The sequence below is a fragment of the Colius striatus genome, chromosome 11 (genome assembly GCF_028858725.1).
Source record: "Colius striatus isolate bColStr4 chromosome 11, bColStr4.1.hap1, whole genome shotgun sequence".
NCBI classification, from domain to species: domain Eukaryota; kingdom Metazoa; phylum Chordata; class Aves; order Coliiformes; family Coliidae; genus Colius; species Colius striatus.
The window spans coordinates 24,889,875-25,034,053 of NC_084769.1; the positions used below are offsets into that span (position 1 = coordinate 24,889,875).

At 41.3% G+C, this 144,179-nt stretch overlaps 2 protein-coding genes across 2 annotated transcripts; both read left to right on the forward strand.

The window, feature by feature from the left end:
• The first annotated feature begins 3,819 nt into the window (after positions 1–3,819).
• Positions 3,820–4,667, forward strand: LOC133626341 (homeobox protein Hox-D1-like). The gene is made up of 2 exons (XM_062004520.1): positions 3,820–4,240; positions 4,396–4,667. Exons 1-2 carry the CDS (start codon positions 3,820–3,822, stop codon positions 4,665–4,667), a joined length of 693 nt encoding a protein of 230 aa, XP_061860504.1.
• Positions 4,668–18,227: 13,560 nt separating this feature from the next.
• On the forward strand, positions 18,228–57,617 carry MTX2 (metaxin 2). Its single transcript, XM_062005169.1, is given in 11 exon segments — positions 18,228–18,314; positions 18,317–18,380; positions 36,080–36,127; positions 37,117–37,163; positions 49,312–49,384; positions 52,361–52,437; positions 53,166–53,258; positions 53,904–53,942; positions 54,346–54,471; positions 55,117–55,193; positions 57,115–57,617. Coding segments are annotated over 11 exon segments (906 nt in total). The 5' UTR covers positions 18,228–18,263; the 3' UTR covers positions 57,326–57,617.
• The last annotated feature ends 86,562 nt before the right edge of the window (positions 57,618–144,179 follow it).

Below are 144,179 nucleotides of genomic sequence, written 5' to 3' on the forward strand. Positions count from 1 at the left end.
CCAGAGACGCTCATAAGCACAAAGCTGAACAAAGCATGGTTTTTGTACTAGGAAGACTGGGGGTCTTCTAGGCAAAAATACACCTGGATGTACAATTTGAACACTTGGGTTAATTTTTTTTCCTTTATTTGCAGATGTACAGTTTTTCTTGTAGCATCAGAAGTTTTGTGAGAGGGTAAAAAACCCCATGCTGAGTGAGGTGTGTAGCCTCAATCTTTTCTCTAAGGAACCTGAGCCACCTTTTAGGAATTTTGGGAACAAGAAGGGCTAGGCAAAACAGAAATCCTGGCTGCAAACTCTTTGACACCTCTGTTTTGCACACAGCTTACCTTGATGCCTCTAGGTTGTCAATATACGTAATTTTTCCATCCTACCAAATTCACAGCCACAGGACAAGAAACAGGATATTACATGACACAGGGGCCTGTGTGGAATCACTTTCCTGGGGAAAACCTTACAGAAAGTGAGAGAGATTTTCCTCTTCTCTGTGTTCATGCGGAGGATCTTAGTAGTTAATCCCACATACTAGGAGAGCAGAGGTCCCTGTCACAGGCTTGGTGAAACTGTCCCAGGGGCAGACAGGAAAGAGGAGCTTGTAGCAGGGAAATATTGATGGCAGAGGGAAACACGCTTTCTTCAGGAAGAGCACACACTTCCCTGCCTGCCTGTAAGGGCTGTTCGTATGCTGGAGTTCAGACAGGCTCCCCCAGAGTGACAGGATGATTCTCCTTTGTCCTGGGGTCAGTACATCCCTAGTTTCATTCATACTTTAAAAAATAATCCCCCTAGAGTTGCTTCTCTTTCTTCTCTTATAGCTTTCCTCATGATTTGCCCGTGTTAACAGGGCTACTGCTTCAATCTCTAGTGTTTGCTCACCTCTCTTTGAGATGCTCACTGACAGCCTGGCTGTCTGCACACTGTGTAGGTACATCCTCACATACTGCTGAGAATCAGCTCTCCCTGGCTGCCAGTGTCCTGGCGGCAGAAGGGTCATGACAAGGTCATGCTTGAACTAGACCTTTTACATAATTTTCCTGAGGACTGGGAAGGGATCTGTGGAATCTCCTGTGTATTAGTTATTGTGACAAGCATAGAGAGTGGAGGCTTGCTCCAGAGAGGAAAGGAAATATACTCCAACCTTAAAACGGTCCCTGTGGTTCAGGGCTGCCATTGAATTCAACAACCACATATGCTCCTTGGGCAGCCTCCCCAGGGCACTGCTGGTAAGTGTCCGCACCCAATAGGACTTTTTGTCTGGACTTGTTCCTACATCATGTCTTAAGCTCATAGTGGCTGTCCAGGTCTCCAGCTCCCTTGGCTAGTGACGTCACTTTCAAGCCTGTACTCTATGTTCACCCACTTTTCTTCCTCCTTTGACTTCTTCTAAGGAGCCTTTCCCATTAGATCTCAGGCAAAAAAACACCTGCAGTTGCTCAACCTCATATCACTGGGTCTCAGCTATTTAAGTCTGAATACTCCTGAATTCAGGAGCATAGAAAATTGCATCCCCCCCCTCCCCGCCCAAAAATCAGGGCAGCAAAAACAGACGCTTTGCTTGTGTTTAGCTACTCATCTCTGCTTTCCTCATCCTTGAATAGTCCTGCAAAAACAAACAGGTAATGAACAAGAAACTTGATAACAGAATCCAGCTGGGCAAATGGAAAGATCGTATGCTGATGTAAACGTGAACAGCTCTTCTGGCATTTAAAACACAGCTTTAGGTGTAATTAAAACAGTTGCCTTCTGCAAACAGAAGACTCAAAGTAAAACAGCAGTCCTCTTCTGGAGCCAGTGCTGTTTGGTTCACTGTGGGTATGAGTTTTTACAGCAGAGGAGACTGAAGAACACAGATGCCCTCCTGCATGGACAGCCTTGCTCTGATAAACATGAAGTCTGGTGTTCCCAGGCTTTTGTTTTGCCAGAAGACATTTTCCAAGCTGCTCTGATAGCTATGAGTGTGCTGAGCAAATCTGTGTCATCCAGAATTTAACCTTTCCCTCAAAATGCAGGTTTCCTGACAAAGTGTAGTTGATTTAAACTGCTCTTCTAATTTATACTTGCATCCCCTGCAAATGGAACCCCATTATTAGTGCAGCAGAGCAGAACAGCCTAGAACAGTGAACAAATCCATCTCTGAAGAACACCTAACTTCGGGTTTCTGGGCTTACAGCAACTGCTTTGTCCCAAGCAAGTTACAGCAGTAATCTGTACGGCCAGCCTTTGCTTTGTTATAGTTGCTTTATACCTGATGGCCTAGATGAGCTGGGGGGAAAGCAGGGCTGATAGAAGGCCAGGTTGCTGGTCAGAGGCCAAATGCAGGGAAGTGTTCCCACATCCTTGTGGGCTTGTGTCTGTCTGTCCCAGGGATGTGTTGTTTCAGGGCCTCTGCAGGAAAGAAAACCAGGACTGCTCTGAACCATCAACTGGGTGTATTGGTGGGACAGCTGAGGCTGAGCTGCAGAGCACAAGTCTCCATGGGACAGAGCTGAGGCTGAGTCAGTGAAATAGTCCAGTTGTGTCTCCCCATGGTATCCCTGCCCTGCCACCAGTTCAGCCCTTTGAAATCCACAGAAGACACAGTGGAATTCTACCTTCTCTGGGGATCCTGGTTGTCCTTGGGTAGTTGGCACCATGTCCGGTCCTTGCAAAATTTGTGGCTTCTTCCTGACCACAGTGAGCAGCTCTTGCCAAGAGCTTGTAGAGCTCTTTGGGCTATTGAGTGGAGGGCAGTGAATGATGGATGAAGGCATTTCAATTTCATGCTTTTATTCGGAAATAAAACATTTTTTAATAAGATATCACTTTGTATTTCTCAGCTGAGTTCACATTCACTTCCTAAGACTTAGAAGGTTATACATCTAACTCGAAGCAGCATGATGTAGCCCTTCTTTGTGTTCCTTGTCTGTCCAGTCCCAAGTCCGAAGCCTAAGCATGCTCAGCCCAGTGCACCGTTTTGCTCTTCTGAACTGCGTTGACACATACTTTTCAGCTGATGAATTGGATGAAACCCATCGTTATCCAAATCGAGCATATATGTAGCTGGGACTGGATAGTCAAGGGTTGTTTAGAGCCATTTAGAGAAAGACAATCATTTTTGGAGCCTCGGCTTCACCTTATCCGTGTCAGTTCCTGTTCCCTGCCATTCTAGGGGATTGTGAAGCAAGAGAGTTGGCGGGTTTGGCTGGGCCGTGCAACTTGCTGCACGTTCTGCCAGCTGCAGATGCTCAGCAAACAATGTTGAATCGCCAAGGGAAAAATGAAAGCCCATTACCGGGGTGAGATGGGGATTCACTTTTGAGAGGCTGCAGAGCACTTATCTAATGGACCGTTAAGTGCCGCGAGGCGCACCAACACCCCCCCGCCCCCAGCTTCGGGTACGGCCAGCCTGGGGGTGCCTGCGCAGCTCGCCGCGCCCCCGACTGCTCGCCCGGGCTGCGTGGGCTCCCGTGGGAGCCTCCGGGGGCCTGACAGGCTGCGGGGTAAGGGGAGGAGGCACAATTTCCGGGTGACGGGAGCTCGTAAAGCGGGCCAGAGCCGGCTCACCCACTCTCCGAACTCCTGGCAAGCGGCTCCGAAGTGAGCGGAACCCCTGTTCCGGGACTGGTAGCGGGGCGGCTCGGTGGGGCAGTCCACTCGCGGTCCCACGCCGGCCCTGGGCAGCCAGGCGTGGGCATGGGAGCCGGTGGCGCCCGGGACCCCCGGTGCAGGCTCCCTCCGCCGGGCTCCCATTGGCCGCGGGGCGGTACGAGCCGCCCCGCTCCCGGCCCCGTATCAGGGCAATATTGCCCCGGCGGGGTGCGGGGGGGTGCCCCGCGGGCCATGGACCTGGGATACTTTTCTCTCGCCTTCCCGCAGGGGCTGTGCCGTGGGGCCCCGCAGTCCCCCTACCCCCGCCGGGAGTACGGCGCCTTCTCTGCGCTCGGCACCGCGGCCAGCGCCGCGCCTGCCCCGCCACCTGCCTGCGCGGGGGCCGCGGGCTACGGGGCCGCTTCCCCCACGCCTGCGGGCCCCGGCTACCGGCCGTCGTGCGGGGCCGGGCCGCTGGGCTTCTCCACGTCGATCTGCCCCGGGAGCGGCCTCCCGTCGCCGCAGCCCGGCCACCCCTGCCCCTGTCCCGGCGCGGGCGGCAGGGGGCTGCGGCGCCTCTCGCCCTGCCCCGGGGCCGCGCCCGGCTCCCCGGCCCCGGCGGCGCCCCGCACCTTCGAGTGGATGCGAGCGAAGCGGAGCCCGCCCGGGAGAAGTGAGTGGGGCGGCGGGGCGCGGGCGGGGACTGCTCCCATCTCGGCTCCTCACTGCCCCCCTCCTGCCCCGGCCCCTGCCCCGCTGTCTTCCCCTGCCCCTTTCCGTGCCTCTGCCCCTGTCCTCGCTGAAGCGCGATGTTTTTCGGCGTTGCAGGCGGCGCGGCGCCGTGCGGGGGGGAACCTCCCGCCTGTCCTGCGCGCACCAGCTTCAGCACACGGCAGCTCACGGAGCTGGAGAAGGAGTTTCACTTCAGCCGCTACCTGTCACGGTCCCGCCGCCTCGAGGTGGCCCGCTCGCTGTGCCTCCGCGACGCCCAGGTGAAAGTCTGGTTCCAGAACCGCCGCATGAAGCAGAAGAAGCGGGAGCGGGAGGCACTAGCCGCCCCCGCCGCCGCGCCCACGGGTGCCCCCGGCGGTCCCGCCTGAGGCCCCGCTGCTCCCACCGAGGGCTCTGCCGGGGGCGTCGAGGCTGGGCTGGAAGCTGCGACAGGCGGGGCAGTCGAGGTGTCGTCTCACACGGGGCCGTGGCGAAGCAGCTTGGCTGGTTTTCCTATTGGAATTCGTTTGCAGTTTTATTGATGAGGATTCGGGGAAAGGTACCAGCCCGAAACGCTTCTGCTGGGTTTGGAGCCGGGCCGAGGCAGCGGGCTGATGCAGCTGACGGCTAGTGAGGATTGCCGCTCTCTCCAGGGAGAGCAGAGAGCAGCTCCTCTCGGTCTGCGGGGCAGTGGGTGCACGGCAGGGGCTGCTCCAAGCTTCCGACCCCTTCTTCATTTTACATTTAGTGAGACACAGGCTCAGGCAGAATTCATGGCTCAGGGAGGGGGGAAGCCCTGACAAGGCAGAGCAGAGGAAAGCAGAAAACTTCCTTGTATGGGAAGGGACAAGGATGGTCACTGCTACCGTTATGAGTCTAAGATTCCTATTAGAAAAAAAGTGTCCTTGTCTTCTGCCCAATCCTTCACAAAATTACTGCAAAAAAAAATAGGCTGTTTATGCTTGTATTTGTTCCTCATTTGTAACTGTCCTTTTTCCTGAGGTGGCCAATTTAGTGCAAAATCTGCTTAGTAACTATAAGGGAAGGTTCTAAATGAAATAAAGTGTTAGAAGGAGCACCTCTTCCCATTCAAACTGTAGAGGTCCTGCAATTTTCCTTGCAGATGCTCTGGGCTGCTTGGGACTGGCCAGTAGCCACTCTGTTGGCTTCCAGCACCTCTCACCCGTGCCTGGGCAAGGACAAGATGGTATAAAGCCTCTTAAAGCATCTAGAACCAGACTCTCAGATGATCCAGCTCTCCCAGGCTCGATTCTATCTTACCATTAAAGAAATGCATCATGTTAAATCAGTTTGCAACACATCTTACCACATGCAAAACCTCAAGGGCTGTTAAAGTGCAGAAAGATGCTTGACCACAGACCTCAGCCAGTAAAACATCAAGAGAATTCCTGGGTCTTTCACTTGGGGTACTTGTTCAAAAAGAGTGACAACGACTGACAAATACTGATTACCCCATACAAGCGCAAAACAGTGATCCTCACTTCTCCTGTTTCCATCTTTCCGAAAAGTATAATTACAGTGTCAAAGTGGACAAAGGAGCCAAGTTTAGACTCTTCCTGCCTGTGACTGGGAAAGCATAACATCAATGTGGAGAGGAATGACATCTGGATTTGAGGTGATTGTTTTTTAATTTGTGAGACAAACTGATTTTGGACAACTCCTTCTTTGCTCTGGATTTCTCATGGGTGTTGAACTTTGGGGTGAAGAACAAATTGTAGCACCAGGGGAGATGGATTTCAGGGGACCTGTCTGGAAGCCAGCTATCAACACCAACAGTTGTTGGTCTTTGTTGGATGCTTGCTGGGCAAAAGAAACTGAAAGATGAAGATGGATGCCTCAAGGCAGAAAGTCCACAATGTGAGGGATACTTATTCTCTGTAATACTTTGGATTCCTCAGGGTGCCTCTCTGCTTACAGGCTTTCTTATGAAGACTTCTGCTGAGGGACTGGGAAGCCACCACGGATGGCAGCTCCAGCAGAGATTGATGGGAGCCCTGGGAAACAGTGTGCTCCCAAAAGTTGCGTAGGCATATTGGGCTGATACTGTGACAGCAGGGCCACAGCTAAGCGAGATGCCTTGTCCTTAAAGGGATGAGTGCCCCTGCAGTGAGCATCTGAGCGAGAGGACCTCTCGAGACAGAAGCGTTTGGTTACACTCATATCCCAACAGTACCTGGAGAACACAGTAGAGTCAGAGGCTCATGGTTGTGCATGCATACAGGGACATGTTTTGTTCTGTATCTAGTGTTAAGGTTCATGTCCCACTGTCTAATTCACTTTGTGGGTTATTGCTGAAAAATTTTCAGGGCTGAAGTGCTTGTGTGAAACTAGTTCAACAAAAATATGTGGTTTGCATTTCCTTATTAAAGTAACCACACCAAACAAGCATTTGTAGCGCAGGCTGATCATTCATTAAAAAATAGGAAATAATACTTCTGCCACCTGTTTCTTGAGAAGATGATACGTAAAGCAGAATAAGGCAAAATCTGGGAGAATTAATGAAAATTCAAGTAAATAAAATTTTTTCTTCCAGATGAATATTAAGGGCAAGTTGTCTGCTAACCAACCCTTTCCAGCTGTTTTTAAGGTGTGTTTTTACCAAGTCTCCAGTTAGTACTCCTTGTTTTTTTAAATGACAAGCATAGACTCGTAGCCAGAATACCTCATCTTTCTAAAAGCATATGGTTCACACGCAAACTTTAGCAAACAGCTGTGTTTTCAGTTGCCTCCAAATTTGTCACATGTCTATGGGGTTGCTGGTTTGCCAGCCTTTTATTTTCCTAATGATTTTGACATTTGTGCTAGGCACTTGAGGCCAGAGGAAGGTTTTCCTGCTGGCATGCTCCTGTGCTACCAACATGAAAAGGAAGATTCTCATCGATTTCAGTGGTGCTGGATCAGGCTGTTAGAGCGCACTGTCTTTTATAATGAATGTTTTCATGCAGTATATTTTCCTGAATAAATAAATACATGTGCTGGCCTTGTAGCAGTGCACAGTTCTGTATCCATCAAAATGACACAGACTGAATATATAGAGATTTACTTGCAAATTAAGATGAAACCTTACAACTCTTTTATGGCAGTCAATTTGCTGCTATGAACACAACAATATTCTGTCTTAAGAACTGGTACTTAGTATTACATATAATTTCTGCTCACATGACAGGGCCAGTTTTCTTCTTCACAAACAATTTTAGCTGTATGAGGATTAGATATTGCTCCTTTGCACTGTTCTGTCAGCAAGATACCCAGAGGAAGGAGCTAATGCAAGTCATGTGCCAATTCCTGAATAATTAATTAAAAATGCCTGTGATATACATGAGTGCACATATCAGGCAAATAAATGGTAGTTAAGGTCTAAGATTCACTCATTTAACATTAATCCCAAGAGCTATTCAATTTGATGCCTAGCAGTTGGAAACAACGTTTTAGGTTAGGCAGATAGAAGTAGAAGCATAAGCTGCAGTTCTCACTGTAGTTGGAACAAAATATTCCAGACTTGCTTTGGTAGATACTCACCACCATATATTTTATCACAAATTATGAAAATACTATTTTCTGGCCTTATTTTCCTCTAAACACCATTAGAATCCACAGAAAGACCATTCTGTTTCAGTCACATATTAATTTTTGCCTACTGACTATTGCTCAAGGGGCCACGGGCTACAAAGGGACATGCACAAAATTATTTTTTTAATGTTGTTCTCATTTTGCCTGAAACAGTACAAAAGTATCGATTTGGAAAGCTTCCAAGGAGAAAAAAGTTGTAAAATTATTGTTCCTAAGCCGTATATGTGAATGCAGAGATTTCATATCCTTTCGATATATGTGATAACAGAAAAAACACGCTTCTCTGAAAACCAAGCTTAGGCAAGAATCAAGGCTTGCTTTGGAACTGAAGGAGTGTGTTACTGCTTGCAAGTACAGCACCGGGAATGCTTTGCCAAGGGTCGACCGAATCGCTCAATTTCGTGTTGTAATCTGCATATACAGGTTTACGTTGAGCATGAAAGAACACAGCAGTAAGCCAGAAAACAAAAATAGGCAACTCAATCACCACATTTTAATCTCCTTTTAAAAGTGTGCCATTTCCTCTATTTATTGGTAAAACCTGGAATGGTGTCTCTTGCATGAAACGGTACAGATTATTAGTAGAGGAGAACAGACTGTTACCTCTTTTAAGAAAAACCTTTGCAGGCAAACTTACAAAATGAAAAGACCTCCTTGTAGTTCCAAGTGCTTGTCTTAATCAGCTAATAAATCGTACTTATGATTTGTCCTGCACTGCTCCGTTAGCCTAAATTCCAAGCAAATCCTGAGAACACTTGCAAATCCCCAACAATCAAGAAAGATGAGAAAGAAGTATGGAGAAAAATCCCAAACAAGATGTGTTTGTTATCCATCTATCATGAAGACATGGCTGAAGTTTCAGGGAAACATGTTCTTTTCCACTGGTAGTATATGGCTACATATACAGCTATGTGTATATGCGACTGACTCAATCTCAGACACCATTCTTTATGACTTTGCCTAATGTCAGTGAACCAGATGAGCCTTTGGCCAGGGAAAGGCACAGTATTGAAAGAAAGAAAGGTTGAATCAAATGACAAATCGTTCTGCTCCCTGTGGCAACAATGTTGTTCACCTCCTTCCCCAACCATACCTTTAGAATGCCCCCAAACAATTTTGGGTAATATACAGGAAAAGATCCTTCCCAGAGGCAGTGTCTTACTGTATTTTAGTTTTATCTACAAACCATTTGCTGTTTTTGAGCCAAGTGAAACCTTCAGCTGTGCAACATGTGAATCTTCTTTGGCTTAAATTTATGCCTGTGCAGAGTGCTAAAATCTCTGATAGATTTTACAAATAGATTTTACAAATAGTCCTGAGAACTATCTGTAAGCAGGACAAGGCTTCCTTTACACTGAAGAAAATTAGACCACTGGCCCACAAAAGAGCTTTTCAAAACCGGTATTTTTTCTTAAACAATTTTATTTTTCTCATGGTTTTGTTTTCTCAAAAGGCAACAGCCCTTGGTGGTTAGCAGATTGAAAGACAGCAGTTTCAGTAAACTAACAAATACATGAACAGGTACAACCAGTTCCTTCTCTACCATCCATCCTATTAGACTTCCCAAAACCTGGAAAATGGATTTTTTTACTACACTTCATCAGAAAGCATAGTATTACAAATACTAAACCACAAGAAATTTCAGTATGTTCTGGAAATCGAGGCTTTTTTTAACCAGGATGTCATTATCATGTCTTATGACCCTTATGTGGGTCATGAGAGCTGCTTCTGCTGGGCAAAAGGAACCATTCCTTCTGCCCATACAGCCTATGAAAAACATTTGTGTCCCAGTAATATGATTTTGGTAACAGTAGAGGAGGAGAATCTGAGAGCTGAGGCTTCCCAGCCATTACTTTTCATCTCTAAATTTACATTCCTAATGTCCCTTTTTATGTTCCTTTAACAAGTAAGCTAGATTAAACACAATATAGTTTGAAGTAGTATTTGAAAACAGATAAAAATAACACTAAATTTTTTAGTAACTAGTCAGATCAGATTTTGTACAGTTACTGCTCAGATGATGGAAAGTTTCTAATTCTGGCAATTTCTAGTATCAGACCCATATGTTAAGCATAGATGTCAGAATAGTTATTTTTACCCTCTCTCCCCCCATTATGGATTTATAAATGACACCTTTTATATGGAGTAACACTTTCTTCAACATCTGAGTGTATCAAATCCAATGATAATTACCAGAGAGTGTTAAAAGCCTATCAATAAAAAACGTTTATCTTTCCATTAGAAATTCATCTGAGCAGAAGAGGGGCAGGTACATGACACCAATGGGTTATCAGACCTGTTTTTTTCCTGATGGAGAAACTAGACACCAAAACATCGTGCATGCAAAAAGGTGATGTATTCCAATAGGGCCAAGCTTTTGTAAGTATTTGTAAAATTTTTTGATTATAACCAGTGCTGTGAACACTGTGACTTTCATTTCAATGTGACCAGGCAGACAGTTTAAAACAAAAAAGAAAAGAGGCAGGACTATTGAACACTCTTATTGTCACGTCTCCCTTCAGAAATGGACCACCTGGTGCTTCTGGTTGATTTTCAAATGTAGTACCAAATCAAATAGATTTGGTAATCTGATTTGGGACTTCACAGGTGTGAATTGTTACAGCAAGAGCCACATGAGAAAAGGACTATCATGGCTCTGAGGCTAATAATAAACGTGAAAGAAAAAGGGGAAAAAAAAGCATTGCATTTTGTCTGTGTGTTGTCAATGTCGTCTGTGGTGCTGTGTGTCTGTCACTTGTGATCTAAGGCCTGCGACAGAGTTCACCCACTCCAGAGGCAGACGGCTGTGCTTTCAAGAACTGGAAGAGCTTCCAGTGCTCTTCTGAAGATTTTTTCCCCCCTAAAGTTAAAATCCATGATATTTAATAAAAAAGCTATGGCATATCTGGGTGTCATCGGCAAGTCACATTCAGGCAGGGACATGCAGATCTGTGGTCACTGCCAGCCTGCAACTTGTTTCCTACAGCTCTGGTCAGCCACAGGCCTGAGCCTCCCCACTGGCCATGGGACCTACAAGCAATGCCACTGATTACTCATGTTTGCTGGGCTTGGCTGTCTCAGGGCTTGTTCTGCATTGGTCCTATCTGCATTCAACTATGCTGATAGTCCAGGCTGACTGGCCATCTGACTCATCAGTGTAAGTCTTCTGTACCAGAGTTGAGATATATTGGCAAGCCCAGGCATTCATTTTACTAAAGACATTTCATTCTGAACATCTAACTAAGAAGGCTCCAGATTCTAACAACATTACTCTTGTAACTTTTGCCAGCCTTCAGGGAGTTGAGAGGAGGTAATGGATTGTGGATGTCATGCTTACCAATGGCTGCTAGCTGGACTAGGCTGGAATTTTACACACTCATGGAAACTGAATCTGGCTCACGTGGCTCAAAATATTTCTCATCCAGGCATTCCTTTTCTGTGTCCCAGTGTTCAAAAAGCTTCAGAGTGCCTATTCATTGCAAAATGTTCTGAAGTTTTGCAGTGCACTACTTTTTATTTCTGTCTGTTTGGTCTCAAAAAAGACCAAAGGAGACACATGGTGCTTTCCTCACACCCTTCTACTGATGCCAGGAAAAGAGTCAATCTGATCTGCCATGTCTCCTCACAAATCTCAGGAGATACCCAGCCTCACCAACTCATACCCACTACTAAAAAGTCCATATGGTTTTAAACTATATGCATTCAAGTTATTTCAGTTAGCGTAATTTTTTTTCCTACCACAGCTGCACCCTGGGGAGAACCTATGTCAAGTATGAACTTCTATAGCTCTAAGGAAGACATAACAAAGCTTTTTCCTGTTCCTTTTATGGAACAAAAGAATGATTTTAGATGGAGTAGGTTCAACTTCTGAAGTTTCTGCTATGTCATAGCTAGTGAATCTATTCTCAGTGTCCCTTAAAATATGGCAGGGCACTCTTATATGGTCAGGCTACGTATATAAACTGAAAGTCTTGACAACAAACATAAAGAAAAGCTTCTTATTTGTGAGATGTGTGGAAAATGATTCAGAAAATAAGAAGTTAATTCCATGTAAGCTTTTTTAAAAAGGATTTCCTATCTGAAAGCAAAATGTTTATAACAGATCACTCAGATCTGCAACATTTATCCATAAAAACAGCAAAGTCAGTATAAACAAGGGATGATTGCTTCTCTGAGCAACAAGCAATCAGGTAGAACCAGTCATGACTCTTCTGCTCAACTGAGACAGACAGCACAAAAAGCCAGGAGTCAAGCCCCATCCTGGCTCAGCAGAGGCACCATTCACATGAGATCAGCAAAGGTCATGTCCCTGCTCCAGCTTGTTGGTTTCCTCCCTAGCAATGGTTTCCTCCACAAGGATATGGAGGTTGAATGGGGTGGTTTGGACACCATGAATTATCTACCAAACTTTCTTCTTAGGTGTTAACATCTTTTGTTGGGCTTTCATGTTGCAAGAGAGCCCTGCACATACACCTGATAAGTTGTGGGTTTTTTTTTTTTGTAGGTGGGTCTTGCTTTCTACTTTTAAGATCTTTTAAAGGGGTTTTGGTTTTATCCCAGTGTGGAACAGCAACACATTTTTAATCTCAAAAACCTTTTGGGATAAGGAAACCATTTCCTGCCCAGCTCTACAATTAATCACAGCACATCCCTCTTACAGTGTGCCACAGATAAATAATTCATTACAGCTGCCTCTTCCCTCTATGCAGGGTAGGCAGTTGTGATCATTTCTACAAGAAGGAGAAAGTTAATTCTTTCTATGGTGGCCTGCAGAGAAGGATTTAAATCCCCTCACAAGGAGCTTTGATGAATTAATAAACCTCCTCAGTATTTACCACACTTGTCCAGAAACTGAGTTCAACTGCAGCTCCTTAATTTTCCAGATAACATCTTTAGAGTTTGAGAAGACTTGCCTAACCAGTGCCTACAGTCAAACTGTGAACAATTATTCTTACTTTCATTAACAAGATGGATCAGGATTTTCTGCAGTATGAGGTATACAAACATCAGGAAGAACTTCTACAGCCATCATTACTGCAAGTCGGAGTCATGATTGCTGCTTCCAACCTCTACCGTTCTATGATTCTACGATTCTATGACATTTGTGCTGTTTTGACAGTGCAGCCCTGATCCAGGCTTTGAAAAAAGATTTGTTGGTGTCTGGCACATTAGCAATTAAAAAAAGATAGACAAGTATGGAAGCAGCCAGTTAAGGCAGCAGGTTGGATCCAAAGGAACTAAAGGTAGAGTCAGTTTGCCAAGGCGGGGGAAGAAGGCATTGTGGACCTATGTGATAGCAAAGGCAGGGAAACTAGGGCAAAGTCCTGTTGAAGCTGCCATCTGCCTTCTGGAAGCTCCTGCTTCCAGTCCTCTCTGATCAGATATTTTGTTTAAAAGCCAAATCCTCATCCCATATAGCACAGACTGTGAGAAACTTAATAGCTATTGCTCTAAATCCATCACTTGCATGGAGAAACACGCTCTGTGTGCAGCTGAAATACTGTTGGGGTCGTGGGGGCATTGATGGGCCTAAGAAGCCCCCTCTGGACCTCCTCCATCCCCTGCACGTTGGCCCAAGGGATCTGTTTAAAGCTCAGCCCACAGAAACTGTCTCTCTGTTTAGCCATGGCTCCTGCTTAGTGGGACCCTGACCATTCATGTCTCTGCTCCCATGGAGGTGCCTGATGCCCTGGGCTGAGAGCACTGGGATGGGCTGTGGCTGCAGAGGCTTTGCCCTGCCCTGACAACCTGTGGAGCTTCCCCCCTCCCCTAAAAGTTTAGGTAAAGCTCAAAAGATCAAGTCTGACTTGAAGATCTTAGTTAATTCAGAGCATGTGAAAAGCTTCCTCAGCAGCTGCTGCAAATGACAGGGATATGCAAGAGCCTTGGGGCTGGTAATGCCTTCAGTGATTAAAATAGTCAAGTTGGGATTTCTGCACAACTGCTTTGATGCCTGATCAGTGCAGCTGCAAAGATGACAGACGTGCTAAAATAGACTTGTCATCCCTGCCAAATAAAAGAAGGCATGAAAAGAGGTGAGAAAGAGGAGAAAATAATTTCTCTAATGGCTTTTATTCAGTTTGAGATCCCTTGTTTTCTATTCTTGTGCCTCTTAAAACTATGAAAACTCTTTCTGCCCTCATGAGGGTTGTTGGAAATGCATCATCTGGAATTGTCAATGAAGTATGCAGTATCTTCCATAAGTGCAAAGTGGTTAGTGTTAATACTCTGACTGTAGCATTTTTATACAAGCCTGTTCCTAGAAATCGTACCTTTTCTTGTTTATACTATTAGACTGAAATCTGCATCTACCTGATTACAGAAATAAGATAACACTGTCAGAAACATGCAATTAACTTTATCATAGTGTAAAAATCTATTGTAAGATACACTTGAACGGCCATAAACCCAACTCACTTTGTCATGGATGCTACCAAAAGATATACATGCCAGCTTCCCAAGGAAGTGCACAGGAGCTGCAGAGGTGAAAGTTTGGTCTCAATTTTGAGTTCAGGTTTTCATATAAAACTATTTCCTGGTAAACACAAGATTGTGCATGTAACTAAAAACTTGCAACTTGGCTCATACTTGGGCAATTTTGCTGCCATTCCTCACACTGAAGAACAGTGGATTGCATGGGATGGCTGATAGGCAAGCATTAAAGATCTACTGAATGTCCTGTGAGATCCATTTGGTCAGGCTAGTCCAGATACATCTGTTTCTGTTGCTCTGTGTATTTTGCCAGACTGTTTAGTGTACAGAGAACCTCTGGCACAAAGTCATGCTACAAACACCCTCCCGCTGCTGCCTGGCACTGGATATGTTGGCAGGGGAAGACTTACTCAAGTCTTCCTTCATTGCAAAGATTCCCAGCAGCCATAATAGCTTTTTAAAGACACTTGACAGGCAGCATAATGCAGAGCAGTCCCCAGGATGCCCTGAGTTACACCAGAGGGGCAGCCTGGCCATGGGCCAGGGGAGGAGCAGGCATTTCAGTGCCAGTTTGTTTGCTGTCTCTTGCTACCACTTGGCCTGTTCTCAAACACCAGCCGTACCACACAAGCAGTCTTCAGAGTTTCCCTCAGTGAAATTTCTGCATGGCACTCTTTCAGAGAACCATTCTGAACTGAATGTATGACTGTCAGTACTCCTTCTGTGTCTTGGAAAGCCCTGACTTGTTAGAGACCCGCTCTATGGAAATAGCAGCAGTTTGGGCAGGCGTCCCCACTTGTGTGCTGAGAAAGTGTTCTGATGAGATCTGAGATTAGCATATGGCCTCAGTTGCTTGTCTTGGGATGAAGAAAGGTCAAACCGCAACACAGAACAACTCTGCAGTCTCCTCTACTGCCTGAACAGTGCTCCAAAGAGAAGTGTTTGCTATCAGTGTTTGGCACACATTACCACTGTATCTACCTTAAATTGGACTTAGCCTACAATGTGCCTCATAAACTTGAGAACTGCACATAAGATCTAGCAGAACTCAAATTTGGAGAAACTTCTTTGAATATCTCTGATTTCTGGTGATTTGTTTGATCTTATGTCCTGTCATACACGTGGCCAACTAGACTGTAATTTGAATGGAGAGCAACAGTGGACATGTTAAAAAGCAAAAAGCTTAAAAAGAATGCAGGAGACCAAAAGCGTTTCATTGCCATCTCCCAGTTCCTTTTGTAAAAACATTCCTAACAGTTCTATCTGCAAAGGACTCAGACTGCAGCCATAGGTATGCCCTACTGGTAGGTATACAATTTATTAAACATTAACAGGGAACAACAGAACAATACAAATTAAACATACAAGCTACAAGCTCTCAAATAACATGAAGGGAACTAATAAGAACAGTCTCTTTTATTTTTTTTTCCTTTGGCAGAAGGTTAATCTTGTTCAAATTCTATTCTATTTAAAATGGAGTGTATGTACATATGACCTAGTCCTGTTTCCTCAGTGGACAGTTTAACCCCAGCAATTAATACCTTAGCTGGTAAAGGTAGCCCATGTGGAGAGATGGGCTATGAGAAAACTGTACTCCATCTTTCAGGCATGCCTGTGTAAGGTGAGAACCTTTTTAAAGGGTAATGGTTCTGCTAGATCTACTCCAGTTGATTTATGAAATACAAAGTCCAAGGGCAGCCTAATTCTGCCTTTTAGTTTCCCTTGAAACACTATCTGAAAATGCAGCCCTCTCTCTCAGCTGAAATTAGAAGGACTTGCACCTTGGGATCTCCTGTTATGCCTTTAAAATTGGTGAAAGCTGGGGAGCTTTCCATGCGGTGGAGCAAGAATTACCAGAGGAAGTTTGTTAATGGTGTGGCCAGCTGAAGAAATGATTTACACACAGGCCCTGCAGGAAGTCAGGCTCACAGGAGCAACAATTTTCCTCAAAAAGCTACGGGAGGAGAGTGGCAAATCAAATAAAGGTCAAGGTGGTGATGGAGTTGGTGTCACTGCCACTATCATAAGTGGAGATATCCCTGGAGGATTTCCTACAAGATACTCTGCTAACAAAGATATTCTGTGTGTAGACTATGTATACATACAAGACGTGGTGCACAAGTTGCTCTGATAAGGTTGAGCATGAACTATGCATGAGCCAGGCCAACTCCACATTAGCACCCAATTAAAGAGGGAGGTATCTCTGTAGAGATGTTTGACACAAAGAGCTCATCTCCAGAAATGGAGGAGGACAATGCACACCAAGTCAAGGATCAGAAATCAGGAAGTAATCCAGCAATTATCCACAAATACATCTCAACAGAAATCTATTGACAAATCCAAACAAATAGTCAAAACAGGAGGAAAACTCAGCGGAGCTCAACCCATGCCTGTGACATGTGGCAATGATGCTCAGGCTCCATTCTCTGGGACAGGAGATGGGGTGGAGATTTTTGTTTCTGCATTCCCAATCCTGAAAACACTGTTTTAAGCAGAATGTCTTTAACTTCGTTTTAATGGGATGAAGCACTCACATATGTTGGAGCTCCACATAGATGAATGGCAGAGGAACTGAAGATGGCTTGAGTCACTTCTCTTGGGAGACCCTAAAGCTGATTACAGCATTATCTCCTATACCGAATCAGACACCCAAACAAACAAAGCAACAAAACAAACCAACACAACTAACCTGTAAAAAACCCTGCTGGGATTCTTTCATATAGAAGTGATATAAAATAGTCTGAACTTGCATCTTTCAGCTAGTTTAGTTGTTGCCTCTACATGTCACACACAGCATGTTAAGCTGACTTTCCATCAACAGCAGAAAATCCCTGTGATTAGGAATTTTGTCTGAGACACTGTATTTTTTTTTTCCTGATGTTGCTCTACTGGTCTAGTTCAGCCTTGGCCCTGACTTCTCTCTGTAGGACCATGTAGCCTAAGCTGCACATGCATGATACGCCACCAAGAAAGAGCTACAAAACATCTGCAGTTATCCTTATGCATATACTTAGTTCATTTTTCTACTAAAGTAAATCTGAAGTGCCTGCAATGTTTCAGAAGCCAGTCACCTTTACAGTGCTGGATGGTTTGGCATCTCCTGCAAGTTTAGTAACACACATCACTACTCCCTGGTCACAGCCTTTACTGCTGCACGCTGAGTACATTTGTGCCCAAATCACCCCAAGATCGCATCACAACACACAGGTTTATGATAAATTATGGTAAACACGAGGAAATGCTGTGAGACCTGAGGCTGTTAAGTCTCGAGAAGACAGGGGGGACGTTATCAACACTTAAAGGGCAGGTGTCAATGGGGTGAGTCTTTTTTTCTGCAGTGCCCCGCGACAGGACAAGGCGTAACAGGCACAAGTTGGAACACAGGCAGTTCCCTTGAACATGAAAAGAAACTTTAAGACTGATAGAGCACTGGAACGGGCTACCTGGGGAGGTTGTGGAGTCTCCTCTGGAGATTTTCAAAACCAGCCTGGACGCGTTCCTGTGTGACCTGACCGAGGCAAACCTCCTTTAGCAGGGGGTTGGGCTGGATGATCTCTAGAGGTCCCCTCCGCCCCCTACCATTCTGTGATTCTGTGACTCTCATCTGTCAGGATATTGGCCAGTGTTTCTGCCTACCATTTGACAGACCGGAGTCCTGTTTTCACTACCCTTGTATCTCCAAGTTGAGAGGCTCATTAGCAGTGACAGTTGTCAGTAACATTGCCACGGGATGCCATCTCGAAGGGGCTTTTCCTCAGGCTGGGCTAACGGCAGAGCGGGCGAGTAGCGCCCAAGCACTGGTTTATGAATAAATGTCGTTCCTAGTGCCGCTCCTCTCCTCACCGAGCACTGCAAGAACGGACAGGCCGTTCCGGACGACCACAAGCAGCACTCCCGGTTTCCTGGCGCGGGTTACCGTGCGCGGGGCCCCGCCCGGGCGGCGGGGGCGGGGTGGGCCCCGGATGCAGTTGCTGCTCCGGCGGCGCGGCGGTCAGTTCCTGTGTGTGCCCTCGGCCTGACGCAGCCTGCCCGCCGGGACATGTCGCTGGTGGCGGAGGCCTTCGTGACTCAGCTGGCCGGTGAGGGGCGGGGGCGGGCGGGTGACTGCCCAGAAGGCCACGGGCGGAACGTTGCGGGACGGGCCGTGCCGGGCTTCGCTTCCTGTCGGCCGCTGCGCTCCGGGCGGCGGCCTGAGGGCGCCGGCGGAGCAGGGACCATCCCGCGGCAGTGCGGAGCCAAACTGCCGCCGCACCCTCCCCCCCCAACCTTCTTCTCTGGGTGACCCCTCAGGACAGGGCCGAGGCGCCCTGCGAGCGAGCCGGCCATGCATGCTTCGGGGCGGGATGGGGCGGCGGCGAAGATGAACGGCGGCCCGCGGGCCTGGGTGCTGCACACAGCGCAGCCGTGGGCGCGTTGCCCGTGGTGTCTCCCGCCTGGCGCTGTGGGGCTGGAGCAGGTCACTCCGCGCAACGCTCATGGAGGGGCCCAGCGCGGTCACCGAGACTGCTCCTGCGTGTACGGGGCCTCTGGAGCCCCAGCCGTGTTAGGGCGCCTCGTCGCTTTGCTTTGGTAACTTCTCTGTCTTTACAACTATTTCTTGCACTTTGAGTGGTCAGTAAAAAACCCACACCGTATTTAGAATTTCAGCAGTTGGCGTTGAGCCCTGCTCAGTGTGTTGCCACCTTCTCTCTGCTGACCGTGAATGCGTGCAGAGCTTCCCAGGTTGCTCCTGTGAAGCTGAGGAGTGTTAAGGGTTCCTTTGCCACTTTTTAGTGTGCTTGTGGTCTACTGCAGCTGGGCCATGTAAGGTTTGTATTAAAACAGAAATCTATATCACTGTGGAGTTATTTAGCAAAAAATTATATTAATGTGAAGGAAAAAAAAGCCTGTGAAAAATCATGTGCCTCACATAATTCCTAGCTAGCAAGTTTAAAATGCATTTAGTTTGTTGCACACTCAAAATAAATGTGTTGGTCAGTTTCTCTTGTTATTCTTTATTCCTAATTTATTGCTGCTACACAAGTTCACAAGCAAAAAATACTGCAAAGGAATACTATTTTAATTTCTACTGACCTGTTAAGGAGGAAGCCAGGAGCTGGATCTTCACTCTGCAGAGGCCCCAGCTTAAGAGCCTGAGGTGGATTATCTACCCTAAATGTTCAGTTTCCAGAGCAGGCTTGCCCTTGTCTAGTAGGTAAAATGAGGGTAGTGGGTCTTGAACCTGGGTGTGTAGAGGCACCCATAGACAGGCTTGGGTTGGTATTCGTTAATTCATAGATGTTAGCACAAGCTGTGGTTGTTTTAAGGGCCAAAGCCCTCTGGATGTGGGAAACAGTCAAAATCAGCATTGTGTTATACCATTTACTAGCCTTTATGATCTCTTGGGGATATTTTATTTACATTGTGAAGGACAAGGGTAATAATATATATGAGTAGATGTTGATTCTGCTGCATTCCTCAGCTCTGTGACCTTTATGAATATTCTAGAGTGACAGCTTGCTGGTACTTCTTTTTTTCTGGAATTACAAATGCAAACTCAAACGTATACTGTATGTAGGCATCTCATTGCTGTGTTATTGAAAGTGCTTTAGTGAAAGTGCTACTGAAAGCGTTTTTTTTTTTTTCGCCACAACAGTTTCCTAAACAAGCAAATTGTCATGGAATACAGCAATGAGAGATCCAAATTAAGTATATCATAAGAAACGTGTGTGTTCAAAAAACTGGAAACAAGAAGACAAAGCTCTGCAACAACCGTCTATGTCCTTCCTTGCCGAAGCATTCTTTTTCTGTTCTTGGAGAGGTTCTTGCCTTCTTTTCCAGGCAGTTGCATGCTGCTTGTACCAGTTTCAGACTTACATGTTAACCATTGTACTGTTAAGGTGGTGCTTTGAGGGCCTCAAAGCTGCTCAAAAACTTCTGGACCTTTCTATGATTTAAGAAGCTTAAAACAGTAGCATGGTCACAGGTTAAGCAATGCTCATTTAATTTTTTTTTAGGTAAAGTAATATGTAGACATCTAATAAAAATACTGTCAATACTCTGTTTTGCAAGGCAGAAAAAAGGGTTGGTACTTATTTTATAAATCTTGTACTTCTGCTGGATATCCAGCTAGTTACTATGACTCCAGATACAGTACAAATCCTTGTTGCAGACTTGTCCCCTGAATCATTCTTTAAAACAAAATTATGACATTACCTTTGCTTTCCCAAAAGCGAATTGGTGTCAAAAGCAGTTATCTGACTTGAAAATAAAAAATATCTTTGCCAGTGGGTCGTGGCCTTCCTAGCTCCTCTGTATTACATGCTAGTCCCAGAGTGAAATGAAATAATGGCAAAATCACTCAATTTGTTTGTATGGAAGATTTCTCTAGGGGGGTAAAAAGAAAAAGCTATCCAGGATCTTGGCCAGTACCCATCCCACTTTTAGATTTCCTGAGACAGTGCAAAGACACAGAGACTATTTCATTGTGATACTAGGAAGGTATAAATGTCCTGCAAATGTAGCAGTACTTGAGAGGAAGAAAAATGGTGTATCTGCAAGGGAAAAAACCCACCACTTAACAACAACACTTGTTTTAATAGCATTTTTATGCCCATATCTGCAGTTGTGAATACGGCCTGTTATGTATGGGTGGAAATGTAAAGACGGTTGAGATTTTTTTCCATGTCTGTAAAAAATGAAGTTTGGTTGTATTGTTACTGAGGGTCCTGTTCATCTGAGGGAACTAGGGCTTTTCAGCTTGGAGGAGACTGAGGGGTAACCTCATTAACGTTTACAAATATGTAAAGGGCAAGTATCAGGAGGATGGAGCCAGGCTGTTCTCAGTGATATCCAACAATAGGACTAGGGGCAATGCGTATAAGCTGGATCATGAGAGGTTCCAAAGAAAAAGAAGGAAGAATTTCTTCACTGTGAGTGTGACGGATCACTGGAACAGGCTGCCCAAGTGGGTTGTTGAGTCTCTTTCTCTGGGGATATTCAAAACCCACCTGAATGAGTTCCTGGGTGACTTACTCTAGGTAGCTTGCTCTGTCAGGGAGGTTGGACTCTCTTTGAGGTCCCTTCTAACTCTTAAGATTCTGTGATTTATGAAGATGATGACTTTGTCCTGGTGGCTGCAGTGAGCTACTGGTGCTCTGACATGGAACAGCTATGAAGTATGGGGTGTTTGCATGCAGGTATTTAAAGAAAATCACCCCAGAGAGGGGGTTTAGTAGAGAAGAGAGTTACAACTTTTACACAGTGACTTACGTATATTAGAAATGTCTTGTTTAAATAAAACCCATACTACCTACTTTCATCTTTCCCATACCTTATGTTTTTTGTTCTGATATGCATCTTTGCTGTCTTGGCACAAATTGAAACACCAAAAATGCCACCTGAACGTAATACAAACTTGTTTTTACTGTGAGGTTGCTCAGAACAGCTGTGGAGTCTCCATCCTTGGAGATGCTCAAGTACTGAACTGGAGATGGACCTGGGTGGCTGCAGCTGACCTTGGACCTCCAGAAATGCCTTCCAACCTCAGCCATTCTGTGACCGTCAGTTGGACAGCCTGCTTGCCCTGCTGCAGTAATTCAACACGCTCTCTGTGCAACATTCATTCATGCTGAGCATTAGAGCTGCTGTAGTGCATTAATGATCAAATACAAAATGGACTAAATAATGTTTTGGGTAAAACACTTGCTTTAGGGCCATTCAACTGTTTGCTTATTCAGAAATAAAAAGAGGCTGATGCTCTGTTGCAGGGAATAATTAGCAAGTATTTCCATAGCTTTGTGAATTGCAGGCATGTTATGTCATGTTTTAAATAATCTATTTCTGAACTGTAGAAAATTATTAATTGGATCATATGGTAGAGAATTTGTTTAGAGTTGCTCAGCATCAATCACATATTAATGGGATAGGAAATGAGTGTTTATACTGTAAGAAGAATTGGAGTGCCAGCTTTCAAATGGTCCAGAACATTAATCTTTCTAACTCTAGTAGTTTTGAGAAGCTGACTGCTCAAATAGATGCTCAAATCATCTATAAAAAATTGTTGAAAAGATGTTTAATTGATCACTAAATTGCTTGATATACTCTCCTTTTCTTCCTCCAAAACATTAGTTTTAGATCAGTCATCAAAAGAGAGAAAAGAATATTCTCGTTTGTCCTTTCATCTCTAGAAAACTAGTTCTGTTTATTACCATTACGTCGAAGAGTCTTAGGCTAGTTTTAGTACTAAGGGAAACGAATGCAGTTTGAGAAACAGATGCCCTCTGCCTTCAGATATTTTACATTCTTGGTGAGTCTACCTCCAGTGTCACATGCCAAAGTAAAAATAAATCTCTGATGTGCATGTTCTGTGTATTGAGACAAGCTGCAATTTAGCTGAGTACAAATACATAGGAAATGAAACCTGACCAGCTAAATTGTTCCTGCACATAAGGATGTAAAATTCAAACTGTCTGTTCATTTTGTGCATTGAAATGGGCGTAGGAAAATGCTAATGTTTCATGCACGTGTAAGGTGAAAAAACCTCACTTATTCTTGCTTAGTAAGAGGTTGTCTGTGGCACGGATTGTTTAAACCTGCTTCAGAGATGCTTGTGGTCAAATTTTGTATTATCAAATGGCCTCTTTTTGCCAGGCTGTATGATTTTATCTTACAGTGTTCTTTTACATATGTTTTTTTTTTTTTTTTCCCTGTAATCAAGCTAAGAGGAATCTCTTTAACTCTTGTTCAGTTTCCATGATCAAGTCTGCTAAACTGCTGTTGTCAATTTGTGCTCAGACACATATAATTACTTGATTTGAACCATTCCTTTGAGTCGATTGCCTAGCTAATTTTTTTTTTTTTTTTTTTGGTCAGGGAAAAATGACTTTCACAATTATAGTACAGGACATATTTCATTTTGAAATATTGTTATTTCTTGTTTTAAGGAGCAATATAATTACAGTTTATAATAGAGTATGCTTCTGTAGTTGTTTCTGGCTCTATTAAGACTGAGCAGTCTTTCTCTAATCAGCATTTTATTGTTACATGTTTTTTACTACAGTAATATCTTCTTTTCTCATGTCAGAAATGAGATTGCTTTGGAAGTAAGAATAACATTAGTAAATGAAAAGTAAAACATATTTTGATTTTGTCCAGTTTGATTTGCAAGTGAGCTCTCATCAGCTGTAGAATGATTTGAATATGAGTGCTGTTTAGGAGCCTAACTATTCAGCTCATGAGGTCATAGAGAAATGACATTGAAGAATCATAGAATCACAGAATGGTAGGGGTTGGAAGGGATCTTTAGAGATCATCTAGTCGAACCCCCCTGCAGAAGCAGGGTCACCTAGATCAGGTCGCATAGGAACATGTCGAGGCAGGTCTTGAAGACCTCCAAGGAAGGAGACTCCACAACCCCTCTGCGCAGCCTGTGCCAGGGCTCCGTCACTCTCACGGTGAAATAGTTTCTTCTTATGTTTAAGTGGAACTTTTTGTGTTCCAGCTTCATCCCATTCCACTTGTCCTGTTGCTAGCTACTATAGAAAAAAGGGATGTCCCAACCTCCTGACACCCACCCTTTAGATATTTAGAAATGTTAATAAGATCTCCCCTCAGTCTCCTCTTCTCCAGACTAAACAGCCCCAGTTCCCGCAGTCTTTCCTCATATGAAAGATGTTCTATACCCTTAATCATCTTGGTGGCCCTGCACTGGACTCTCTCCTGCACTTCCCTGTCCCTCTGGAGCTGAGGAGCCCAGAAGTGGACACAGTACTCCAGATGAGGCCTCTCCAAGGCAGAGTAGAGGGGGAGAAGAGCCTCCCTTGACCTGCTGGCCACACTCTTGATGCATCCCAGGATGCCATTGGCCTTCTTGGCCACAAGGGCACATTGCTGGCTCATATTTAGTTTATTATCAATCAGGACTTCCAGGTCTCTCTCTGCAGAGCTGCTCTTCAGCAGTTCGACCCCCAGCCTGTACTGGTGCATGGGGTTGTTCCTTCCCAGATGCAGGACCCTGCACTTGTCCTTGTTGAACCTCATGAGGTTCCTCTCTGCCCAACTCTCAAGCTGGTTGGGATCCCGCTGAATGGCAGCACAGCCTTCTGGGGAATCAGCCAGTCCTCCCAGTTTGGTGCCATCAGCCAACTTGCTGAGGGTACACTCTGTCCCATCATCCAGCTCGTTGATGAAGATGTTGAACAAGACTGGCCCCGGAATCGATCCCTGTGGAAGTCCACTGGCCACAGGCCTCCAACTCGACTCTGTGCCATTGATCAGCACCCTCTGGGCTCTGTCATTCAGCCAACTCTCAATCCACCTCACTGTCCACTCATCTGAGCCACACTGCTTGAGCTTTCTGATGAGGATGTTGTGGGAGACAGTGTCAAAAGCCTTGCTGAAGTCAAGGTAGATGACATCCGCTGCTCTCCCCTCATCTAGCCAGCTGGTTATGCACTCATAGAATGCTATCAGGTTGGTCAAACAGGATTTCCCCTTGGTGAAGCCATGTTGACTCCCCCTGATAACCACCTTATCCTTCACATGTTCAGTGATGACATTCAGGATGAGTTGTTCCATCACCTTTCCAGGGATGGAGGTGAGGCTGACCAGCCTGTAGTTTCCTGGGTTGTCCTTCCTGCCCTTTTTGAAAGCTGGTGTGACATTGGCCTTTCTCCAGTCCTCAGGCACCTCACCTGTCCTCCATGATTGTTCAAAAATGATGGAGAGAGGCTGAGCAATCACATCAGCCAGCTCCCTCAGCACTCTGGGATGCATCCCGTCAGGACCCATTGGCTTATGAGCCTTAAGCTTGCCCAACTAATCTTTAACCTCTTCCTCTTCTACCCAGGGCAAGCCCTCTGCTGTCCTGGCCATCCTGTTATCCTTGCCAGACTGGGCTTCCTGAGGGTCAGCCTTGGCTGTAAAGACTGAAGCAAAGAAGACATTCAGTACTTCGGCCTTCTCTGCATCCTCAGATACCAGGGCACCCTCAGCATTTAGCAGGGGGCCAACATTACCCCTCGCCATCCTTCTGCTGCTGATGTACTTGAAAAGTGGCTTATTGCTGTCCTTAACATCCCTGGCTAAATTTAATTCTAGAAGGGCTCTAGTCTTCCTAGTTGCACCCCTGCATGCCCTGGCAATGTTCCTATACTCTTCCCAAGCAGCCAGCCCCTGCTTCCACCTCTCATAGGTGGCTGCTTTCTTCCTGAGTTGTCCCAGCAGAACCTTGCTCATCCATGGAGGCCTCTTACCTCCTTTTCCTTCTTTCTTGTGCGTTTGAACACACTGATCCTGGGTTTGGAGGAAGCGGTGCTTGAAGATTGACCAGCTCTCATTGGCACTTCTGCCATCTAGAATCATATCCCATGAGATCTGTCCAAGTAGATCTTTGAAGAGGCCAAAGTCGACTCGCCTGAAATCCAGGGTCACGGTCCTGCTTTGTGTTCTGCCCCTTCCACGCAGGATCTTGAACTCTACCATCTCATGGTCACTGCAGCCGAGGTTGCCTCCAACCTTCACATCCCCAACCAAGCCCTCTCTATTCATCAGTACCAGGTCCAGCAGCACACCCTTCCTTGTTGGTTCCTCAATCACCTGTGATGGGAAGTTATCGTAAACAATCTGTAGGAACCTCCTGGACTGCGTGTGCTTGGCTGTGTGGCTATCCCAGCAAATATCAGGGTGGTTGAAGTCCCCCATGAGGACCAGGGACTGTGATTGTGAGGCAGCTCCCAGCTGTTTGTAGAAGGCCTCATCCACATCCTCCTCCTGATGAACCAGGAAAATCAGATTTTTCTTCTGTCACTCCTATTCTGTGGTCCTTGGATGCTTGGTTCTCTGACTGTTCTCAGATACTAACTTGATCTTCTCCTGTAGGCTTGGATCCTATGAGCTGCTTTCTTTTGGAAACAAGCGAATGAAAGAGCTTGATTGCTGTCTTACTTTGCTCTAGTTGAACAGGTGTCACATATTGCTGTGCTACTGAGCATTTTCACCTGTCTCTTTCGAAAGTGAGTGGGAAACTGCAAGTGCATGCAAGCCATGGGGAGGACAGAGAGAAAGCCCATATCAGGTTCTGACATTTTTTATTTCTGATGTCACATGAATGTTAATGTTTTAATACACATCAGAAGAAATTACGTGTAGTAGTAAACCTATGAAATACCTGAGGAGGACTGGAAATGGCAAAGGAAAGAAATTACAGTGGTGCTGCAAAGAATGTAGGAAAACTTTATACTAGTCTCATTTGGGTAGGAAAAAGCCCAACCAAAAAACTGGAATGTACATACTGAATTGGAAAGTAAAAATGCTGAGAGATGGGAATTTTTAACACTTCTACCTTCTAGCTGTTTAGTGCAATTGAAGAAAAGATATTGCTTGCATGCCAAGCAAGAACTTCCAAAGTCCAACTCCATGTATGTTTGGGGGGGTTTTGTTTGTTTTGCTTTTTTTTTTTTGCATTTGAATGCCATATTGGAGAAGCTCTGGATGCATTGTAGTACATTTGCTGAAAGTCTTGCAAAAGAAATGAGGAAGACTGTGAGGATATGATTAAGAGAACAGGATAAACATTTTCAGATTTTGAAGCAGAGAGTCTGCAGCTTTTCCCAGAGATGAGGAAGAGCCTCTGAGAGGTGATACTGCAAATACCGTTGTCTGCTTTGGGCTGAGTTAAACACTGTGAGCCCTAAAGCAGCATAGTGGCAATGCTTGGCTGGCCCACTACACCAGTGCTATTTGCATTTCTACGCTGCAGAGCTCTTCTACCTGGAGATCTCAGCTCTTGCCCCTTTGCAAGTCTCCGGCACAGAGAGTCTCTGTTGTTATCACTTTGTGTCTCCTGGTGCTGCCGTCCTTGGGACTGTGGGCAAGATAGAAAAGAGAGAATGAAAGAGGAGCCCTTAAAAAAGTCAGAAGGGCCAGGGCTGGGCGAGCAGGAGTTGTATATATGGGGAGCAGCTTTTGGAGCAGGTGTGGGATATTGAGGTCTTATCTGATGGGACAGATGTCTAGGATTTCTATTGTGGCACAGAGTAGGGGTGCAGTGGATGAGAAAATGGAATGTTCCTTGAGGCACTTTGCAGAAGTTGTATACAGACTATCTGCCAAACATCCTTGGAGGACAAGTTGCTCAGAGAAGAGGGAGTCTCAATCTAAGAAAGCTTTCAGAGGACTGATTTAAAGCATACTAATGTAGATACCACGTCTAAAAAATGCCCCAGTCCAGTATGGAACATCAGGCATTCATGAGTGTCATACCTCCACTGTCTTAGTCTTCACAGCTCCTGTGCTTCAAGTTTCACATCTTGAGTCAGGGCCAAAGAAATGCAAGGGACTTAAGTAGCACAAAGGGAAGGGATTGATTTAGAGGTCTATAAAAAGCCATAATTAAGAATTACAGAGCTTCTTCAAGATGCATCATTTATCAGGAATAAGAAAAATAGCTCCAGATTTTCATTACTTTACAAGTAAATCTTTTGAGGTCATTTAGCTGGCACACTGTGATTTTTTTTTTTTTCCTGAAGAAATGCAGATGTTGATTCAGGAACAATTTTTATTTCTGGATTTGATTTTGTTGTGATTTTTTTCGGCCTACTCTCCTGATGGGGGAGGTGTGTGTGATCCTGCCAGTACAGAGATGCTGAGCCATCTCTTTCCTGTGGACTCCCATAGCAATGAGTGTGCTGAGCTCCCTGGAGGGTTGAAACTTAGATGTGTACATCATGGAAAGTCAGCCCAAAGACAGTAGCAGAATTGGACTAATGCTTAAATGCATACAATTAATAGCTTGCTTGGGGGGTGAAGAAGCAGATGATGTCCTGTGAAGTGGCTGCTGCAGTCATGTCGCATGCTGATTCTCTTAGTGGTACAGCCACAGGAAACTCAAATTTGAGAATTGCTGTTGAGATTGAGTCTTTACGTTGACAGTCTGCTTGATCAATAATTACTGAACAGTCGTGATTTATCTGAATTGTAATATTTCTGTGAAGGAGGCCTGGGATGGATTTAAGCGAATGATGTAATTATTTAATGCATGATTTAATGCATAATGTTTAACTTTTGTGAAAGTCAGTTTTCATTTGGCAAGGCACTATGAAACACTTTTTGGTCCTTTGTCAGCAGACCAGAGTTGCTGATGCTTTCATTTTTTCTTGGCCCTTGTTAGTTTACAGGATCAGGCCAATTACATGAAATTGATCTGTACTCAGTATGGGTGAGTTGAACTGGTGGGTCTCAGGCTAATTCACAACTTTCTCGTACTTCCTTTATTGATCAACCTTAATGTATAAGATATATATTTTTAACTAGTTTGATTCCAAAGTGGCTGCAGCTTCACTGTATTATTCAAAATACACCCTTCCACTGATTTCCTGTAATAAGGATAAAGAAACACATCAATTCCCAGTGTTTTATTTTTAATCAATGTACTGCTACTTGCAAATGTGTCTGATGAAAAGAGACCGAAGTGATCATATGCTTCTTTTTGATCTATCCAAACACCAAGCAACTAGTAATCCTCTTTCCTTTTGGAGTCTGTAGGATTGCTTTTCATGTAGTTTTCTTTGGGTAACTAAGTGTAGAACATAGTAAGCATCAGGTCTCCCCAAGGCACCGGTCTTGGGAAACCAAAAGGGATCACTTTTTTCCTGCCGATTGTTTTGATGTTTGCTGTATAATGTTTAGCAACTTGTAAGTAATCGTGTTGGATGTGGATGTTACCCAGGTATGAGACTAAGTTTCTTCTTAGTGTTTATTCTTGTGAGAAAGCAGTTTTAAGGTATTTGATTATAATTTAATCAGATTTGTACCTAGGGAGAGGCTGAAGGAAACTATGTGGAAATAATATGTAAGTTAATCTCTCCAACTGTAATATTGAAATACAGTGATTCAAAGTAATGCCAACATTTCTTTGTTGTTTTTTGTAATAGAGGATATCTTGCCTTAGAGGATAGCTGCTTTAACAAGTCTTTAATGCCATATGAACCAAATCAGTAAATACAACTGTTTCAGCTTGCTTTCTTTTTATGCAAGTTTAGCATCAAAAGTGTTTAAGAGGAATGTAAAGAAAGGGAAACTGATCCATGCAAACATGGTGCCTTTAAATAAGGAGTAGTCTTTATTTATATACAATCTATAAACTTTCTAATATTTCAGGAAATTGCTCTGTCTGAGAAGATCAAATGTTCCCAGACCAGGTCCTAGCCTCACCTATCCAACAGCACACAATGAACTGCATGGAAGAGTTTGTTAGTGAACTGAGTACTTCATTTACAGAAGAAGAAAGAAGATATCAAAGGGTAAATTGCTGGTATACTGAGAATTCATTAAACTTCAGTTTATAGCAGATTTGGAAAATAAATTGTTTACTTATCACTGTATCGTTTCAGTACTTGAGAAATAATCAACAGGATAGTAACATTCAGTGTTAATTCTGTAGTCTTGATTCTTGTTCGGTGCAGGCTAGTTTTATAACAGAAAATTATTTCTATCTACATTGCCTTCCAAAAAAGTTTTTGGCCCGCTAGCATTCTACAGCATTGCTAAGAGCTGGGAGAAACCTAATTTCAAGTTGAGTGTTTTCCTATAAAAACTTCTAACCTTTTTGATAACTACATTTCCTATGCAGGAGGGAACATCTTGATGCCTGGATCCAGAGGTTTCTGGTGTTTGTCTGTGGCTAATACTCAAGAATGCTGCAGCTTGACAAGCGTGCTAAACGAGTGGCAGACTAGCAGGGCAAACCATGTGGCCTACCCTACTGCTTGAAAGTGACTGTTTATACTAGAAATGTGAAATTTGTATTTGAAACGGCAAAACTGTTGTTTAGCATATTCCACAGTTTAACATGCAAAGTATTTCATGCTGTCTCATTTTCACAGAGTCTTTTTTTTTTTTAAGTAACAGGGTTAAAGCGTAACTGTAAACCATTTATTTCATTACATCTCTTTCATCATTGTCAAGTTGCTTGAGGAAGGTGGATGAAAATATCTATATCTCCCATCCATCCAGGCAACACTGACACAGGATGAATATTTTCCCAGTAATTCAGAGTGTAGGAGTTGAAACTGGATTTTGTCTCATAAAGAAACTCTGAACAGCCTGGACAAGGAACTGGTAGGACTGAGACACTGTAGACCATCTTGGTAATGTGGTGCTTCCTCTTGCACAGACTAAGCTGTGGGAATGTGTGGTGGTTTAGCCAGGTGTCCACCAAGTCATAATATCACTCTCCCTCCTAAACTGGATGAGAGAGAGAAATATAATGACCGGTTTGTGAGTTGAGATAAGGACAGGGAGACCGCTTAGCAATTAGCGTCACAGGCAAAACAGGCTCAACTTGGGGAGAAATGGTTTGATTTATTAAAAGAACAATAAGAACAGGGAGATGAGAAATAAAACTGAATCTTAAAACACCTCCCCCCACCCCTTCTTCTTCCCAGACTCCCTTTCTTTCCCCACAAGCAGCGGCATAGGGAATGGGGGTTGTGGTCAGTTCATTACAGATGGACTCTGCCGCTGCTTCTTCTCAGGGAGAGGCCTCCTCACACTTCCCACTGCTACAGTGCGGGGTCCCTCCCCACAGGAGACAGTCCCTCACAAACTTCTCCAGCGTGGGTCTTTCCCATGGGTTACAGTTCTTTACCAAATGTTCTGGCATGGGGCCTCCCATGGGGGCAGTTCCTCACACACTGCCCCAGCGTGGATCATCCACCAGGAGAACAGTCCTTCAGGGACAGACTGCTCCAGCCTGAGTCCCTTACAGGATCACAAGTCCTGACAGCAAACCTGCTCTGGCATGGGCTCCTCTCTCTCTGCAGGGGCACAGCTGCTTCACCATGGTCCTCACCACAGGTCATAGGGTAGTCTTTCTTCCAGGGCCTAAGCACCCTGCTCCCCCTCCTTCTCCACTGACCTTGGTGTCTGTGGAGATGTTTTGGCATTCTCACTCCCTGCTGCTGCTGCAGTTTAGCAACTGTGCAACAACTTCTTCCCCTTCTCAAATATGTTATTCAGAGAGGCGTTACCTCAATCACTAATTGGTCAGGCCTGGGTCAGGTGCAGTGTCCATCTTAGAACTAACTGGTCCTAGCCCTGTCAGTGACAGGGGAAGCTTCTGACAGATATTTGGTTAAAGAAGCCACCCCTGTAGATTCCTCCACTACCAAAAAACTTGGTCCAGGCAAAACCACTACAGAGTGTTATTGCAGCCTCTCATTCTTTGAATTAAAATTCACCTCTGTGCAAGTATAGAGTGTCCTGTTTTGAGAGCATTAGTTGGAGCCAGGATGTGTGTAGGCCTCAGGTAAGCTGCTGCTCTCATGATGTTAGTGCTGTTAAGTATTTCTTCTTAAAGTATATGTGCATTCTTCTGTCTTACTTCCTCTGTCCCCAAAGTATTTGTGTGGATAAAGTCTGATTGTTGAGATGACAGTCTGAAACATCTGGAAACATTGAAATCAAAATGCTATTTGAATATCTGTCTGGCCTTACTGTTGCTCAAGTTAAACGTTTCACCACAAAATCTGAAAAATGCATCTAATAATAATACATTTTTAGTGGCAAAGAGTTTGAAGGGACTGTCGTGACTAGTTCTGTGTTTTGGAAGGGTTTTTTTATAAGAGTGGAAACAATGCGTTTTCTGAGTTATTCTCTGATGTGACGAGTGAGCAGTCTAGGAATCTGTTTTAATAAATAGTTACAAACCTGAGTAATTAAAACTCCACTGAGAACATGCAACATACCAGTTCACAGAATTTTCTTCTAAAAGTCTAATTTGATACCCAAGAACTCTGTTGACAGTTTGAAGTCTGCATTTTCTATGCAAAACAGTTAATAAGTAAAAAATTTTGACTAACAAACACATTGAGCCCAGTGAATTTTTCATGCATTTTTAATCAGCCTCAAAACCAAAGAAGATTTTACGTAGGTGATGTACTTGCCATTTGACTTGTCTGGTTGTGATGCTGCGTGTGCTGAATTCGCAGTTCCTGGGATAACAGTGCTTGTGCAGTGAAGCTTCCTGTGTCCATCTCCCTGTAATTTTCACTTCTCAGTAACTTTTGAACTTAAGCTTATTCAGACAAATTTCACAAGGAGATTAGGACAAATTTAAGAGGGAGGACTGATCCTACAGATGATTGTTTCCTGTAACTGCAATTAAAACAAATGATATGGTAGTGGAAAAGTAAGAAAAGACAACAGTATGAGCGTTGCCTGTCCTGTCCAAACAGCAGACAATCCACATGAAAGACTTAAGTATTTTAATTTGTTATCATGGGAAAAGCTGCGGTAGGGTGGGAAAACAACTTTTACTAAAGATTGCAAGCCTGGAAGACAGACCCATTGAAACCACACAATAGTAATTCCTCAGATTAAGGACGCAGAAGAGAGAACCAAGTAGTTCCTTATTCTTAAGATATGTAGAGAAGCTATTCCTGTAAGGCATACTTCCAGGCAGTTATTTCATCCTATGAGCAGCTAATGGTAAAAACATCTGTTGCGTAGGATCTAACACATAAATGTGATTCTGTGTTGAAAGGTTCTGAAACTGAATTGACATCAGATTTATTAATTTTCTCTTTATATACTTAGTGCCACAGTAGCCGTGGTTAACAGCGAAACTAGCATCTTCGGACCAGAAGATTATAGTTGCCGAAGGATAAACTGGATTTGACTTCATTAGTGCACAAATGATAAGTTTGCAAGGAGTTATTATAGCATTAATCAACTTGATGGATTGGAAATATGACAGAACTGAAGCAGCGTGTAATATTAGTGCCTATTATTCTACAAATTATGTCTTCACCTACATTCATAAGGCAAGAGTCATTGCCGTACAGTAAAGATGTTACACACCTTCTCCTCTCATGGAGGCATGTGACATCCTTTCAGCAATCCCTCCTCCTCTCTTCCCCTAGTGGGGTGCTGGGTCTCTCTTAGCTGCCTGTTTTCACCTTAAAGCTAGTTGAAGGTGGCTTGGGAGCTGATACTTGAATTCAGCTTACACCTTAGGAACCTGGACCTCTCAGTAGCAGTGTGTCTTTAAACTTCTTGCTATATCAGAAAAAAACTGTGTTGTGCTCTGAACATCTTGGAAGAAAGACCGAGTAGAAACTGGAAGATATGGGATAGATAGTGAGTAGGTATTTAATTCTTTCGTTTCCAGAGGGCTGCTCAGGCTTTGTCTGTGTACCTCCACAGTTGTTCAACACTGTTTGATGCATGCAGTTTGGAATGCATGCTGCAGAATATTTTTTCAAGGATATAGGTAGTAATAGGTGACTCTTAACATGAAGTTGATTGTTTTAAACCTCAGTACGTACAGTGATAGCAAAATCTGTTGTCTTTTTTTCTGGTCTATGTACATAGAACTGAAGGCCCCAGTTCAAGGCTCCTGAGCTTGTGCCTACCTCGTCCAAACACAGTCGGAATTATGGCCTTCCTCTGGAGACTGTCAGGTGCCAAGTGTAGGAGGTATTATTTTAGTAGAACTGCTGAAATGTGGAGTTTAAGGTGTACTAATAATGAAGCTTGAGATTTTCACATGGCTGTTTGCCCTAATTTCATTTACTTGTTAAAAGACATCTATTAGCACACAAATAAAGAGTGAGTGAGTGAGTGAATGCAAAGATTTTAAACTTGCCCTTGTCCTTTCCTCCTCTCAAGTTGTGTGTATGCTCCTGTGGGATAAAGACTTCATATAATGACTAATGAAATTAGAGTCAGCAGCTACGGTTCATGAAAATCTGTGTGTGAATGTGGAAGGAAATTTTAAGCTGAAAAATGCAAACAAATTACAAAAACTTGTGTTTTAGTTTATAGCATGGATAAGGCATGTCTTAGCAGCAGTGCACTTTTGGATTCTTTGTGCCAAGAAACTTTTATATATATATACACACACATACACACACACACACATGTGTGTGTTTGTGTGTGTGTATTTCCTTGGCTGCATATAGCTCTGTGCCAAGATAAGGCTAGAATTAGGGTTTGAATGTCTTGAAATATACCTAGCTTTTTTGTTGTAAAGTGAGAAATTCACTTGATTTTTGCAGGCCTGAAGTATTTCAGCCACATGCTTCTGTAAAAATAGGACACTTCAGTTTGTGCTGCAATCCAATGACTGAATATAAATCTGACATTTCAGTCTAAAGAGAGTCAGGGAAAGACATTTCCATAGAAATGGGCCCATGCAATTTGAAGTTCTCTGTACAGTTTTGGGCATGTAAAAAGGATGTCTTCTCTGGTTGGCTGGAGTATTTCTGAAATCAATATACTTTTGTGACTCAGAGTCTAGCACTGGTAAGTTTGCTAAAGTATAGTTATAACATTCTTAATTTCCTCATTCCATTTGCTCTTGCAAGACTTCAATGGACCTGAAGAAATGTATGTTAGAGAAATTATTTTAAACAGTTAAGGCTGTAGTACCGCAGACATTACCTTAGTCTCTTTTCATTTAAAGTAGTAAATGTACTTCCACCTCAAGAATTTTTACTGCAGGGCAAAACTTTAATGGAGGGGTGTAAAACCAGTAACTGCTACAATAAAACATAAAACATTTTTTCATGACACTTAAATATGATTAGTTACTTTCTCATGCCCATACTAGTATAGCTTTGATAGTCTCTGTGCCTTAATGTTAGAGGCAGTGACCTTTGCAAAACTATGTACAGTGTTGTAAGCTTTACAGTTCTGTGCGACTTCCATAAAAGTTAATACTTCATGGGTATCCAAAAAGAAGGATAGAAAATGGTGCATTTTTTTTTCCTTTAAGTTCTGAGGGGAAAGACACAAAGAATGACCTTCCTGAAGCCAGTGACATATTTCTGTTAGAACCACATGTAGTTATTTATAGACATTAGTATTTAAAAAACCACGATTTATATGATTAGAGCATTAATTTTCTTTACACATAGCTAGTTTGGGTAGAATGCAAGGTTTGAGATAGTATTTAAAACCAGATTTTTAATCAGATGCTGATAAGGAATGTAATGCAGACAAAACAATTGTCTTAATGCTGCCATTAACAGTAAATCATTACTGATAATTGCTTTTGCATTTGGTGTACTGATTCAGTGTGGTGGTTCTCAAGTGGAAGATGCGAGTGTCTTTTTTCCTTGCCTTTTTTTTTTTTTAAACTGTTCAACTGTTTTGAACAATTGATAATGCAGGTTTTTAAATGCATATTGACATTTCCATTTTAGGGTTGACCAGTACATAATTTAAAGCAATAGGTAGTTCCATTCATCCTGGTGGGTAGGTTTGTGACGTGCCCAAGCATCTGACTTTGTGAATATTACGTGGCACCAGTGAGGACACAGCTTTAAAAGGCAGAAAGCTTTTCCATTTCCCCAAAGCATTCTTCACACTCAGTTTGGAAGTTTATGCCTCTTTCTTCTGTGTCGTGTTCTGTTCTTTCTAGAATTGTTTGTTTAGTACCTTAATAAATAATTGCTTTTGAGAGTGGCCAGAATTGTGATGGGAATGTGCACAAGGATCTCTTTATGGTGGAGAAAAAACAGCTGCTTTTGCTGCTTGAGAATTACAAGGCCATTCTGTAAGGTAGCTTGAATTTTAGCTTGCAACGTTAAATTTTGGGACTTAGTTTTCTGTTCTGTGTTGTCTGCTCTCTGAGAGGAGAAGAGAGTGACAGTGGGACATTTTTAGGGCAGGTGTAATCTTGCATCAGCATCTTTGCAGTTTGAGTTCCTGCAGTAGGTAACGTTTCTTTTTAGTTAGCATCTGCAAACACATTGTTGTTTTGCTTCTTAATTAATTCCTCTTCTCTCCACAGCCGCAGAGCCTTGGCCTGAAAATGCTGCGTTGTATCAGCAACTGAAGGGTGGGTACACTGGTTTTTGCAATTAATAATGATTTTTAGAACACACATTAAATATGCACTACGATAATTAACTGCAAGGAAGTACAGAAACTGTTGAAAGAGTCCTTTGTGTTGTTTGTCTGGTCAGAGGTTTTAGCCACGCTTGCATCTGCCAATATAAACCAGCTATTCATGGCCTATAAGGTCCTTGGTTTATTATTGACTCATTATATTGGCTGCTGTAGGCAGTGTAAAATGATGTGGTTGCAGGCACAGTTGGCAGATTTACTGCACCAATAGCTGAGGCAGCAGATTTTTGAAGTCTTATGGTAAAGTGTGCTCTCAGTAAAAAGGAACTGTTAAAATGTATAGGCTAGGATGGTTCAGGCTCCCTTTAGCAGCTCTTCATATATCATCAGATCACATTATGGCCCCCATTTGGGGCTCAGCAGCCTGCTACAGTTGTCAGAAGACTGCAAAGTAATGAAGACTAATAGGTAGCAGCCCTAGTCTTCTAAGCATGGAATTTTTATTGCAGTGAACTTGTCATCTTTCTTTTGTGTGACAGACCTAGACACAGTGTGCAATATTAACTGCAAGCTGCTTTTATAGGTTTCTGAATGCTTTTACTTTTTAGCCAGAGGAGTTATGAAGATGTGGTTTTATTTAACTTTGATTAGAAGAGGAGTAATTGGCATGAAACTCAAGCATTTGGTTTTTAGTCATGAGCATTTTTTTGTTGTACATTGGTAATGTATGATAAATGGAATTGCATTTGCGGGAGAAATATTCCTGTTATTCTGTCCCCCCCCCCCCCCCCCCCTTAGTTTAGTATTCATATCACAGGTTTTTCTAGTCCAGTAGCGTAATAATTATATATATGCTTCTTGTTTTATGCATAGGAAATGCAATCCAGAATGTCTTACAGTTACAGGTCAGTAGCCAAATGGGCACTGTTTTTTTGGGTTTTTTTTTTTGTAATTGTGTGTTTTGTTTTTTTCTTTCAACAGAGGACCAAATTTTACTTTCTGATAATGCAGCTTCCCTTGCTGTTCAGGTAAAATGTCATCTTTTCTAAACTAAAGAGGTTGATTCTGTTTTATTTTTCTGAGTGATTATCTAGCTAAATGAATAATTTAAGAATTATTTCTGTCAAAATCAATGACCTGTTTCCTGCATCTGATTTGGTTTACATTGTCATTGAAGTCTTAGAGCCTGAAGGACAGAGTTCCATACAGAGTGCTAATGCTTGTACTCGTATTGGTCCATATTTGTACAGTATCTGTTAGTGTACTCATGCTGGGAACTGTGCATGGTTCCTGTCTTTTGTCACTTGGTGTGGTAATGTGTTGTAACATCTTGCATGATACGTGCTGGTTATTTAGTTCTTAAAGCTAATACTACCCCAAACTTGGGGTGTATTTGCTTCATCCTGTAAGCATCAAATCCTTCCATGTCTCTGATAGGTTTTCACAATGTCATTATATATACAGAATGGAGATCCAATGTGGTTTTTAGAAGCAGTCCATATAATTGACAAACTTGCATCTCTAATTGACCTCTGTGGCTGTGAAGTCTGCGGAAATTCCACTAACGTTTTCCCCATTAGCAGAGGGGACCTGGCTGTCAGAAGTGGTAGTGAGCAGGATGTCTGTAAGGTTCCAGTTCTTCACAGCAACTTTGTTGCTGCTTGATGTAGTAAAGAGTTGCACTCTTCCCCTGCTTCTTGCTTTTTGTGTGTGATCTAGCTCAGAGCAGCTTGAGCAAGCTCTCTGAGGTCTATCCAAAAGGGTCACATCCCATTTAGTTCAAGTGGGACACTTGGAGACTGTAACTGATATTACTGGTAAATGAGTTAGGGTTGTTTGATCATAGTTACTACTTCCAGGATCTCTTAATTTTTTTCCTACCAGTCTGGCCATCTGCAAAATGCCTCTTAAGATAAAATTCTGTCACATCAAGAAGATACCTTTATCCTTTGCTGGAAAGAGGAGTCATCTTTGATACACCAAATAAATGGGGCAGTGTTTATTTGTTTGAGCTGTGTGTTTTTTATACTGTCTCATAGTAACAATGAGACAATAAGTGGTTTTGTTGCTCAGTTGATCCTGGTGTTCCTTTTTACTCTAGCAACTGTATTTTTTGTGGTTCTCATGAATTTTCTTACCATCAAACATGAAATGTAGGTGTGGCTTATATTTAAAACATGAAAAAAAGGAATAAGAGCACAACTCTAAAATTTCCTTTTATAATGCATCATTTTGCTTTACTGTTTCTAGTCCATTGTTATCCTACACATGTCACTTAGATGATAAATTAACTATAATATATTAAAAATGCTTGTTTTTCTTCAATATTCTCCAGCTGGACAGCTGATAGTAGCCATGACTATGAATATGGCTCTGGTAGATATCTGATCTTAAACTTTATAGAACAATTTTGTATTGGAGAATCATATCTATTTTGAAGAATCTATGTAACATGGTTGTGACTGCGAAAGAATAGCTATCCGTGGTGTCTTTGATCCATTTTGAAATGATGTGAGGATCTGTAGTTAATGTATTGCTAGCTTAGTGATCAGAAAGCTTTAAATATGTCAGTGTGTTTTGCAATTTGAAAATTGCTGAATTCCTCTGTTTTAGAATTTACTCAATTCTGCCGAGAGCCTTTTTAATCTTTTTACTGGATATCTCTTGGCTGGTGTGTTTGCATTTTTCTGAGGAGGGGAAAGTGTGTTCTTATCCTGAGGAAGAAATGGGAATGGGGAATAGGAGGAGGAATAGGAGGTGGTATATAGGCATTTTTTTTTCATTCTAAAGACCTTCTTTTTCCCCCGATACTGATTTGGGGCACATGAATATCATCAGAGCAGATATGTAGCTTGTCCATGGCATGTTGAACTTTCACACATCAGAATTTTGAGTCTCTCTGATCAAAAGTGAATATGGAGCCACCATGAAATCTTTAAGGAACGTGATTCACAACAAGACTCTAAATGTGCTGCAACTGGTCTTGCAGATCTTTCTCAAAATCTCCTTGCAGCACCTCTTTCTAATGCTGCTATAGGGTAGCTCTCAGAGAACGTATATGCAGGTAGCTACACAGAAAATAAAGAATGAAGTCCAATGCCATAGCAGGAGTAGAAGTTGACTTTTAAAATTGATGAACCAGCAATACAGGTGGCATTTCATGTACTTCATGTCAAAGCAGATCAAGCAGACAGCAGAGCAGGTTACTCTCAGTGTAACAGACTATTACATTTAGTTTGCACTAGAACAGCGAGGACTACATAGGAAGTTGGTTGAGTCTTGCTGTTTTAATACTTATTTGGCTTACTGTTTCTCATTGTGCAATGAAATCTGGACTCCTGACTGTAGCTGCCTGTTAGATAAGAGAGGGGAGGACAGAGTCTTCTGGGAATTGCTAAGCAAGAGTGGTGGTGCTTTCAGTAGTTAAAAAACAATGAAACCAACAAAAAAACCCCCAAACCACTGACCTCTCTCATCTTGTGGAATGTCTCTGCTGATTCTCTTAGGATTTTTTTGTTATTGTTAGTTTTTCAATTTCTCTTTCACCCATTGTTGTTCTCAGACTAACTTAACAATTCCTTTGTCTTTTACTGGATTCAGGTTCCTTATATTTGCTGAAAATGCAACATAACTTCAAATGAGCTAATGCATTGTCTGGTACATCTTGGTGTTTGCACTGGTTGTTAACTTTAGGTAGTGTATTACACAGTCCTGTTGAATGCGAGGCCCGTTTGGTCTTAGACTGCAAAATCTTGATATTAAATAAGTTTGATTTTTCACTGGAAATGAACTAAAATCAAGGGAAAGTCTAATCAGTAATGATTATCCAGCTACATGAAAGAGAACATTGTACAGAGAATGAAGGCTCTGTTCTTCTTGTGAGATGTTCATCCCTCTTCCCATTAAAGTTAATGAAAATGCATACACCTCCTTGGTAATGTGACTCATGGTTAAAACGATTCTCTGCTTATTTATTGTACAGCTTCCATTAGACAGCATTCCTGCTTCTCTGTCTTATCATAGTGAAAAAAGCTGCCAAAACCCAGAAGCGAATACACAATTATATTTCAGTAACAAAACAACTCCACAGCTTCAAGGAGGGAAAAATGTTTTTTAAAATGGATTAAAACTGAATTACCGTAAGAGAGTGTATTTCAGTCTGAAGCAGAGAGACTGTCCAGGCCCTGTGTCCCTGTTAATGCAGGTAAAGCCTTTTCATTTAGTGCCTGGATGGAAGTAATGTGACTGAGTAGGAGGGAGGGGGTTAATACAGCTGCACTGTGCCAGGCCTCTGTTCCAACTTGTCAGGAGGAAGAATGTGGATGTTGATACCGCCTCTGTTACTACAGGTTCTTCTGAAATCTTTACGCAGTTAGAGTCTTGCTTAAAAGGCTATCTAAAATGTTCAGAACTGTGGAAATTCTCGTAGTTATCATGAGGTTATAGAGCCTGCAGCTCATTATGCTATGTATTAATTGCTTGTGCAATTGATGTCCTTGTAAATGGTCTTAATATATTCCACAAAAGTGCATTTAGAATTGTCTGTTCTTAGTCCTGAATGACAGAAGGATGTTTGGGCAATTTAAAATTGTGTTAAACAGACTAACTGCTTATTTACTTCAACAAGTAATCAAATAAAGGTACAAATCATGCATGATGAATTGCCCTTGACAGATTTGTGATTTTTGGTTTTTTTCGGGGAGGGGGGCGGGCTATGAATTGTAGTTTGTTTTTTCTCTACACAAAACATTAGCAGAAATTGGAACTTGTTGCTGAGGCTTGAACAAAGGTTTAGTACAGAAATGAAAATCCAACAATCTTTTCTGTAGAGAGAATAAAAACTGGAATTCCTCATAATGAGAAATTTAGTATCAACATAATCAATCTAGCAGCATTGCGTTGTAGCTGAAGACATGCTTAAATCGCAAGCCATACAGGTACTGTTTGTGAGCAAAACATCTTTCATATAGTTCTAAGATGAAATTACCTCTGAATGAATAGCATCTTCATTTATCTTCAAAACCTCTCTGCTACCAGTGAATCTTCTCTTTCCACATTCTACAACAAGAATTACATTATACTATTAGAGCAGCATTGTACTGCAGTGTAAAATAGATTGTTTTGGAGAACGAACGTGGCTTTGCTATAAATTACGTTCACAGGTACAAAGGAATTTGTTATTTTGTGTAAAATAGTCACAAATATAATTAAGCTCTTAATTTATGTTAAACTACAAATGTGGCCATTACCATAACTGGATTAGGAATTTAATCTGTCACTCAAAGAATGATACTGAACAGTTTTCATTTATAACCTTAGACACACTATTTCAGTTACAGGGTCTGCAGCTGTTTGATATAAAAACTGAATTATTCTGTAGATTTGTTCATGGTTTTTAATTTCAGATTGTGTTCCTGCAATGAAGTAGAGAATAACTCCTCAGTTGTCATCACATATTGTCCTTTGTATGGTCGTGAAATAACGTAAAAATGAAAACAGAAAACGCCTTTCACTCTTTCTTCACAACAGTGTTGTGTGAGCGCTTTTAGAAGTGCTGCTGAGTGACACTTGGAATGCCTTGTTCTTTATTAAAAACTAATCATGAATCTGTCTTCTTCAAATAAAAGCCTGGAGTGTGCCATCTGAAAATAGCGTTCCTCATGTGGGGACGTAAGTTGTAAACTATTTGAGTCTTGCCTCTGATCTCAGAAACTGCAATCTGGATATGATTTACATCAAGCTGTAACTCATTTTTAATGAGTATATGTGTTTACTCATTCTGAGAGGGGACTGGAGGGGAAGAGGAGGGTGTTGTGATGGAGTTCTGACTGGGTGGTTCACTGCCCAATGTGTGTTTTCAGCTGACGGTGTCTAAATATCCCTTCCTTATCCGGGAAGGGCAAAGAGGAAAGGAAAGCAAGAGTAAAAATGGCACCTAAACCAATGAACTGTAGGAATAAATACAAAACTCCTTCCTCTTATTCTTTCCCATTGTATTTCATGCACAGTCATTTCCCATCCTCGTCATCACAGGAGGACACAATGGTATCCTTTTTTTGCATTGTTTTGAGCGTGGCAGCAGCAGTGGAGATGAGAATGTCAGTTGTGGGAGAAGAGGAAGGGGAGGGTGGAGTGGATTGCCCTGGGGCTGGCTGTGGATTTGGGGCTTTTAAATGTGCTAAAGCAGCCCAAATATGATTATCCTTGATTATTTTTTTCAGATAATTGAAGTCCACTGTATTACCTACATTTTGAATTGGAAATTTGGCAGGCTATAAGAAAACAAAATAATCCTTAGGATGATTGTGTCCTTCAAGCAATGCTGCTGTAAATATACTCTGTAATTCTGGCAGGAGGTGTCACCTGGTGACTGAAGTGAGTGATAGGCATAAGGTAGTTGATTAATTTTGTAACAAGTGTCACCTCAAAGCTTCCTATCAGCCCTTTTCACATTGCTGCTGATAACTTTGTTCTCTTACGGCAGAGAGATGAACTGGTTTGTTCTGTACTGACTTTGTAAATGGGGCTCATGCTGCTCTAAGGGAAGAGAGGGCAGTGCAGGGCAATAGTCCTGTGTGGATCAGTGTGCAGAAGGGCAGAAAAGGCATGGAGAGGCTTCTCTGTGCTTTTCCTACAACTTGCTGTCCTCACTCCCACAGTCTTTCTTCCCTAGGCTATAACAGTAAATATTTGAGAGGTCAGGGAAAGACAGACACAATTCATCTAGTAGCATCCTTTTTCCTCCCTCTTCTCTTTTTCTTCTTATGGACTTTATACAGTTCACCACTTCCCTGACTACAGCAAGGTCTCCCATTAAAAACAAGGTGCACAGAAGCAGTAGGAACTTTGTAGTCTCCGTGCTTTGAGTCTGGAAGAGGAGAGGTAGCATTTCCAAAAATAGATTGTTTATGTTTCTCCCTCCCCAGGTGCCAGGAAGGGTAGGTGATGTTACAGGTAGAGAGACTGGAAGAGCGTGCGAGGGGAGTCTGTTAGCCTGCAGAGAAGAGAAACAGAGAGCATGCATAGGAGAGAAGCTGACACCCTAATAAGCCAAATCTTTTTTTTTTTTTTAATACCTTTATCCTTTTCTCACATTAACCACATCCAAAGAAAGGACACACTTTGTTCTAGAAGTAACTTAAAACTGTCTAAAGTTACTAAATGACAGTTTTCCAGGCAACTGCTTCAGTCATTGACCAATGCCAATACTGCACAAGAAATCAGGCCCCTGTCTTAAAAATTACAGAAATGCAAATAATCAGTGGACCATATGGATAGAGGAGACATGCCTACTGATGCCAGGGTAATAAACTCAGTTCTTACCTAGTTTTATGCTTCATTACCCTCACTATAAGAAGTGAGATAGAACTTTTCCCAAAGAAAGGCAGTGAAGCTGGTGAAGGGTCTGGAGCACAAGTCTTAGGAGGAACGGCTGAAAGAGCTGAGGTGGTTTAGTCTGGAGAGAAGGAGGCTGAGAGGAAGCCTTCTTGCTCTCTGCAGCGACCTGAGGTGGAGTTGTGGTGAGGTGGGTTTTGATCTCTTTGCCCAAGTAACAAGTGATAGAACAAGAGGAAATAGGCTTGACTTGCTGCAGGGGAGGTTTAGATTGGATATGAGGGGAAATTTTTTTTTCAAGAGGCTGCCCAGGGAAGCGGTGAAGTTGCCATCCTTGGAGGTATTTAAATGCTGTGTAGATGTGGTGCTTGGGGATGTGGGTTAGTGGTTGATGGTTGGACTTGATGATCTTAAAGCTCTTTTCCAACCTAACCAATCCCATGATTTTGTGCTTAAGTAGTATGAACCATGAAATTACTCATTCCTTTTAAAAGCCTGAGCATTTTGGTTTGTCTTCCAGTTGTAGTGAATTCTCAATATTTATGCTTGAATGACATTCCTTTATTTGTGTAAAGTCTATTGGGCTATCATCTCTTCATCTTCTGTAGCATGGGCAAGGGGAAATAAGAGTGCTAATTCCTCCCCTTTAGGAATTGATCCAGGTAGGTGGATAGGTGTTTGGATAGATATTAAGCATTATTTTGTCCTTTCCATCAGGAATTCAGTTCTCCTTTCCCCACTTAGAGTTTGTTTGGAAGAATTGTTTTCAAAGTATTATTAAACACTGTTAGACTGTGTACCAGTTTTACCACAGACATGAGAACTATTTTTTTTGCCCCCTATTCTGAAGAACTGCAACTGCTGTGATATTACTGTGTGAGATTCCTAGGTGCTGGAGGTGATCCAGGTTGTGGCATATGATGGTCACCCTGTTTGTTCTGTACTAGTATCCTTTTATTTTTCAGAGCACAAAAGAGCAGGAAAGGTAATGCTTGTTCTTTTCATTTCCAGGTATCTTGGCAAGGTGTGACAGGCTATGCTCAGTTAAGTGTCTTGTTTCTAGTTTTACTGTTACTGTCTTGCTTACATTTAAGGTGCATTTTCACAAGGACTTGATTAACTAGCTTATGTGTCACTTGGAATTTAGTTGGCTTCTTTCAGTCCCTTTTAAAGCTGATCAGTCAAATTTATCACGCTAACTATCTCTGATGTACTAGGATAAGCCTGGGCCCTTGATCTTTAAGATTGCTCAGCTTTTGATGCTGTGTCTTTGAAGGGGCGTTGATATCTTCATAAATCTCAGCAGAGCTGCACTGGGGTGGTTTCAGCCTTCAGTCTCACCCTTCACTCCAGAAGCACTCAGGGGAGCTGAGCTCATTCCCATTTGCTGATGATTTCTCTGACAAGAAAAGCGAGGGGTTACGTGGCTGCTCTGATTATATATGTAAGATACCCAGAGAGAAATCAGATGCTCTGAGCTGGAATAGTCAGTGTTTCATTGCATCTTTTATCAGGCTTGGAAGCCATGGTGGTCTGATGCCATCTGCACACCAAATGTACTGACTCTTGACATTCTACATGAGTGGTCAAAAAGGGAACAAATCCTTCCTTGATCACTGGGCTAAAGCGTTAAATGAGATAAAGGCTCACAAAATTGCTGCTTTGTTCTGTGTTCTTTCTCTAGGATTTCTTTCATCTGTGCCAATTGCAACTATTTTGCTAATAGTTCATGCCACTTACTGTCTAACATCAGTTCTTGTGTAAAGTACAACTCCTCTATTTCAATGCATTATAAAAAAAAAAACAGGTTTCTGGCAGTGCATGTTTATAAGAAGGCACCAGTCATGATCCTTGTCAATCTGTTTTTTTCTGAAAGAAGCCATAATTTCCATAAATATGAAGTGCGTTCACTGTACTTAAAAAGTCACACACACCTGTGTTGTTAATACTAAAAACTTCCAAAGCCTATCAGTTACATTGATGAAAGAATGTAAGTACTCTCATAGCAATGTGAATTGGAAGGCTTATCTCTTAGTCTGAGATCTCATACTTTGGGATAGTACTATCTCCTTTTGTCAGTGGACATGTATTTTTTAGTCAACTTGGAAGTTGTCCAGTGGACCATTTCTTTAGACTGAATCAAGAAATAGATACTGACCTGCTTCTCTAGGTAATGATTAGTTCGGCTATGTGGATCCAATAAAGATTAAACTTCTCTCGTACAGTGGAGCTTTTCTTCATTTTCCTGCAGAGCAATATTTAAGGAGCACTTAAAATTGAATGTCGTACTTGGGGTGCAAATTACAGCTCATCATATTGGTCTTTTAATTCCCCAGGCTTCCATATTTTAAAGATGTAATAGCAGTTTTACTTTTTTTTTTAATAGATACATATATATATAGGTTTATTGTATGGCAATAAACGATTTTGTCTTCAGCTCTTTCATTGTTCTCTTTATGCTTTGTTACTATTTCATCACTCACCTTAAAGCTGATCCTAAATACAGAGACTGAAGTGAAATAGGTGTTGGCACATGGATGCTGAAGGAGGTTGCTGTAACAGGTCTTGTGCAGCTTCAGTGGTCAGTGTTTGTGAGCCTCACAGGAGGACTGCTGAGGTGAATGCAGAACTGGATGGATTTGCCCAATCTTAGTCTTGAATCACTCTTCAGTTTTGCAAGCTCAGACCTTGTCTCCTATCTATGAAGTGTTCATCAGAACTAAGGTGACACTTCCAAGGAAGTTTTCTCAGGTTTTTGGTTTAGGGTCTTTAAAAGTTTTTTCTTAAATAACTTTTTTACCTCATTGAGGGTAGGCTGGCTTTTTATAAGCTTACTGGGATCTGTGCTTTATTAGGCAGAGTAGCAAACTTTTTTATTTAGTCAGTATTTTTTCCCACATTAGAGCTTAATTCTAGCTCAGCCTCTTTTCTCCTCATTTCTTTATGAACTACAAAAAAGGCAGATGGACCCGGCGTGTTTGCATTTCTGAGATGCCAAAATGGCAACATATTCTCAATCCCCTTTGCACGAGGCCGGAGACTAGGGTAGAATTTCCCTGCCAAATGTAGTAAAGGTCGATACTCCTCTGTTTGTGGATGTTTATTGAGAAGAGGGGGAAAGGTCAGATTCAGATTTTTGGTGGTAACTTGGCTGAACTCTGCACTGAAAAGATTTTATTTATAGTTCAGCTTCTATGCTGAAGACTGTTTTTCAGAGTAAAAAACTGTGTTTATGGTAGGTATTTTGTACTATGTAGGGGCCTCTGTATAATACAATATACAGTAGGCAATAATTTGCTGAAGAAATTTGTGTAAGCTAAGTGTTCTTTGTCAGCATGTCTCATTTCTGACATGCTGATAAGAAAAAGTAAATCCAGTTCTCCTTTTGCTCAAATGTGTCTCTGCACTTACAAGCTTTTCAGTTATTCATGTATTGCCCTAATTCCCGTGCAGTTAAAACTTTTTTCCTTCTGAACTTGCAGTGAGAATAGTACATGGCAGTTACAAAATTCATCTCTATCTTAATGCAGAATTACAGAGATCATTTAGTGCCTTTCTGCAAAAGAAATTCATTTGGTAAGCCTAGACCAAATGAAACTTCACATATTTTCGAGATGAAATTCAACAACTAAGGATGAAGTAGTATGGCAGAAGTTCACTCCTCCCACCCAAAGATTAGATTCTTGGGAGCTGCTGTTTGATGCTATCAGCTCCACTCCAGCACAGTACTGTTGAGGTGACATTGTTAGCTAGCAGTAGAGCTTTCAGAAAAACAAAGTCTGTATGCCACTTGAGGTAGAGTATATGTTTTTGGTGGGTTAGATCATGTCCAACAATGGCACAGGAGCATGTATTGAAATCAAAGTCTCAGCATTCTTGTCTGTTAACTGTTTACAAAGAAGTTGCTTACAAAGCCCCTGTTTGGGCAGAAGACATGATAATATAATAGTAGCTGGAACAGCCAGGACATTGCTAGGTCCTGTAGAGCCAGGAGGCAAAGGAAGAGATCTAGGACAAAGACAGAACAATGCCTTAAATTCCCATTTAAGAATTAGCCATTTGAGTGTTCTACTGCTTGTGTGGAGTTTGGGATGCTGAGATAGCAAGAGCCTCAGTTTTTGTTGGACTCTGATGGGCAGACTTACAAAGTGCGGTGGTTATCACATGTGTCCAGTGCCTTGTATTTTCTTTGGGTGATAGTTGCAACCTTAAGCAGTAACAGAGGTGCTAGCTGTGATGACGCACTCTAGAGACCATTTCATTGCTAAATAGTACAGGACCTGCAGTGTTTGGCTTATGTTGACCATGACTAGTACCCTCGCTTTATAATACTTGTCTTTCTATCTCTGTCTGCATGTGTATTTATAGTAATTGACTCTCAAGCAGTGCTATAAATTAGAGTTAGGCTGAGGATAGAAACGCGGGTTTCTGGTGGGCTTTGCAGAGCCTCCACAGTTCTGAGGCAGGCTCTGGTCAGCTTTAATCAATGTCTTGTGTAGCAGCTTATGACCGTAGTTCCACTTTAAACTGGGATCTGGATTTGAGTTGTGTCATCTTAATCTGCAAGCGGCAAATGTCATAATAGACTGTGCAGTTCCTGGATTTGGTTGGAGAGAGATAAAAGCTTTTGGCTTTTTTTTCCCTAGTTTGGGTTAGGGTTTGGGGGTAAAGGGCTTGAAGAGCACATGAGAAAGGAGAGGGACTGTTGAGTTATTTTTGTTTGCTCAATGGGTACTAGAGAAGCCACAAAGTTAGGAACAGGGCTGATGCCAGTGTTAGTTCCTGACTTATGGTCTCATTTAGTGCAGAAGAGAGCAATCTCAAGGGTAAGTTTCAGGTTGCTTTCATGTCTATGATTAGAGTCTTAGCATCTAAAGCTGTGAGAGTAGAGTTTACTACTAGATCATGCAATCTGAAAGGCTAGAAGGAGGCTCATGTAGAAAGCATTGTGTTGTAGCAGTATTTTTCTTCCTTTTTCACCTCAAGCCACTGTGGATAAATAGGTATAATTTTGAAATCTGGCATTGTGACTGGTCTAATTGGAAAGACAAAATGAATAATAGCATTTAGCTGAGTTATGAGAAAATCTAGAGATTAAGAGGTTACTTACTTACCATGTTTTGTCTGAATTTCAATTATTTTTCCTGATATTTTGATATTTCAACAGAAACACACTAAAGATTTTGTGGTGATGGTGGGTGCTGACAAAAAATCGCTATCCTACTGAGTATGCTTTGAGTCTAAGGTTTCAGATAGAAAGAAACAGTAAATTGATCACTTATGCTCTCTGTGATTTGCGTAAATGAAAGATGATGAACACTTCCTCCCAAAGATTTGTATCTGATGATATAATAGAGCAATACTTCTGACAGTTATTGTAAATATAACATAATTGTAAATACAATTATGTATTGTAAATACAGTGTGGGAAAGTGTGATACACATTTGTTGTGTTGCACAACGTGAACTTGGTTAGCCAGCGTTAGCCAGAAGAAGGTAAGTACTATGATTTTCAAGAGTGGCAAATTGCCACTTAATTGTGTACAGCCACAGCACTAATTGTGCCTGGAAGATGCTATTTCTTTGCTTATCTTGAAAAACAGTAAGAACAGATGAAACTTTGACAGAATTCCAGTCAATGATTGGATGATAAACAGTTGTCTAAGGAAGTTAAAGACCTCATTTTTCTTTACCTACCCTTTTTTCTTCCTAAATACAGTATGCAAGGAGCTAAACTGATAAACATCTGCTAGGAACTAGCTAAAATGCAGCCAAATGTATTGAGAAAAACATGTTTGTCACTGGTATATTAATGCTTTTTAAATGTGACTCTGTTTCCAGGCCTTTTTGCAAATGTGCAATCTGCCAATCCGGGTGGTTTGCAGGGCAAATGCTGAGTACATGTCCCCATCTGGTAAGTATGGCCTTCATTTAGATTACTGTATTATACCTCCATTTTGATACCATGGCAACTATGCCTTGTCTTGCTGTTAACAGTCAGTCGGTGCTGCCTTGTAGGGGTTACCTTTCCCCCTCCTCTCCAGCACAATTTCTCTAGTGAAAACAATTAAAACAGTCAAATGTGAGGTAATATTGGCACAGCGTGCAACCGTGCCTGTGGATGCAGTACCCAAATATGTCGGTGAGGCAGTTCAAATACCCCATGGAAACCTCTCAAGTGACTGGGAGTGTTTGTGTCCTGAAGCAGAAAGACATACAATTGCAAAAGTGGCTTTAGTCTGCATCCAGGGAATATTCCAGTGATGCTGTTATATTTTCCCATTGATGGGGTGAGACAACAGCAGAGAAAGATGATCTTTTGTTACCCTGTCTGGGAGGTGATTGCCAGGATGTTGGTACAGGAACAGCCTGAAGGGTGCATCGTCACTGTTAAGGGTGACAGGTGATTTTAAATCTTCCTCTGATCCATGAGACTGTCTGGAAAAGAATCCAAACCCTCCTTCAATAAGTATTAGATGGGTACAGAGCCTACCTTTTGCTGGAGATGACTGGTTACCTCAAAACGTGCAGAAGCCAGCTTCAGAAGGCTGCCTGAAAATCAGAGAGAACTTTGCCGAACACAGGGTGCAAAAGTGTCAATCCTCATGTTCTGTCCCAGATTTTTCTTCTGTGGAGAGGTACTTAACGATTACCTTGCTCGTGCTGATGGCTGCCACATGGAAATGCCTGTCAGTATATGTCTACCAGCTGTGTGGGTTCTGCTGCTGCTACTGATATTTTGGTCAAAGCAGTGGCATTATGATATTTTTAAAAAACCCAGTTGCTTGGCAGCAGTGAAAAAACAGGAAAATATGGAGGCATGTAAATGATTCATTGTTAAATAAAGGCAGCTTTGAAATGCTGAATCCGTGCACAGAGGAGCATCTTGCATGCGCAGGAGTAGGACTGGTGACAGCTGTGTGCTCTCCCTTCTCTGCAGCTCAGACCCCACGTCCACATTTGCTGGCATCTGATGTTGTAATTTGAGTCTGATCACTGCCTCTTTCTGTTGAAGACAAGGAGCAAAAGGGGGGAAATGATACTGCTTCAGTTTTAAATGTAGGTAGAAGTGTCATCTTTTTTGCCGTTAGTCTTGGAGTCCTTATTATTCACTTGCCCCATTTCCTTTGATTATATTGGTTCTTTAATGATGATCCAGACAAGATTTTCATTTATTCCTCCTTCCCTACCACCCTTTGTCTCATAGCAGTAGGAGACAAAATCTGCATCTCATCATTTTGGAGGGAAGATTATTTATCTCATAGTTGATGTAATGACAAAACCCATCCTCAGGGAGTCAAAAGTAAGATGGCACAGGATTGTCTTGGTGTGTGAAGTACAGTCTGACTGAACCCAGTGACTTGTACAGCATGGAGGTCTGCATTTCCTTCCGCAATGTGCAGTGTGTGGATGCAGATGAAGCCTTTGTTGGCGTGATGCACTTCAGTTACTCCCCTTAGGCTGATTGAACCTGTGAGAAGTGAATATGGTGATGAAGGCCTTGACTGAGTCTGCTGTTTGCAGGGACAGTGTTTGAGCAAGGTGGAAAGGTGGGGTTTTGTGAGTGCATTGCTAATAAGGTCCATAGAGTCAGGAAGGTACTGCTCTTGCTCTTTGGGTTGCCTGCTGAAAGTGACTTGCCTACAGTGACAGGCAGATTCATTTATTGCCCTTGGACTTGAGGACATTTTCAGTAGTACAAAGTACCCAGCATTCATTGCCGTTTTGTGAATTATTTCAATCATGTAAATAATCCTAAAAGATTTAAAGCTGGTGTTTGTCAGTGACACTTGGATGATGATTTGCAGGACAACCAAGCTGGTTAGGGTGGATTGGGGCAGGAGCCCTCAGCTTCATACATTGAGGGCTGAAAAAAGGGGTAAATTCTATCATGCTTCATTGCTGTGTGTAACAGGGCTTCCTCTTGTATCTCTGCCTGCCTTAAAGCTCTGGCTTATTTCTGCATGTAAGAAAAGCTACCAAGCACAGAAGATGCTGTGTACAGACTCAGGAGCATTTCAAACCCCCATGAATTCCACTAGTGACAGTCATTTCCTAGTCTCCTTTTGAGGACTGGCTGTTTTAGCTCTGTTTCATAACATACCCTCAGGGCTCAGCTTTGTAGGCTCAGTGTTGAGCCTTACTAGTATTAAGCTTTAACCCCATTGTGCTTCCATGATAATGAAGCAGCTCCTTTCCCCTCCCAGTCTTCAGATCATGAAGCTGTGGGTCTCATACTGAGAACCTCTTCCTGACCTCGGGGCTGTGGGGGCTTGAAAATTCCAGCTCACAACTAGAGAGTGAAGACTGGGGCAGGCAACAGGAGCTGGCTGGCCCAGTCCTTCAAAATCTGAGGGGCTGGAGGAGGGAAAGTCAAGACCCTGCCCTGCTGAGTGTGTGTTTGTGCTTCCTCTTGCTTGCTTTCCTGGGCACAGTGCCACATCTCTGGTTGTCCTTTCAGCAACCCTTTCTCTGCCAGTGGGGTAGAAGGGAGGGTAGGAATGACTGCATCATAAAACTAGCCAAGAACTCTGTCTGCTGTCCTGGGATATCCCAGCTGTACTTCAGAGAAGCATTGGATTAAGTTTTTCCAGCAAAGCAAAATCCTTTATTAAAGTACGGGTTGATAGATCTCATTCAGTAACTGTGAAACACACAACTACAATAATTGCATGTAGAAGAGGTTCAGGAGGAGGAAGATCAGGAGGAAGGTGTTTGTTATTACGAACAGTCACTGAGTGAGCAGAGTATGTTGGAGTTTTACATATGGTTGGTTGAGGAAAACCTCCAATGGGCAGGTGTACCTGCAGTATTTAATTGCTTTAAAAATCGTAAATTATGTTTTACAGGTATAAAAAGCTCTCACTGAAATATGTGTCTAATTTTACAGGCAAGGTACCCTTTATTCACGTGGGAAATCAAGTAGTATCTGAACTTGGGCCCATAGTCCAGTTTGTAAAAGCCAAGGTAATGGTACACTGTTTTCATTGCATGTCAATCCTGTTTAGCACTGTGCTGATTGGGGTGCTCTTCTGGAATGTTACTTAACTTGTTAAAACAGTGTGGAAATCTAATGCTGTTTTAAAGGAAAGATATCCTGGAGTAGGAATTTGTTGAAGTGGAAAAGTTTTTCAGTATCATTTACTCAAATAGTGGAAGTAAATTCTGTGCAGGACATCTGCATACCAGTGCCAGTTTCTGAGACTTCTTCTGTGTGCCTTGTCTCTGGGTCTCAGGACTCTTAAACCCAGAACTGACAAGATTTAAGTTCTGAAGTGTCAGACTGTTCAAATTTGCCTTTACTTCCCCCTCCCCTCCAACCCTCCCCTGTATTTTAAAAAGTATTGTTTTTTCACTGAGCAGTTGATAAGGCTGCATCACAGATGTAAATTTGTGTTTACTTCTTGCCACAGAGATACATAAACCAGGAGGCTGTGTGCTCAAACTGCCTTCATCTGTAACTGATGCTATTGTACGTTTCTTGTAGATTAGATATGTTACATTACCATGATTTCTTTGTAATTCTGAAGGACACTGTGTAAAAATTGAATATATAATTTGTTATTGAAGTATGTAAGCAATGGAGATCAGAGCCAAAGCACATTGACTGCAGGGGTCCTTGAGTCAGGCATTACTGAATATTCCAATATCCTTTCTTACATGTGTGCCTTTTTTTGTTTTCTTTTCCCCATTAGGGCCATTCTCTCAGTGATGGGTTGGATGAAGTCCAAAAAGCTGAGATGAAAGCCTACATGGAATTAGTCAATAATATGCTCTTGACAGCAGAGGTACAGCAAAATGTAGGAACCCTGAACCCCGTACACTTACATATGGCAAGAAAACTTTAGGAATTTTCCCTGTATTGGAAATACTACTTGCTCTTAAGATTAGGTCATCAGCTTTTGAGGTGGAAGGAGATGGGAGTAAATTCTCTGTACCCTGTAGATTGCCTGCTGAAATGTTCCTGTAGACAGAAGCTGCACTTGAGAGTCCCCTCACCCAACTGCAGTGTGTCATGTAGCTGTAGGAGTAACCAACTGGGACGTGCTGGGGGTTCCTGGGAGCCTACTGCAGCCCTGAGCCCTGCTCACCCTCCTCAGAGCCAGCTGGGATGCCCTGTGGTTCTCCTCCATGGGCAGCCAAGGTGGCATGGTCCCAGTGTGGAAAAAGTGTTGGGAATGGTGGCAGCTGTGGGTGGCTAAGGGCTGGGAGCCTCCTGGGGAGCAGTGTGTGACAGCACCGGGCCTTCAGTCTCAGCCTGCTCCTGGTGAAGTGAGCGCTAGCAACTGGGCCTTTGCCTTCCAGTTTTAATTTATTTTCTACATTCAGAAGTCTAACAGAAGAAATGAAATGGAAATTTAATCTAATAGAGAAAAGAAAATTCTGCTAGTGAGAAATGATTTTCTCTTAGTAAGTGTTCTCTCTCTTCCTAGCTCTATCTCCAGTGGTGTGATGATGATACAGTAGAGGAGGTGAGTGGTTCTGCAGCATTTATCTTAATTAAAATTTAATGAGAAAACACTTTTCTCACAATGGCAAGTCCCTGCTTGTAAATGAAACATTGAGGTTTATACCGTTAATGATACAGTCTTTCCACTTCAGTTTCACTTGCATATATGTTTTAGGGAAGTTGTCTCATTACTGGGGGTATCTGACTGCAGAACAGATACAGGCTTTGTCTGTGTTTCTGAAGTAATAGTTTAAAATGGTTACGCTGCAAACGGTACTGCACAAATAATTACAGCATGTTACACAACTCTGTCACTGTTTTTCTATCACAAAGGGAGCTGTAATATTTGAACATTAGCTGTTTTGTGCATAGAAGTACCTGTATTTTCTTGTATGATAGCAGTACCTTTCTGTTTCTGAACAAAGATCACTCACCCGAGGTATGGCTCCCCGTACCCATGGCCCCTGAACCGCATTTTGTCCTATCAGAAGCAGTGGGAGGTGAGGCGGAAGATGAAAGCTATTGGATGGGCTGGAAAGACGCTGGAGCAGGTCGGTATGAAAAGTGAAGCTTATTTCTTTACCTCGGTGTTTGTTTTGTTTTGTTTTTGTCCCTTTTTGTTCAAAGGCTTTGAAGAGTGACAATCTCAAAACAGATGTAGTAAAAAATATATTCAGTCCTTAAAACATTAGCTGTGGTCAGGTGTTTGCCTTCAGCAGTGACAAATCTTAAATTATGCTGAAGCCGCTGGGGTGAGAGGACGGATGTTCTACCAGCAGTGTGCGTCTCTGGTAATGGTAGTTTAGGCTGTAGTCCTGAACACAGATTGTAAGTCACAGCCCCCACATCCTGTAGGGTGTTGCTAGGGAGGCTTGGCAGGACCATGGCTTCCCTCCACAGAGGTCTGGGGAAACAAATGAAAAAGCAGAGCACGTTTGAGTTCCAAGTTAGTAGCTTTCATTAAGCTAAGTTATAAATGTTATAGGAAGCACTTCATCAGAATTGCCTTACATCAAATGTTGTATTAAGTAATACTTAGCTACCTGCCTGCTATGTAGGTTTAACAGCTTTTGCTGTTTCAACATTGCATTTTCCTTGTTCCCAGCGTCACTGCAAATAGAGTAGGAAGGTTATGTTTTTTGCAATGTTGGTGTTTCCTGACAATATGGATCTTTTATCTCTGTGTGTTTTGATAGGTGCTTGAAGATGTAGATCAGTGTTGTCAGGCTCTCTCCCAGAGATTAGGAACACAACCATATTTCTTCAATAAGCAGTAAGTTACTCTTTACTGAAATATTACATCCAGGAATGTGTATGAGAGGGGGAAATATGTATGGAAAACTCCTCTTTTGGTTTAATGCTGCATGAATAGTTGTGGAAATATGTCTGTGTGACTGAAATATAAACATGAAATTTAAGAAATAAGTAATTGAAGGTTTTAAAAGGAAAGTTTCTATTGTTTGTTTTTGTCTAGTTATGATTTAGCTTTGCTCTTGCTTGTCTTCTCTACAGAATCTATTGGGACTTATGTAGGCTGCAAATGTACACCTTTATATAGTTAGTTGCTTATCAACAATGGTACATTTGAAGCTTTACTTGTATTTCTTGAGTAGCATTCTCTCCTAGGTACATGAGAGTGACTGCATGTCAACTGGCCCTCTAATGCCAGAGGCTGAATCAGAGGGAGGGTGCCTGTGAGCTGTAAGAACGGGGGAGAAGCTACCCTTGCGTCAACAAAGGGTCAGCTGCAAAGTAAAAACTAAGATTTACGTGCTTAGAGGAGAAAAAAGGAACAACGTGGCCTTCCTGGGATTTCTTCTGCTTTCACTGCTTTCTTCCAATTGCATTTTTTTTCCTTTCCAGTAATTCAGTATTTTTGAAATGTTATGGATGTAAATTTCATCACATGAGCTCCCTCTGCTCTGCTGTGCGTAGACCAGACTAGAAATGCTCAGGTCTGGACTTCAGTTAACTACATTTGGACAGGGAGGTGCCTTCAAAAGGCAGCATATGGTCTTGCTTACTTTTCTGTGTGTGTCTTTGCTGCTTCATGTTTTCCAAGTTCAGACTAGATGGGTAGTGTAAATTGAGCAGATGCAGAAAAATGTGTCATAGAAGACAAGCTTGAATTGCATCTTCTCAGCTCATACTTAAACATAGTATCTCCTAAATTTTCCTTCTGTAATTGTAAAGAACTGCAGCTTGAGGATTTTTTTTTATTGTTTGCTAACCAGGCTTTCCTGGCACAGTTTCAACCTTTAAGCTTTTTAGTTGTCTGAAATATTATTAAGAAAATGTATGTTCTTAGTCCAGTATTTTTCAGTCTGTGACTTCTGGGAGTCTGTAGGAGGTAAATAAGAAAAGCAGCCTGTTGCTGACAGATTTAAGTTTGTTATACATCTCCACTGGAGAGTTCTTAGTGATCCACAAATAGGCAAGAAAATTATGTTAGAAAACTCTCATGCTGCTTACCTTGAATACTAGTAAAGAAGGACTCTAAGTTATTAATACACTGACTTAAAAAAATATATTAAAAAAACATGTTTGCATCTCCATACAAAGGTCCAAGATAAAATTCAGAAGGCTTGTACCTAAAAATAAAGTAGGACTGAAAACATTCAATGAACTGCTGTCTCCCAAAGTACCTGCTTGCTTCTGTGTAGTCCCTTTTCAATAAGAGATATTTCCAGCTGCTGTCACACTGGAGCTCCTTTTCTTATTGGTTGAATAGTTCCCAGCTGGTGAAAAGCACAAAAAGAGAATAAGGGGTTTATGTTCTGCCCCTTCCCTTTTATTTTTTTTTCTTTTGTGAGGTAGTAGCTGGGTTTTTATAGACATCTGCAGAGGAAAAGGAAAAAAACCCCAAAAAGGCCTGAGAAGTATTTGCCCTTGTTACAGAGCTAAAAGCTGGAGCGTGGTTTGGTATTACGTCAGTAACTCTGGCCCTTCTAAGCAGTGTTATTTCCATATTTCCAAGCTACTCAAAGCAATGAAAGGTGCCGTACTGGAACTAGCAGTGTGCTGGTACACTGTACACACAGTTTTTGTGCATTTGGTAATTTGCTCAGTGTTGCCTGATTTTTTTCCCCAGTTCTTGGAGTGTGTGGCTGTCAAATAAACTCAGAACAGCAGGGTGTTTCTTGTTCAGGACTTGCTTTCAAAATTCCTATTCTTTTTTTCCTGTTTTTTTACAGACCAACTGAATTAGATGCTCTGGTGTTTGGACATCTGTTCACAATCCTTACCACTCAGCTGACCACTGATGAACTCTCTGAAAAAGTGAAAAACTACAGTAATCTCACAGCCTTTTGCCGGCGAATAGAGCAGCAGTACTTTGAGGGTCACGATCAAGAGAGCTCTACAGGTGCTGCAGCCCGATCTGCCAAGAGCTCCTTACTGCGATAAGTGTGGTGGGTGGTGCTTGGGATGGATTGCAGTTCAGATTTGGGTTTTGTTGTTCACTCAATTGGCTTTGAGAATGGAAATGTGTGCTAGCGTTGTGAAGCTGCCAAATCATTCTGAAGCAAGAAAAAAACTTTAAATTCAGTTAATAGAATCATAGAATATACTGTGCACCTTTAACCTGAAATGATTGTCTGGGCATTTCCATTTTAATAGCCTGGATGCCACTTACTTGAAAGTGACCTCAAAAAAATATTGTGTCTCTGTGAAAAAAAATAAAATACTTTAAAAAGTTTCTGTCTGATCTTTCTAAATGCCTTTTTTACTAAGTTTTATGTCTACGTAATTAATGTCTGTGTAGTTAATGAGTGGGATCCTGTTTGCAGGACACCTGGAAGACAGTTGCATGAGGAACTAGTTAGAATTATTAAACTAGGAATGAAAGGGCTCATTAGAGAGATCTTAAGTTTGCCTGCATCAGCTAAAATTTATTCAGAAATGGTGTGACACATGTCTTGGAGCTGTGGAGCACACAAGCGATGTGATTTATTCAGTCAGTTCCCATGTCAGCGTAGCTCCTGGCTGTCATTACTTCTTATGTGTGTCCTGCCTCTGCTTTTATTTCTTACTCACTTTATGATTTGGATTTACTTTTTTTTCTTCCTATGGTTTCTCAATTGTAGTCCTGAGGTTATTTTACTCTTTGTTTAAGGGTTGGATTTGCTAGGTAGGCAACTGTTTCATTGTTTCCTCTTGCAGTATGTTAATGTTGCTTCTGAACTTCGAGGTACTTGCTGGAGTGGTTCTTGTAGCAAAAGGACTTGGTGTGAGCCTGTGGCTGGCATGACTTTTGTCCTCCTGCTTGTATATTATCCTGTGGTACATGTAGGCACAATAATACAGCAGGAAACAAAGAAATATCATTGTGGTGCTGCAAAAACCCTGGCACTGTGAAGATTTTCAAGGGAGAGCGCCTGTGGGTAGACAAGGACTCAATCTGACTAGTATTTCTTTGCACGCATTAAAAAGCAGTGCTCTGCTTCGTCAGTTGTACTTGACGCTTCTCCAGAAGCACCAAGAACCCCAGGAACTGCTGGGTGGTACAAACACTTGGTATGCACTTTGGAAGTCCTGGCCACAACTGGGAACCAGCTCAGGCTGTTTGGCAAGTTGGAACCGTTGTGTTGTCTTGGACTCTACTCCTCAGTGTCAAGGGACTTAACGACTTAAACTGGTTATGCAAAGATGATGAGATTTTTGAGTGCCATTTCCTTATCTCTAAAAAACTGAGCAGAAAGCAGCTGTGTACCTTGGATTGGTGGGGTCTCCCTTGAATCTGTGGCTCATGAACCACTACTGCGTACTCATTCCTACTGCAGGGGCTGTTCTTGTCAGTTTGACTGGGAAACGGAGCTGAATTCTTACTGCCTGCCTTTTGAGACAGGAGTCCTACTGTAGTCAAATCACTGTAAGTATCAATGTGTAAGGAGGTCTTGGCTTTTCATCAGATCACTCTTGCCAGGAGAGGAGAATTGCCCATGTCCTGTGTGTTGTCCTGTGAGGCTTCTCAAACGAAGCCTCATCAGCTGGTTGCTTAGTGACAGTTTCTGCTATTGAAGCAGGGGGTGGCCAAGAATGCAGCTATTTCTTCCAAACCTGCTGTTCTGCATTAATGACACTTCTGGAAAAAATGTCAAAGAGTTTGTGGGGTTTTTCTTAGTTTGGAGAGAATATGATGATACATGTTACTTTGAGAAACACTCTCTAATAAAGCTGGCAGTGCCACAGCGATGGGGAAATCCTGTATGAAAACTGAAGTATCTTAATCCAGAGCAATTAAACTTGCCTTTTGTCTCCTGCTATTTGCAGAGCACAATTCATGAGTAAAGGTTTTAACCTAGTTTCTGTGGTTTTGACAGTTCTGCTACCAGCAGACTGAACCACAGGAGTGATTTACTGAATGTATTTCCATTCCCACCTATGCACAGGCATTAACTTCTGTGCGATCTGAAAATGTGCAAGTGGGCATTTGCTTCTCCTCTTTGGAGGCTGCAATGGCCATTAGCCACCATGTAACCAAATTTTAGCAATTGCTTTGAAACGGCATTAAGTTAAGCTTGTGGGTTTTTTAGTATTTTGGCAAGATTTCCGTGAGACAGAGCAAGTGCTGGTAATACAACACTTGGAATGCTGAGCAGCTAGTTACTGCAACTGTTCTGTGATAACAAATAGCAGGCTTCACAACTTCAGAGGATTAAAAAAACCCTCTGAGGTTGCCGTATGCATTAACTCACTTTGAATGTCCCATCTAGAAATTGTTCTCAAATGCTGTGGAAGTGGTTCATCAAAGAGAGATCTGTTACAAACAAAGTCTGTGTAAATCCACCTGAGCTACTCAGACTGCACTTAAGGACACAGAGACAGGCAAATTACGTGGAGTTTTCAATATTGAAGTGAGAAGACAAGCAGAGACTGAGCTCTGGAAAATAAACGAGTAGTTTCTGAAAGTTTAACCACCCCTTGTTCATAGTGTGGCTTTGATAACTTAATTAGCAAAACAAAATTTAAATGGGAAAAAGTATTCTTTACTTACTTGACTATACTTTCTGTACAGCATGTTTGCCACAGGGATGGTCTGTAGTGCAGGCTGCATCTCATTCTAGGCGCCATCTAGACTTAAAACTACAAGGAAAATATCAGCTGTGCTACTAGTGTTGAAAATAGCTGTTAAAATCCTAGAGAAAGGACATACTTCGTGCTGCATAAATAGAAGAAACTATTATGCTTGGTTCCAATAACATGGCAGGCATGACTGGTACTACAGAGCGGACAGGGCTGAGCCCTGAGGTTCCAAGCTTGTAAGCTATTGCTTGAACTCTGGGAATCATAGAATCATTACAGTTGGAAAATACCTTTAAGATCATTGAGTCCAACTGCTAACCTCACACTGCCAAGCCCATCACTAAACTAAGCCATATCATTCAGCACCTCATCTATGCATCTCTAGGGGTGGTGACTCCACCAGCTTCCTGGAGCTGCAGTCCCATGAAGTATACACACTTGATTGCTCCTGAAGTGCTGTGTGCAGTTCAAGAACAAGAATGAAAAGTTGGAGTAAGACCAAACCAACCCAATCAGCCTTCTAGCAAGGGAGTTGAACAAGTCAACCAGCCTACCTTATCCAAGGCCAAGTAAGGAGGGCTTTCAGTTGATCAGAGTGGCCCTCTAGTAGACAGGGCTATGCAAGTGCAGTCTATGAGAATCTCTCTGATTTTTCTAGATGTCTCATGACCGAACCACAACAGTTGCACCATAGGCAGGAGTTGGACCAGGAAGGCTCTATGGCCTGTTTCATGTAGCAGGACAGTGTGGATGATGATTTTTTCTCCTAGCTTTTCAAGCTCAAAAATCGCAAGCTCCCAGAGGCTATTTTGGGTGAAGAAAGCAGGCAGCCAGAAATTTTGAAGTTTCCCAAAATTAGGAACAAAAGATTAGATCTCTAACAGAAAGAATGTCAGGAACAGCTGCACCCTGGGTTAACATCCATCCCCTGAATGTGGCCTTCTGGGAACTGCAGGAGTCACTCGGCCAAAACAGTACGTAAAATGGTAAAAGCTCTCATAACTACAAGTGAATAGACATTACTGAGTCCGAACAACATATAAATCACTGTCCCATGGTGGTTTGCTTCTCACAGCCTTTTTGTTCCATGAATTAAAAGCTTCATCTGGAGATGGCTCAAGTTTAGCTAACTGCTAGTTGGAAAGTGGCAGATGCTTTCCTTGCTTGATGGAGCTAAAACAATTAGAAAAGTCTTGGTGAAGATAGGACTGCTTCTTCATTCCCAAGATGCTTGCTTGGGGTTTAGTGGAAGGTACTGACCTTGCTCAGCCCAGTTACCTGGTCATGTGCTTGCTAGATTTTTGGTGTTTGCTCCCATCATAAACATGTGGTGCCAATTTGAGGTGTTGCAGAGGTCCCATTTGCCTTATCAGCTCAGCATTGAAATCATAGCTACACAGTGGGTCCTGTGTACCCTGCACCCCTGCATGTACAGCATGGAAAGTACCTCCTGCTCCACCACAGACTAGGGCAAAACAGTTTGTGATTCAAAAGTGGCTGGGATGTCAGCCACAGGCTAATTTATAGTATTGGATCGTTGTTTCCAGCTGTGACAGTACTTCCTGAGCCTCTGTTTTTACTGTCCCTCTCTGAAGAAAGCTCTCCCTGACTTGTAGGTCTCTGATGCTAAATTTTGTGATGTTGTGATGAGATTTCACCTTATGTGAAGGAGCTTTGGTGGTAGCAGCTTTTGCTAGGATCTATCACTCTTCACATATTGGTTAGTAAAAATTATAGCATTGAGAGTGTTAATGAGATATTAATCTGTTGTATACTTTGCCTTTTATTTCCCCTCTTCCTCCCAAAGGAGAGGAAAATAACCTGGCAATCTCCTGCCTCTCAAAGGTACTTAAAACTCAGTGTTGTGGAAAAAAAAAAAAAGAGCCTAGCACAGACCTGCACATGGAGAATGCTGCTGAGCTGCACTTAATGATGCCTCTTAGGATCAGCTGTACTGCTAGAAAACGCTTCATTTCCTGTGGCTTACTTCTTTACAAGCTGAGTGCAGCTCCAATGGCTCTCACAACAATTAGCACCCACTTGTTCTGCAGGTTTGAAGTTTTTTGCATTAGTCAGGTTGAGAAATTCATGGTATTAATCATGACTGAAGTTGTTATTTATCACCTGCTGGGTGAGAAATAATAATTTTGGCACTACTAGGGCAGCAGGCCAGAAGTACCAAATTAAGTAAAACATCTAAACACTAGCAAGGATCATTTCTCTGATTAATGAATTGTTACAAAGGAAAAGTGCTACTTGTTATCTGATCTTAGGATAAAAGTAGGAGCTGGGAGTAGAAAGCATTTGCAAATTCAGGCTATACCCTGATGTAGTTTGAAACTTTCCTGGCTGATCTCTCTCCTGTCATTCTCTAACTGCTAACAGGCACCCATCTGCGTCAGAGGTTTGCAATACTTGGATCACACCCCTAACACCAACCAGCTTTGTAAAAGAGTAGCATTTGGCAGGGAGCTCAAGGCCCATTGTATAATCGCCTTGAAAGAAACATTGAAATGACTTTAACCTTCTAGGGCTTGTCGAGGCTGGAAGGTTTTGATGTAGGAACAATTACCAGCCTGGCAAAACACCATTGTGTGAAGGCAAGAACAGGGAGGCAGGAAGCAAAATTAGCAACATCAGTAGAATGAAGTTTCCGCCCAAGTAACTGTATCCATACTGGGCCACTAGTCAGGATTAAAATGCCCACAAATTCCTGCTGACCTAGAAATATTTCACATGCCAATACAGAGAAAGTTGCCTACGCAGAAGTGGTTACGCTGAAATGGGGTCTATGTGTGCCGTTACAACCCTAAGCCACCGTGACCCACCATGGCATATCATGTCCTCTCCCTGCAAGACCATTGTGGGGAGCTGAGGACCATATAGCGATGCCCATTCATGAATATGGTGTATAAAACTACTGTTAGCCTTGAACTTGGCTGAAAAACTCAGTCTGGGAGAGAAGTGCCACTACTGAAAGCAAGCAGAAATTTTAGGTGCAGTTTTGATTGGTTGTTGATGCTTACAAGGACAAATTAAACTGGGAGTTTCAGAGATATTTTTTGACTCAAACTAATTCATTTGCTGGAAAGAAGTCACACCTTTTTTCCGTACAGTGCACCAACTATTCCCATCTGTTGCTGCAGACATAAAATTTTCTACTAGCTGAGGTGAAGGACTTCCCACTGTTGATGCAGACAAACTGTCCCTGCTGACATTGGTGGCTGACAAAGTAAGCCTTGTCTACCAAGTTGTTGTGCCCAGAGGCTGACTTGAAAGTGAGCTGACACAAGAGGTCAATGTGAACTCATGCCTCTCCTATTTGGCTTAATGTTAACGGTAACCCGGCTTGTCAATACAGACATTTCTGTAACCAAGCTTTATGTTATACAAATGCTCTCTCATCTAGATTTTTTTTAAACCCAAAAGTATATTCTACATTTAAAAAGAAAATTAGAGCTCTTGATGATGTGATGATTGCCTCCCCTACAAGAACTGCTCAAATCCTCAGTCTTCCAGGGTTTGTGACCTCAGTGCAGTGACAAAACTTTGAAACAGACTCACAGAATGGCAGGATTTGGAAGGGACCTCCAGAGATCGTCTAGTCCAACCCCCCTGCTCAAGCAGATTCACCTAGATCAGGTCACACAGGAACGTGTCCAGGTGGGTGTTAAAAACCTCCAGAGAATGCCATTGGCCTTTTTGGCCACAAGGGCACTTTTTACCACTTCTTCCTGCCAAAGATTTGTCAAGCAAGTCTACCTCCCTAGGCATACATCTCAGGTTGTCTGTCATCTTCTTATGGCTGGCGAGGTGATATCTCTCCTCTCACTGCTTTTACCTACAAAGTACAGTTTTGGACAGATTTTCTTCACTTTGAAGATAACTGTTGCTGGTCACACCATTCTCTCACTGCTGAAGTCAACAGTTTGGTTTTTCGCTGATGCATAAGATTATTGCCTGAGATTATCTTGTGAAAATTATCCTTAATCTCTCAGATGTATCACTTGGAGTGTTAGATTGAGAGGTAACCATTTTCATTTCTTGTCAGGACAATAAAAAGTCCCCTTTAGGTCCACTGCTGTTTCTAGCTTTGTTCCTGTAAATTCCTCTCTAAAATTCCTTTGCAGTTTTTGTCAGCTCCCTCCCTCAGAATTGTGCAGCATCTTGATCTACTATGCCTCCTAGCCAAGGAGTATATAGCTAAGATTACTATCTTGACGATCTCTCTCTTTTGCAGCTTTAAGTCTGCGTTGTGGCATGTTTAAGGAACCAGTTGACGGAGATCAGTAGTTTTGGGGGCATTATGGGAAGGGTACGTTTTTATCTACTTAAATAAACTTCCCTCCAGCATATTTTGTTGTAGGTTCTAGCATTTTGTAAAAGGCAGGTAGGTTTCTGCATGTATTTGTAAAGATCTCAGACTTGACTGTGACTGTGTATTACATGCAAGTGTGAGTGCAAAGGTCTTCCTGTTATGCCAAAGCACACTTGTAGCAAAGCCTAAAAGGACTGCTGTGGAAAGTGCTGCCCGTCACCTGATGGAAATGCTTTTGACACACACAGGACAGCTCCTGCAGGTTGGTTTCTATGGAGGCACTTTCTTTTGGCTCAGTGCATCTTCCTGGGGCCTGTTCTGCTGCTCTTTCTCCCTGGCATCCTTTTGGCATCCCCTGCCCTTGCTGCTGCTGCTTCAGGGTCTCCCTGCACTGAGAAAAGGAAGGGACTCACCCTTCAGGAAGATTTTCATGTCTGTGGACTGCATTCCTGTCACTGCTTTGAAAGAGATTCTTAATGCCAGCAAAACCACTTCAGCGCAAATAGAGAAGCCAGCATGCTTTCTAGGATTTGTTTGGGCAGAGGGAAGCATCCAGCAAGTCTACCACCTTCTGCTCCATGTATCTATACTGAGTCCAAATGCTACTGCCACAGGAAACACATGGTGTTTCCCATAGACTGATGTCTAAATTCAGTAATCACAAACAATATAATTAGCAAGGTAATTGATGTTTTTTGTTGTTATATTTTTAAATACAAAATTCAACTTTGGAAAGGAAGATTAAAACTCATTTGGGTAATGCAGTTCTCTCAGACTCCTTTGGCATTTTCTTATTATAATCCTAAAAAATTCTCAGTATAGTCATAAGCTGCAATTTATTGAGAAGCAGGCTGAGAAAAGCTTGGAAGGGCAAGGAGCAGATTTCTCACTCCTGAGGGAGGCAAAATTGCAAAACACTGCAATGAGGCTTCCAAAATAGGAAAAACTGGTAGCATTAGGAGAATGGAGTTCCCTTTCAACCCTTAAATCATCTCAGTGGGTTTTACAATATATTGTCCTCCTTGCTGCAGTGAATAGGAGCCATCTTGTGCACTGAAGCAAACAGAAGTTGTTTGATGCACCCCATTTGAAATGTCACTGATCTGCAATCAAACAAGTGATTTCTAGCCAAAGGTTACAAAATAGTTGGCAAACTTCACCAAGTGAATGAGTCAGACAGAACTTCCCTGAGTAAGTCAAGCCACAGCAGTTGCAAGTAATTTGTCCCAAAAGTGAGTGGAGCAAAATCTGGAGCAGGAGGCTGGAGTCTGGTTTCCCAGCCCCACACTCCAACCACAGCACCGCATTCTTTGCTGCTTTTTAAACCACAACAGCTTCAGAAAACCACTCTTCAAAGGCATTTCTTGGTAGTAATAAATGAACCATCAGATCCTAAACAAAGAACCGAGCAGTTGAGATGATGCAGCTTAACAAATAGAAATGACTAAGATTGCCTTGTTCTCTGCTTATTTCCAGAAGAATAAAGCCCAGGTCATTTATAAAGCCTTCCCTCTTCCCCTCTCCTTTACAGCCCCTGGGGAATCACCCAGGAGACAGCACCACTTTCCTCTGCTTCCCCATCTTTAAAATATATTCATTCCAGTTTTCAAATTGCTATTTTGTAGTGCTAAATCTCTACCCACACTAATTTCTTCGGGTCAGAATCTGACCCTGATTTGAACAAAATCTGGAGTCAAATATTCACACCAGAATGCTTTTGCCTTGCTGCATGTCAGATGCCATCTCTCTGCAAATGTTTCACACACCTTGGAGTGCAGCTTGTGGAACTGATGAGGTGAAGAGCACTGCAGAGTGGCTCTGTGCTGGTAATCACAGGACTGAAGAAACACATACATCATCTGCCACGTAGGTTGGCATTTCAAGTAAAAAACCTTCACAATGTGTAAGATGTTGGACAAATGATGGCCATATGCATGTTTGTCTTTGCATAGATGTCTTTGCATTCTCAGCTAGGAAAAAGCTGACGTAGGCTTTTTTTTCCCCGACAGTTTAATATTAGTGACACAGTTTATGTCCTTTGCAAAAACAATAATGGAGGATAAGGTGACATAATTTATTTGCAAATCGTTTGACATATACAGGGCATTGTCCTTGCAATAATCACCATCAGTCTGTCAGTTTAAGATATGAACCGTGCCACTGCCATTTTATGTCATTGTGTTAAGCTTTCACATGCTGTAATTTTACAGATTTGTTCTTTGGAGAACATTACAACACAAATCAAATTGTATTATGTTTAGTCATACGCTATGCGGAGCACCTCCCTGCAATTAGGGGCTGAGGGAGATGAGGAGCAAACAAACAGTCCTAGATAAGAGGCAACTCCTCAAAAGTTAGGATGTTTCCTAGACACCATTACTCAACCTTCGTGGCCGTTATTCAAGGCAAGAGGAATTATTTAAACTCATGCTAACATGAGTTGCTGGCTGCATGAACAAAGTGAGCACTGGAAAGCACCATACTGACAGATCCATTTAGAACACCCTTGGCTGTTTTGTTTCTCTGTAATAGTCAGGCACAACATTTGATTCTTATGAATAATGTGGGTTTTTCTAAAGTAAATATACTGATTTCTTTTCAACTCACAAAAGATCCCTTCAAGAGCTGGTAGGTGCCTGTGGTATTAACTCTGCTTTGAACAGACACGCGGAATGGTTCTGGAATAACAATGAACTCACCATTGTCTCTTTTATTCCAGGCAAATTAATTCCTCTGGTTTAGTTTAAAAAAAATGCCTAAAGTCAACTGATTATTTTTGAGTTTTTATTTTTATATTTATTTATTTATTTTAAAATTTTAACAGCAGATTACTGTGGGAGTCATCCTTCAGTGTAGTCTCAGTGTATTCAGTGCCAGACACCTTATATTAACTGTTTGAGTACCGTATTAGTAGTTAAGTGTGTCTTAATTGGTGAAGGAATCAGTAGGAAATACCATAATATACATTTTGGAGTATCACATTTCAGTGACTTTTTGCTATATTTTGAATGGAGAAACATGATTTGTTTTCCCCTGGGAAAGTTCCCCACATTCAGTTGTCAGCAGAACAGAATCTTTCTGCTTCCAGTGAGCCCTTAAACTAGAGAGATTTATTGCACTTACACCCTTGAAAGAACATATCTTTTTCTTTGAAGGCAGCCATTATCACTATCCCATTTTATATCTTTTCTGATAAGTGCAGGCAGTAAAGCAGATAAACTCCTTGCATACCAATGAAAGACACATGCATGCTAAGACACTGTATACTATCAGAGATGCTCAGAGTAATATTCTTCCTAGCACAGTAGATATATCTAAGGAGTTTGACTTTTATTATTCTCAGCTTTACACCTCTGACATTTCTAAAAACATGGAGGAAATTAATGAATTCTCACCCAAGACTCCATTGTCTAATCCTGCCCCAGTGCTCATGAATTATGGAAAATGACAGCTCAGCTGATGACGTACAACAGACTATTTTAAAACTACCACTTTTAACAAAACCCAGGCTGTGAAAGGCTTACCACTGAATTTCATACCGTCATCTGACAAAATATTGGCCTCATGTTAGTTGATACCTTAAATAATTGCCTCACTTCCTCCCAGCAAAGATGTGATCACACATGTGCACAAAAGCTATGAAAACCAGACCTCTGAACTGTAAGAAGCTTCTCTTTCATTTGCTTTTAAAAAACTTCTCAGACAGGATGCTGAAGTGCAGTCCTAACTCATAGCAACCTGCCTTGGATTTTTCAGTTTTGAGATCTCCACAGACTAAATGAGGGCTCAGTAACATTTTAGTGTTCCTCCACCTATCTGTGTAACTGCTGCTTCTTCTAGTGCCTTTTCCACGGCAGACAAAAGGCCCTTGCCCATTCTGACCAGTGAGACTGAGAGGATTTGTATGAGAAGGCCCTCCCTGCTGAGATGGTTGACATGATCAGGCTGTAACCAACGAGAGCCCTGTATGAGCAGACACAAGACCAAGAGTGGTTGTCTCACCCATTACATTTGACTGGGCACTAAGAAGACACACTGTCCATGAAGCCTTTGGCTAGGACATTTCCTACACCCTCCTACACCCTCTCTGTCCCAGCTGTATGCAAACTCACCAGAGCAGGAGCCCCTCCTTTCACAGAATCATAAAATGGAGGGGTTGGAAGGGACCTTTAGAGATTGTCTAGTCCAGCCCTCCTGCCAACGCAAGTCCACCTAGGTCAGGTCACACACCCCTCTGGGCAGCCTGTTCCACTCCTCCCTCACCCTCACAGTGAAATAGTTTTTTCTTATGTTTAAGTGCAACTTTTTGTGTTCCAGCTTCATCTCACTACCCCTTGTCCTGTTGCTAGATACAATAGAAAAAAGGGATGCCCCAACCTCCTGACACTCACCATTTGGATATTTGTAAATATTAATAAGATCCCCCCTCAGTCTGCTCTTTTCTAGACTAAACAGCCCCAGTTTGCGCAGCCTTTCCTCATAAGGAAGATGCTCCCATCCCCTGATCATCTTGGTGGCCCTGTGCTGGATTCTCTCCGGAAGTTTTCTGACCCTCTTGAGCTGAGGAGCCCAGAAATGGACACGGTACTCCAGATGAGGCCTCACCAGGGCAGAGGAGAGAGAGAGAACTCACCTTGACCTGCTGGCTACACTGTTCTTGATGCATCCCAGGATGCCATTGGCCTTCTTGGCCAAGAGGGTACATGGGCAGAGGGGTGTGGGACCCTCTACAGAGCTACTTTCCAGCAGGTCAATCCCCAGCCTGTCCTGGTGCATGGGGTTGTTCCTTCCCAGATGCAGGACTCTGCACTTGCCCTTGCTGAACCTCATGAGGTTCCTCTCTGCCCAACTCTCAAGCCGGTCAAGATCCCGCTGAATGGCAGCACAGCCTTCTGGGGAATCAGCCAGTCCTCCCAGTTTGGTGCCATCAGCCAACTTGCTGAGGGTACACTCTGTCCCATCATCCAGCTCGTTGATGAAGATGTTGAACAAGACTGGCCCCAGAACCGATCCCTGTGGAACTCCACTGGCCACAGGCCTCCAACTCGACTCTGTGCCATTGATCACCACCCTCTGGGCTCTGTCATTCAGACAGCTCTCGATCCACCTCACTGTCCACTCATCTGAGCCACACTGCTTGAGCTTTCTGATGAGGATGTTGTGGGAGACAGTGTCAGAAGCCTTGCTGAAGTCAAGGTAGATGACATCCGCTGCTCTCCCCTCATCTAGCCAGCTGGTTATGCACTCATAGAATGCTATCAGGTTGGTCAAACAGGATTTCCCCTTGGTGAAGCCATGTTGACTCCCCCTGATAACCACCTTATCCTTCACATGTTCAGTGATGACATTCAGGATGAGTTGTTCCATCACCTTTCCAGGGATGGAGGTGAGGCTGACCAGCCTGTAGTTTCCTGGGTTTCCTTCCTGTCCTTTTTGCAGACTGGCGTGACATTGGCCTTTCTCCAGTCCTCAGGCACCTCACCTGTCTTCCATGATTGTTGAAAAACAATGGAGAGCAGCTTAGCAACCGCATCAGCCAGTTCCCTCAGTACTCTCGGATGCATCCCATCAGGACTCATTGACTTAGGAGTGTTAAGTTTGCCCAGCAAGTCTTTAACCTCTTCCTCTTCCACCTAGGGCAAGTCTTCTGCTGTCCAGGCCATCCTGTTATCCTTGCTGGACTGAGCTTCTGGCAAAGAAGGCATTCAGTACCTCAGCCTTCTCTGCATCCTGGGTCACCAGGGCACCCTCTGTGTTCAGCAGCAGGCCCACATGCCCCTTAGTCTTCCTTTTGCTGCTGATGTACCTGAAAAACCCCTTCTTGTTTTCCTTTACCTTCCTGTCCAGGTTTAATTCTAAAAAGGCTTCTTTGGGTTTCTTTCCAAGTACATAAGAGGCCCTGAGGATCACCGCAGACAGATAGTGTCACCAATGCCAGCTTGCCCAGGAGAGGGGCTGTCCTGCTCTCATTCCACCACTGGGTCCCTGCCAGCTCTGGGCTGCTCCCTAGTAGCCCCATGTACTCAGCTCCTTTTTCCTTCTGCACTCCCATTTAAAATTAATTAGTATATTTACACACGACATTATGGCTGAGCAGAAAAGGAACCATCTGTAGTATTATCTGTGAACTTATTTTTACCTCCCCAAGAATCTCACCCAGGGTTTTCCCTGAAGTACAGGGCCTGAGCACATCAATGACTTCCTTGTGCAGAGTGGCTGAGATACCAGCTCTCTGACAGGATTCCCTTTAGACAGGAAACTATGGAACGCAATACATCTCATTCAAAACATCTAAAGGAGCTGAAGATATAGATAGCACTAATCAGTAATTAATACAAATAAAAGAAACAATCTTTCATGTAGGTGGTAATAATAACACTCTGGAGTTTGTTCTAATCCATCTTTTTGTCAAATGAAGCACCAGGGAATTTGCCTGCAACAATCAGAGTATTTTCAGTCTGTGCTTTGATTTGCAATATGGGGTTTAGTTCTGTGTTAACGTAGGGCTGAGAATAAATAATCAAAGAGAATGCTTTAAAAACTGATAAGCTAGGCGTTAATATGCAGAGGAATTCTGCTATATGCTTATATCAAGTTTACAAGTATTTTTTTCAAAATAAGAAGCCCTCTTTTAGTTTTATATTGATACTGCAAAAGCATAACAATATCAACTTGCACAAATCTTGACAGATCCCTTTCTTTCTTAAACCACTGAAGCAACTGGATGGAATAAAGGGCTTCTACTCTTCTTCTCCAGAGAAACAATGTCTTCCAGCACATCAGACAATCTCAAAATTCTTTAAATAGCCCTGTATTCGTTATATTTAGTGACAATTATACAAGTGACTTCCTGACTGCAAATATGATTCATTACTCTGCAGCAGAAGTAATACCTCTAATAGACTATGCATTGAGCTGACCCAAAATAGCTGCTGAAGAATAGTTGTTTCTGTACTACTCTATGGATAGATTTTTGAAATGATTATAAACATATGTAAGAAGAACAGATTATTCTGCCATGTAGTTATTTAGCACTACCCCATAATCGTTATGTAAACTAAATTTCAATTGGACAACAATAATGTTTACTGAGGAGTTTTTAGGAATAATTTCTCTGGAACTTACTGGGAGGTTATAAGCCCTATTTTAAATGAAACGGTCTGCATTCAATCTTTAGTCACTCTTTAGCTCCACTATTACCATCACTGTTCAAGCAAAAAAAAAAAGGAGAAATATAAAAGGCAATGTCTTCTTCTGAGTAAAAATTCAGTATCTCAAACCTTCCTGTACTTGAGAATGCAGCTCTAGCTTCCTCCCCACTCTGGAATAATGCAGACAACATGTCCTCATCCTCCCTGATGAGGACAGCACTCCTCCTAGGCCTGCAAGCCTGTCTTTAAACAGGATGGTGTTGCCTTACTATTGATCTTGATGCCTACACAGTGCTGAGCGTCAGGGTTTCACCAAACACACAAATTAGGATGCCTGGAAATAATCTCAAGAGATTATCCACTCCCCTGCTGTGTATTTCTACACCATGCAGACAACCCTATTTCCACTGTGTACCATCACTCTCCTCCTAGGAAGGGACTGCTGCACTGAACACTGTCAGATCCTCCTCAGCACTGCTGTGTGCCATGCCAGCCCCGTCTCACTGCCATGGGGCTCCTCAGCACATCCCTTCCTTCCATCCAGCAGCTCAGTGTCAGACATGCTGCAGGGCTACAGCTGCATGAGTGTCTCAACAGGGACATTTTGGACAGGAGACATATCCATCCCCTTGTTCCCAGGGCAGGCAGAAAGTAAATGCTAGGGGAAAATTAGAATCTCATCCCTTCCCTCTCACTGATTCCAACTGCAATGAATCCATGAACTTCAGAGAGGCCAACATTTCATCTGCATTGTTCAGAATTTTTGCAGGCAAGGCAGCCAGGTATGCTGAAGGGGAAACCCAACCCTATCAGCTTTCAAAAGGAGCCACAGAAGTACTCCATCACCTTTACGTAGATGATACAAACCACATGTGCAGTAATCTTCTTTCAGCTCCTTTTTAATTCTTTTTCATAGCAGTTGCTCGGTGTAACCTTCCAGACAACAGCTGCTGCCAAACAGGAAGGCTGGGAGGCCCGAGCTGTACTCAATACAAAATTATCCAGGTGGGTGCTCTCAGCTCAGCTTTAAAATTTTTATTGTTTTTTCAGCTTCCTGTCCAAGTGTGGTGCCTGCTCCCTTGATTAGAGCAATCTCAATATAAACTAAACCTCACAACATGCAATGGCTGATGCTCCTGCTGACAAACCTCACTGCTGAGGTCTCAGAGTAATCCCAGTGTCCCAACTTACTCTGTTCTAGCTTGTAAAACGGTGTTCTATGATGCTGGTATGTAATCTAAAAAACATTGTGAGTAATAATTAAACATTAAATCAGATTAATTCCAGGCTTGTTTGCCCTTGATAATAATGCTATTTATTCTGTAGAGATGAAAGAAAGACAATCGTGTGAAAACAAAGCACAATAAAATCCATAAAATGCAGACAAAATATTTCCAATATTAATTTTGTAATATGGAGTATTCATTTTGTAATATGGTGGTGACATAAAATATGAAGCAGCAACAAACATAGGAAAGGTGATGGACTACCAAAGCTGTTTCTCTTTAAAATGTACGTTGCTCTGGAGCAGTTAAGTTTGGTGCTGAGGTGGGACTGCCTGCACAGGCATTTTCAAAAGGCTCTTTCATGGTCACTTTCAGGTCTGACATGGGATTAAAAGTGAAGCTGGGAAATCACAGGAAAACCCAGGAAGGCTGTCTGGGACAGCCTCAGAGAAGAGGGCTGCAAGAGCTATGTTTGTGGTCTCATGGAGTGTTCCCATGCTCACTGCCTGGGATGTTCGCTGTCTTCACAGCAAAGGTGCTCTGTTTATAGACAGCAATCTGTTGGTGCCAGGCAGTGATGGCCTTGTGATATATGGCCATTGAGCTCTTGGCAAAATGAGCCTATCTGTTGGTGATCATGGGCTCTAACTAAAGGAGAACACAGGCTACCGAGTTGGGGTCCCTTTCATTGGAGCTGAGAGGACAGCAATCTCCACAAGAGCTGCAAAGGAGAACAGAGTCATTTGGCTGATTGCACAATGTCTAAATTAATGGCCAGAAAAAGAGCTATTATTGTGCCCTTGCTGGTGAGCTGCTTCAGAGAGTCTTTGCTGTGTTATCTGCTTGACTGTGGAAGCCAAAGCAATGCAGTCCTCAACACACAACCAGCGAGGCAGGAGGCTGGCTGATGTGGTGAGCCTTTCCTGGATCAATTTTACAAGACTGACTGTCTAATACATAATGAATGTTCAATAAGCTCAAATACAAATCCTTTGCAGGAAGCAGGCTGTTAGTCAAATCAACACGGCTCTAACTTTTAAAACATTCTTTTTGTTTTATTGACAATGTGTGCAATAGAGGCAAAGCAAAGCAGGGCACAGTCTAAACCACAGCTCTTTGGCTCCTGGTCTGCCTTGTGGCTCCTGGTTTCTGGGACCAGGAAAAAACTCACTAATTAAATCCTTGTAGCTAAGTGGATGCTGCTGGGAGTAAAGGAGTGGGGAGGAATTGCTATAAAATAGCGCCAGTCCAGAATTGGTTTGACAGGTGGGAAAACCTGGTTCAAACTTTTAGTGTTGGGATTGGGAGCACATTTTTTGAGGGGCTGGCTTAATTCTTAAGAAAACATCGTCATGGTGTTCTTGGTGCACGTACAAAATCTGTCTTCTCTCAGGATTTCCACAACTTCACAAAACGCAAGTAAGCTCCAGAGCTAAAATTAAATTCACAAGCTGTAGCAGGCTTGCAGGATGGAACAAACTTGCAAGCAGCAACCTGCTTCCAACATCACATTTGAATGTAATGCTTACATTTCTAAGCTCTTCAGGATCTCAACAGACTTCTAGCTAAATGAAATTCACTTCAGACTAGAATCTACTTTACGTGACTCATCATCTCTTGCCAGGCAATACTGTCTCAAGCCATAGAGGTACTTTAGTGGGACCTTCTAATCCAAACTAGATTCATCAGTCTCACCCCACTTCAAGTGCAGTGTCTAGGTTCGATGCTATGGCAAACTTTTCTGCTTTTGAGAGAACTCCACTAGTAAGTGAAATTCTCAGAAAAGACAAATCTAAGGCAACAAATCCAACAAGCCAGTCTGGTCCTGGTTTCCAATTTGCTGCTTCTCTTTGAGTGCCAATAGACAATTTGCATACAAATCAATTACACACCTCCATTAGGCCCCCTGGCAGTGATGTGCTTGGGCTTTCTGCCCTGGCTGAGCACACTGCTGAATATCAGTAGTACTATGTTGCCCTTGGAGGTGATGCAGCTCCAGAGCAGGTCATCCAGGGATGCTGCTTAGTCTTCATCTGTGGAGGTCTTGAGACCTGACTATAGAAAGCCATGGCTGGCCTGATCTGGAGATGGCAATAGCCCTGATCAGAGAGAGATTGGGCTAGATACCCCAGTGGTGGCTGCCATCTCCAAGGCTGTGGCTCTCTGTTGCTCCTCTGCTTCAGCTACTTGGAAATTTAGAAGGCAAACTTCTTGGTCATGCACCTTAGGAAATACTCCCTCAGGTATACATGAACTGCCACATTTCCCCAGGAAGAAACACAGCTACTTAGCCAACAAAAGAAACCCCTCATTGAGATCTTGTTTTCAGGAGTTCAGACAATAGCCTTTGTAAGTGGAAACGTGAGAGCTGATACAGACAAGTACAGTGAGAAACTTAATCATATAATAATTTTGTGTGATCAAGATAACCTGTACTAAAGTGTTCGCAGTGATTTAAATATCTAAACCAGACCATGCAAAGAAAAAGGAAAGATAAAGTTTAATCATGTGACCCAGTTCCACTGAATATCTATGTGAAAATATATTTCTGGTTATTTGTGAGTGGGAAAACATTTACTCACTAAATTGTTTCTTACTTCTTCATTATAGCTTAGGACTTCATGATTTGTATGGCCAAAAACCATTAGATAATCTGTCCAACTGTGCAACATGCACAGAATTTCAACTGCCAAATATTTTCTCAAGCTCATTGGATGGATCTTGCTATTATGGATCACTGCAATTGCAGAAATTGTACCTGTGCATATATCTTTAAAATAATTGCTTTTCTTATATTTAGGGAATGCAAGTAAACTTGACTGAGATACTCCTTGGATATCTATTCATATTTAGCAAAATATTTCAAGCATGCTTTTTAAAACTTCCCTTAACTTCCATGGAAGTTACTTGCACACTGAAAATTAAGCACAGCCTACAGTACTCTGCCAGTTGAAGATGATATATATACATCATTTTGAGTACTTTTATACAGGATTAAACTATAAGGAGCATGGCATCCTGTTCCTCAGTTTTGAGAAGAAAATTTAAAAATCCCTGAACTATTGTAGTGAATAAATTTATCAAAACAGATACTTTTCTGAATAATTTATAGCCTGTATAAAATGCAACTGCACCACAGGATGTGGGCCCCGTGTCCCTGAGCAGGAGACACTCACTTGTGTCCTGGGCATGGTGCTTTTGCCAGGACTCAGGCATTGTTTGTAACCAGTGAAGTTGCATTTGCAGAGACTGCATTGCTGAACAGTACTGAATCTCTAAACTTGTGTAAACCGAATTTCCTTTCTTGTTTACTGTGGAGCCTTTATTAAACCTGCTTTTGTTGGAGACTTTGATGAGCATGGTAGATTTTTTTCACAAGAATAGGAACAGATAGAGTAGCAGAAGAAGTATCCTGACAACTGTCATGTAATGATGCATAGAAATGTTTTTCAGCATGTGTTTAATTTATTTTTAACAGGAACAAATCAAACTGGTTTTCTCTGAACTTACCAGAAATGGTTAAACATTTTTATTTGATTAAGAAAATAATTTTGAGCCATGGCAAATCTCAACTGTTCTGATTAAGATTTCAGAGAACAATAAACAATTCAAACCACAATTACAAATGTGAGCTGATTTTAACCATGCCAAAACCTATATGAGAAAAGCAGAAATAAGGTGATATATCTTTCTGGTATCAGAAATGGTATAAAAATTCTCAAATTTCACTACACTCTCATTTCTGAAATGTCCCTTCTTATGAAATTCCTGAAAGAACCCAGAATTATTTAATAAATTACAAAATGTTTAGTAAGAGTCTTCCCCCGTTTTTAATCCGTGCCTTTACTGAAATTGAGCACTCCTGAGATGCTTATTCATGAGCTAGTTATCAAATCAGCTTAAGGATAGTATGTTTGTACAGAATCAGTCACTATATGAGGAGTTCATACTGCTGTAATAAACCGGAGTAATAAGAAAATGCAACGAATAGTACTTCAGAAGAAAGAGGTAGATAGAAAATGTAATGCAAAAAATGTAATGTGCTACAAAAGAGTTTTCTCCAATATTCACTTAGTGCTGATTCATTCTCATTAAATGGTAAAATCAGCTTTGACAAGACTACTTGACACCAGTGTGGTACTACAGCTAAATGCTACTTGACCAATAATCTTTTATTATAAAATTAACTTTTGTATTGGAATATTTCAATATTTATATGGGAATAAATGCACATTGATTTGGCTCTTCCATGAACACAAATGCCTTCTTAGCAAGCAGGGACATCATGTTACAGTGAAGAAATATTTAAAGCTATTTATTTACAGCATGTATTTTAGTGACTTCTAGGAAAAAAAAAGTACATATTTAAACTGTCAGCATTAGGACATGGAATTTATTTTCTCTGTGCCAATTTAAAAGTCTTTTTTTCGTTTTTTTTATATGTCATGGCTCCAGGGCTCTTCACAGCAGGGCTCTGCAGAGTCAGAAACAAATCACCATTTGCTGACAGCGTATTCAGAGGTCTTACTCCTATTAATTCTGGCTTAAGAATGAGGTTCAATTCCAGAGCTGCAAAAATGCATCTTCCTCTATCAGCTGGTGCTCCAAGACTATCTGAGACTCCCTACAATTCCCATATATTCCTTGATTTAGACTGGTAATTTTCACAGCAATACAGAGCTGGTGTTGACTCTCCTTCCATTCCCAGATACACTTACTACATGCTTCTGTGGCTACAAAACATTTCATGCATAGTTTAAAGCAATCTGGAGCTGATTTATTCAGTGCACCTGCGTGAGGCTTGAGGGAACGCGCTGCTATGCCTGCTGCCTCCCAGGCCCATGCTTTCCCTCTCAGGCTTCTTGGTCATGACCCTGTCTCCCTCTCCCTCAGCTCTGTATTGCATATCTGAAATGTTTCTCAGGGAAATATGTCCAATGGGTGTAGGTTAAGCAATGGTGACATGAAGCCAGGATGTTTGTGCTGAGACTGGTCAAATCTGCTGTCATTTGCATTGACTGTCCCCTTGGAATGTTTTCTGGCCCTGTTTGTTCAGTTTTTGACTGGTGGTGGATTAAATTAAGCTTCATTTTCTTCCCCAAGCTGAGTAGTCTTGTCTGCTCTGCCCAGGACCTTAAGTGGTGAGTGAACCCTCCCTGTCCTTACAGGGTTTCAAAGACCCTTGGTGCTTATCGTGGTCCTTTGTTCCTAGATGGGCTTAAACCACAACACCCAGGCACTCTGCAGGGAGATGGTGAAAGCACCTTATGACTTCCACACGACATTAGAAGATAGATATTGAGAGATGGCTTCAGGAATCAGAAGCTTTGGGGAGAAGCAGGAATATGGCAGCCGTTAGGGTCCCCTGAAATGAAAGGAAACATTTCCTAGGATTCGAGGATCAAGCTTAGCCCTCTTTTGACACCTTAAATCTTTTCAATTTGCTTGCTGCTGCTAACCTAAATAATGGCATGAGGTAATTTATTTGGGATCAAGGTTGAAACATTAACGAGAACACCACATTTCTCTCAGGCTCAGCAGAACTGAGAGCAGCATTCTCAGCTGAGAAAAAGAGAAAAAGAAATCCTCAGCACATACTGGAGCCAAGAAGCATATGGAGCCATTTTAGTCAATGTTTGTATAGCTTCTTCTCAGGTTTCAATGAAGCAAACCTGAAGGGCAGTCTGAATCCTAATGTAAGTGCAGGAAGTTCACACGTTCAGGATTACTATAAGAGTAACCTAATTGGACCCCTTCTCCAGTGAGGTGCTGAGAGCCTTCAGCTCCACTTGAAGTTTAGAGGACCAGTATGTTTAGCACTTTAAAAGATTAGGGTTCTAAATGTCCCTATTGCTGATGGGATGTTTGCTAGGAGGATTGATTTGACAAGGGTAGCGATGTATGGCCATTAAATTGTTTGCAGATTTGACCTATCTGTCCATAATAAGAAATAATACCTGAAGTGCCATAACTCTGTCAAACATTTCAAAGGAATACTTGTGTAAAGATCGAATGCATTATGTAATCTCATAATGTCAGATTAGGACATAAAACTATGGAACAAGACACAGAGCAGCATAACAAGACACACTGTGTCAGAAAATTTCTAAACATTTTTTTTATGGACCTCTCACATGTTATCAGTTTGAGTAGTGACAATGATGCATTTCAAATTCCTTCTGGCAGCTGGAGACAAAATGACGTGGCAATAAAGTCACTGGAAATATCATCCAGGGGCTCTTGAAAAAGAATTTTTCCATAGCAAAAGAGTGCAGACCTGCTCTAATGCAAACAAATCTATGGGGAGAATCAAGAAAAGTAACAGAGTCCTGTCCTGTGTATCACTAAACTGAACCACAGACCCAAAATAATTAATAACAAAGTAAATGTAAAAAATTACAATAACGTAAAAACCACAAGGGCTTAGAGTTAACCAATGCTTATGCCTATGATTTCCTATGCATCATTTTTTGCCCAGATGGATTTATTTTTATTACATGTCATTTCCCTGAGTAAGACACTACCTAGTCAAGATACATATCTTTTACTTTGGAAGTATATATCCGATTTCTTCTAAGTATAAAGCACTTTGGAATTTGGGGAAATAGAAAAGCAAAATAAATTCCCACAAATTAAATCTAAAATTAAGATAGGTATAAAAATACAGAGCCAAGAGGAGAAAAGGAAATAAACCAACAATGAAATGAACAGTGATCGTTTCTATGATAGTTGTAATAATAATAATAATAAAAAAACTTTTCTAAAGTGACAACTAGTAGTAAACTAGGAAGCAGCTAAAAAAGTAACATTGAGCAGGCTAGGCTGGTGAGCATTATCTGCAGTTGTCTTTTCTGTGATTATCCTTTTATGTTTACTCTTCATCATTTTTATGACCTTACTCAATTCAAAGTGTGTATAAATGTATATAAAAGTATATATAAATGTCATATGAAACAATTTTGTAAATTGATATTGAACCAAGCAGAGGCACTTGGTGGGTCTCTTCAGCAACACCTGCCTTGGCCAATGCAGGTAATCAAGCCCATGAATCAGTGCTGTGATTGCAAAGGCCATTATTTTTCACTCCTATGTCCTACCTTCACCAACCTGCACTACGGGCAACAGAAGAGGGGTTAAAATGAATCTGTAGTAGGGTGAGGACCAACTCCCATTCAGCTCCTTCTTTCCCTTTGCAAAGCAGTGTGTGGTGAAGGGACTGCACCCCTGCAGAATCTCTCAGGAACAGAGTTCAGGCTTGTCCAAGCAACGCTAGTGCTCTCTGGTATGTGCTACCCCTTCTGGGAGGAGTCTGGAGTGCAGCAGGCAAGTGGTGCCCCAGATAGTGCCTTTTTGGCCTTGCTGTGGTGCTGTGCCTTGGGGAAAGGGTGACAGAAGAAGGATGCCAAGATACAGCTTTGATGGGGACCAGCTGAGCATACTCCAGGTTTTTGTCTTGCTTGCCTTGGCACAGTGAGTGCCAAACTGGTCCTGCACCCTGGGAGCCAGTTTCAGGGAGAAACACACAAGTGCTGCTCTGCTTGGCACAGCAGATTTCAAATGAGTTTGTCTCCCTTTGTGATCCATGTGGACAGGCACAGCACGGGGACACGCTGCACATGACGAGTGGAGGAGTCAGGAGCTCTCAGCACGAGCTTTGCCCCTTGGCTGCCCTTGCCCCAGCAAGCTGTTGAGCCTGCACCCTTGCTCTTTGCACAGATAACATCTTGCAGGCTGAACTTTTCTTCTGCCCAGGACAAACTGCAGACAGCTTCTCCTGAGATGGCAAGCAGACTGCAAGTCTGTGACCCACACTTCTCAAGGGACAGGTGATCCCCTCCACCTTTCCTTGTCCATTTCTCTCTGTTCTCCCTGTGCAGAGCAGGGCTGTCAGGAGGGTGGGACCCAACCACGTTGAGCAGCATTACCTTTGGTAGGTACAACCTCTGCAGGATGTACCTACTGCTCACCAGAAACATCAGTGCTCAGTGATGACTCTCCATGGGTGACTGCTGTCAGTTAGCCAGCACCTTTGCATTACTGGATTTTAAGTGGGTCAGTATTACTTGGTGTCAGATGTAATAATGCTTTGTTCCCTCTTTTTTATTGCTAATAAGTAGCTGCTTCCTTACACTCCTTCTGATCAGCCCTGTCTGTCAAATGACATGTCTGTCAAAACATACATTATTAAAAAATGGACCTGTTGCCAGCTCTGTGAGGCTGGGGATGGGTTCGTGTATCATATCATGCTTCCCTTCCATACATCTCAATTTCCTGCTTTCTGTGTGATTAATGCACACTTGCTTCCCTCTACGTAATGTAGACAGCAAAGAATGAATTATGCTGCTTCATTACATCAACTAGTAACATGTCTTTCCATACCTACATACACTAATCACTGTTTTCTCGTGTCTTGTGTTTCTAAATGAACTAGGTAGAAAGAGTAAATACAGAATAATTGCATGTTATGGTCCTCTAATGCAACAGAAATCACAAAGATTTTTTTTTCTACTAGAGAGTTAGTTAAATATGTTTTCACAACTTTAAAGTCATGACTGTCCTCATGACACCTATGTTTGATCTTTAATGCCGAGCTTGAATAGTTTTTAAATTTAAGGAACAGAAGACAGATTTTTTCTGCAGTTGGTAGAAAATGGATACAAGCAACTGAAAATAATTAACATAAACATTAGACTACAAGATATTGTTCATACTGAGTGGTTAATCTCTGCCTGAACTTAATACTAAATGAAACAAGCCAATATTGGCACTCTCAGACAAACTCCAGTATTGCATCTGGAAATAACAATATTCTGCACACTTGAACATATTAGTAGCTTGAAAACAGTGAGCAGCAGCAGATGCTATAAAATACACAGAATCAATCCTGCTTGGACATTTATTGCAATAATACTATTTTCAATTTACTTAGCAGCAAAGTGCTTTTATTACCGACTACTGACTATGTGTGTGAGAATGTGTGTGGGTGTGGGTGCTGTATATGCAAACACGTGCACATTAGCTGCTCTGCCTGGCATAAACAATCCCTAAGAGGACAGCAATAAAATGTTTTAACAACACATGACAGCATCATACAATACACCATAAAGCATAACACAAGAGAATGCTGATGCCACAGATCCAGCCATGGTTTAAGTACAGGGGATAAAAACATTAATAACCCAACAGAACTTGGTTAGAAAATTAGCACTGTCAGCCTATCCTTGAGAAATGCCATGGGATCTTTAACCAGAAGTAAGAAACCTGCTGTTGGTTGTTGTTTGCCTTTTTTTCCCCTTTAAAATCACAGAGCCTCCAGAAGCTTATGTAGAAAGAAAATCAATTAAATAAAAATGGACAATGATGAAGAAGTCAAGAGAGCAATTTTAAAATCAATACATTGCTTCAAAAGAAGCTCACAAGGTAGTTGTGGAATACGGTACAGAAGCCTGACACACAATCAGGCACAACATTAAGAATCAAAGGAAGAGCCTGCAATACTTTCTTATTTATCAGAAAGGATGGCATGGAAAGATTTGTAGTAACCCAGGGCTGTGCTATTATAAGCACAGTAAACTAATCTCCTATTGCTTGTTCTGACTTCTAGAGGATAGCTAGTGTGAAGTTTCAGGCACTAGGCCATTGTCCATTTAAGTGGATAATGTTTGGGTTTGAGGAACCCAAAACTTCAAGAGTCAGCCAAGAATGAGTTTTTGTGGCAGCAAACATCAGCACAAATATCATCAACTTCTGCTCTAAATACAAGATATAATTCTCCAATTTTCAGATAAACACATACCACAGAGAGAAAAAGAGATCTTTTTTTTAAAAAAAGCAACAATTAAATAATAAAATTCTGCCAAAGCAAAATGTTCTATTATGCATGGAATTTTCTCTGCAAGGAAAGGACTGAAGAAAGAACAAACCGCATGTGAAATGTTAGTCATGTTGTTTGATGGCAAGGACAGTACAAGAGTTTATATAGACTAATGAAGAAGTCAAGGAAAAAAGACCAACAAACATATGAACTTCATCTTCGTGCTTGCTTACAAGCTGATATGGGACACCTCATGAAACCATCAAAGATAAATGCCACCTAAATGATCATAAAGTATGGTGCTCTCAAACTGTTTCATGGGAAACATGATCGGCACAAAACGATCTTAAAACAGTACATAGTGAATTGCTACAGATAGCTGTGTTTTAGTGCTGCTTCTAAAATTGTGAGCTGTAAAACTCAACCCAGAAAATTTAAATGTTATTCAAGTAGTCAGGCAGACTAAAATCCGAGCCATACTCACTTTTCACTTCAAACCCATTTTTGTTTTATCGCAAGTCTGATTCTGGAAATATAGTTCAAGAAGATGACTTTAAAGAAATTCCAATTTTTCTTTGTATGTAAAACATCTGTGTAGTGCTACACCATGACGAGCATGACTTGTGCAAATACAACTCAGAGCAACTGGCACTTCTGTCAACACTGGAAACACTGGTGTCATTTAGTATTTGTGGTAAGCCCCAAATACTTCTCTTGCAGCAGAACATTTGTTGTCTTCTTCCTATGGAATTTCTGAGCTGGAATCAAGTCCAGCTATATCGTATTCTATTTCCTCCCTTACACAAGGTTTTCTTTTTTGAATTCTTCAGTATCAAATGCACACAAGTTCACATTTGAAGTTGAATGTCTAGAAGTCCTCTCTCTCCCTGAAAACAGACTTGTTGGCTTTTCTTTCAGCTGTTATTATTTGCTTTTTGGAGTTAATTTTTTATAAATTCCTCTTTTTAAAAAAATTTAAGCTGCTATCTGATTTTATGAGAAATGAACGTTAGAACTGATGACCATGATCTGCTTGGGCCAGCAATGGTGTCTGGGATCAGCAAACTGACAGTAGCAGAAAAATGCAGAATTTAAACAAGTGAAAAATCTCCAAAGCCAAAATGAGTGCTACGTTTCAACATTTACATGTCAACATATATGTTTCAGATATTTGAAACTAATATTTCCTGGCCTTTTGCATATGCATCTGTGACTTCTATGTAGGAAACCTGGAAAATCAACAAAAGGAACCAGAACAAATGAATAATCCCTTCCTACAGCAAATTAAACTTCACTCTGCTAAATTAGTTAACCTTCAAAGTTTGCCGCAGGCAAATAATGTAAGATTGGAGGGTTTATCTGAAGAAACAAAGATGAAGAATGTGAGGTGGCTAGTGGAGTGGATGGGCCCTGAAAGGTTTGTTTTGTTACCTTAAAAAAAGTTCATTAAAAGGAGAAACTACTGCCACCTCGCCATAAAGGTAGATTTTGTCATGACTCATTATTTACTCAAAGGGGCTTATTTACCTCAGTAAGAATGTGTGTAGAGAGGAGAAGGAAGTATTATTCACAACTCAGCACAAAGTAGGCTGCACCAGCTCAGTCCTGGAACCAAAAAAGAAGGCAGTACAGAAAGACAGAATTGTTTTCAGGACAGTGAGAGTCATTACAGGTAGAGTGAGAGTCATTTCAGGTAGAGTGAGAGTCATTACTCAGCAAACACAAGCGGTCTTCAGAGTGGGTATTATTTCAAATCACCTCAGACATAGGAGATGAGATGATGTAGAAGTCTAAGAACTTTAGCTCAGCTCCAGAGCATCGTCCCTCTGACATTTCAACATTGGGTTTCTGTCGCAATGGACTCCTGAAGTCGAACATCTATCTGGGTACTTAAAAAGAATAAAATCTTGCTAATTACAGAGTGTTAATTCTTATGCTGGTGTTTGCCCACTCCTGCAGACCAGAAGGGATTCAGTGCCACACCATACAGACTCTTCTGGGAGAAATATATATTTTTGCTTATTTTTTAGGTTTTATTAATGCTGGTTATTGCTACATAATCTTCTAAAATTTGTGATACGGGCTACCTGTATGATGATTGATAATGATAATTGTATGAGTAGACAGAGGTACATTAAAATGACTCCTGTAATTTCTCAAACTGTGAAAGTATGTATTTAGTCCTGTCTACTAGGAAGACTTGGACACATCTTGATACAGCTTTAACTTTGCTAACTGTTCCTTGCAAAAAGGTGACCTGACCAATACCTGAAAACGCTTACATACCAGTTGCATTGATGGAGAGCACGAAGCATAACTTTTGACCAGAGAAATAATAACAGTGGAAGCTTTTCTAAAAACAAAACCTAGAGGAATTAGCATCCAGTATCAGTCAAAAAGTGCATTTAGGACTGTCTATAAATCTCGCTGAGGACATTTAATGAAGCAGTTATTTTCCTGTGCAATTTAAAATGAATGTAAGAGTTTTGCACTGACAATAAGGAAGATTAAACTTCCAGAGGACTAGGGCTAGAATCAAAACAGCGTATTACACTGAGGAATATGGGGCTTTCACAGGCTGTTACCTGCTACCTTGAAACCATAGGCAGGACTTTGATGCCTGGAAGAGCAAATAAGAATCAGGCACCTCCAAATGGGATCTCAGTCATCAGGATGCTGAGTAGGTGTCACCTATCTCCAATTACTTGAAAGCACTGAGGAGAGCAGGCTTTGTGGTCTTTTTAAAAAATACATAGGTGATTCCATTTTATGTGTCCTTTTGTTTTCAGCAGTACCCGTATACATCACAATTCACAGGTTGGAAGATTTTTCCAGTATGTGGAAGGTTTAGATGCAGTTTCCTCTACCCTGAGGTATCCTTGCTGGCTACTAGAGGGATCGGGAGTGGCTAGTCTTTTTTTTCTGCTGAATGTACTGGTACTAGGCATTGCTATCTCATTAAAAAATCACTTCACAGGATCAAGTCCGTAAATATAGTAAGTAAGGGATGGAGCCCAACAAACACATTGTAAGCTGGCTTGCATTAACTAATTAAAGATGGTTTATTTTAATAAGGTGTTTGATGTCAGCTAGGTTGTTTCTTTCTTCATTTGAGGAAGATTAATGGGCCTATTTTCTACCTAACTTTCACCATGATAGTAGATTTTTATTGTGATTTTCTGTTTAATGTGCTTTTATAATGTTTTTTTAATCATCGTATCTAAGCTCCCCTAATGTGAAGCTTTTTTATGACCTTGCCGAAATTTTCTTTCTGATGTCAGAACCCCTGTGTGAGCAGGTGTTACATGCTTTGGCAGTGATAGAATTATTCTTTCATAGTCTATAGAAGCTCTTAAGCTGCCTTCATCCCTATAGCATCTAAACTCCACTGAGTAGCACATTAACTGACAAGACTAACATCCATCATCTTTGCTTCATTCTCCTCTCTTGAGGAAGTGTGTATGTAGGAGAGCACAGGGTTTGGGTGGGGTTTCCACTGTGTTTTATTTTTAAATGTCCATGCTGCTAGCTCAGAAAAATTCACCTCTCACATGGTACAGAGGCTGCAGAGAATTTTCTAAGGGTCTTTCACTCCTGACATTATTTACACTTCTATCTCTAACCAATCTCTATCTTGTCCAGAAACGAGATTTATCATGACAAATGATGTAATCAAGAAAGGATCTTTTATTAGAGCATTTTATACCAATGAAGCCTTTTGCATCTACATTCCAAACTAAGGATATTTTTGTATGGTCTCTGAAGTATGCAATAATGGAAGTAGATAGAACCATGCATTATTCTTTACCTACATAGATACCAGCAAAAAGACACTCTGTTGTAGCTTCACCAGTGAGTAAAGGTTGATGATTGCTATTAAACACCATCCTTAACTTTATGGTTTACTTGTAGTTTTACTTGTTCAGCTTGATATTCTAGGAACATCTCTAGGATAAGGGGATCCTAATATTGATGATAATGGAGTGTTCTAGTATAAGGGTACTTAAACTTGGAGAACTGAACAGTCACTCTGTTGTTGACGTCATAATATCAAAATATAATTGAAGATTAATGTCCTGGCAGCATCACCATGTTAACATCAAAACGCTGTATAGGTGCCACTCCCTTATCACACTTTAAAGATGGATTAGGAAAGCAGTATTGCTATCCACTAGGACATGATTATCCTGTGATTTTATCCCTTCACCTTACCCGCGGTCTCACTTCTGTGGCACTCCTGCTCTATCTTGGCTCACTGTCACTCCTTCTCAGGGAGAGGAGCTGCCCAAGTCCTCTGGCACTGTCGGTTACCCTTGTAGCCAGAAGCAGCATCTGACTAAATGGGATAGATGATACAATGCTTCTGGACCACAGGAGTTATCATCTAATGTAATAAAGCTAGTGTTAGTCACAGACCAGTGAAATACCAACTCATACCATTTTGTTACCAGTTGTGGTGAATTTATAAAGCTTCAATTCTCAAACTTCAGTGATAATTTTTTATGTTACTTATTTAGTCTTGTGAAAGTGGGAATCATATATAAAAGGCATTGATGAACATATGACAAAAAACTAAAATATATTACTTTATAGAAAATGTCATTGATACTGTTGATGTTGCCAGATACGAAATAGCTCTTGCTGGCAGATCTATAAGCAAAACTTGAACTCTGTGAAATTGCCATACCTCCCTATTTTCCCTGCTTTGTTTTGAGCAGGTCAGTTTTCTTCTTCCTATTTCACAAGAAATTCAGTTTAATTATTCCCCTTACTTTTGCCACAAAGCCACATTTCCTGTTGGATTTAATCCTCCATCTCCTGCACAATTAGCAAAGGAGTTTTTATTCAATTTCTCCCCACCATTGCTGTTCTGCTCTGTCCCCATCTCTCACAGCTCCTTCCCTTTCTTCTGTTTTCTCCATCCCCTCACTCTCTATCCCCTCACTCTCAGTGTTAGCCCTACTCCTACATCTTCTTTGCTGTCCCATCACACCACTCCATTTTGTTTCCCTGTCATCCCAGCAGCAGCAATCAGACTGACTAGCATCCTCGTCCCTTGCTGGTATTTCAGAGCTCTGGAGCCAGATCAGTTTTGCAGTGCTGCTAGGACAGGCAGGGGAGAGGTGTTGGGACACAGCCGCTAAAGGGGAGGGAGGAGGGAGGCAGCATGAGTGGTCCAGTGAGAAGGCAGCAGGGCGAGGTGAGCAGAAGTGCAGGGCTGACACGAAGGGAGAAGCACATCTCCATCTGCTGCGCGCTGTGCTGTGTTGGGCCCCACAGAGGCCATGAGCAAAAAGCAGTGAGTGCTGTGAGGGAGTACCTGTGGCTGAAATGCCTGCCAAGGCTGCAGAGCCACATCCCCATGAATGCTGGTTGACAGCTGAGAACCACTTCAGGATTTTCCCCAGAGACAACTTCTGTAATTGAAACGTGGGACTATCTCAAGGCCTGACTGTCATTTCAGCTCCACAAAATGCAAACTGCTCCCAGGTTTAGGGAGTGCACGGTGGCAAATTCCTTTGTCCATGAGCACAGTTTCAGATACTGCAAATCTTGGGATATCCTGAAGATTAAAAGAACAATGTATGTTATATCTTCAGTCTTGTAATTATCATTTGGCACCAGAGAAACAGTTTAAAAAGCCATGAGTTTCCTGTGGGCATCTACTTACTAGAAGTCTGAGATAACCTCTGCATATTACTGACCCAATAACGCAAAGGAAACAAAGAAAGAAGGGCTTTTGACTTCTCATGGCAGTGATAGTGGAGCTTGCTGTTACCCTCCTGGGGGTCTTCTAGTAGGATCTGTTCACTCTGGCCATAGAGATGGCTGTTGTGAGTTTATTTCTGAAACTTTGCCATTCTTTTTGTAAAGAAATCACATTATGCTCAACAGCCTTGGTATGCAGCAGCAAAATTACACATTACTGATAGAGAATGTCTGTATCCCACTATGGGGAGTGCTGGCTGGGTTTTTCAGTGGCATGAAAGCCCTATACTGTAGCCTACTCTACCAGAGGCTATATACTCTATACATCCCATGTTCTGTTGTCAGTTTGTACACTAACTCATCTACAACAACCTCTGTGTTGTTTCAGCCTTATTCAGTATGATGCTGAGCTGTCGTTCACAACTACACGCAGTCTTCCTATCACTCCATTAAAGCAAACTGCCTACTGGATCACTGTAGTGAAGACACATCAGGAAGAGAATACAGAAACAAAAATGAGTCAGAGGAGGTAGCTAAACGCTTCCATTTGTATCTTTATTCCACTATACACATAACTGAAACACAACTGCCTGAATAAAGAGGAGGGAAAATGCCTTCTGGCCAACACCAAATTAATCCGTAGCTCTTGCTGTTGCAGAAGTCACACAGTATATTCGATGATAATTCTGAATAGCAGGTGCTGGGAAATTTGCATTCAGTTATGATATTATATTCAGTTTACATATTACTTTCTGTGGAATTCTTAGTCCTCGTGTAGTCTGCAGGAAATCCAACCAGTAAAACCATCAGAAATGATTATACATATAGGCCAATCCTACCAAACAAACAACTCTGAAATTAGTTTTGAGCTTCAAGATTGCTTGGCTAGGCTTTCTAGAGACCAGTACACAACCATTACGGTCAAGATCAGTCCTACTTTGTTTAAGTAATCCTTCAGAATTGAACCCTGGAATGAGCAAAGCCACCTGTTATGGTGCTTCTGGACCAGTACAGAAAGGAAAAACTACAGATCCCTCTAGATATTTCAGGACATTTCTAAATAGGAAACATTCCTTCCTACCTAGAAAGTTTGCAAAAACCAGAGAGACTTGACATAGGTCTTGCATTGTCTCCATTCTAGCGGTAATTATAAGCTTTTTTTTTTCCCTAACTTAGATCTTTTGTATGACTGTCTTATGTTTGGATGAAAAAAAAGGCCCCAGTTGCAAGGGAAAGCTTGCAGGCATATTGTGCTCTGAATGGCTGTTTCTAATCCAGTATAAAAATCTAGATGAAGTGAGAGGGTCTAAACTTTCCCTTTGTAAAAACTCAATATGCTATTTATTTTGCTGGAAATTCTGGTAACTTTTAAGGACAGTTATCTTGGTACAGCCCTATTACAAAAATGTTACATTTATTTTTCCACCCAGGCAATCTATCTTTCGGTTTTATTGCCTACAGAGGCTACAATCTTTACCTTATTTAAGATGGAAAATCCACAATTTTCTTTGGACATAGAGAAGAGTGTGAAACTATGAATATCTTTTCTGTCACAGGCTTTTCTCTTTATCATATCCTATTATGTCCCACTATTGGAACAACAACTAAGAAGAATATCCTACTCACCAATCTGATACCTATGATCTTCTATATGATCTCAACGCAAAAGACAAGAGTTTCTTCAGTATCATTGTAGTGAAATGATACTCCCACTTTGCTCCCAAAGCAGCGTGTTGTTACCCCAGGATGCAGAGGGGACCTAACCGCTAACTTACATTTGTGATAGATTTCTTTCCCTTTCCTTGTTGAAAGCTGCAGTCCTGGGGAAGTTGGTCACCTTCTGCAGACAAAAATGCAGCACTGCACTAATTGGAAATATGTACCCACCACTAGCAAACAGCATTTTTTGCAACGTGCAGATATGCAAGTCTTGTGATGTATCCACACTGTAACATCTCTACAGGGATTTGGTACAAAGGAAGAGGTCTCTGACACAATTTAAAACTCATACAAAATCTCATGTCAGCCTACAATACTCAGACTTTATCAAATAGATATTTTAAGATGAAGTTCTGAATTCTAATTATGTTTGCAATGTCAATGGGATTACTCTCACTGTGTTGTCCTGTTCTGCTTCGACCGGAAAAACATTTTAGGTCCAATTCATCCTCACTGTCTCCAGCAAAATTAACATAACATCTAGAGCCTGTTCTTGGGCTATATTTTTTCCATCCTCATTTTAAAAAAATACACTGTATTTTAGAGATAACTACTTCCTCTGAAAGGCATAGCTTGATAATGAAAACAGCATCAATCTATGGTATGGAGACAGATAGATCTTTGACAAAGCATCTTGTAAATGGCTCTAACAGAGAAATATTGACTGATTCTGTCAATACTTAGTAAGGAATTTGTTACAATATCACAGAATCATAGAACTGTTTAGGTTGGAGGGGACCTCTGGGACGCCATCTAATCCAGCCTTGTGCTCAAAACAAGTCCAGCTAGATGGGGCTGCTCAGAGCCTTGCCCAGTCAGGTTGTGTCTGTGTCCAAGGATGGAGACATTACCCTTCTGGGCCCCTGCTCTAGTATTTAACCATCCTCATGATTTCATACCTCTAATAAAAGTTTCCCATGTTGCAACTTGCCTTTGTTGCCTTTTGTTATATGGCTGTGTGCTTCAGAGAAGGGTCTGTCTTCTCTATAGCTTCTTCTGATTGCTGCAGACAGCAATAGGATCCCCCTTCTACCCTCTTATGGCTGAATAAGGCCACTACTTGTATGCCAGGTGCTCTAGAGGTCATCTTGGTGGATTCTGCTGATCTTCTTCAGCAGATCTTCTTCCCATATACCAACATTCCTTTTGTACCAGGAAGTCCCAAACAGGAGACAGTATCTCAGATATGGTGGGAATAATCTCTGTCCTTGTTCCCATGGCTACAACCTCGCCATGATGGTACAGTGTGCTGTTGGCCTTGTCACAGAAACACACTGCTGTCTCCTTTCTGGCTTCTGTCTACTGAGACCTTCAGGTCTTTTTCTGCAACACTGCTTCAGTAGTCCAGTCTGCATTGTTGCATGGGATTATTTTGTCCCAATCACAAGAAACTATACTTCCCTTCACTGATACCCACGAGTTCTCTGTCAGCCCATTGCTTCAGCCTGTCAGGGTCTTGAAGACCTCCAAGGAAGGAGACTCCACAACCCCTCTGGGCAGCCTGTTCCACTCCTCCCTCACCCTCACAGTGAAATAGTTTTTTCTTATGTTTAAATGGAACTTCTTGTGTACCAGCTTCATCTCTTTACCCCTTGTCCTGTTGCTAGCTACTATAGAAAAAAGGGATGCCCCAACCTCCTAACACCCACCATTTTAGATATTTGTAAATATTAATAAGATCCCCCCTCAGTCTGCTCTTTTCTAGACTAAACAGCCCCAGTTCCCGCAGCCTTTCCTCGTATGAAAGATGCTCCTATCCCCTGATCATCTTGGTGGCCCTGTGCAGGACTCTCTCTAGAAGTTCTCTGTCCCTCTTGAGCTGAGGAGCCTAGAAATGGACACGGTACTCCAGATGAGGCCTCACCAGGGCAGAGGAGAGAGAGAGAACTTACCTTGACCTGCTGGCTACACTGTTCTTGATGCATCCCAGGATGCTATTGGCCTTCTTGGCCATGAGGGTACATTGCTGGCTCATGGTTAGTTTATTATCAATCGGGACTCCCAGGTCTCTCTCTGCAGAGCTGCTCATGTGTTTTGAACACTGCTTAAGAGTATACACTTTCATCTATCATATTTAAGTATGGGCAAAGTCTTGGGCAAAGGCAGATTCTTTTGGGGACATATCAGTAACACTGCAGGTGCTGACAGCCACCTGGAAAACAGAATGATTGTATAAGCTTTGAGCAGGACAAATTGCAACAGAAATGAATTGCAACAAGAATGAATTGCAAATCCTCAGCTCTTCCTCACACAAAGGGGACTACACAGACAAGATGAGCTGGATGACAGGTACTGTTTGCTGCAACCAAATTGTATTTGAATGTATATATATGCTAGAATGCTAGAATGTGTATATATGCTTTTTTTTTTTATTCCTACTCATTCGTGTAAATTACCTGCAGGGTCTTTCAGAGTCCTGGCTTTTCACTTGTGTCGAGACCTCATAATTACAAAGCAGATTGGCCTGAATGTAATTTCTGGCAGAATAATTTTTATACAAAGTGTTTATGAGGTCTTATAAAGAGCATCCCATGAAAGAAAGATATTTTTAGGAAGTGATTTCTGATGAGTGTCAAAATGCAGTTAAAACGTTTGGACTACTTTATCCCATGCTAGGGAGCACCTGTTGCTTTATTAAAATACAGTGGCATAAAAGAATTTGACAATTCTGTCATAAACTACATGATTTCTGACTGTGATGAGAATAATAAACCATGTCAGGAATGTATGTGTGAATCTGGTCACTAGTTATACCTGGAATAATTTTCCTTTTGGCAGGACTGTGACTGTCATGACCCTGTGGCCACCTGGGCAGAGCCGCAGAGCTAGTCCCCTGCAGCACATCCAACTGACCCAGGGGTTAGAGTGGGATAGCCCACAGGGGCCCTACCTGACAGCTGGGCTTCCAGTTCTTACCACACTACAGATACTTTGGAGCCCTTCACATATGTACCATGTGTATAAATAAAACATGAAGCATGCTGCACTAGCTCCAATTAGGAGCAGGAGCATACTCCTGTAAAATGGAACTACATTACCATGTAAACCATGTGAATTTTCAGAAGTAGTCAAAGATAGACTTTTCCAAATATTTACAGATAAACCAAAGGGCAGTCTAAACAGCACAGGGCGATAGTAGTAAAACAATGTTCCTCTTCTTTTTTCACTAGAGAAAGAAAGGTTTAGGAGGAGCTGGAATTACACACAGAAGGAAATTCCAACGGTGTGATAAATAATTAATATCGATGCACTATCAATCAGCAGAGTGCATTTAGGGAGTATTCAAAGTTAGAGAGAGGCTAATTAGCAGTCTAGAGGGAAGGCCATTTGAGAAGGCATGGCAGAAACTTTAGCTTAGATTTACAGTGGTATTTATTTACAGATTTTATGGCTGGCATTGAATCTATGCATTCAGTGGTTTTATAAAGTTAGTTACTAGATCCTCAGCAGTGAAAAAGTAAATCTGACTAGGTATGTTTTTTTCCAGATTAAATGCAATGAAAATGCATGCACTGGGCAGGGAAGGGAGTTCCCTCAGACCAATCCATCACACTAGGTCTAGAATTGCTCGTTTGATATAAGAAAATCTATAGTTAGGTTATTCAGCCAAGTAAATATTGAATTTCTATTCACCCCAATAAAACATATTTCTCTGTCTGGGCAATATGAAAATACACCTGCTATGACAGTTAACGACTATAGTGATTTTTGGTGTTATGTGAACAGTGATACACATGCATACCAATTTTCCTCTGACATAACATCTATTGTACAGCAATGTAGATTAATTAAAATAGTTTCAGGAGTCTTTCTACAGTATTTACAATATTGAGATTCATCTTTATATCCATTGAAAACTATAACTTTTGAGAATATTTAGAATGGTTGTGCATAAGTTTCAAAATTGTATTTTCAGAGCAAGAAGACTGTTGCAGCTGAAATTTTACTTATAGTGACAATTTCAAGTAATAAATCAACCATCTGTGTTGATGTTAAAACAATGCATGGTGACAGACACTTTTCTGTGATGTTTTTATTCATATTGTTTTAAACTGGCTTTCAAAATCAAGCTTCCTCCTTCACATTGCTGTAAGGGTTAATGCCAGCATTGTGCAGGTCCATTCACATTTCCTATTCAGTCTCATTGAGAAGTTAAAAAAAAAGAGTAGATTTGAAATTGTAATTCAGATTTCATTTTAAACTGCTTATCTCTGTTCGCCTTCTGATTAAACATAATTTTTTTGGAACCAAAATGTCATGTTATCTTTATGACCACGCTCTCCATCAAAGCAGTAAAAGCTTGCAGGTTTACTGCAAAAAGGGCTCCGCTTACTGGTGACTCGGTGTACTACAGGACTCCGAACCACAATATGGTTTTAAACCTCTGAAATGATTTAACCTGGAGCAGCTGCTGGTTGTATGTCTTGATGTGAAGACCCCTCACGCAGTCTTTCTTCAAGGCTTATGCATATGTTTAGCAAACATATGCCAAATCATCAATAAATACTGGCTACTAAATTTGCAAGTGTCCTTATGATATTTGGATACTTTTCAACAGGAGGGACATACCTGTGCATGTGTGTAACAAAGTGTGTAAGCAAACCTGATATGCTAAGATACCAATCACAGTATTTACAGCTATAATACGTATATGTTACAGTTACATAGGATGGTTGGAAGGTTTTGTTGGCACTTAAACAGAGCAGCTACAAAAATGAGACAGTGACAATTACGTCAATTACACGTCATCCTGCAAGCACTGCCAAAACCATGATGCCCTGCAAGTATGCGCAGAGGATACAGAAACCTCATGGCTTCAACGAGAAGGTGCTTGCAAGTTCAGAGCAGGTCAATATTTCAGCACTGCATTTTCACACCATCACACAAAGAACCCCATGGTGCAGAGCTTGGGTGATGGAGTTGCACAGCTAACCCTTCAAGAATGTCTATCCATTGCTTCAGTGTCTATTCATTCTTCAAGAATGTCTATCCATTGCTTCAAATAGTTCTAACAAAAATGAACAGGATAGGTTTTTAAGTCCCAATAGCTCAGTATTTACTCATGGCTAGTCACTCTACCTTGACAGAATCAGGAATATCCTATTTCTGTTTGTTGTGGGGTTTTTTTTGAGGCCAAAAGAAACATTTTTCTGCTTTCCATTTTGAACACTGGAAGAAATGTTCTTCCATATCCCATTGTACACAATTAGGCACTTTACACTGAAATTTCTTCTGCTGGTATGGACACACCAATGGTACACAGAGAACATAACATGGGAAGTGCTGTGGTTGTACTTCCTCACACTGAAGGTAAAGAAGTAAACTCCATCTGTAACCTCCATCTGTAACAGTGAATTACATACGACCGCTGCAGTCAGGTCAGGCGCCCAGGCTAGCTGGGCATCTCTTGGGTAGCATTGGTTAGCATTGCAGGGTTAGGCTTAGCTTTGACAGTGCTGCGGGCTATGCTGCAGCAGAAGATGCAATATGCTTATCACCCAGCAGTACTGTAGGGCAGAGCTGCAGTCTCTCCCACGTTTCCTGTCACATATATTGTTTGCATATGTCCCAATATTTATTCCCTGCTATGCAGGCAGATGAACTTTCATGGGCTGTCAGAAAGCTGGCTTGGCAGAGAAGGCTCCTTCCCTCACAAGTCGTCTCCTGTTGCTGGGGTGCAAACAGGTCATCTGACATGTGCTTTCCTGAATGATTGCTGGATTGCAAAAAATAATCAAGAAAATTCCAGAATATACCCCTCTGCTATCCCCCTGTACAGTTCACACAGAGGTACATGCCTCAATTCAGGCACAGCTGCCAACATTTTCCCAAGACAAAATCCTCCCAGTATAGAACAGGAAAAAAAAAAAAAAAGTGAAAAAGAGTGTTGGGGATGAGCATGTTACAGCCCAAATCATCAGCATCACAGCTACACTTAGTTCTTTCTAAGCAGTGAAGGGCTGTTTTGATCCCTGTTAAAGCTCATGCCACAGCCCCAGTGAAGCCACAAAGCTCCTGAGACTTGATTTTCACAGCAAGCAAAGCTAGACAGATCTAGGCAACCCCTGCTGCTGGGACATCCCCTGATCAATAATAACTGCTTCCATCGCTCGTTTCGTAATATCCCTTGCTATAGTGGGGTTCTCCCTCTTAAGTCCCATCTCAAGATTTTTAAGACTCTCAGCTATTAGGGTTGGGCTCAGAGACTGTGTTTTTCCCAGTATGAATGCAGAAAAGACAATCCACAATGCCTATGTCTGGAGTACTTTTTATTCTCATGAACTGGAGAAAGGGTGAGTATGGTACCACTTTAGCTACCAAGCTGGAATACAGAAAATACACGAACTTCTCAGTTACACAACATCTCCCTATCACACTCTTATGGCATGTTACTAAACTGTAGATTCCCATCCATTTTTGAGGATTTCCTCTTCATTGTATGAAGTAGCAACGGCAATATAAAACCATACTGGATTTCTAACTAATTCCAAGGCTAAAAGATGTGAAGGAAAGTCAGAATACTGGAATGCTGCTATGAAATAAAGCAAAGCACAACAGCCTGTTTCCTTTTCAGTAGTCATTACTGTCATTGCTTTTTTTTTTCCAATGCCTGTGCTTTCAGGCTAAAAGATGAAACATCTAACATTTCTTAAGCATCTCATATCCTGTACTCCAAGCACCAATCTAAATGAGTGTGTTGAAAGCTGGCGTGGGAATCTCCTGACCATAGAATCAAGCTCCACTGAAGTAATTTTCAATTTAGTGCTGAAAAATCTTAAATGATGGTTGGTAGAAAACCTTAAAGTGTTACTGTGCCCTGGCTTGTTTTCAAAGGAAACCTACAAATGGCCAACCATCTGAAGCATCTGTCTGGCCAGGATGTGTGTTTTGTAACTAATTTAGGCATCTGCTTTTGATGATGCCTCTTTGGGCTGTTGTAGGAAGTGGCCTGTACTAATAGTCATGTATGCCATTTTTGGCAGTAGGCCTGTTTCTTTAATTAAAGTAATTTCATTCATACAATCAATAAACACACATTTCCTACCTAAATATATCTAGGAAAAAAAGTTAATTTAGATAAAGAATAATATAGTATTTGGCCCTGCTATAGTAATATTAAATCAATATTTGAAGATTAGGGAACATCTTTGAGAATACCAATATCTTCCCTAATGGATGAATAGTTTGTCACATACTTAACAATAACTAAAAAAAAAACCAAAAATCAATACTTAACCCACGTTAGAACAACTACCAAGAGAAGTCTGGGTTACGTCTGCTTCTTGTGGTCTCAAATCTAAAAAAACCCCACATATGTAATAGCAGAATGACATAAATTAAATTTACCCTGATACTTAAGATTTTCTGACTTTAAGTCAGCGTCTTAACAGTTTGAAGTGTATCTATGCCCTGAACAGGTTTGTTGTTTTTTTTTTTTTAAAAAAATCAAAATATACTTTTTAGATAGAAATTAATTTCACACTTAATTAAGAGGTTTAACTACAGGCTTGAATACCAAGACAGAATTTTAGGTTAGACTCCCTCCCATTCTCCTCCAAAGAACATTTTGTATTAAGCAGAGGTTAAGGGGCACATTAGCTTGCTCCTATTATCTTTTCTTGGTACCAGTGAAGCCTGTCCACCATGTGATGAAGCAATGAAAGCCCACGTGTTTGGCATGGGGGGGATCCAGAGCAACCAGTATGCTATCTCAGGATGGGAAGCTGCATAGAGCTGCTCTCTACACCACCCCAGCTCCATTCTACCCACATCTCTATCAGAGTTGATTTACAGCCTCCCCACACAGGAAAGCAATATAGCTCTTTACCTCTGAGATATGAAGCCATAAAACCTAGCCTGCTGATGCTGTGAATTGCCTGCATCTCTGCCTTTTACTCTTCTGTAGCAGAGAAGCTCGGAAGTCTTTGGACATACCAGTCATGGTGGTGGTGGAGACAGGCTCGCTAGGACTGGGAGGCAAGGGGAAGAGAAGAGATGCTGAATGGGAGAAAAAGAAGTCTTTAACCTCCAACTGCTGAGAGACAACAAGAAGTACCAGTGCAGAACTTTACACAATGAAGTAATTTCCTGCCTTCTCCACTTTCACTGAGTCGACACAGACATAGCAAAGTCCAAGGTAAAGTGAGCATCACACTTTCTCTCCTTGACTGGTCCTTGCCATCTCCTTCATTTATTTCTGCGCACACATTCTGTAGGTTCACTGCACAATACATTGTATTACTGCTTTCTAGCTATGTTTGCTTAGTTTTGAAGCCTGTGGTGGCAGTGGCCATGAGACGGGATCACCAGGAACTTTTCAAAATTAAACTACAATGTTTACAAAATACACAATCATGCTGGGTGATGCCTGGATGCTCTCATCTGAATAGTGAAGGTGCAAGTTATTACAGGGATGAGACTACCCAAAGAGCTATGCTAGAGCAGGAGGTAATGTATGACTCAGGCCAGCAAAAGCACAACAGATGCCCAAGGCATTTATTCTGTTGATAAAAGCTGAACTTCATCATGCATCTGTGTTGTGGTTTTGTCCAGCCAGCAATGAAGCACCACAACAGACTCTCACTCTGTACCCCCCATCCACCCCCATCCTCCTTAGGACCCTGGAGAGCCCAGTGGAATGGGAGATAAAAAAAAAGATAACCAAGGATGTTGTGGATCGAGACAAGATCAGGGAGGGCTCGCTGCCAATTACAGTTCCAGGCAAAACAGACTCCAGTACTTGACTTAGAGAGGAGAGTAAGAAAAGTTTATTCTACTACCTACACGAAACAGAAGAGAACAAAAAGCAAAAATAGAGCAGAATGATGAGAAAAAAATACAACCAGCACTTTCCATCCCCTATCCCTCCTTTCTTCCCAGGCCCAACTTACTGCTCCTGATATCTCTACCTCCTCCTCCCTCCTCAGTGGCTCAGGGGGGCAGGGAAGGGGGGATGTGATCAGTTTCTCACAGATGGGCTCTGCCATTTCTCTCTTCTCATAGGAGGATGACTCCTGGCATTTTTCTCCTGCTCCAATACAGGTTCCCTCATATGGGACACAGTCCTTAATGAACATCTCTGGTGTGGGTTCTTCCCCACAATTACAGCTTCTATGAATATAGGGTCCCTCCCATGGGACATGGCCTCCTCTGGCCATAGTCACTACCCCTGCCACAGGGTCTGTAACAAAGTGAGTCACTGCCCCTGGTGTGGGGTCTTTAACGAAGTGCAAACAAATCTCAGCTTCTCTGTAGAATGCAGGGGAGTCTGCTCCAGCACACCTTCTCCTCTCTTCCCTCACTGACCTTGGGATCTGCATGGTTACTTCTCTCTCTCTTCCAACTACTTGCACCACCACCGGCTGGAAAAGAAGAAGGACAGAACAAGAAGGAACAGCAAGAACTCTCCTCTTCCTGTTTCTGCTTCTTAAAAAGTGATCGTGGAGGCGTCTAATTGGCTCAGGCCCAGAAGAGGGTCTGGCTCAGAGCTGGGAAGAGTTTCAAGCAACTTCTTACAGGAGCCATCTTTACAGCCCCTTCCCCTTCACCAGGAACAGCTCCATGACAAACCATGACAATCTGTGCCCTAATTCTGTAACAACAGATTGGTCCTGACAGCCACCTTCAGTGTGTTCCTGGACTCAGGAGGACGATGAGTTTCCAAAACACATTGCTATACTAAGGAAGGAGAACAAAACACACACTCAGCATTAGAGGGTCCTAGTTACCTGAATAACAGACATTAATCACATAACACGACATAATTTTTCGAGCTGTAAGTTAATACTCTGTTCTCAGACAAATTCCCTAATTTCACGTACATCCTGGGATTTACTGAGAACTGACTGTTGCATGTGCACTCCAAGGCACAGAGTATTTTTGGTTTCATGGCCTAGAAAGCAGATAAGAAAACCCCTATAATTTGGAGGCCAATGTTGCATCCAAATTAAACACGAACTTTGGCTGCTCCGACATTGTGTTAACTTAGTTCTTTATTGCATAATCTGTCAGCCAGTTGATAGATTATTTGTGAGATTGTATTTGTGAGAGCAGCGTCCCTCAAGCCACTGCACTTACTTGCAAGAGTAACTGCCCATCCTTGGGAGTGAAAAGTAAAATCTGTTTTTTGATGTATAGAAAAGTAATTTGGCAAAATGCTTTTCAACAAAAGGCCTCGCTCTGCGTTGATGCCTCCATTTCCATTTCCTCCTTTTTTCCCACTGCACTAGGTACAGTTCCAGCTGTTTAATTTTCATTTATTGAAGTGTTTTTAGTTCTCTGATGATATTTTTTTAAATTTTCCGTTGGAGTGGGGAAGGTATTACATGGCTGGGCACCTCTCTCTGACAGGAGGCATCAGTTCCTAGGAGAAGGATCTAGACTTCACCCAGTGTGAATAGTTGGCCTCTTTTGAGATTCACTCAGCACCAGTTTCATAAATAGATAGTGAATGGCCAGGGACAAGCATCAAAGTTCTTGCACTATGCTGTAGGTTTACTGCTTTTTTGGCTGACTATAGAAACACTGTGTTTCATAGTGTTTATAGGAAGCTATCAGAATTTCTTGTTGTGTATATTTTACATTTATTTGAAAATTAATGTAGTCCACAGTGTATATAAATTTCACAGACTTATAGTTGACAGATACATAGCACATGCTCTTAAGAAATCCTGTAAAAGTCTTTCAAGGTTTGTTCCTTCCCCATCTAAATATCTGCATTGAATGAAGCATCTGGTTGCCATTCCTAACTCCCTGCAATATGCCTCAGAAACGACCCATTTCTCATTTCCAAAAAGAACACTTAATTCTATCTGTGTGGTACTGCAAAGTGAGCATAAATTACCCATTCTCTTCCTACTTATATTATTGTAAGTCAAGTGACTTAGTGCAACTAATCCTGATTTACATCAGTGTAAGCCAGGAGAGACACAAGGGCTCTAAATTTCCTCAGTGTTTGTTTTCATATAGTATTTTCTCCTTCTGATGGTTACCCATTAGCCTATAAATCTCAGTAGTCCTAAACTCATACAGCTCATTAATTTTTGAAGTGGTTTGGCCTATTCTTAGCTATATACTTGAGCCAGCTCTGGCAGTCATATCTCCTGATGCCATTTCCTGATCCCATGAGAAGGCGTTAGTCTGAGGAATTTAGTCTCAGCTTTACAGCCATGCAGAGCCATCTCTGCAAACTGCCCTGATGTCTGACTCTGCATGTTTTAGGGGTGCCCCAGGACTTGCTCAGCAGGGTGTAATATTAGAATATTTACATTCTTTACTTCTGTAACTTTGTCATTATCCAAAGGTACCAACTCACAATCCCCAATCTTCAGCATTTGCAAATATGGAAGCTAGTGACGATGATGGTACCTATAAATATTCCCAAGGGAAAGGATGAACCCCATAGATTTCTGTGGTGGTCGCTTCCCTCCTCACTGATCTCTAGATAACATTTTGACACATGCTAAGTGGAATGGACAACAGATTGAATCCGGAGCAACAGTGTTAATCAATTAAGGTGCTAATTAAGAGATTTTTCAATAGACTAGAGAAAAAAAACCAGTGACTATACCTTAGGAGTCAAATGACATATACGTGAAACAAAACATTAGAAGCACGCATGAAACAACATTAGAGGCATGATATCATCGGAATGGTCCTTCTCTGCCTCATCAAGCCTTTAAGCTATGACTTGTTCCAGGGTTTTAAGTTAGTAACCCTCTCTTCAGTCATTACAGGGCACTGGGCTCACATCCAAGAGTTTTTCATTAAAGACCGATATCACTAGAGATAATGGTTTAAAAATACTTGCTACTTTGATCAATTAGTGAGTATTACACCCCTATTTATTTTTTGCACGCATAGGAACTTCTCTAAAGCAACAATTGCTGGAAATAATGTTATTCTTGCATAGGAAACTGAAATAATTGCATAGAAAAATATTAGCTTCTTGTCCCTCTGCTTATGAGTTCCTATAATATATAGCAATTTGTATGTACATAGTTTACATGTTTTTTCCACCTGACTTATTTCAAATAATTTTACAGAATATTCTTAGAGCTGTATTTCTTCAACCTTCTAAAATGCTGAGATACAATTCCTATAAGGAAGAATTCACTACATCATTCTTTTGCTATCAGCACACCAACACTGAAATTTGACAGCATTATTCCCTTTCTATAGTGAAGAGTAAGAAATTAAGTGAATTGTCTCGAATCTTACCCTGAGCAGTACTGCTGTTCAGAATGGATTTTGGATTTCTTCATTCCACATTCTTCTAACACAAGCAGCACAGCATGATCAAGACACATGCTTTAGTGATGTAGCCTTTCCATGTTATTTTACTTTAAAAAAAATTGTTCATTTTGCCTTTGCATCAGGTTGCTATTGAGTGATATCTGCTAGAGTTCCACTCCAGAGACACTTTCCTATCACCTGGTATGATAGGAAATTAAGACCGTACTTAAAATTCGAAAAGTGCTTTGGAGCTGCTGTGGATCAAAGGTATCTTGGAAATGCAAAGTATTTAATAATTTTAACTGAACAGCTTAGCTTCAGAGTTGTTTCTCTGTAAGTAATAAATTAGCATTTCCTCTTTTACTTGCTGTCTTTTGGTCTCTGCTATCTTTAACGTGAATTTGCAGCTGTCAAAATGAATAATATGCAGCATCAATTTAAACCCTGCTTTTCGAGAAGTTCAGCGTAATAGTTTCACGTTGTCTCGATTCTGTTGATTGCTATTAAATTCTAAATTGTTTTAAATTCCTTGAGATCATCTTGTAAGTATCAATTATAAACTGTAGGCATTTATTAGAATTCAGCTTGAGACAGAGCTCTCTCATTTGGCTGAAAAACACTTTTCTGTTCTTTGCACTTAATATAGAAGAGATAGTGGAAATACAATTTGCCACTCAAGAGAGTGGAGTGTTTAAAGAAGAAATGTTACAAATTATTGTAGATATTAGAAAAGAAAGAAAAGAACCTTCATAAGGAGCATGGATGGAGATGAACAGTCACAAACAACTTGCTTTTTATTCAGCTACACAGTTCATGACTGCTCAAAGTCATTGGAAGAGAAGTAATTTGAAAATGAGAAGCCCCAAAGTAACATGACTCTCCCCATTCACAATGTCAGCTTCCCTTGGACTTGGAAATGGAAAATGAAATAATCAATTCTTGCAGGTCAAAACATCTCTAGAATAAAATTGTTTATAATACACTTCCTAAGAAGTGCATGACTAGGTATTCCACTGGATCAGAGCTATGTATGCTGTTCAACAGTAAAATCCCGCATAAGCTCCCTGCCCTTTTTCTGTTTAAAAAGTATTTGTTATTCTAAATGTTTGTTGATACTCAGACCAAAGAGCAACATCCATAGTTTTTTCTCCACTGAACACAGCTGACATGTAGGCACTTTTCACAACCTCAGCTCTTTATACAATACTGGTATAAAAAATATCCTTGTCGGTCTGCTCTGCAAAAAAGAAGATGCTTATATCATTGAAATCAATATTAGAAATCAAGTGAGAAAACAATGCCTAGGAATAGATTAGTTTTAGTCTAGATCTTAAAACTGAGACTGGAGTTAAAATTCAGACTGGATGATACTGAAGTCTTGTTGGCTGTTCTTTTGAATTATTGTTCAAGAGCATGGATGATCTCATAAGATCATCTGGAGGGTATTTATAATGTGCTTGACAAACATATTAACATTTTTTACATCTTATTTACTACTTTACATATTCTCCATCTAAAAACCATCCAATATGTGAATTTTCATCTGACTTATATGCAAATATTAAGCAACCATTATTTAGGCCAGATGAGGATATTAATTTTTTTCTTTTTAAACTACATCCTGCTTTTAAATCCTTTGTCTTTTTACATCGACTGAAGTCATCACTAATTGTTGATTTACTCATTATTATGCCTTGACTAAAGCTCAAATTGGAACAAAATTGCTACCAAATGTGTACTGGTTTCCATTTTTTATTTTTCTTTCAAGCTGACAATTTCAAGCAGAAAGATCTTCTAACAATTCCTTACTGCTAATAGTAGTCTTGGGTTTCCTACTTCCCTGATCTGGAATGACACCATTAATTTCTTCCACACCATTAAAATAAGAAGGGGATAGCCTTGGCTCCTGGCCAGCTTCGCCTTGGCTTTGATTCTAGAGTTGCAGGTGAAACTTCATTATATATGTAGACAGTTACTTGTGCTTGCAATTACACGTCTAAGTTATCAGGTAGAATCACTGATACAACCTTTGGCATAGATGCAATTCCAGCATGAATCAATCATCCTTAAGATGATTAAAACGCACATACCTGAATATTGAGTCTTAATATCTGGTATGATTTCTAAATAAAAATGCACTGAGTAGTGAAAGAGACTAGGAAATTTTTGCATCAATGAGATATGTCAACTTAAGGAAATGCATAAACATGAGACTCAATTAATCTAGAAAGAAATGGCAAAAGATTATTATACTTTCAGGGCTCCTGGGTCCATGAGACAAAATGGAGAACAGGTAAATAACTTCTAATTATAGATATAAATAAAGAGATATGGAAAGTGATAGTGAAGAATACATTCTTTTCCACAAAGCACTACATAAGTATCCTTGCTCCAGTTTTAATCTTTCCCTTCTTGTTATCCTTGGTCTCTTAGTTGTCTTTCCTATTGATTTTTTATTCCATCTCAGCTTGCCCTTTTTTTCTTCTTTCCATTCTTATGTTTTTAACCTCTAGCCCTTGACTGCATCACATTAAATCTAGTGTGGCATCCGTCTTATCTTTTCAAATAATTTCTGTTTAAAACAGTCTTTCAGAAAACTAGCATTGAGATTACTTTTTTTTTTTTCTTTCCCTCCTTCCCCAGAACAATAAGCAGATCTGGCAGAAGCTTTCTGGAAAGGCTATTTAATTATTAAACTGAGCCAACTACCTTAGATGAAATTGGCTAAGTAAAAATGGATGATTAATAAACAGTTTGGCCTGCACACAATTCAAATCTAGGGCTTCCTGCAGCGATAGTATTTATTGTTCTCAAATCTAAGCATTCATGCAAGGGGTAGACAATCCAGGAAACTGAGCTTAAAAAGTTGGTTTATATTTGTTTACTTTTTTTGACAGACACAAGCTTGAATTCTTTTTTGAGCCTTTGTGCATGCCCATAAGAGGTGATTGCCTCCCTTTTTATTTTTCATCCTCCTCACTCCAGCAAAGCAAGTAATCAAGCAATTGGGGAGAAATGAAATAGAGTGGACAGAGTAGGATGGTTTCCTGGAGAGACAGGGGAAAGACAATGGTTGGGGTTTCTACTTCCCTTCCTAGTAAACTACATTCCAAAACCACTGTGAATTTATCTCACAATTTTTTGCAGTGCTAACCTGTGCTTGGGCTTGCCTAAGCCCAACCTCAGCTCCTTCAAGACGCAACCTACTCTTGTGCTTCAGCTTATCCAGGACTGGTGACCTCCTCTCACCAGGATCTGAACTGAGTCCACGCGTGGTTAAAATAAATGTCAGAACATTCATGCTACTTATGTTCCCCCACAATGCCGATGAAGAAGATGGAAAAACTGCATGTCATCAGGATCATTCAGCTGTAGAAGGAGTGTACTTCTTTATTCAGTGCACAGAAATACAGATTTACACTGACGTCAGAACTGCAGTGAATCCCAGCACAGTACTGGATGCTGTGAGGGCCTATAAAGCTTCCCAAGACACATGACAGTCACACTGCTCCCCTGGACTTTGGGCACAGACACAACTGCGGAAGCAGAGCCGAGGTCTCCTTCCAGGGCTCCTGGCATTTGTATCCCCCCCTGCTAGGTCAGAAGAAGCTTTATGCCACTGGAAACACTTTGTATGTAAAAGCTGGGATTACTGGGTTGACATGACACAGGCATCTCTTTTCACACATAAAAGACAGCAACTAGAAACTGAGCAGAGTATCACACAGAGCTGTCATGACTATGTACACGATATAACATTCATTGTTGCTATTGAAGACTGACTGGGACCATAATAAATACATGACTATTTGATATATGTCCTCAAAAAGGGCATCCAGAAGCATATCCTGGGAAGCCCCTCCTGGCATGAATTGCAGGACCAGCCTAATTGTTTTAACTCACCCGTATATTTTTAGAGTTCATTTAAAATATTTTGTCATGTATGTTCTCTTTTAAAGAATGATACATCACCACTGACAGTCAGTGCATGCTGTTTTCATAGTGTAGCTTTCATAAATGTTAGGAACAAATATCACAGTGGTATTGTTATAAAGAATTACAGTGATGTGTTTCTTGAGAGAGTGCCAATGACTGGTTTATATCCTTTGTGATGTTAGTGTCACAAGAAACGTGGCACAAGTCTTTTCCCAAGGTTCAGTAGTATCTTTAGGCCAATAATCCTACACATTTTTCCCCTTTTTTAAACAATTGCTCTGAACATTGATGTATAGCCTTTTAAAATTTTATTTTAATATGGTCAAAGATCTAACAACACTTGTTAAGTTTGAAGTTCCTTTATTGTAGTCTGGAAATAATTTTTATCTGACTCTCACCAGAAGCCAAACATAATAAAATATGTATAAGCCTAGTAATGTTACACAGTAACTCTCAGAACTACATGAGAATCTCATACAGTTGTACAGTCCTGCAGTATCAGAGTTACAGAGTACTGTAGTACAAGCAGAAAAGGAAACTCTTCTCATCTACTGGTGGTAGCTTATCTGGGAGGGAAAAAACATTTAGTAATGCTGCAGAGCATCCTCATCAGGTTCCTGATTGTACACCTGTCCATTAGAGGCTGGGGACAAACTTTGAACTTTCTGTGGGAGGGCCTTGCTCTCAGTCACTCTGCATTAGACTGATGCCTTGCCAGCCCCCTAGCAACCCTCTCATATGGACCACTTCCTTCAGGAATGATGTGCCAGCAGGCACTCTTAGGAAGACATGGCTGGATGAATGTGAAATTAATTTTTATAAGATCTGGAGGTGGTGGTGGAGGGAATGTCATATGTTTGCCAGCTGCTTGTCTTGAAACAGGCTTGTAGTTGGAGCGATTAAAACCCAGTACTTTACACCTTTTCCTCTTTCATGGTGTTTAATCTAACCTACCCTGTGAGAACAATAGTACATTTAACTCCAGCTGGGTTCCACCACATTCATGTCAATAATGTTTGGTCTACTGAACATACAGAATCGAGTACCTGTGTGCTCTGAAGTGGCATAGATATTTTGTCTCAGGCTCTCAAAAAAAGTTCTGCACAAAAATACACCAAGAGGAAATGATACACAAATATATACCTGGCCATGATTGAAATGGCATTTGCTAACAGATATGATACTCAGTATGACAAGCATCTTTTTAACATTTAGAATAAGATTTAATAGTAATTATCTTTGCAACTTTTTTACTCTACCCAACACATCAAATGTTGCCTTCCCAATAGTAACCCATCCGCAAAAACTTCTAAATGCCCTGACTTTTTCAGTATCATAAGGATTCTGGGAAAGAAAAAGGAGCTTTGTGAAATCCACACAAAGATATTTCTCTCATTAAAAAACCAAAAGCCCACCCCCCAAAAAAACCCCAAACCAGGCAAGAAAATTCCCAGAATGATAAGAGATCAAAAGTAGTAAGTGAAAACAAAAAAGTCTTTGCCTAAAAGAGGGAAAAACCCTAAGGGGCCCAGAGCTGCATTTTAAAAATTTGACAGCCATTTAGAAGTGTAATTGATGGGGCAGTTAACATGGCTCTTGACCAGAAAAGTTTATAAGCAATAGCACTGTCGCATTTATAACATGCCAAAAATCATGCTAATATATATTCCATGAAAACACAACTACTTCATAAAACAAGGTGAAAAAAAAGATCTCATATGTTAAGAAATGCATTAAAAGTTTCAAGTTTGAAGTCCTATATTGTTACTTCGGATTATTCTACAAATAAACACAAGGAAGACATTTTCAAAAGCTCTCTCTTTTCTACGTTGCATTAGGCTACACTACCTTTGCTATAAATACGATAAAGCAAATTGTCTACAGTCCAGGTTTACAGTGGAAACCAATTGCCTCCCACACTAGGGAAAGGGAAGACTAGGTCATTTATCAAAAATCACTAATGCCTAAAGCTATGGGTCACTTTTCAACCCAAAGGATAATAGTTTTTCCTTTCAACTACAAATTCCAGTCTAGACGTGCTTTATGATACCTTTTGAAATGCCTTTTTGCCTAAAGTGTGCTCCAGTGTCAGTTATTCTCAGCTGATGCTTCTCTATATGAACCTAGAGCCACCTGCTTTTCACAGGCAGAAGCAAAGCTTGAAACAGATAGGCAGAAGGATTCCTCAGTGTGTGAATTTTTTTGCAGACTGGAATTCACCAACTACCTTCGTGGCACCTACAGCACTTATGAGTACACTTATGAGTAAAATACATATACACACACATATACTTTGGCATTATTTTACCCTGTAAATACTAGTTACAATAGTAAGTTTGACACATAACAAAGCAGAGGAATAAAGAGACCCATACTCACAGTGGAGATGTGCCTCTGCAGGTACTCTGTTCTTCACTTGTAGGGTGTGGCAAGCTCCAGAAAACGCATGGAAGCACAGTTGCTACCACTAGGATCTCAGACTGTAGTTCTATCATCAAAAGCTAGACATGCTGTAACTTGATGGTCTCTCCTGACAATATTAACTGGTTGCCTTCTATTATAAAATAACTTGGGACACACCATAGTGAAAACTAATCTTAGTATATATGTAGCTCTCTGAGAGAGCTTTCTACTAATTACAAAGTTTACATTTATTACAGGTACGTGGAGTCACTGTTGATATTTCAGCTCTTAATGGCCTTTCTTCAAGCACACACCAGAGCACAGCATATCTCCGTTGTTCAGTGCCAAGCAGGTCTCAAACCACCAGTGGAGCCAGCCATCAGCCAGTAGTGGCATTTAAAGCTTCCACCATATCTTAACAATTGCTATATAGGAAAGCATCACAAGTGAGTAGATGTTTGTCCCTAAAAATGACTTAAAAAAGCCAAAGCACTGTACCACTCTACTTGCTCACATGGCAGCAGTTTGAGGTGACTAAGTTTGTGTAAGCTGAAGGCTGAGTGTTTCCCTAAGCGGGTACACTGATGGGACACAGCGCAAACTCCCTCTGCTCTACTTTTCTTCCCTTTCCTATAGATAAAGAACTATACACTCCAGGAGCTGTCAGTCCTGCAATTTGCATGACCAGTAATTTCCCAGAAAGACAGCAATTTTAGCTTAGAGCTGGTCATCTCCTCAGGCTACATACCAGTTAAACAAAATGTCTATTATAAAAAAAAGCTCTCAGATATTTGCACGTGGTAGCTGTAAATACCAATTTATGAATCATGACTAACTTGGAAAATATGAATAAAGATGAAAGTAGTGAAAACAGTGACTGAAAATTTTATGACTTAACATACTGAATTTGATTAGTTATAATTAATGGAGGTCACATTTTGTTCCTTGTAAATAGTTGAGTAATTGCTGTAAAGGCATGAAAATATGCACGAAAAGTGAAAGGTTTTAGCACAAACATCAACCCACAGAGAAAATGTGTAATGTGTTACTACAGAGCTGTTCAAAACCTAAATTCTTTACAGCTTGTGACAATCATTCTTCCCTTCAGTTCTGGCATCATTGTCCATTTCTTCACCCAAATGTGATCACAAAACATCCCTGTCACAAATGCAACTCCATCTATGTGAAAATTATTAGAAAATCCATGCACACGTTATTGGCTAGTTTGAATTTTCATTTTTGAAAAAATGTAATCACTATGTTAATGGAGCCAATAATATCACTACTGTACCAGCTAAAAGTACCAAACTGGAACAAAATTAGGATATGTCAAGAGACAGATCTTGAAAATGGCCTTCAGTGCTTGAACAGTGATTCAAATGTTTGCACTGAGTTTTGTTTGGTTAGAGAAAGCAGGAGACAACTTAGACACCTATTTTTTGTCAGCATTTCTCTGATGTGCCACTCAAAAGGTAATCCTTGAAGTCCACACTTGAGTTCTTCACTGAAAATGTAACACGATGGTTGTTAAAAATTGAAGATGCAGCAAGGTGTATTTATCAAAGTCGTTTCCGTATTTGATGAATACTGCCGAGCTGTGCAAGCAACATTATCGAACTGTATCTGCCTTAAGTAAAAAATATCAGCTAGCAAATGCCAGACACAGGGTATAAGAATGTTCCTTGTTGCTGCATATTTACTCAATCAACCCTCAAGACAGGAGAATAAAGGTTCTACAGGGAATATCTTTCATCTGTCAGGCAAAACTCAGGTTGGTTTACTGAAGCACTGAAGGTGTTTAGGTTCTGAGCGCCTTTTAGTCTGCTGCAACTCTCTTCTCTAAGGAAAATCTCAACAGTTTGCATTGCTTTTATATCTCTTCAGAGGTTTTGTGTTTGCTGCTTCCAATATGGCTAATAGCACAAATTTTCTAAGTGAATAATAATAAAAATGCCTATGTTAGCAATGAAAATACATCTTTATTCCAAGTGAGTTTGTCTTTTTTTTTTTCCACCCAAAGCAGAATGTCCAGTTTATCCCGTGACTTTTGTTTTCTTCATCTGCCTTGAACAGACTTGCCAAAATTTTACAAAAAATGCTCATTTCCATACTGAAAACCAGAACACTTTATCTTTTCTCCTGTTCTTTGAACTATCTTTTTTTAAACATTTTTTTCTCCTCAGTATCATTTCACAGTCCTGAGTCTCTGCTTTCCTGCAGAGATCATGTGTGTCCTTAAAGTCTGCTACTGCTGTTGCTTGCACCAACCAGGACAGGGAGGGTAGTAACTAAATGTCTCCGAGTCAGTGACTCCTTCACAACACTGCCAGCAAGGACTCTGGGTTAATTGGAAGGGATTGCCCAAGGCTAATGCCTGGCAATCTGGCCATGAGCCTCTCCTGTAAGGGCAAACATAGACTACTATTACTACCTGGTGGTGTTGCAATGTTAGCTGAACTGAGGAGCTCATACAGGATGCTTATAAAATTAATGACTGTGAAATTAACCACAATTTTGGTCATGAAACCGATACAAGGATTGAATGTTGTCTTCTTAATCCACAGTGTCTTTGTCACTGTTTCCTCTCATGCTCAGGATGCTTCTGCACCAGAAGAAAATTGTAAAATATAGGAAGACATAGCTAGAAGTAGGAGATCTTTTTTTTTTTTTCAAGTACAATTATCTAGGTTCATGATGTCCAAGAAGACCTCATGCTAATATCTGGCAGGTGAAAAGGTAAGAATTTTCACAAAATACCCAGGTGTCATGGGTTTGTGTGGAGCTGTTTCTGGTGATGGGGAAAGGGCTGTAAAGATGGCTCCTGTAAGAAAGTTGCTTGAAACTTTCCCCAGCTCTGAATCAGACCCACTTCTGGGGCTGAGCCAATTGGGTGTCTCCACAGTCACTTTTTAAGAAGATGGAAGAGGAAGGTTCTTCCTGTTCCTTCTTGCTGTTCTTCTTTTCCGGATCATGGTGGTGGAAGGAGTTGGAGGAGAGAGAAGTGACCATGTGAACTCCAAGGTCAGTGAAGGAAGGGAAGAGATGTGCTGGAGTGGAGACTCCCCTGCATCCTGTGGTGAAGCTGAGATATGTTGCCAGTTCCTAGTGCACCCCACGCCAGGGGTAGTGACTATGCCCAGAGTTGGCCATGAATGTGTGTGAAGGCAGTGTTGCAGCAGAAGGTGCATAGAATGCTGCTGGCCACAGAGGAGTTCCATGCTGGAGGAGTTTGTGAGCAGAAGTCATTGCTGTTGGGAAGAACCCACACTAGGGAAGTTTGTTGAGGACTGTGTCCTGTGGGAGGGACCCTGTGTTGGAGCAGTGGAAGAATGTCAGGAGTCGTCCTCATCTGAGAAGACAGAAGCGGCAGAGCCCATCTGTGAGAGACTGACCACATCCCCTATTCCCTGCCCCCCGAGTCATTTAGGGGGGAGGAGGTAGCTGGGCCAGGAAGAAAAGAGAGATGGGGGAGAGAGATCTTGAAGTGCTGGTTGTATTTTTTTCTCACCATCCCGCTCTATTTTTGCTTTTTGTTCTGTTTTGTTTCTTGTAGGTAGTAGGATAAACTTTTTTTTACTGTCCTCTCTAAGTCAAGTGCTGGAGTCTGTTTTGCCCAGAACCATGATTTGCGGCGATCCCTCCCTGCCCTTGTCTCGATCCACAGCAACCTTGGTTATCTTTTTCCTCCCATCTTGCTAGGTCCTCTGCCATCCTAAGGAGGGTGGGGTGGATGGGTGGGGACCAAGCAAGAGACTGTTGTGGTGCTTTGTTGCCAGCTAGGCCTAAACCACGACACCAGATTGCAGGGGAAAAGCCTGTAGTCACTCTCCACTTTGGTACTATCGTATGAAAGGGTTGTTGTGGCAAATCAGACTGCTGCAAAGGAGCTGGGCAGCATTTCCATAGTAATATTCTATAATATTTTATGTATATAAAAGCCATGTACAAGGCCCAAAATACAAGAGACTCAGACTGTCAAGGCATGGAAGGAGATAGTGGTATAGGCAGTAGGAATTTAGCTGTGCTGAGAACCAGGTAGCTGTTTGCAACAGGAGAAACCTGTGCAGGATGGATAGGCTGGCTGTTTGTTACAAAAGCTGTCACACTGCTATGAAAAACCAAAGCAGACATTGAAAAGCATCAAACCTAGAAGCAGGGGACAAGCCTATGGCCAGGAGCACTCAGCAGACTGAGGCAGCCTGTGAAGTGGTCATAACTGAACTGCAATGCATTTTTTAAGGAGCCAGGAAGAAAGTAATTAGCACATTCTCAGTGAATAAGGAAGGGTAAAGTAGACTACCCACCATGCCAGCCAAGTTGCACAAGCAGCAGCAAGCAGTGGTATAAGGCCTAAAAAGTGTCTAAAAAGTTAAGAGAGGAAGCAAAAATACTTCCCTGATGAAAATGACATCCCTGATATAATAGGCTTCTTGTAGTGTGAGGAAAGGATAACTAATGAGATGTGATATTACCTACTTGACAGGAACAATGGAATAGCACACACAGGTCAGGGAGAGGCACTGTATATGAAGGCTGTTATACAGTAGCATAGCATAAAAACATTATGGGCGAAAAAGGAGCACAATGGAATTCTTGTGGTTGAAAAGCGTGGATGTTAATAAAAATAGCATAGTTATGCCATCAACCCTCTGATTAGGGCGATTCAAGAATCACTGGAAAAGCCCCATGAAACTAGAAAAGTTGCTGATTTATGTCAGGTACAAATTCAAAGAGACCAGCATTAACTTCACCAGACTGAATCAATACTTCATTAAGATACAGAAATCTAATTTTTTTGGACACACAAGTGCTTGCTGCTTAAAAAAACCTCATATTGGAGTTGGTCTCATCTGGTGCACAGGACAATGGCTATCAATGCAAGAAGTGTGTTCCACGTTAGCGATCATCATACACTATGGCTTGAAACTAGAAAAAGAAAGGATGCTATATAAATCTAGTTTGTGGCTATTCAGTTTCAAGAAAAGATATGTTAAAAAAATTAGCAATTATAAAAAATTAAAAACCAACACCCCCTGCCTCCTCCAAAACCTCTGAGTTAGTTCAAAAGCCAAGAAGTCTACAGAAATTCTAACAGCCATGGAATAGACTTTACTAGAAGCTTAGGTAACGTATGTGACACAGATGAGGGAAACAAAACTGTTCAAAGCCCCTCAGCATGGATGGCTTGATAGGAAACCAAAGGAATCTTTCAAAGGCAGAAGACCAGCATTTAAATAAACCCAGCAAAGCAATAGAAAGTTTTCTGAAGTGAGGGCAGAAAAGTCTCACAAAATAAAGCAGCTTGAATGTAAACAGGAAATAAAGAAGACTAAAAAATTATTTGAAGGGTAACTTGCAAGTGATGCCTGGACTGATAGTAAAACATTCTTTGAACACATCAAAACCAGGAAGCTATTTTGTGACTAGTGGGACCAGTTGATGATAAAGGCATAAAAAGGATGATAATGCCACTGCAGATGCTCAGTGAACTACTTATTTCACCTTTACTGCTGAGGTTGTTTGGGAGATTCTCATGCTCAACATACTTGCATGATATAAGTAAGAGATTTAAAAAATTTTGTGACAAAGTGGCATAAGATTTAGAGATGACCAATTAAAGTCATCAAGGGGACAAAACAGCTATCTACGTAGTGTCTCCTACACTACACACTCTCAAAACCTTCCTGTGAGAGGAGATGCCAAAAAGGTGATACAATCACATTTACAGTATCAGAAAAGACTGGATAGCTGAATCCAAGCAGAATCAACAGAATAAAATCCTGCAATACTGGAAAATGTAGTAGGGGACACACTATGAAATTACAAGGAGAATGATTTAATTCAGATGAGAGAATTTTCCACAGTGAGTAAAGAACCTATGGAACTTGCTGCAGAAGGAGGCTACTGAGGCAGACAGTATCAACAGTTTCAAGTGATAATGAGGCAAATTCATGGAAAATAGGTCCTCCATGAACACTGAAAAGACTGCAAGCACACAGCTTCTAACATCCTTAATATACCAGCTGTGATGCTGAGAGTATGAGAACAGACTATGGAAGTGGCCAAGTTTGCATGCTGTCCCTAAACAGTCTCTCTTACTGTCCCTGCTGCAGACAGAAGTAGGCTAGACCCATCATTGGTCTCATGCAGTCAGGCATTTTTTTATTAGCTGCCCATATTCTACATCTGGGCTTATGTTACATTGCCTTTTTACTTTCTTAGCTAAATAGCCCATCCTTTAACAGGTTGTGTCATTCTTGCTCTTTCCAATAGATTGCCACTGCTCCTACAATTCAGGTATGGATGTTCTTCTGTATCTGGTGTGTGAGAGAAGTCTGAATGATTCATGAGTGAATATCCAAACCTAAAAGTGATATATAGCATTTCATAGCAGCAGTTATAGAGAAAGAAAGCTTTGGCGTGTTGCAGATTTAATTCTTGATATCAAATACTTCTGTTTTTAATAAAGGGGCCTGAAACTTAATTGGGAAACATGTTCAGAAAATAAGATTAGTATTGATTAACCAGGACATTGCAGATGTTAGTACCCTAGTGAGACCTATTTTAAGAGTAATAAGTAAAAACATAAAGCAAAAGCTGGGGAAAATCAAATCACAGTTAAAAGGAGGAAATGTACTCTGCAGAGTATTTTCTGAAGCTTCTAATCTACAGTGCTGCAAAGCATAACAACAGCAGTAAGAATTACTGAAAAGATGAATATCCCAAAAGAGTTATAAATTATAGCACATTAACAGAAGTCACTTGAATATGGTCATTAGTACAAAAAATACTGCAACAAGCAGCAGCACCCCCACTGTCCGTTACTAACAATCAGAGGAAACACAAACAGCTGCCTCAGTGCACACGTACCAGAATCTCATCTGGAATATCCTGTATTTTCTTTCTCCTCAGAGTCTGATGAAAGGTGATAACAGACACTACAAATCATCAGCACAAGCTCACTTATCGGCTCAATGGAAATTCTGAGCAAAAAGATGTTGACAACAGTATCCCAACCATCTCGTTTTCTGATTTGTTGGTGCAGTACAACACACAATCATCAGAGAGTTTTACAACCATTGTAATAGTGTTTTCTATTTATAACTATTGGAATGTGGATTTATGGTCTGTGAAAGACTTCAGAGTTCTGACTGGCAGCCTGGGAGTCAGCCTTGTTACATAAACACTGCACAATTTCATAAGCAAAAATAAAATTCAGGAAGCTGATTATAAGAAATAAACCTCCAGAAAGTATTTTTCAATCTGAAGACAACCATGCTGGTAAGTCTGAGCTTATCCTCTTCATGCTGTTACACACATGTAACACGTTACAGCATGTGTTGCTATACAGAAATACAGTATGTTTCTCCTAGAATGCAGAAAATGTTAAAACAGCATACTAGAGAGACAGCTAAATCAGAAACCCAGCTTAAGAAATAAATGACTTTTCAAAGGAAGCATAATACATGCTTTTACTAAGGACCATTTATTAGGGACTAACACATCATTTATTTTGAGTGCAGCTTTGGGGGAAAAAAAAACCAAACAACAATTGCAAGGGCCATTATGGTTAAATCTGAAGATTAAATTACTAGTTTGGAATTTTCAGAACATTCTGTGCTAGTTTAACCTTTCTCCCCTTAAAGTCAGGAACAGGTTTTTCCAAGGATTTTAATGGAAAAAAAACCTGAAGCAAGCACAGCAATTGTGAAAGTTCTGCCATGGAGGCACTTCAGCTTTCCTCTTTACAGGAGTATTACTTACATTTTTGTGTGGATAACTGGACAAACTGGGCTGTATGAGCTGCCTGAAGAGAAAGTCCTTACTAGCCCGAAAGGTCTAAGAGTTCAAGAATTTAGTGATGGGTCGTGTCTTTCTAAATGCAAAAGCTGTTGACAGTATTCTATTTTTCAACTTCAGAAGCTGTCAGTGTACAACAGTGCCAAAGTTTATACTTGCACATGCTTTCAAAGTGCCTTGCAATGCTTGCAAGTGCCTTGCTTTAGCCTAAAACAGCCCTCTGAAATGGTCTACAATCATCCACTCATACTTTTTAAAAAATACAGATGAGAGAAAATTTAGAGGCTGTAGCAAAGAAGAATAGCCAATACAGTCATACCACCTGGAAATCTGTGGCTTCACACCATTCTCCTGCAGAGAAAATAATATGATGGGAAAATGATGGTAAGGAAAATATTGACTAGTGCAGTTTCTTGCTAGAAGATACCTTCATGTCTGAAAATTAGTGGGTTCCAGGAGGCTGGAAGCTACATTAAAGTGGGGAAAGTAGTCAGTCATTGAAGGAATGAAATAAGCTGGACACTCAGGGAAAAGAAAAAGTGAGTATCAATTAATAATAGGAATTTTGTCCCCTTTTACCAAGGTAGAGTGAGGTTCACCTAATTTCAGCAGTCTAACAGTTGCAGGAGTCCCATCTGAGATGGCTGTCCATCCTTCTTTTAGCATTAATGGAGAGATCAAGGCACTGTCGGGCTACCCTAGCACATCCCTCCATTACAGAGGATGCAATATTCCAGGATACATATTTCAGGATTAACTGCAGGCAGTTGAAGCTGGTGACATGAAACTCAACTTGGGGAGTGTCAGCTAACAATTATTTTAAGAAGGGGTAAATTTTCAATAATGATAGACCTTCAGCTAGCTCTACCCAGGACTGCAGGTGGTTCCAGGCAGCAGAGTCATACAACCTGCAAGTGCATTGCAATTGAAAATATAAGGCTGTGTTTTAGAAAGCTCATACAGATCCAGGGTTAGGAATTACTGAAGGACATTAAAAGGCCACATGATTACAATTAGATTTAGCTGCTTAAACAAATGGCTGAAAAAGTTCAGTATTTGGTGTGGTCAGATGTGACATGTCCTTGAATTTGTGTAGACAAACATCACTTCTTCCCTTCAAATTTTATCTTTTATATGCCCTTAGAATATGAATGTCTACCATTAGTCATAATTAGTTGAACATACTACGGCTTCCTCACCTTTACATCTTTAGTTAAAGAAGCTGGTAACTGAGATGACACAACTTTAAAAGCGTTATACTTGTTTTCCCAGAGGACACTGCTATGATTTGCTTGATAAAAACCCCAACTTTGAACATTTTCCAAAATAGTGAACAAAACTACATCTGTCAGCAGTAGGAATAGATCTTAGTTACTTCTTAAGGCTCAGCTTCCTTTTGATATTATGGAGATGGAAGGGCTTGTTTTCTCAGCAGCAACTTAGAAATGTCATCTAGAAGTTTCAGAAAGATAACCCCTAAAGGTATTACATCCCACACCTTAAAAAGGAATATTTTTTAAAGTCACTTCTCCCTCTGGGCACACTACACACCAGGATAACATCTGCACATCTGTTCTTCATACCTGAATGTCTCTCAAATGAAGAAATACAAAAAAATCCATACTGTCTAAATCAACAAGATATTATATTATACTTTGTGCTTCCCTCTTCTCTTGGAAATGAAACCCTATCTTTAATTATATGCATTTAACCTTCTTTATGTAAAATTATGATTAAGAACCACCTATATGCAACTGATTTATACCAAAATGTTGAAATTTATTCAGACTGTGATTTGTGCAAGCCTCACCTGGAAAATGCACTAGTAAGTGATATACAAAATGCCTGCTACTATGCAATAGCAGCCAAATTTTCTTTACAGTCAGTTCAAGCAACCCATTCTGTTGCCCAGTCTGTCTCTGAACTTTTCTGTGTTCTACAGGTTCTGTCTTTTTGAGTCTCGAGGTTTCTAGTCCTCTTTCTAACAAACCACTTCCCCCCCTCCCCCATCAGAGCAGGGTCACCTAGAGTAGATCACACAGAAAGTCATCCAGGTGGGTTTTTTGGAACCTCTTATGTTCCTGCTTGTACCCATTGCCCCTTGTCCTATCATTTCACATCACTGAGAAGAGCCTGGCTCCATCCTCCTGACACTCGCCCTTTATGTATTTGTAAACATTAATGAGGTCACCCCTCAGCCTCCTCTTCTCCAAGCTAAAGAGCCCCAGCTCCCTCAGCCTTTCATCATAAGAGAGATGCTCCACTTCATCATCTTGGTAGCCCTGTGCTGAACTCTCTCCCTGTCCTTCTTGAACTGAGGGGCCAAGAACTGGACACAATATTCCAGATGTGGTCTCCTGAGGGCAGAGTAAAGGGGGAGAATCTCTCTCAACCTATTTCCCACAGCCCTTCTAATACAACCCAGGATGCCATTGGCCTTCTTGGCCACGAGGGAACATTGCTGTCTCATGCTCATTCTGCTGTCCCTTTCCCCTACTCTGCTTTCTAAGAGTTCATTCCCCAATCTGTACTGGTACATGGGGTTATTCTTTCCCATATGCAAGACTCTACACTTGCCCTTGTTGAATTTCATTAGATTTTTCCTTGCCCAACTCTCCAGCCTGTCCAGGTCTTGCTGAATGGCAGCACAGCCTTCTGGTGTGTCAGCCACTCCCCTCAGTTTCATATCATCAGCAAACTTGCTGATAGTGCCCTCTGTTCGCTCATCAAGGTCATTAATGAATATACTGAACAGTGCTGGTCCCAGCACCGACCCCTGAGGGACTCCACTAGTTACAGGCCTCCAACGAGATCCTGCCACATTGATCACAGCTCTCTGCCTTTTTCCCTTCAAGCAGTTAACAAGCCACCTCACTACCTGATCATCCAGCCCACACTTTCTCAGTTTTATTGTGAGGATGCTGTGCGAGACGGTGTCAAATGCTTTACTGAAATCAAGATAAACCACGTTCACTGAACTACCACCATCTACCCACCTGATTACTGTTTCCCTGCTATTACTGCTTTGGGTTTTTCTTTTCCTTTTCACCTACAGTGATACATTATCTGTAATAACGGCACAAAAATGGTCTAGTGATATTTATTAGGATAAAAGATTTCATACAAGCATAGTTGACAGGGTCAATATGGAATACATATGTTCTTCCAGCTGTTGTTAGATGTGATCACCACTAAGATATGAAAGAAGGATGTAGAGCGAGAAAAATTCTAAAAATCAACCCTAAATAAATAATATTTCATACAGGAACTATATGTATGGTAAGCACTGGAGTCTTCCATGATGAACCTCCTCATATCTACTGGTGGGTCACTTTTCAGTGATATCAATGTCTTCTTCTCTGGCCACACAAGCATCACTTTAAATTGGGAGAGGCAATGGTTTTTCATGGCCTTTCAAAACCCTGTCTAGAAGCAGATGTTTGATGAAATTCTGTATCTGGTGGCAGCTCACTTGTGAAAGAGAGAAAAGACAGATACTTTGCCTAAGACAATAGCATGAAATATTATATCAAGCCAAAATGTTTCTCACTAAAATCAAGCATCTCCTTCAAACTCCTCACACAACACAGACTAACACATCCAAAGGCATCCAAGTGCTGTTTGTGTTTCCCTCCATAGCTCTGCCTGCAAACCAACCCTTTTGTACCTACTAATACTAGTATATAGATGGCATAACTAGTGAGGGTTTTGCCTTAAAAGGAATAAATAACAATACAAAAAGGAATTATTTAGGACCTATTGACATACTTTAGTAAAGAGTCAAAGGACAGAAAGAGCCATCACAATCTACAGGTGAATTATTTGTGCAGTATATGCAGAAAATTCGTACTGAAATGTTTCAGTTTGAAGACCATCTGATTCAAAGCACAAACTAGTATTTTACTGAATTGTATGCTCAGCAAGATAAATGCTAATGTTTAGGTATTGCCAGGAACAGAAGTTTTAAAAAAAATCTCTCTCATTTAAATTCCTCAGACTTGGCACTTACAACATATAACCACACCAGCATATAACCCTATTACTAAAAGATTTACATTAGATAGCAAAGAAACAGAAATGTCTTAATTCAAACTAGAGATACTTCTCCTGAAAACCACATGAAACACAACCAGATCTAATATTGCCTTTCTCACTCATGCTAACTGGGACTGAAAATGTGCAGGAACTCAAGCTCACCACTTAACTCTGCTTTTGCAACTCAATTCCTGTAATTTCCTGGGACTCTCCACCATAAAACAATTACATGAAGAACTTCTGTTTGATGTTGTCTAGTTCTATAATTGGCTCATATAAAACCAACCTCTTAACACATTATACTTCAGATTTTTTTTTCAGTACTCATTACAACAAAGTTGCTATCAACTGGTCACACAGATGAAAGTACAGCTGGGTTTTTTGGACTGACATTCTTTCCACACACAGATTAAATAAGATGGCAGTATTGGTTTGCACATGCTTGGTGTGCTCATAGCAGCTAGAAGCAGAGAGGACAAGCACCCCCCAGACACCACTGCACACTTTGTAGAACACTATGAATACTGATACATTTCTCTTTATTTTGAATGTTGGTCCAAGACACCTATAGCCTGCTCACAGAAGAGCAGTGAAATGACACAAAATATCAACAGCAGCTAACAAAAGGGAGAGGAGAGGAAGTGTCCTCTCCAATCAAGCCAAATACATAAATTCACCAGTCAACACTACGTCATCTAGAAAAGTAATAAGAATGAAAAAAAAAATATATCACTTGAACTTTGACTTCCTTTCAACACACTTAATGGTGCTGTTTACAGCATTTTAGCATGTTGCTAGGTTTTAATACAGTAAATGTGCTCAGCTACTGTTGTACTTGGTGCTCAACCCTGGCCCAGTGTACGTGACCGCTGCCAACAGAAAGCACGCTCAGGGAGTTTAAATCTCAGCAGTGAACACGCCTGAATGTTTCCCCTCTCAGTACTGGAAATGCTTGCAATAAATTACTTACAAAATACAGGCCTGATTCACCGTTGCATTACACCACTTGTACACAGCTGACTTCAACAGAGCCACATTAGTGTAAAAGAGAAGTAAGGGAGGGGAGAAGCAAACCCTGCGTGCAGATAATTAACCATCTTTTTCATTGAACCATAATATATTTCTCCATAAACTGGCAACAGAACCAATCAGTGTACACATTTCATTTCAAATACAAAGTAATTTTAGGAGCTAGCATTATTGTACCATTTGAAATATTCTCTGTTCTCATCAAATGATTCCCCCTGTAATTGATGTCATAAAGAATATCTGTGTTAAGCTGTCTTCATTTCCACAGTTTTCAATCCTTATGATGATCAATTATTTATATACAGACTAGATGAAAGGCAAGATTGTAATGACTCCAAGAGATTTAAGAGTGATATAATAAATCTTGAAAGCAGAACTCAAGTGGGTGATGGTAACAAAAGCCAGCACTGGACGATCATGCTTTACTATTTTTAGTACCCCTTCATGCCCTTCCAAAAAAGATCACCAAAGCAGCACCTGCTTTCGTCCTGCAGTCCTGCAGTCTCCTGCAGTCCTTCTCCTTTTGTGCTAGCAATAGACCTTTTGCTTCCCTGTGAGATCCCTGCTACCCTCACCTTCTTCCAGTTTATTCTTCCTTCAAAAGAAAAAGCACGTTTGTTGCTCTCCTTATCAGCCCAACAAATTTGGTTGCCAAGATGATCTCACTGGGAGGTTGGGGAAATTCCTCGATCTATTATTTTAAGGAGTACTTCTTGTACAAAGTACAGTAACACACCTTTATCAAACTAAAGATGAGTCAGGACTTCAAAGTTTACATTTGCATCCAAACTTACAAAAAACATATGGTTGGCTTTGGTTCAAGGCCACAATAAACATAAGCACTGTCACTAGCCAATATCCATGTCACGTATAACTTAAAAAGGTCATACACTTCCTCATATGACTCTCATCAGACTTGAAAAAGATATCTGGTAAAAATACCAATGACTCAGCTAAATTAAAGATTCAAACCCCTGCTTCCATCTGTCTATATTTTCCCACAACTCTCTAAAGAAAAGATTCAAGAGCTAAGGGTCACCAGTCTATTTTCTGTGATCAAACTGAAACATCAGGTATGTCTAAGCATGTGGGTTCTGGTCTGCTTCCAAGCATAGCCTCCAGACATTTAGGGACACACAGCCCTATAATTGTTCCAAACAACAAACATCCACCAAAGTATATCCTTCGGATTTCTCTCAAAATACGGTGATGACATCATAGAATCATAGAATGGTAGAGGTTGGAAGGGACCTTTAGAGATCACCTAGTCCAAACCCCCTGCAGAAGCAGGTTCACCTAGATCAGGTTGCATAGGAACATGTCCAGGTGGGTTTTGAAGACTGTCCTAGTCTTAAGTCTCTTCATACTTGCAGTAATTTTTTGTAGTGACTTGGACACATGCATTAGGTATTAAAATACATAATACATTTACAAATGTATGCTGCAACATTGGCCAACAATTTGGGCAGCCAATTTTGGACAAGTGTAAAAACCTTTTCAAATATTCAAAATTTTCAAATATGCTCTTCATCACATGAAACCTAAGCTCAGCTGAAAGGTTTTCATTTGAGACAATAAAAACAAAGGATCGTTAATTTTTCAGAGTAAAGGGCAAAACCTGTGGTTAAATACAGCGTAAGTTCCAAAGCCTAGCATTTTGTTTCAACAAGCTCTTCAGAATTTAATTACTTATATTAAACAGATATACAGTAGGTACACCTTGCAACATGATCTTACATTTTTAGAGTGTACTAAAGACAGCATTTCCTATAGTGGTAGACAAACGATGTGATTAAAAGATTACATATTTTAGGACCAAGTTCTGCAGTAAAAAAAAATGACAGTTTTCCTCAATTAAGACTCACAAAATATGATCCTAATTGATTCGTATAACAATAAATATGGCCATGGTTACAATTAGTGCTGAAGTCTTTTGACAATTTATTTCTCTTCTTCTCCTTTGGGATGTCTCCTTTTGATAATACACTTGCAATAAACAATAATTCTTGAAAATGTCTCCAAGGAGTTAATTCTAAACGATAAAGCAATCCAGCCCAGAAAGCTGCTAAGATTGAGCTTATGTCAACAGGTAGAATTTACAGTCCCACAAAAAGAAATGTTTAACAGTCAACTATTTAGCTGCAATAAATTAGACTTTCACTGTGTTCTTATCACTGAGATCTATAGATGAAAAGCAGTGTATAGTAGCTAATTATTAATTTTATTTATTACCACAGGCAGGATTTTCTAGTAGTATTCTGTTCATTAATGTGAAACTAGGGATCAAAACTTTATGATGACCTGAAGCTGATTTCTTAACAGTTTCGATTTCCTGCTCTTCATAGTCACCATAAATCTTGTTTTCCTCCTCAAAACTTCAGATGTTTCTAACTTCTTATCTATCAGCCTCTAAAGTGCTTCCAGACTCCCACAAATGTTTTGGCAGGCTTGTCTGCCACTCTGTGAACTGTCAGGCCATATATCTCTTTTGAGGGAGTTCCCCACTGAAGAAACTAAACCATGAGAAACACATGTAAGTAGGGAGGACCCAGAGGCACCCCAGTCTCGATTGTATTTAAAGTCTGAATCCATGCTGTCATCCTAACTTGCCTAGCACAAAAACTGATTGAATAAGCCTGTGCTTCAGCTCATCGGGCTAAAGCAAGAGATGGGTATCTTCTCTGTGTCTGCAGTCCCACAGTCAGGCAAGGCTATGGCCCACCTCCTCCAGCAACTCTTCTAGAATTCTTTGCAGTATGACTGATCTCAACAGGAATACGTGAAACCCGGATCATGGGCCACATCGTGCTTTATAAAAAACTTTGGTAGCAGAGATGTCATCACATAAGCACTGGTAAGTTTCCAGCCTTAAAACTGGTTGTCATAAAAAAGGAGGAGGGTGAGGCCTGAGGAAGGAGAGCATGGACACTGGACAGAGGGGCAGTGAAGAAGCCAAAAGTGTTTGCAAAAACATGCTTCATCACAGCTTAAGCATTTGAGAGCTAAAATAATAATGAAGTATGTTGCATTTGCCTTATCTCTGTTCTTTACAAACCACAGCCATCAGAACAGGCCAATAGAAGAGATGTTTTCCTGTTCAACCTGACTTTGACACTTGGTTGAACTCCTTGGCAGTGTTCTCAAGTGGCAAAACCAGGACTTTTTCCCTGATTCACCTTGAGCTCTCAAGAATGGTCACACTTCTAATGAAAGCACAGAACAAAGTTAGAAGGAAAGGAAAGGGGATTTACAATGCTTGCAGAGCTGTTAGAATTGTTTCTGTAATATGAAATGCTAACAGCAGTACAGCTCAGCAAAGCCATTCTTTTGCCCAAAAGTAATCTTTAACAACAAAAAGGCTACGTAAAAAAGGTACTGGTACTGAAAAACAAGCTGTGTAACATAGAAGGACAGTGTGGTATGGATTAAGAAATTTTGTATGACACACTAGCTCCTCACGTGAAAAATGGTCTAAGATGCCATTCATTACTTTGGCCTGCAGTTCTTAAAGAATACAAAGTGAATATACCAAAGCCTTCTCTCCTTTGATAGCGTTGTCCTTTCAAGCGTGGCAGCATGTTTGATTAATGTCTAGCAACCTAAGGGATAAGGTGTCCTGTTTGTGTTGCATGAAATGTGAAATGACACAGGACTCATCGTCATGTTTCCTGATGGCGCTTTTATGTTCAATTAGGTCAGGTTTGAAGCTTTTGTTTTGCTTCTGCTGTTTGCATGGGCTCCTGAGAATAGTTTATTACGTGGGTCATGTGACTTTGGTCACACATGGCAGAGTTTATAGTATTTTACACATTCTTCTATAAATAGGTGCTGAGAATATCCTGTCTCATCTCTACATTTGACTCCTACATGCAGCATTCACAGATGATACTCCCTTGTGTGAAGCAGAGCTGAATGTTTACAGATGTGTTTGACAGAGCTAGCTTTTCTGCTAAAAACTCTTTCCAAGTCATGTTTCTCTTACTAAAATGAGGGAGAGTTCATAAAATGAGAATCCATCATTGATGGGAAACATGCTGATAAGGAATACCATCATGTTGTGAAACATACGGAAAAAAATGTGAAGAACAGTTGTGTGATGTCATTGGAAATAACATTTCTCTAATTTTGTAGAGGCAAACAAATCAGTTGCAACCTTGTCTATTTAGCTTTCCCCACACTTAGGGCACCTTGTCTCAGTTGGACACTTCAAGTGCAAGCATAACCAGCTATCTTCCCCAAGGGAATCTGGATGCTCTTGTATGAGCTTTTGAAATAACACGACCATTCTGTTCTACCTTCTGCATTGCCTGCAGTTGTCTGGACTTCCTTCTCCTCTCTCTGCCCCCTTGGCAACCCCAGGCAATGGGAGTCTGCTGGAAAGCACATGAATGAAACTGCGTTCTCGGGATTCCTTCTCTCCTCATGCACTCAATGTGGTTCTTTACCATCGATGTAGTGGGTTGCACTGACAGTTACAAAATTACCCTCCTGATTCTGATTCTGATTATTTTTCCAGACAGATGCTGCTAGGTTTCTTTGTTATGTTTGGATGCATTCTTCTTACAATTTACTAATTCACATTTCTCAAATGAAGGGCCTGCCTAGGATCAGCAAAGGGTAAACAACTCTGCATCTGCTCCAAACAATCCCCCTCCATTGCTGCTGATTCTCACTGCACGCTGCTCCCTCTTTCCCCCTTTCCTAACTCTTCCATGCCTCAACATTTTTGGCCACTTTGCCAAGTCCCTCAAACATCTGCTTCCTCCACCCCTGCTCTTGCATTCAAGAATGTCTCTGGCAAAAGCCTGCGACCAGAATGACTTTCCCCATCAGAAACCTATTCTTCTCTCGTCTGGTCTCACCACAGCACACCACCTCTCCCAGCACAAACAAGTCTCCAGACTGCATCTCTAGTGACCTCAATTCAGATCTTTGCTTTTCTCTGCTTCCCTTTTCACTGCATAAGATTGCTCCTCTGGCCAGGCCATGACCACCTCCTGAACTTCCCCCTCAGTCTCCTCCTGCACTCTTTTACCTTAAAATTGAAATATAGTAAAATCTCTTCCTACTAAAATACACAAACAAACCCCCAAACACAGAATCAAAACAAGTGACTTCCCTCATCTCTGAGCTCATTGTGGGTGGTCAACACTATTAACATAGAGGGTTTTTGTCATACCACTTCCAGCTAAGATCCTCTCTGGTCTGGCTTCCCTGCTCACGTTTCAATAAAGATGCGGTCATTAGAATTTAAAGTTATTGTTTCCTAGACAAATCTCACAGCCACATATTCTAACTTTATTCCCTCTATGTATCATTATTTTCACCACTCTCCCGTGCATACATTAAAATAAATGTTTTACCTCCTAATTTCATGACATCATATCCCAATTGCGTTTTTTCTTCAACTGATCACTCAGAAGGACTCTCTTTCTCCTTCTTTCAGTTTTCTGTCGAACATTTGCTTTGTATCACATCTAATTTATATTATTCTTTTTACAGCTTTTTTTCAAGACTAAAGACTGGTTGGCTCCCCATGTTCACGGCAGGTATCTTCATTAGCATCACTGAAAGCAAACAGCTATGTGGCCACCAGCTTAAAGCCCAGCATAACTTCAGTATGCACTTCCTTCTTCCTCTATTTTAAGCACTTTCTACCACTGCTTGATTTAGATCAGTGAACTACCCCAAATGATTACTAGCCTCTTTGTGTCATAGATTTGAGAAGAACCTCTTTGCCTTGACCTCTCTAGTCTTCACATTCAGACCAGGTCTAATTTTCATAGCTGAAACTCCCCATAGCTCTCATTCTTTTGCAGCTTGGCTGAAAATCCACCTTTCTTCATCTAATTGAAACAGCTTTGCCTCACTCCAAAACAGAGCAAGTTACAAAGACTCTTTTTTCTGGTTTCAACTCTGGGGCTTCTCTCAAAGCATCTCTTGAGTTGCTGCTCCTTCCTTACTGTATTTTCATTTCAATTTTTCTGATGGAACAAATACAGCACTCATTTAACTTCTGAGAGGTTTAGAAACATTGAGATTAAAACAGTCATGAAAAAAAACAGACCAAAAATTACTCCCATATCTTCTTTTCCCCTAAATTGAGCAGAATTCATGCAACAGGCAGGAAGGGGTAAAATAGCTTGGGAGACCAAGGCAGCTGGTCTCTTCAGACAACCGCACCCAGCTGTTTTATATATGGGACAGGAAGAGGAAATTAGAAGTTGGAGTAGGAGGATAATTCCCTGTTCAGAAGCTTAATGTGAAAAGACTGTTGTACTAAAGGCTGGATTTGTTTGTGCTACATAAAGATTTGAACAAATATGAAGTATTGCCACTGTTGTAAGGAAAAGAGGGGAAAGCATTCTTACATATTTTTTCTGTGGCTTGTGTCTTTTTTTCTCTTCACTGTGACCCCTTTGCTTTGAATATCTTACCAGAATACCAAACATTAAAGCTGGTTTGGTTTTTTTTTTTGTATTCAACTTTTCATTTTTTTACCAGCTTCTGAAGTGTTTTCTTTTGAACAGTAATTTGTCATAAACTACAAATTATGAAAATTCCTATCTTTTCTAACTCTTATGAAAGTTTTAGTCTTGACTCCATGCCAATTTAAATAACTCTTCCAGCCTAAACTTTATCCTCAGGATCACATAGCGTGCTTGGTCTCCAAAACACTTACATTTCTACAACCTATCAAACTGCTGGTTTGGACTCTCAGAAGGTCACTGGAGCAAGCAGTTGTTTCCCTCTTTCATTTTGTGAAGCATTTGGGGAAAATACTGTAACTAGGCTGAACTTTTTAGCTCAGTTGATATCAGAAGTAGTAACATGAAGGAAGTACCTGTTCTCCCCCTGCTTCTACTCTGTGAATAATATATCTCTTTCTCTATTATAGGGGTAACTTCTTTCTTCTAATACCTATGTAAATGTGCTAGCTTATAGCAAGAAGCTCATAAGGAAAGAGAGGAATACTGCGTCGCCAACCTTTCTACAGTTCTTGATTACATCATTTTTTCATTAGGCATGGTTTGTATTACAAGCAATACAGAGCTTAGAATTGCCAATCTTGTAATAATTTGCAGCAGAACTGCTACAAGATGAAGCAAACTCATTTCTAAACCTCATTACGTTCTATAACTTCATTCTTTTTTTTCCCTTCATTAATAAAAAGACACAATCCATGATACATTTTCTATGAATCAACAAAGACTAATGGAATCAGACTTTACACATTTGAAATGACAGCTAAGTTGAAAATGAATATGGAAATTAGTACAATATATTTAGAATTTTACCATTACTGCACTAAAAAACTACAGCAACATAATGAAAAGGTCCATAATGGCTGCAGATCTATTTCATGGACTCATAGTTTCCCTTTTTATCATAAAATACAACTCTTAAAAGTGTTTGAAAAGTTTAATTTCTTGCATTTAATTTCTAAACTCTTGCAAAATATATCTACCACATAATGGCAAAGTTTTAATGCCAAGATCACTTGGCATATGTGAAAGAAGACATGACTATTTGCACCTGGTTGTCACAATCATTGCCTGTTCAGCAGGTGTAAATTGATGTTGGGTTTGGTTTTTTTTTTTTGTATTTTATCATCCTTAAAGCTCAGAGTGTGAGAATTTTTTTTATTGCTGTCGATTATCTCTCTTTTTTTTTCATAGTGGATGTAGTTATAAATGTCTACTGTTCCACAACATTTACGGAATGGTTTTCTTCAGTTGCACATGCCTTCTGTAATGATGACGAATCATTCAAGTTTGGAAACAACAAGTAGAAGAATAAGCAGCTCTGTGTGATCTAGTTGTCTAGAGAAATCACTTGCTGCAAACTCCTCACAGTGCTTCTACATCAGCCAAGTTTTGATAGTGTTCCACTTTCTACAGGAAGATTTAGGCATACAGTAGATTCACAGATTTAATCTCAGGTTGTCTCAAAGTAAAATAAAATGAGCCCTCTGTTTGGAATCTAAATATTTTCCAGTCAGAGCTGTGTATTGTTGTTTACAGCTCTGCCAATGCTATTTTTAACTACCTTGTGGTGTTAGTTATTTTTTTGTACTTTTGACAACACGATGACCATGTCACTGAAATGCATTACTTTGGTGTGTTTGCCATCCCTGGAGCATAAGTGGAGCATGTGAGCTGCAAATGAGGTTTTCTTCACACACGTAGGATTGGCTTCTGCGAGTAACCCTGCTGAAATCACTTGAATGACTTGCTTTCTAGGAAGTCTGGGGGCTTACATACATCATAGAATCTTATAAGAAGTATTTAGCCTACAGATCATTTGTATCTGATGAATACATATTAAATCCGGGAGGTGGGAGCAAAACCTTTACAGTCACTTTAGTGTAGCTGCTAATTATGATATTCAAATAGGTATCAGCAGTTACTTGTACGTGCTTAAATATGAAGACTTAAAATGTGAACCGATGTTCTTAAGGATGTCTTTAAGGACCACCTAGCGGACAAACTTCATACGGCAGGTTTAGGGAACATCACCTCGGCAGCCTCGCACACTCTCTTTTGGAAACAACGTCTATAGGGGGGTGCGAAGAAAGGGGAAGAAATGCACTCAATCCCAGCTTTGTCGCAAACTTCCAATCACATTTATCTTCTCTTCATAAATGTGAGTGTAGAAAGAAAATGTCTTTGCCCAAATAGATTATGAAAAAAAAAATAGTATGTTGAATTTATGTGGCTTTTTTTTTTTTTTTTTAAGACTGGAGCAAATGGGCTGTTTAATGAAAAATGTAGAAAAAGTGCTTTACTACTAGGATGTATGTATAAAAGCCAGAAAACTACTTGCTTGGTTCTAGCATAACCTGCATCCCATGCAACCACACGTTGTATCTTCAAGTTTCCAAACCAGAGTAAATTGTAAAGTGGAAGCAAACCACGTCTATATTAAAAACTAATGATGTAAAAAATGTCTTCAGTAATAATAATCTAAAGTATGAGTAACCTCAGACATGCTGCCTTCCTCCATTATGGAAATTTCAAAATGCATTTTCTCAATTCAACTGTATTCCACACAGTTAGCAATGCATATTCACCCTATTACATAGACCATACCTTGTCATGTGCAATGTGGAGCTATTGCCTGTGTTATAAAGAATAAAGATGTATTTGTTTGTCTTTATAACAGGATTTCCTCAATTTATCTTCATTTAGATTTGTTAAATATTCATTTATTCCTTGCAGAATCTTGCATATTTCCTTACTCTGCACTCAGATAAAGTGTTAATAAGGGACTTTATAAACTGTAGTTTTCTGTCATTTGATTGTTTCTAAGTATACCTGGAAGCACCTGAATAAATGCTAAATATACCAGGAAGCACAGCTTGATGGAGACATTTTTTCTTCTTGTCCTTTCCACCACAGGCACAAGCCATGGTATTTTTTAAAATTAAAAAAAAAGAGTTTGATTTGCTACTTTTTCTGCTGTCTTACAGGTTCTGGAAATAAAGCCATTACTGTGCAGCAGGAATGTAAATAAATTTTTATATAGCATTCTCTACAGTAATAAATGGTTATTTCTTATTATTCCTCATAAAATGGACCCTTACTATCACAGTGACTTTCTCTGTATCCTTTATATGGTCCTGGGCCAACCAGTTCAGTGAAAGTGTGTGCTCAAGAGGAATATGGTGTCATGGAACTTCACATTGAAGTTCTTTCTATGCAACACTCTACTGTTGGAAAAGCAGAACATGGAGGAAAAAAGTACCCATTGTGTTTCAAGCTGGAGTACTTGTGTGAGTGGAAAATACATGCTTTAGCAGATACTTTTTTGTAGAAGATGAAGTGGGTCAGTCACAGCCAGCAAGAATTTGGAATTGGAACTTTTGCTAATGAAAGGAAAAGCCATCCAATGATTAATGTGAGTGGGGGTAGGATCAGAACTGAGCCACAAACACACATCAGATTTTAGACAACATAATAACGATTCCTACTAAAATCTTAGCAGTCCTCTGCCATCTTGGATATGGCCACGGTTCTCTACGGAAGTCTGTCTCTTGGCCTGAATGCTGTTTTCACATTGGGGTTATGTCACCTAACCATGACCAATCAGTTACCGATTAACCCAAACACCCAGTAAGAGGACGGAGGGAATGGCCCAGACTATTTGAACCAGAGGGGACCGGTAGGATATTCAGGACCTTGTCACCTGCCACTTATGAACATCACCATGAGTTCACCATCTCCCCCTTGCCTGTGTAGGCTTGGTTCAATAAAGTTTCAGATAGGTGGCTCTGAGGATAAGAGAGGTTGGACAGCTGTATTCCTACAGTCTGGATTTTACCTTTGGGACTAGAAAAGAGTGTCACACTGAATTTTTGCATAAATATTTTCTTCAAGACAACACATAGAATGCATTCCCACTCACTTGAAACACGGAGCTAGCAGGTGAGAACCAAGAATGAAACCAATTTTAAATAGCCCAGAATAGCTGCATGAACACAAACTGAGTAAAATTGAAAAAACAAGCAAGCAACATAGCTTATTTGAAGTCTACTCATACTGAAAGGGTTTCTGTATGAATGAACTGCAATTGCATTAAGACCTTTGTTATTCTAAAATAGTATATATTAAATTATTGGGAGGGGATTGGAAAGTGGGGTGTAAAGTGGCGTAAAAAGTTTCCCTGGCGTCCAGAGCCTCAGTTATTCCAAAGCCTCTGGTAAGTCTGACAACTTACTGTAGTCATGCAGAGGGTTGTCTAAATTGCATGAAGTGTCCCCCCAGCTCTTCGTCCCAGTAATTCTAGGGGCCAGGATCCTACTCAGACTCCAGAGCACCTCCACCAAGAATCCCTGCTCCTCAGCACACATAGGGTGCAGTGATGCTCAGAAGATCTCTACAAAGCTTAGTCCACATTCTCTACATCAAAGGAATCCTTTCACTGCAGAACTGGGACTTTTATGACTCTTTTCTGCTACATTAAAGGGACTGGATTGAGGATCTTCACCATTTGTGCAAAACACTTCCTTCTTCTGTGCTTAAACAAACAATTTATTTTTATATAAGACTCAAAACCACCTTGAAAGTGCCAGAAAATCAGCTGCAGCAAGCTGTGTTCTGCTACCAGCAGCAAAACAGAGGAAGACTCCAACATCTGTGATTTTATTGAAAACAACCGCGCCTAGGACAATTGCTACAACTGCTGGTTGATAGGCAAAGAAACCTCACTTGCCTGTTCAAATTCAGTTCAGCAGTCCAAAAGGACTAATAAATGCCGTCATCTGGTGGTCAACCCTATAAAAGAAATGTGCAACTCTAATGGAGATTCTCCTACATGAAGACTACATCATCTTACTGGCTGGGTTATGAGAAGATAACATCCCTGCCACAGTTTGGCTTTTCTTTTACGTTATTCAGGTTGGACATACCTTGGGTGAATATTCACATTGCTGCTGTTTATGTTTTATTGATTCTATGGAAAATTCACAAATGGAATAAACATTCATAAGAAAGAGAATTACTTTCTGATGAACTCCAATCTGTTTAGTAGAGAAACAGTTACACATTCTTGGAGGTGGGGATTGGCTTCAGTATGTCCAATTTTGCAGTAGTTGCAAGATTCTCTTTTGTTCTTTATGTCTTTATTGACGTCAGGCCATGACATGAACTGCCCACAGCAGTTTTGGGACCCTGACACCTTTCCTATAGCAAGGTTTAGAATGTCCATAAAACATGGTATTGCTAAAACCCAAGGAAATTGGTAAAGCTGTTAAATGCGGTGGATGAGCACAAACAAAAAGAAAAGCCTTGTGTTCATGAATTCCTTCTGGTACTTGATGTTTTCCCCAAGACCTGTTAAAGCTGTCTACACTTTCTGATTTGTGATAAACAGCAGAGACACTCAGTCTAGCTGCATCCAGCTTTTACTGAAGGTTAGTAGGCTGATGACCACCAACTTCAGCTTAACAATTGGTTTGTTTGTTTTATAAAGACATCTTTAACTCATAGATATTCTAGCTAAATTCTATCTAAAACTGGCAAATTTCGTACTTTTAATAACCATGAGAAGCACATGGGAGAAACCATGAAGGATGACTTAAGCCTGTCTAGAAATGCTTGTTATTACCCACTTGCCAGTGTTTTGCTGCCAGAGTAGACCACTACTCTGTGTGCTCCTGTGTGTGCATGAAGAGGAAAAAATGTTCAAATGACAGAGCTACATTAATTAGTACCAGCAGTGCTGACGCAAGAAGCATTTGCAGTATATGAGAAGACACCTTCTAGTAGCAACAGGGACAGGTTGGGAGCCAGTTCTGAGTTTTTTTTGGACTGCAAAATTTTAAAGTTGAAGTTACACAGCACTTTGCTGTGATGAGGTGTTCCAAAGGTCCCCTCAGACCAAAGGGGATTTGCAGTGCTTTGCAAGTGTCTCCTTTTATTAGGGAGATACAAGACACTCCCTGTAAACTCAGGTGAAGAGCCATAGTCAGCTATTGTGGAAACTTCATGGATTAAGCAGGAAAGGAGACAGGCAGAAGAAAGTGTTCTTGTTTATATGGTAGTAACAAACTGTCACTAATTCCTTCTACAACTTGCTAAGACCAGAAGCCCTGTGGTGTCTGGCTGGTGACAGCTGTGGCTGTGTAAAGGCCTTCCAGGGCATGAATAAGGAGCGGCTGCATTCTGCTCCTCTCCAGCAAAACTCCACCAGTTTTGGAAGAAACAAAGACGTAAATTCAAGGGCATCTCCCATTCCTTCCCTCTAATGGTGGCAACATCTCCAGAATGAAAATCCCACACAGAGAAGGTGAGAACTTGTCTCTAAAATGCTGCTTGAGCTAAACTGTGCAGTTTTGCTGCAGCTGATCTGTCATTTTGACAATTCAGAAAGAGACGTAATCTAATTCTTCGACATACTCTCATTCCGGTTGAGTGGTTTTCCTGTAACAGTTAAAAAGCTCGATTCTGTACTGGTTTGCATTGTGTCTACCTTTTAAAATCAACAGCTTATGTCAGAGTACAATTGGACTCTTCATTTGCCTAAGCCATTGAACATCTTCCACCTTTACACATTGTCCTGATAAATCATTCCTATTACAAGCTCTCATCTCCCAATTTCCATTTTTCTTCACCTCTCTTCTAAGTGTTCAGGATACCCCTGCACATAGAAGTCACTGCAAGCAGAAGTGCCATAGGGATCTGCCTACATATGGCCATAGCCAGAACGGCCCCTTTCACTACAATCCTAAGACATTTCAGAAGAGAAACTGACAAGTATGACACAGGACTGTGATGACCCTGCTGCAGTGCTGCTGCAGGCACTGTCATTGTCCTTTCAGTGCAGGATGACTGGCCGTGAAATGCCACTCAGTCACCAAGGGCTGCCCCTGGGATTGGAAACCATCTTCCACTTTGGACCAGGCAATGCTGTCAAATGTGCCCATGAGCAGCATTGCCTGCATCCATCACTAGGGCCCAAATTCAGGGATAAAGTGGAGGAAAGTGGAAGCTGTGTTACAAAAAATGGCTTTCAATGAGACCTTCCCAGAGGAATTTGGAAGTGGTGTAAATTTCCACAGCTTTGGCTCCTCTCAAAACCTGTCTCTATGTTCTTTTCAGAGCGAGATAAAACCCAAAAGCATCTGCAGGACGTTCACACCTTATGCCACCTCCCCACACCCTTCCGCTTCTGAATGTCAGGCAGCTCAGAGTGCTCTGCCGTTTTGATAGCAGTCAAATCCGTCTTCATCTGCTATTTCTAGGGCGAGCCCTTGTTCAGCATTCTGATCGCTTTCCTGTCCCAGATTTGATTTTCTCTTTGCCCCCAAATTCAATTTTCCAGCAAATTATCCCAGCTGCTCGCAAAGCCTGCCCCGAGCGCAGGCAGCGGGCTGCGTTCCTTTGCGGTACACCCTGCTCATCACTTCGGCCCAGCCCCCGCTGCTGCCGCCCGCCTCCAACCTCAGCGAGCAGCGGCGAGGGAAGCCCGCCCCCTCCCCGAGGATGCTGCTACGCCGGTCCTCACGGCACCCGGCCAAACGCAAGGTGAGGGGCGGCGGGGCCGCAGGTCCCTCCCGCCCTCGGAACGGGGAGAGCTCCGCTTGACACCGCCCCCTCTCGCGGCACGGCAGGGGCCGCGGCCAGACAAGATGGCGACGGACAGCGCCGGGGCCGCCTCGCCTTTTGTATTGCCGTGCCCCCAGCCCGCGGCGCCGCCTGGCAGCAGCGACACCCAGCGGCGCCTCGGCGCGCCGCGGGCCCCGCCGTCCGCGTTTCTGCCGCGCCGGCGTCGCCCCCGCTCAGTGTTGCAACGGGTGAGGTCAGAGGCGGCCGTGTTGCCCGGCGTTGTTGTGCCGTTCTCTGGGATTGCCCGTCGCTTTTGCTGCGGGCGGTTCTGCCGCTGGTTCTGGTCGAAGCTGGCACCACTCCTTCTGGTGCCCCGCACTGGGAAGGGGAGGCCACAAACATGTCGTCTGCCACAGCCTTCTTCTCTCCAGCGTGCAGCACATCCCCCTGCAGGCTGCAGCGAGCAGAAGACAATCCACGCCAAAGGGGAGCGTAGAGAGCGCGGACAGTGCCAGTTTACCTGAGAGCCTCTGGGGGTTGTCCTTGAGTGGTGTGGGAGGACGGGATCAAGGGGTGGGAAAATCGGCTCCTGCCTCACTGAAAGAAGTCCTATGTGGCCTGCCCCCAGGAGCATCCGGCATTTAAGCAGTTAGTGTGACTCGCAGTCATCATCTGTGAGAGTCAGATGCCCAACTTTTACCAAAGAGGAGCAACAGATTTCTTCCTAAGTCATTGGGCACTGCAGACGGTCTCATCCATTGCAAGGGCCCGTCATTTGCCAATTTGTAGTGTAGTAGGAGGCAAGCCATGAGAATGTGACAATCAAATGAAGCTTTTCTGTGCTTTTTACAATTTTTTACATTCAGTTGACAATATTCTCTGGTAGGGGTTGTGAAAGCCTTTGATATCAAGATGATTTTCTATTATCTGTTTAGTTATATTTTGCCCAATAAAAATGTATTTACAGTTGGATATTTCTAAGAATAGAGCTTTGCATGATCTAGACAAAATCACACAATTTGCTTAACCTTACGATTAGCTGTTTATTTATATAACAATTTAAAAAACCCTCTGAATTTGTACTTGAAAAAATAACAAGACCTGCTGTATTTAAATCAAATGCTCTGAACACCTAGTGTTTGGTATTCCAAATATACAGTTTTGCATAAATGCCATCCTGAAAGGGCCCTGAAGCAGTGTACGTGACAGAATTGCCTTAAATCTGTGTCTGAATATTTATGTAATATCAAAATCATTGCATTTCATGTGTACAAAAGTGGAGGGCTGTAATAAAAGTTAACAGAATGGATCAGGTCAGGGATGGCAACCAGCAGATGCTGATGGTCTGCTGAAGGTATGGAGAGGAGATACGGAAGAAAATTAAGAGATTACTTACATAGAAATTACTGTAAAAACCAGACATCGACAATTGCTCCAAATCCCTATGAAGTTCAGTACCAATTCTCACCCTTATTCTGCGAGGAGATGGATTTGAGAATATCAAGTTTAACTCAGGAGTTTTCCATCTCACACTCCAGTTCTTCAAGTCTCCAGTGTCTAATTATGTGGCTAGTTTTTATTTCAGTTTTTGGTAGGAAAAAATGTCCTCAGGTGACAGCTCCATGCATCACTGATGCTGCTCTGGAACTCAGCAGTTCTAAATATGGATCATACTCTGACTCTGGGTCATTTTCAAGAAGCTCTTTATTAATCTGGCACCATTTCCTACCAAAGTATTAGGGTGAGAACAGTTCCATTGACAACATTATGTCTAGGCCTATACTTAACTGCAAACTACTTAAACTAAATAATGTCACTGTCAGTTATAATTATGGCAGCTGTGTTACAACTGATTCAGTGCTTTTGACACATAAACTCATCTGTAACATCTTCTCTTTGGGCTAGATCAGAGAAGAAGTAAAAATAGCATATGACAGAGTTTTTTTTCATGTCTACATACGCCAACGCCTTCTTTGCTTTTGAGGAATCATTGCTTTTTGTGCTTTTGTTTGATTTAGTTTGACTTTAGCATGTGTGATGAGTGTTAGATTTTCCCCAGTGTTACTTTTCATTTTCAGGCAGTATAGGGTATCTTCAGTCCTTCTCATAGATACATCTATGTCTAGCCTTCTCACATCCTCAGTAATTCAGTACCAGAGGAAACACCTTTAAATAAAATCCTTGACAAATTTCTCCTTTATACTGGCAAGAGCTGCTGGGAATATGCACCATCCGCCACCTTGTGCTAAAAGCTTTTCTGTTATTGTGAGTAATTTGGATTCCTGTACTGCTTCGGTCTGTGCATCACTGTCCAGCCTGAAGAAGCACATGCTGCCTTTCTGTCTGATAAACACTTTTATTGCCATCAACTGCAATACTGTCTACTGTTCTGCTGAAGATTTTGCATGATTTTTTAGATTTTGTCTTCCCCTGCATGCCTTGCTGATGGCTCCATGAACATTGTCCCCAGGGCTGGCACGTCCCTTGCTGCCTGCTGCTTGTAGCAGAGCAATCAGTCCTGTAATATTGCCTGTGGGCAAGGTTATGCCAAATTATAATTATTCACCCCCAAAAATATTTCTTGTACAATTTCACTGAGATTTTTGTTCCACTACACAATCCCCAGTGGCCCACCTCAAATGCTGCTGTAGCAACACTTCACAAACATTTGCAACAAACACTTTTGTTATTCCTCTCGGAAGGATATAGAGCCCCAAGGGAACAAGTTTCCCCTCCTATCCAGTGTTAGGTCTCATATTATGTAGGCAAGCCTCTGGCATATGTTTGCTTTTGGCAGCACCTAGCTCCCTCCAACCAGCACCCTGAGTTGAGGAGCTAAAGAGGACCCATGACATGGCACTAATGAATGAACTTCTGGAACTGCAGCATGGGATGCAGGATAGGGGATAATGGAGGGAGGTGGTGGAGGTCAACACTACATGTGGTGAATCCATGACTGATGTTTATAACAGTTATAATGGCAGTTCTTAAACTGTAGCCTGCATCTTGGTCACTTGGTGGGGTGTGTAGTCTTCACATCTTATCTGTGTCATTCAAAATTAGCCATCTTCACCTAGAGGTAAAGAAAAGCTGTTAAGAGTAGAGAAAACTTCAGAGCTAGAAATAAAAGCAGCTTGTTGTCTTTTTAGTTGCAGGTGGAAGAGAGTTCACTCTATTTCAGTAAATTTGCATGTAGGAGGAACTGCTCATTGCTGCGCTCCTCCCGGCTGAACAGCTCCCTAATTCCATTTTACTCCTGTAGGCATCGCTATTCAAGCCCAGAGAGCAATTGTCTTCGAACACCTTGGTTTCACTGGGAGAAAAGTACACATCACCATTAGGTGCCACACTGAATAGCATTTGCAGCAGCCCTACTTTGTTGAGTGCGTGATGCTACCTGGCAGTGCATAGGGGAGCGTTATGGGAGTCCTCACAGATTCGAGGAAGCTCAGCTCTATGGCAGGGTGCCTGTGCCCTGGGTGTGATGCATGCACACTGAGTACCTTTCACCTCTCTGCACACCTCTTACAGCTCCTTCTCAGCCAAGAGCCTACTTGAGCCTTACTGTCAACACTAAAGTGTCTAGTAATAATGGTGTCTAGTTCTAGGTAACTGTAACTTTTTAAAAACTATTTTAATACTATGGGACTTGAGCATCTAGATGCTACTGTAATTTTATAATACTAGAAAACGATACATGTGAGTGTTTGAATTATAGGAATTATTTCAGAACAGTAGGACAGAAATGGTCCTCTTCTCAGCCCTTCCAGCTTACTGAAACTGATTCTCTTTTCTTGGTACACTGTAGCTGCTCTTTACATATAATTTATTATAAACACATGTTGAGTAATAGACCATAAAGCTTTTGGAGCTTCTATTTTCAGTTACATTGTACCACTGCTGAATAAGAAATGCAATTGCTGAAATTTGTTTTCAATGGTATGTTGATTAAAAGCTGCTTGAGTTTAAAATTTCCAGCCATCTAAAATGAAAACCCTTCACATGCTTCATATCCCTGGCCAGCCAGAGAGTTTATTTTCCTACAGTGTATAAATAATGGATTTTGCTGTTTATATGAATCCATCATCAAACTAGGTTGAATTCTCAATTGGCAGTGTGAATTGTCTTGCAGTGAAGCTAACTAGCTGGAACTAATTTTGAAGTGGGTGTAGTGCATAATTATAGTAACCTAGTGCAGAGGGACTGATCCACCTGTATCAGTCATATCTGAAGTAGAAAAAGTGAATAAAAATGACACTGAAAACGTAGCTGCCTGGTTATAAACTAAGTCCATTTTTGTTTAGTAATTGAAATCCTGTTACTTAACAGAAAATGTCAAAGTGGAATATATTTCACAGTAGCTTTTTTCAGTGAATGCTTTAAGCATAAACGTTGGCAACAGTTTATGGATCCTCTTGCCTCTGGAGACAAGAAAAAGATGTCCCCAGAAAAAGTAAAACCATCCAAACAAAATTTTATGGTTTGAAAATTTATTTTGCCTTTAAATCTTTTACGTTTCAAGTACTAGGGTGGTTCAGAAATCATCTGGTTAGACAATTCGCAGTCAGCTTGGTGGCTGATGGGAATTCCCAAAACCAGGTGTATTCTAAGCTGAGCAGCGTGCAGGCACATGACCAGAAACTTGATTATTCTGAAGGGAAGTTGCCAACAGAAGGGTTCAGCAAGGATAAAGGATAAACTGAACAGGTGAAGTGTTGGAAGGAAATTGGTGGAAGATAAGGAAGGAAGTATGAAGGGGGAGGTAACTGAAGGGGATTAAATACAGACTTGCCAGTTGTGCTAGAGTTTGAGGATATCTGAACTAGAGGAAGACAGAGCCTTTGAACACAAAGAAATTTATGGTCCTCTGAAAGCAGAGATAAAGATAAGCCTTTCAGAGATGGCTGAAGATGAAAGACTTGCAATTAATCTAACTTTGGGAGGTACATCTAGCTAAAGGAGCTGCAAGATTTAAAACTTTTGTTGCTGCTGCATGACACATGTTATGGCGTTGTGTCTCCCTGGATAACACAGTGTGGTTGGATGAAGGAGGATTCCAGCTATCTTCCAGTTCCATGTCTTGCCAGGCTCGTATCACTAATCCAGTGTTATTAGCCAACCATGAACTGATATGACAAGAGTAGTCAGGCTTTGCTATATGGTTATTTTTTCACCTTAAAAAGAAGGAAGATGCACTTGCAACTAATATTTACCTTGAACATATCTCATCAAAGACCCAACTGAGTCACTGAAGGGGTCTGTGGATATCAGACCAGTGATTTGTTATCTGCATGCAGTGGTAACACAGGTGCTGAGATTTTCGCCACAACCTTCAAGTAATAGGAATACTTTTCTAACAGCAGCTATTGTTTATTTCAGTTTGATGAATGCCAAGGTAGCAAACAGCTGAGGGAGAAACACAAATACAAATGTGGCATCTTTACAAATACAGTAATTTCTCCTATGCCCAATTCATCTCCTTGGAGAAAACAGAGTTGTAGAGTGCACACAACTTGGCTAAGCTGGGATGGATCACAGAGGCCACTGAGTCCACACCTTTGCAGTTGTGGGCACATATGTGGGCATATAAGGGATTTTTCAAGTCTTTAAAAAAGCCACAAGTGAAAGTTCCCTGTCCCTTCCATTAAGAGAATTATTCTACAGCTTACCATAATGCAGTTCAGGAAGCATTTTTTGATACTCAGAGTATGTTTTTGCTTCTCAATCACTCTGGGGGCTCTGCTGCTCCTTGTAAATCCCACTGAAAAATGCCTTTCCTTCACTGGTGGTCTTCAGGTATTTGTACACTGTTATCATGTCCCTCATTAATCATTTCTTAGCCAAGCAATTTATATATTTAACTCTTCTAATCTCTCCTCGTAATGCTTGCAATCTTTGGATCATGTTTGGTGCACTTCTCTGATTTGTCAATATCCAAAAATGTGTGTAATATACCAGGTGAAGATGTACCAGCACCATACAGAAAGTTTCTATTTTTTCCTTTCTCAGTGATGTGATAGTTTACTCTGTCCAATATTGTACTGGCCTTTTCACACCATATCATGTTGCCAATTCATGTCGTTTAGCATGAGCTATCTCCCTTCGATCTCTTTCATCGTTATTGCATCCCAGATTTCTCCTTCCTTTTAGTCCTTCTCAGATGCTCTCTCAACTTGTGTTTTTTCAAAGCTGGGTCTTGTTATTTGCTTTCTACGGTTTTGTCTTCTCTAGAAAATTCTCTATTATTTTCTTTGTACACTGATCTTTCTGTCTTTCATTCTTATATCTGTTTCATCAAAGTGCTGTGCACTCTCTTTTCTAGTTCATTAATAAAGAAGTCTGACAAAGCCTGTTCCTAGCAGACATCCACATGGTAGCCAGGAGACACTTCCCACCACCTTGCTACATTGCAGTTTATTTCCTGTAATTTCATTACTTCAGCAACTTGAAAGCCACGTGGAAATGGCCAAGTGATAGTTCTCTGTCCTTACTAAAGGCTCTGTCCCCAAGGCTCACTGAAAACAGAAGTGACTATTAGGAATAGAAAGCAGATTTACAAAAGTGTCTGGCTGCAGTACAGTTGCTGCTGTTAAAGTTATTAATGTTAATCTTTTCCTCTGCTCTAATTTTTCAGCTTTTTCAGCTTATGCACAGTGAACATAAAGGAATTTAGCTAATTCTTTTAAGTTCTGTAGGATGTAGGTTGTCTGGGTTTTTGTATTTGTTCACATTTCCCTAATGTATTTCCTTATGTCTTTTATCAGTTGTAGTTTCTTTCACAAAATCCTCTTCACACCGTCCCTCAGTACTCCAGGTATTTTTTCTTGTTTTTTCTCACTGAGGAAATATTTGAAAAGGAACTTGATGTCAGGGCCATTTCTGAGTCTTTGGTTTATTCCTCTGATGTAGGAAAGGATCTGTTCTCACTAGCATTTCTTTTCTTCAAAGAATACTTATAAAAGCCCTTGAAAGAGTCAAGGTCAATCTTCTTGAACTCTTACGTGAACATAATGTTTTGCAATATGTTTTTTTCCAGATGGTTTTGGAGGGTTGGAGGTTTTGGTGGTAAGACATCTTTTGACTTGGGGACTGCATTTTAGGTGTGTTTGTATTTAATTTGCAATTCTCAATTGACCAAATAGTCAGAAAAGAATAATTTCTTTTTAATATAGCTCACCCATCTGTGCAAGGAAAATTAAATCTTTGTTGTGAAGAAACTTTTGCACTATAAATTGAAGCTAGTCTTATTGTCCCAAAGCACTGATGAACTTACACCATTTTAAATAAGCATAACTGACCTGGATTTCTGATGCTAGACCTCAAAAGTGAATTGGAGTATATCTAGTTCTTCATTTCATCATTTCCATGTATAATTAGAGTTAGAGATCTCCAGAATAAGATGAAATTGAGTGATTTTCAACTGTTTAAATTACACAACTAAAAAAATCATTAGAAACGTAACCTTGGATGACAGCAACCTCTTCAAATAATTGATGAGAGAAGGAGCAGAACATGATAGCTATCAGAAATAAGTCTTGGCTCTCAACAGAAAAAGGAAGTAAGAAACATAGTGAAAGATCAAATTATGTCTCATATTGCTTCTGTGACACTTCTTTCAGTTTGAAAGATTTTGCTAAGTAATCAGCGTAACTGTCTTGGGAAATAGATAGATATCACTATGTCTCTTATTAAAAATGGGGAAGCAAATGGATGGCAGTAAGCAAATTGACCATGTGAATCATAGAATTGTAGAATCATTACTGTTGGAAAGGTCCTTTAAGATCATAGAGTCCAACCACTAACCTAACACTGCCAGGCTCATCACTAAACTAAACCATATCCTTCAGCATCTCATCTATGCATCTTTTAAATATCTCTAGGGATAGTGACTCCACCAGCTCCCTGGGCAGCCTGTTCCAATGCTTAATGACCCTCTCGGTGAAAAAGTGCTTCCTAATGTTCAATCTAAACCTCCCCTAGCGCAACTTAAGCCCATTTCCTGTTGTCCTGTCATTCATTACTGGAGAGAATAGACCAACCCCCATCTTACTACAACTCCTTTTCAGGTAGTTGTAGAGGGTGATCATATCTCCTCTCAGCCTCCTCTTCTCCAGACTGAACAGCCTCAGCTCCCTTGGCCACTCCTCATAAGACCTGTGCTCCAGACTCTTCACCAGTTTTGTCCCCTGTCTCTGGACATGCTCTGGCACCTCAATGTCTTTCTCATAGTGAGCGGTCTCACCAGTGCCAAGTACAAGGAGACAATCACTTCCTTGATGCTGCTGGTCACACTATTTCTGATACAGATCAGGATGCCATTGGCCTTCTTGGCCACCTGTATACACTGTTGGCTCATGTTCAGCCAGCTGTTGATTAACACCCCAAGATCCTTTTCTGTGTGACAGCTTTCCAACCACACATCCTCAAACCTCTAACACTGCATGGGGTTGTTGTGGCCCAAGTTCAGGACCTGGCACTTGGCCTTTTTGAACCTCACACAATTGGCCTCGACCCATCGCTCCAATCTGTCCAGGTCCCTCTGAAGAGCCTTCCTGCCCTCCAGTAGATCTATACACTTGCCCAGCTTGATGTTGTCAGCAAACTCACTGAGGGTATACTTGATCATCTCATCCAGATCGTTGACGTTAAACAGAACAGGCCCCAACCCTGAGCCCTGGGGAACACCACTGTTGATTGGCTGCCAACTGGATTTAACTCCGTTCTCCAGCATTCTGAGTAACATTTCTGGATACAGCAAATTTTTGAGATGCTGGCTGGTTCTATCAACATCTAAGTTTATGTGATTAGGGATA

What these genes read in the sequence shown, in the direction of transcription:
- LOC133626341 (XM_062004520.1), top strand. Translation starts at nt 3,820, where the DNA reads ATGGACCTGGGATACTTTTCTCTCGCCTTCCCGCAGGGGCTGTGCCGT. An exon ending in GCGGAGCCCGCCCGGGAGAA is followed by an intron (nt 4,241 to 4,395) that starts GTGAGTGGGGCG and finishes TCGGCGTTGCAG; the next exon opens with GCGGCGCGGCGCCGTGCGGG.